Below are 144,179 nucleotides of genomic sequence, written 5' to 3'. Positions count from 1 at the left end.
CGAGTTTAAGATGTACAAAGAGTGATTTCAAGCAGATAAAACCTGAATACTGCTCCTTCTGGCTCAGCAAGGGGTAGGCTACTTTTTGACTCATCCAGGAAAACTGCTAGCTTTGAACACAAGGATTCCAGTTTGTCGCCCAGCTAAAGTCACATATAGGATGCACACATAATCAGCCAAATTAATCCCTGGTATAAATGGGTCCAATTCCAGGTCTGATAACTCCACCCACAGACAAGCGACTGACAATAGCTTAAATATATATTAGTTTCCTTCCATTCACAATTGGGTCATTTTTTAGGAAAATACTATATTTCTTCTTGAAGTCTTTAAACCACGATTTGAGGACTTCAATAGCTCAGACATAGGTTAGGGGTTTGATACATGAGTGGGTGGGTGAGATTCTGTGGCCTGCATTATGCAGGAGGTCAGACTAGACGATCACAATGGTCCCTTCTGACCTTAAAGTCTATGATTCAATGGATTTACTGAACCTTTTATAGCGAGCAGTAGTCTGAGCACACAACTGGGATCTGGAAAACTCCTGCTTTCTATTCCTGACACTGATTCACTCTGTGGACTTGAGCAAATGACTCAACCTCGCGGCCTATATTTTGCCACGGATGTTGTGAGGGTTGACTAACCTTTGTGCTAAGCATCTTGAAGATAAAACGTGCTATATAAATGCACAATTTATCAAGCAAACACACTTACTAAACAAAATATCTCCCCCCAACTTTTTATAAAAACATGCAGTATGCATTTTGCTTCATTTCTTTATTTATTCTGACCGTTTCACTTTTTCAAATTTATAACATTAGGACCTGAGCCTAAAAGCTTCTCTCATGCGAGTAGTTTCACGGACTTCAATTAAACTATTTTATGTGAGAGAGAAGGACTCAGGTGTGTAAGCATTCACAAGAGCAAGCCCTTACAGTCTGGATGTGTGTTTTTTTCAGGATTCCAAATACTACTGCTAAAGTAAAAGAAAATATAAGCTGACTTTTGTTTCCTTTTCAGATCATTTTTGTATTATTGGGTAATATGAATTGAGATGACTCAGAATAAAAGATGAAAGAGCTGTGCCTTACTGCACTGTACTTCAGCTTCAGATAGAGCAACTAGCTTGAGGAAACAGATGAAGATGTAACACTATTTATTATACACCCTCAGTACTACTTTAGTGATTAAATCATTAGGGAGAAATATTAAAAATCATTCTAGATAAGCTGAAGTTTTAATCATACCCTCTCCCTCTGCCCCATGAGAATTTCAAAATAAAATTCTGCATTTTAAAAATAGTTGGGAAAAGAAATACCACAGTAAAATAAACAAAATATCAATGACATAAGAAACAAAAAATATTCACATACGATTTAAAGTTGTTGCATTTGCTACTTGAATAAGGTGGTGTCCTAACATGATTGCCAGCCTTATTTTGCTGGCTTAAAAATCAATGGCTCAGTGTGAGCCCTTATTACATAGGGCCCTAATTCTGCAGATTTAAATTCCATTTGAGTCCCGTTCCATTGCAGCTGAGTAAGAGGTGCAGAACTGGTCTCCAAACTTGCAGCAAGCAATATTCATCCCTAACCACACAACCATGGATTGAAATTACAATAATCCAGTGTTGTCTTTCATTTGCAAATTACACTGGAGTATGCTAATATGGTGGACTTCTTGGAGCAGACTACAATAATTCACTTCAGTTTTTCTTTACTCCTGCAGTCTGTGCAATTCGCTTCAGTCAATATCTTTTCATGTGTTACTGGGGCAGAAGACAGAAATGTTGAAATGTATGACAGGGTTCTCTAAACCTTTGGTACTGAGTTATCTATATTGCAACAGTACCCAGAAGCTCTAAACAGGGCCATGCTTTGCTAAGTGCTGTACAAAGTAATAAAACAGTCCCTGTCCCAGAGATCTCACAATTTAGGATTATGAAAAGATGCAGGCAGTAGATGAACAGGGAAACAAGGGGCTGGATGGAGAACAAAGTAACAGTAAAGGGGGGGGGGGATACCTGAATAAGTACATAGCCATAGATGGCCACCGGCCTCACTCATGCCAGATAATTTTGTTTTGTAGGCATCCTGGCAGAGAAAAATCTAAGGAGGAGTTTACAAGTTTTGATACAGAGCTCTTCTGATACTTAAGGGATATCAGGTTCTTTATGCACAGGAACCACATCTGCCAGTGCTTAGGGGCACAGTCCTTCTTTTCCTTGCACAGTCAAAACATGCATTGACTTATATTAGAGCAGGGAAGAGCAGCATCAGGATCTAAACTCTACATCAGCCTGGCAGTTCACATTGTCCAGTCCATATATATCACCTAAATGACATGCTGCGGCACTGCAGTTTGCTCCAGAACTTGTTGATCCGGAGAAAATAAATAAACAAAAAAGGATTGTGCTAATGAGCACAGGCAGATGCATCAAGTCACAGTCCATGTTGCAATTCCTATGCAAGGAGATTTAAGTGAGCAGAATTTGTGGGAAGTGCAGACGTCGTGACAAACAGAAGCTTTGTGAAAAGACTTGAGCTACTAAATTTAAGGAGCAATTCAGACAAAATGTGCTTCATGGCCACTGAACCATTACACATCTTTGTGACTCCACAGCTCCACACCAGCAAAGCCCTGATCAAGATTCAGCTACCAGAAAACATGTAGGTCCTTGAAGGCAGTCTCCTGCTTACAAACCAAAACACTGTCTTCTTACAGCCTCTGACCATACATGGAGAATTCTATTGCAATGGAGCAACTACCCACGGAAGATGAGAGTACAAGGTGGAGAGCTATTAAAAGGTTAACACAGAAATTCCTTCACCAAGAACAATATCCCTTCCTTGAAACCTTACATGCAGTCCCCAGAGGAAAGACAAAGAAGGAGAAATCAACCTCAAAATTGGCTACCACCTCCTTCCTCCAACACAATATAACACTAGAAGAAGCATTGGGCACCCCTTAGTGCCAGGGTGAATTTTTCATGCTATTATGAGTTTGCTCTGTGTCCAGGAGAAGCCAGATATCCTTGCTGACAGACATGCTCCTCGTGTAAGAGGTGCTCATTTATTACATGCCAGCAGGAACACAGCACTGAGACCTCTCATTGAGATGAATGGAAAAACCACCACTTCCTCCTGACCCGAAGTGACTTAGCTGGCATATTGTTTATAATGGTTAACACACTAAACAAACAAAAAAGAAGGGTAGGAAACTGTGGGGTTGGAGGAGGGGAACCAGCATGGAAAGATGGAAGGGGAAGAGTGAAGCTAAAAGGAGGTGGAGCTAAGGTCTATAAAGTCGTTCACCAGGAATCAGGGTAAGGCAGAACAGAGCTAATCCACTTATATATTTAGTGCATCAGAATCCTGTCTTATTTTTGTTCTTTCCCTCACTGATTTGAAATGAGACTCTGACCCACAATTCCTATGTGATAGAAACGGTGTGACATCCATTTAACAAAGGCATCAGGAGTCTTTGATATCACTTACTAAAGAAAGGCCTTTTTGTGTACCATGGCTGATTGGCAGGCATGACACTACTATTACGATGGAGTGAAGACACAAGACCAACTGTGAGCATTTTGCCCTAGTTCACATAGAAAAAGGCACTTACCAAACTCAGTTATCGTTTTTTCCTTTTAAAGAACAAATTGTGTGGCCAGCCAGAGCCACCTGGTTACACAAATGGGTAGAGGATCTATCCTAGCCTTTTTGTGTCTATTATTTCCTTCTGCAAAGGGTGAATCACAAGGGAAATGTTGAGGAAGGAGAGTGTTTGCCAAATCTCTCCATTCAGTCCACTGAAACCATATCAACCACAGCCATGCCAATCCCCTTGATGAATAGGTCAGACATGAACCTAATACACACCACCCTTCTTCTGGGACTTTAACACAACCTGCATTTGTATGATTCAGCAGTCAGTTTGGCACGACTGTAACATGAATGGTATCACCAACCTCACAATGGTACAGTGAGGGTTAATTCATATATTTAGAGCACTTTGGGATCCTTGGAGGAAAAGCACTGAAGAAGTTTTATTACTATAAAATCTTCCCAGAATGAAGGTTAAGAGACTGGTGACATTCCTGTCTGATTGGCTCCCTTCTGTAAATATCACTGGCTTTGCAAAAGGTGCAAAAATACTTATTCAGGGCAACGTGCAGAGTGGGAGTGAGAGTCCTCTCTGAGTCACAGTGCTGAGACTGATATAAAAAAACCCTATTAAAACAGCAGCATGTGAAAGTAATATTCTGAGAGCAAAAGAAACCCTGAAGGTCGCCTATTTCTTTGTTGATAAGGATACAAAAGCTTAAAATGTCACCACTTGAACTAGCTTTCTCTACCACAAAGTTAAATATTCCCATAGATACTATATACAGTATGCTCTGTTATCCAAATTCTCTTTATCCAAAAATCCTAGTTATCCAAATCCACAGTGTGTCCTGAAGTAGCCCTACAAATCACAAGCAATACATTCACAAGGACAGACTACACCAGCGATATCCTTCCCTTTAAAGAAAATCCCTTCTGAAAACAGCATCCACCTGCCACGGAATCCCAGAACTAATTTACAACAGCCTAACTCAGGCTATACCAGTGCACCAATGAATCCCCTCACAATATGATTCCATGGCTGCAATACTGTGTCCAGTTCAAAGTGAAACCCATGTAACTAGTTGTTATCCAGAGCAGCATCTCTACTCAGTGCTCCTCTCCCATCATGAAGCCCCGCAGCCTGGGACACAGCTCCTCCCAGTGACCAGAGAGTTGGTGGTCTCACAACACCACAATCATCACTGAGAGGGTGTATCCAGCCATAGCCCAAGGCAGGCAGCCTGGGCACTAGGACAGGCGGGATATGCGGGGGAAGGGCCGACATGCAGAGTGCTGCCATTCACTGGCTCATAGCCCGCAGCTAGAACCAGCTCAAAATTGCACTTCGGTTCAGCCAAATGTCCAGTTATCTGAAAGTTTCAGACATCTGCCCGGCCATTCAGATAAATGGGATTGCACTGTATACCATGTATATCATTTATAACCTTCAGATTTCTCTATAATTAAAATCTCCCAAACTGCATTCTGTAATAGTTCACTCCCAACTATGACAAATAATAACATCATGAAGATAGCTAGAATGGAGTAAGGAAGAGAACTGTGTGGAGGACAGAAATTCTGTTTCAAGAAGGATTTAGAGATTTCAAAAGCTGGCTTTGTTTCGAACTGGAACAAAACCCAAAACTTTCAAAGTACTCCACAGAAGAACGTTCAAAAATTAACTTTGGATCAATCCAACAATTCATTTTGACAAAACAGAAGTGTTCCATTTTGATTTTGACTTTTATCTTATATTATAATACACAGTGCAAAACTACAAAATGAAAACTCAAAATGTTCCATTCTGAAAATGTCAAAATTGGGATGTTTCAATGTCGTTGGGACATTTTTCCTCCCCAGTTTTTCTCCAAAATGAAATTTTTGGAAATTAACACCATTTCACTGTTTTGATTTTGACTGATTTGCATTTTCTGACAGAAAATTATTATCTCAAAGTTTTTCCAACCAGCTCTAGTCAAGATAAATATTGTGAGGTACTTACACCTTATCACAGCAAGTTCCTTGCTAAAGATCTGGGTAGCCAAGTTGCCACCTCAGAACGCCTCCTTCATGGCTGGATGTGGCTTGTGGCAGCTTTGCCTTCATTTCCCTCATGTCCTTCAGCTTATTCCAGCCATAGGAACGGCCTGACCCTCCAGCCAAGATAATTAAAGAGTCTGACTCCTTCCAGGGCCACAGAATCCTTTAATATATACAACAGAAATATAAAGTTAACAAGATCTACAACCCCTATCAGTCTCATGGCTGTCCCTCTCCCTCACAGGCAGGCCTCAGCTATAATGCAAAGTCCTCACAGCTGTCCTCAGGCTCGTGTCTCACTCCACCCACAGTCTAGGGCTGACACAGTTCTCTGTCTTGCCAAGATTTTCAAGCAGGTGGTCATCCCTCAGAGGCTTCTGATCATCCTTCAGGTTCACCTCAGGAACAGACAGCGTGCTTCTCTGCCCTTTCAACCTTCTATCAGGCCCTTCCCCAGAGAGAGGGAACTCACTATATCCTCTTCCCTCCTTTAAGTCCATCCACCACCTCACTTTACCACACCCTCCCCAGGTGCAATCAGTGAGGTTATTAGCACTCTCAGCCTCCCTTAACCTTCTGGCACATGTGTGGTGTTCAGACCCTGTCGGGCTGAAATACAACACCCAGACAATTTGCTAGGCAAATTCTAAACAGCAGCAAAGTTAAAAATAATAGAATCCACCTCTGGGGGGAGCAGGGAAGGTCAGTGTAGACACTTAAGTATGAGTGTTGCAGTAGCTCTGTGTAAGCTCAAAAGCTTGTCTCTTTAACCAACAGAAGTTGGTCCAATAAAATATATTACCTCACCCACCTTGTCTCACAGGGAAAAATTGTGTGGGTGTTGTATTTCAGCCCGACAGGGTCTGAACACCACACAGGTGCCAGAAGGTTAAGGGAGGCTGAGAGTGCTAATAACCTCACTGATTGCACCTGGGGAGGGTGTGGTAAAGTGAGGTGGTGGATGGACTTAAAGGAGGGAAGAGGATATAGTGAGTTCCCTCTCTCTGGGGAAGGGCCTGATAGAAGGTTGAAAGGGCAGAGAAGCATGCTGTCTGTTCCTGAGGTGAACCTGAAGGATGATCAGAAGCCTCTGAGGGATGACCACCTGCTTGAAAATCTTGGCAAGACAGAGAACTGTGTCAGCCCTAGACTGTGGGTGGAGTGAGACACGAGCCTGAGGACAGCTGTGAGGACTTTGCATTATAGCTGAGGCCTGCCTGTGAGGGAGAGGGACAGCCATGAGACTGATAGGGGTTGTAGATCTTGTTAACTTTATATTTCTGTTGTATATATTAAAGGATTCTGTGGCCCTGGAAGGAGTCAGACTCTTTAATTATCTTGGCTGGAGGGTCAGGCCGTTCCTATGGCTGGAATAAGCTGAAGGACATGAGGGAAATGAAGGCAAAGCTGCCACAAGCCACATCCAGCCATGAAGGAGGCGTTCTGAGGTGGCAACTTGGCTACCCAGATCTTTAGCAAGGAACTTGCTGTGATAAGGTGTAAGAACCTCACAATATTTATCTTGACTAGAGCTGGTTGGAAAAACTTTGAGATAATAATTTTCTGTCAGAAAATGCAAATCAGTCAAAATCAAAACAGTGAAATGGTGTTAATTTCCAAAAATTTCATTTTGGAGAAAAACTGGGGAGGAAAAATGTCCCAACGACATTGAAACATCCCAATTTTGACATTTTCAGAATGGAACATTTTGAGTTTTCATTTTGTAGTTTTGCACTGTGTATTATAATATAAGATAAAAGTCAAAATCAAAATGGAACACTTCTGTTTTGTCAAAATGAATTGTTGGATTGATCCAAAGTTAATTTTTGAACGTTCTTCTGTGGAGTACCGGTACTTTGAAAGTTTTGGGTTTTGTTCCAGTTCGAAACAAAGCCAGCTTTTGAAATCTCTAAACCCTCCTTCTTGAAACAGAATTTCTGTCCTCCACACAGTTCTCTTCCTTACTCCATTCTAGCTATCTTCATGATGTTGTTATTTGTCATAGTTGGGAGTGAACTATTACAGAATGCAGTTTGGGAGATTTTAATTATAGAGAAATCTGAAGGTTATAAATGATATACATGGTATACAGTGCAATCCCATTTATCTGAATGGCCGGGCAGATGTCTGAAACTTTCAGATAACTGGACATTTGGCTGAACCGAAGTGCAATTTTGAGCTGGGTTCTAGCTGCGGGCTATGAGCCAGTGAATGGCAGCACTCTGCATGTCGGCCCTTCCCCCGCATATCCCGCCTGTCCTAGTGCCCAGGCTGCCTGCCTTGGGCTATGGCTGGATACACCCTCTCAGTGATGATTGTGGTGTTGTGAGACCACCAACTCTCTGGTCACTGGGAGGAGCTGTGTCCCAGGCTGCGGGGCTTCATGATGGGAGAGGAGCACTGAGTAGAGATGCTGCTCTGGATAACAACTAGTTACATGGGTTTCACTTTGAACTGGACACAGTATTGCAGCCATGGAATCATATTGTGAGGGGATTCATTGGTGCACTGGTATAGCCTGAGTTAGGCTGTTGTAAATTAGTTCTGGGATTCCGTGGCAGGTGGATGCTGTTTTCAGAAGGGATTTTCTTTAAAGGGAAGGATATCGCTGGTGTAGTCTGTCCTTGTGAATGTATTGCTTGTGATTTGTAGGGCTACTTCAGGACACACTGTGGATTTGGATAACTAGGATTTTTGGATAAAGAGAATTTGGATAACAGAGCATACTGTATATAGTATCTATGGGAATATTTAACTTTGTGGTAGAGAAAGCTAGTTCAAGTGGTGACATTTTAAGCTTTTGTATCCTTATCAACAAAGAAATAGGCGACCTTCAGGGTTTCTTTTGCTCTCAGAATATTACTTGAAAGCTTGTCTCTCTAACCAACAGAAGTTGGTCCAATAAAATATATTACTTGAAAGCTTGTCTCTCTAACCAACAGAAGTTGGTCCAATAAAATATATTACCTCACCCACCTTGTCTCACAGGGAAAAGGCAGAGACAGTATGGATGCTAACTGCACTGGTGGACCTTATATTATAGTACAGCTCAAACTCCTCAATCAGGATTTAAAAATTTTAAATTAGATTTTTTTAACCAGCTCTAGTTGGATCATTTGCTTTTTCCTCCCTATCCCCGTCTACACAAACTATCTCCACGGCACGTCTCCAAAACTTCTTCAGAAGCTGCTTGCGGTACAGAAGACCCCCTCTCCCTGGGCTGAGTGCCTGCCCCATGCAGGGGCTGTGAAGATACTGGGGCCTTGAGGTTTCTCCCACTCTTTCTGATGATGTTCGGATGGGAAGCATTGGACCCTGAGGGCACAAGGGCAATGTCCATGGATCAGTTCTGAAGTGTGTGCTCTGATATCACTGTTGCCTAAGGCTGAGAATGTGTTCTCAGGGCTCATCTATCACCCCCTTTTCCCACCAAACCAACAGTCAATCTCCCAGTCCCACACAACAGTTTACAGCATGTGGACTTGCTGACACCTAATTCCTCTCAAGGCTGTGAATCTGCTGCACCTTAGTGCTGCTGGGGCCATAAGACTCAAAATATTAGCTCTGAATAGGAAGAAGGATGGTTTGGGATCTGGGCTAACTCCCTCCCCCTGCTCTGGGGTGTTGCTGAAGCTTTTTTAAAGATCCCCTCCACTTGGGATAATCTTTGGATGGTGGGCAAGGAGGGGACGGAGGAAGAAGCTACTGTGGGGACCATGTACTGCATGCTATTTACATTATTGTATGTAGTATTGTTGTAGCACAGGGGTAGGCAACCTATGGCACAGGAGCTGACCTATGTGCCGAAGGCGGCACACGAGCTGATTTTCAGTGGCACTCACACTGCCCGGGTCCTGGCCAACGGTCCGGGGGGCTCTGCATTTTAATTTAATTTTAAATGAAGCTTCTAAAACATTTTTAAAAACCTTATTTACTTTACATACATTAATAGTTTAGTTATATATTATAGACCTGTAGAAAGAGACCTTCTAAAAACATTCAAATGTATTACTGGCACGCGAAACCTTAAATTAAAGTGAATAAATGAAGACTCGGCACAGCACTTCTGAAAGGTTGCTGACCCCTGTTGTAGCATATTCTGTGTGGGTCCCAGAATATTAGCGAGACAAGGGGCATGTGGTAATATCTTTTATTGGACCAATTTCTGCTGGTGAGAGAGACAAGCTTACACAGAGCTCTCCTTCAGGTCACCAACAGAAGTTGGGCGAATGAAAGATATTACCGGTACCTCATCCATCTTGTCTCTGTGTTATGATTGGCCTTACAAATACCAGCCCAGTGGAAAGGATGGTCTTGTGACTAAGGCACTGGATATCCCAGTTCTGGTTCCTGAGTCAGCCACAGACTCAGTGGGAGTTTGGGCAAGTCACTTTATATTTATTATTATTTATATCGCAGTTGTGCCTAGTGACCCTGATCATGCATCAGGCCCCAGTGCTTGAATCTGTACAAACACATCGCAAAAAGACAGCCCCAAACAGCTTACAATCTCTGTGCCTCAGCTCCGTGTCAGTAAAATGGGGACAATAATGACTTCCTTATCTATTGAGGTTGTGAAGGTAAATGTATTGATGTATGTTAGGTGATCAGATACTATGGTGAACCATGCTGTAAAAAAGCAAACAAAATAAAATGAGTGTCATGTGTCTAATTCTCTGATGGCACTTTACCTGTAGGAGACATAGTGCTGGATCCTGTTCGGTGCTGAGTGCGCCTGCTACAAGTTTCTGAGTACGTTCCATACACACACTGACCATTTTGTATTATCCACCTACACACAATAGCTTTTTTAGTTTAATGCCTGTTGATTTGTAATGTCTTTTATTGATGTAAAGTCCCCATTGCTTTGGCAATAAGGCCAAAAATACTTTCCTAAATAGAAGGCTTTTTTTCAATTGTTGTACTTCTCTTCTCTCTCTATGCACTGCTATACCATAAGGCAGGGGTCGGCAACCTTTCGGAAGTGGTGCGCTGAGTCTTCATTTATTCACTCTAATTTAAGGTTTTGTGTGCCGGTGATACATTTTAACGTTTTTAGAAGGTCTCTTTCTATAAGTCTATATTATATAACTAAACTATTGTACATAAAGTAAACAAGGTTTTCAAAAGGTTTAAGAAGCGTCATTTAAAATTAAATTAAAATACTGATCTTACGCCGCCGGCCTGCTCAGCTCGCTGCCAGCCTGGGGTTCTGTTCACCTAGGCCGGCAGCGGGCTGAGCAGGGCCTGTGGCTGGGACTCCAGACCTGGGGGGGGGTTTAGGGGTCAGGGCAGAGGGCTGGGGGTGTGAGGGGGGGTGCAGGGCAGAAGGCTGGGTGTGGGGGGGGTCAAGGCAGAGGGATGGGGCTGTGGGGGTGCAGGGCAGAGGGCTGTGACTGTGGGGGTGCAGGGCAGAGGGCTGGGTGTGTGTTGGGGTGGGGGGCTTCAGGGCAGAGGGCTGGGGGGTGTGGGGGTGCAGGGCAGAAGGCTGGTGTGGGGAGCTTCAGGGCAGAGGGCTGGGGGTGTGGGGGTGCAGGGCAGAGGGCTGGGTGTGAGTTGGGGTAGTGGGCTTCAGGGCAGAGGGCTGGGGGTATGGGGGGTGCAGGGCAGAAGGCTGGGTGTGTGTTGGGGGGTTCAGGGGAGAGGGCTGGGGGTGTTGGGGGTGCAGAGAAGAAGGCTGTGTGTGTGGGGGGGGTCAGGGCAGAGGGCTGGGGATGTGGGGGTGCAGGGCAGAGGGCTGGGTGTGTGTTGGGGTAGTGGGCTTCAGGGCAGAGGGCTGGAGGTGTGGGGGTGCAGGGCAGAAGGCTGGGTGTGTGTTGGGGGGGTTCAGGGCAGAGGGCTGGGGGTGTGGGGGTGCAGGGCAGAAGGCTGAGTGTGTGTGTGGGGGGGGTCAGGGCAGAGGGCTGGGGTGCTCGGCTCATAGGGGTGCTCCCAGCCCTCTGCCTTGAGCGGCTCATGGCAGGGAGCTGGAAGGGATGTGCCCTGTTCCACCCCCTTCCCCAAGGCTCCGTCCCTACCTCTCTCTGTCTCCTCTACGGAGCTGCCACTCTTCCCCTTCCCCTTCCCCCTCCCCCTCGCTAGGGCCATCAGCTGATTGGCGCAGGGACGGAGAGGGGGCGGGGCAGGAAAGCACCAGGCTGGGGGAAGAAGCGGGGGAGGGGGAAACTTGGCTGCAGCAGAACCAAGCTTCTGCTCCTGCCCCCGCAGGGGAGAGTGGTGGGCGGGGGTGGGGGGGGCTGAGTGGGGCTGGGGGCCAGGACCGCGGCAGGCAGCTGCGTGCCGCTCAAAATCAGCTCATGTGCCGTGTTTGGCACGCGGGCCGTAGGTTGCCGACCCCTGCCATAAGGATTCTGCAAGGTTCTAAAGCTTGTAAAGATTTTAACAACTTTCAGGGAAGTGGCTAATGCGAGGTTATTTATTTATTTAGCATATGCACAGTCATCTAGCCAAGCAACGGCATCTTCAGTGGTGTGATGAAGTTCTTCTAGGCCACCGCTGAACCTAGTCAGCAGACATTCATCGACAATGTGCGTCATCGTCTGTGTTGCGTCACAGATGCACAAAGGGCTGTCGCGAAGGCCCCAGCAATACTGTATTTCTATTCATTTGAAATTAAAGAAAATGAAAACTGAGGATCACTAACAAACAAAATAAAAAGGAAGATGCTACTGCTATAGAGTCCTGGCTACTCCAGACACAACAGAGTAGGTATTTGCCAAGCAGCAGGAAAAGCTCCTGAAGATTTCAGAGCTGCAATATGAATGTTCATGGTGAAAGACTCCATGGGCCAACTTCTCTGCTGACATAAATTGGCACACACAGTTGAAGTTAATGGAGCTGAGCCAGTTCCAACTAGAAAAAGATTTGGCCTCCTATCTTTTAGAGGTCTGGGAAGCAGAGTAGTCCTTTTTTGAACAGGACCAAATTATTCTGATCCTCAGAGCTATGTGGCATGAAGATGTGTTTTCCTCACTCAGGATAAGCATGCCCTTGTTATTACTATTTATATTGTAGTAGTCCCCAAAAACACAATCAGGATCAGGTCCCTATTGTGCTATATAGCATACGAACAAAGTAAGAGTTTACATTTCAATTTGAATCATGATGCAACAAAGTCGTGTAACAAATATTAGCAGGGAAGGGATGGAGAGAGGCTGAGGGTACAAGTAAGAAGATTATACATTTACATGGGTTAGCTATATGTACAGCTTGATGGGTCCAAACCCTAATAAACTTTACTTTTATAAATAAAATCCATTGTTCCCAAACTCTGCTCAGTCTAGCATTAATTTTTGAGTGATTTTTGTAGGAATCATTTCAGAAGTGGATATTTTGACAAGATCTGAGCTATGATTGTACGTATAAATTACAACTCTTTAGGATTAAAGTAGCATCCACAGTCCACAAATTATTATGGTAGGAGCTGTGCCAATACATAGTAAAATAGTTCTTGCCCCAAAGAGCTTGTAATCTAAATAGACAAAAGGTGGGAGGGAAACAGAGACCCCGAGAGGAAAAGTGACTTGCCCGAGGTCACACAGCAGACAAGAGCCAAGAACAGAAGTCAGGTCTCCCTGGTTCCAGTCCAGTATCCTATCCACTTAACCATGCTATATTTCAATACTGTGTCTACAGTAATATAAACATTTTCAATGGTTTATACTAAGACCTTTTAGTCCCTATTCAAATATTAATTTTGCATTTGGGCTAAGTTCTTCCACAATATTTTTATGCACGATTCCATCTGTGTATTGCAAAAGTAATTCTAAAAGAAGAATGACATATTTATATGGGGGCATAACAACAGCTTGTTAACACAAGAACAGTCCAATCAAAGACCTGCCTAAATGAGAACATGTAGATTCCTCTATTATTCTTGTTTTCAAAAGTACAGAAGAGAGTTTGGGCATGATTTTCAGAGTGGCTGAGCACCCACTGCTCGCATCATGGGAACAGGAGTTGTGGATGCTCTGCACTTCTGACAATCAGATCCTTAATGAACCCTAAAGCATTCCCAAGTCTTCCAGATTTCTCCCTAAGATCAGACAATTATGAGAGGGGAGCGAGTAAAAAGCAAAACCTATCTGAATATTGTAAATATTTTTTTAATTCAGTTAGACTGTGTTCACTTTCCAAAAATAGCCTAGCAGTTGAATTTACAAGGAGGAATGTTCATGAAAACAGTGACTATTACTCACAAAACCAAGGTAAATTTCTTTCTCTGTGAGCACTATGTATTCACATGGGAATACTAATCAGGGATTAATGCCTCTCCAATTAGTGACCAAATACATATCATGTGACCTATGCAAAACAGTTAGAATTTTGCATCTCGAACACAGACAATGATCTGCTCACATACAAGCTACTGATCAAATTGTCATAGAGTTTATTCATGATAGCCATAAAACCATGGCAACATTTCAGCCTACTGGAGGGAAGAGGGTGTTTTAGCAACCTGGCCCAAGAGCCAGCAAAAATTGGGTATATAAAATAACCCCAATACAGGGCCAGATCCCAAAATCTGTATTTTATTCACATCTATTCAGACAGCACTCCCATTGCCTCAGTATTTGTCCCACTATAAATACATGGAAGACATAAAAAGCCTTTCACCATTATAGTTCACAGAGGTGATGGTAGTGAATTTAGAGCCACAAGTATAGGACAACCTTTTCATTTTGTCCCCCAAGCTCAGTGCCATCACCAGTATCCTGAGATGCTCAGAGGTGAAAGAGAATGCTGGGTATGACATGTACATGAGCATGCTATTCACTTCAGACCTCCTACTGTATATCGCAGAACAAACAGATTTGGTAAAGCCTTATCAAAACTCTTCTAGCCTAATCCTATCTAATGCATCTATCCATATGGCATCTGGTACCAGGATTCTAACAAAATGATATACAGTAACTCCTCACTTAACGTTGTAGTTATGTTCCTGAAAAATGTGACTTTAAGTGAAACGATATTAAGTGAATCCAATTTCCCCATAAGAATTAATGTAAATACGGGGGGTTAGGGTCCAGGTAAAATTTTTTACCAGACAAAAAACTATGTATATAAATATATACATACACAGTATAAGTTTTAAACAAACAATTTAATACTGTACACAGCAATGATGATTGTGAAGCTTGGTTGAGGTGGTGAAGTCAGAGGGTGGAAGAGGGTGGGATATTTTCCAGGGAATGCCTTACTGCTTAATGATGAACTTGCACTTGGCTGAGCCCTCAAGGGTTAACACATTGTTGTTAATGTAGCCTCACACTCTACAAGGCAGCACGAATGGAGGGAAGAGAGACAGCATGGCAGACAGAGACAGAGACACACACCCTGTGTGTGGGAGAGAGAGAGATGTGCATTGCCCCTTTAAGTATGCTGACCCCACTCTAAGTACATTGCCTTTTTAGATCAGGAAGTTGAGACAGCAGCTGCTGCCTGCAAGCTCCCTCCATCCTGAGCCCTGTGTTGGGGCATTCAAGATTTCACAACGTACCAGAGCAGACAACAGTTTGATGGAAGAGACCCTGTGCTGAGGCTAAGAACAGAGACAAATGGATCCTGAGTTCAACTTCGCACCAGAGAAAGTGCTAAGAGTGAGAAGAGTCAGAGTGGCTGTTTCAGCAGGATAATTAAAATGACACTATAACAAAACTGATGCTTCATCTCAGTCATTTGGCAACCCTGCAAAATTGGTTCATTCCTAGTAAAACCATGACGTCTGATCCCTTGAGATAGAACAATAACTTGTATGGCTTTAAGTTTTGTATAATGTATCTGTGCTACTGCCATGCAAAATTCATACAGCATATGTAAATAGAACTGCAAACTAAAGGATGTTATCACCACAAAATATCTTATGTAAGATATTTTATTTTATAAAAGGAAGGTAAGGGATGATTGAAAATGGAAAGAACAATGGAAAAAGCTGGCATGAACTAGAAAGAGATATAAATAACTGTAACTACACAGGAAGGCTGTAATAAACTACCTTGTGTATGTGTGTGCCAGTGCCCTCTACTGAATGGAAAGTCAGAACCTCCTATGTAGAGCAGTCAAAAATGGAATTTTTCATGAAAAAATCATCCCTATTTCTAATAGGGTGACCAGACAGCAAGTGTGAAAAATCAGGACAGGAGGTGGGGGGTAATAGCAGCCTATATAAGAAAAAGACCCAAAAATCAGGACTGTCCCTATAAAACTGGGACATCTGGTCACCCTAATTTCTAACCAATATTCAAAATTTCAATATTTGTTGAAACTGGGAAAATCCCATCAGCTGTACTCTTAGGTCTAATTACCCTTTACTGTATAAGGACCTGATTCTGTAGCCCTTATATCTACTGGGTTAGTACTTGCTCATTTGAATAGCTCCTCTCAATAAGTACCAGTCAGCATACATAAGGGCAACAGAGTGAGGCCAGAATTAGCAAAACTATTCCTTTAGTTCACTTTCTATGCTATGGATCCCTGGGTCATGATTTCTTTTGAGACACATACGCAGTTAAACTTGCATGTACGTATATAATATGTGTCCTTCTACCATTTCACATTCATAGGTGAACCTGAAAGAGAATAGTTTAAAAATCCCATAAGTGATAAATACCCATTCCCCAGAGAACGTTTAAAGCCATCAACATTTATGAGCTCATTTTTCTCCATTTTACATTATTGCAGTCAGTTCTCCTGTTTGCGGCTGTCATTAGGAAGAATGCATCATATATACTGACTTGTGATTAAATCCTTCAGTCAAAATAAAAAATACGACTACTGTCTAGGTGAGACTGAGTGTCAGGCTGATGGGTAATAAATATGTTTGATTCAAAAGAATACACCATTGCAGGGGTGTGCAGGGTGTAGCTCTTTCGATAGCGAGAGGTGTGTTCTGAAGAGTAAGAGGTGTATTCCAACACACAAAACACATGATATAAGTTAATCGGTGTATCAGAATATCTCACTTACATCATGAAAAGAATGTAGAAGGCTGCAGGACTAGAGGTACCTTTTTGGTTTCCGATGGGTGTTTCAGGTCCCAAACATCCTCCACATGAGCAAACAGACAGTGTCATGAACAATATTACCATTGCGGGAACTCATATTTAATATGTGATAGCGTTTGCTCTGCTGTAGCTTTAAATTAAAAGGTTGGCATGGCAACAGATGTTCCCACTCTGCTGTGTCTGCCTTGTGCTGCCATATTGTTCAGGATCCCTGGTGGTTTCAGGATTAACCGCCTACAGTATTTCATTTTGAATAAATAAGTCATTTTTGGCTGGAGCATCAAACAAGCAGCTGAAGCCTGGTACGAACTGTGTATTTTTTGTTGCTTAGCTGCTCTGTAATTTTAAAGCATGCCTTCATGCATGCAAACTATTTTTGGTACGCTTAGCTTCTGCCTGATGTAATGTCAAACAGCAGTGGAAGAATACTGTGCTCAGAACTGGAGCTGACTAATTTATTCAACAGGTATTACTTTTTTTCTCTTTGCACATTGTCCAAACATACAGAGCAACTCTCAAATATACACATTATTCAGATATATTTGTCTAATTCTTTAAGGATGAAAGTCAGCCCTGTGTTGAAGCCCTATAGCAGAAGTCCTATACACCACTAAATTCCCACCTACAATCTGGACTGGCCCTCTACACCGGGATGAATTTCACTCTGTATTAATGAATTTTGCGCTGCAGATTGTTTACAAGCAGTTTGTTGTGCTTGATATTTTAAATTCCAAATTACAGCAGTTTCAGTTGGGCACATGACAAAGTGGGAATTTTCTAGAATATTTTTGTGAATGATATGCAAGACAATGACTTATTTGATTTGGAATTGTTACCCACTGGGTGCAGAAGAGTTAAAATGCTGCTTCTGGGGCAAAGCAGGATACATGAGGTGTTTCTGTCACACAACTCTCTGAAGTGGTATGATTGGGTCATTAAGGACTGGCTGAAACCAACCCATATCAAAGGAGGATCCAGAAAGAATGGGAACCCCAAGGATTGAACAACTGACGCCTAACAATGTGACGCCTAACAGCAGGTGGAACATGTGAACTCAGCAGGAGTCCTGCAGGAAGACAACTATGGACCGAGAGGTGACAGGAACTAGGATAACAGCTGACCTTTTAAGAGAAACAGAAGCACTTTCCTGGGACTCACAGAAAGGGACAGAGACAGAGAGAAAGGAAACTGATGGTTCCTAAAGCAGCATAGCTTGAGGGAGTCCTGGCTTTGGGCCTGTAAGGACTATGTCTTAACCTTTGCTTCTCTATGCTAACCTGAGTACTTTCGCTGCTGTATTCCAATGAACTAATAAGCTTTAGTCTGTTTTGAAAAGGCTGCCTGATGTCACTGAAAATACTTGCTGACTTGCATTGGTCCCTGCAGAGGGTGAAAAGCTCTTAACAGGAATCTATCTCAGTTGGACTTGTTGGGCAGAGCTCATGGTGTGAGGCAGGATAGCTTACCGTTAAGGAAGAGTGGGACACCTTGGTGGTCTGGCATACTGAACGGCTTCCTCTAAGGAGCTGTTTAAAAGCCGGGGCATAGCACAGATCCTGTGGTTCTGTGACACACAAACCTAAGTTATACTTCTGTTCCATGACTAAATGAGTGTAAGAATCAGATTTCTGGTGCAAATACTCCAGTATCTGCTTAAAACTGGATTTTCTGTTAACATTCCTATCAATAAACACGTCTTCCAAAATATCTGCGAACAGTGAAGTTTAAAGGTGCAACACAGTCAAACCACATTCATTCTCAATTAAATTAAACAGTCAGCTCCAGTCAGCATCAGACCCACGTGTAAATTTCTACTGGCAACTGCATTGTTCTAGTGAACAAGGCCCAGTAATGGCATGCTGCTGTAACTAAATCCAGCAATGATAGTATACATCCCTCCAAGTGAAGCATATTCGTGTATTTTTTTCCACCTTAAGGCTGAGTATCCTCTATGAACAAAATTTTCCTAAGTGTTCATTGAACTAGTATGGCTCTGATTTTGGTGCCCAGACAGAGACATTTAGGTGGCTCCCAGAAATTGAAGTACTCAAAATTAGTGGCCATTTTGAAAATGTTTGGATTAAAAGTCTTACTAGTCAGCAGGCATTTCAGTCAGGCAGGGGGAGGAAGAGAAAATGCCATGGTGTCATCCCAATTCCATTAGTACAATTAATTCAAATAAACCTGATTCCACAAATAGCATCAGAGCATTGGCTAACTAGCATTATCTGATGATCTGATGTCCTTTGTGAAACTGCCAAATCTGAAGGGTAGAATGACATCCTAAATATCGGTATCCGACAGTTTACAAACAGGTTTCAAGTGCACAAAATATCAACTGGCTCATTTGCCTGTGAACATTTATGAGGTACTTTCTTTGTGTTACTTTCTCTGACTTCTGTTTAGTAACACCCAGGTGTACACTGGACCCCATCCTGCTTGTCTTATACAAGAATTTCCAGTGATGTCAATGCCAATACTCACATGAGTAAAGTGGTCAGGATTTATCCCCACATCTATTTACTAATGTTCCTTTGTGGCCCCCTCCACATCCATGCCCATTATACTAATATTCATATAATTTATTTCTCCTAACTTTAGCTGAGATGCCAAGAGGAAAAGAAAACAAAACACTCTCCAGGTTGTTCTGCACTCAGGCCTTATCTACACTACTGGGGTAAGTCGACCTAAGTTACGCTACCCCAGCTACGTGAATAATGTAGCTGGAGTCAACGTAGCTTAGGTCGACTTACTGCGGTGTCTGCACCGTGCTGCGTCGACGGGAGATGCTCTCCTGTCGACTTACCTGACTCCTCTCATTCCGGTGGAGTACTGGAGTCGACCGGAGAGCACTAAACCCGCTAAACTGCCCCTTGCTGCATTGATCACAGCAGCATCGATCCCTTGTAGACATGGCCTTGGTCTGAGTCCTGGATCACTGTCCATATCTAAAATGGAAACAGCAACTTTATGGCCACTTCTCAAAAATCTTTCTTTTGAAGCAACAAAAGTTACATTTTCTACATTCCCAGGGATCTTGGGTGTGAGGTGTGTTGGTTTTAGTGCCTCCTGGCTTCAGGCTCCATTTTATCAAATGCTGCTTTTCCTGCGATGGTCTGAGATGCTTGCATTCATTTAAAAAGGCAGAAAAACAGATGGGACATATTTAATTTGTGAAGACAACTGGTAATCTTGTAAGTACAGATGGAGTAAGCATCTCTTAACAATTACTATCTAACTGGTCTTTGAATAAGCCAGATGGTTTTTTAAAGTCAAGGCTCATTGCCAGTTTGATGGAGGAGAGGGGAGAGCAGAGAGCAGTATTCCCCAGGTCCAGGACACCAAAAGAAATGCCGATTAAAAGACATCTAGCCAATGGAATGAGTGCCCAACCCAGCGTGTCAAAAGCAGTGCATCCTAATGGTCATTAGGTGCTATCCATTCTCCCAGAAGGCCAGATTCACAGCAGAAGAAACAGGTTTACCAGCAAGCAGTGATCATACTAAAGATGAATTAGGGAGATGAAGACTATCAGCAGAACATGGTAGCATTTTTCAATGTCAACTAAAAACTAAGGCGAAATGATATACTAAGGAGAAAGTTTGTATTATCTAACAGTTTGATGCTTTCCCCAGTGAGGTGCATCTCTTCACTCGCAGTCTTCCCTGTTCTATCTGAGTTGCTGGCTGCCTCAGTGTTCATCCTCTGCCTTGCAAATCCGTGTATTAGCAGCATCTTTGGGCTAAATTCACTGGGAATACTGACTTAATTAAACTGGCAAATAGCAGGAGAATTATGAATGGAAAGCTCAGTCATTCAGACACTGTCAGGGGCAATGATGTTGATTAAGAAGAGGAGAGCTACACATAGCATTGTTGCTGATTTTACATTTGGGGTGGGGGGAGTATATTTTTGGAGATTTATGTGCACCACTATTTATGTGGTAGCTACATGCCTAAATACCAGCACATCTTCTCTTGAGTTGTTAATGCAGAACATAAAGGGTAAGTAGTTCATGAGGAGAATCTTGAGGGTGAGTGAATATCTGGCTAGCTGTGGCTGGGACGAAAATTTTGGCTGAATTATCACGTAGCTGGCATACGAAATAAAGAGTAACAGAGGAGAGATCAGCTGCTTCTCATCTATAACAAACCTACTGCTAATATGGAAAATTACCTTGGCAGTAGTTAGATTAAGAGTTGAAAAAGAATTTAAAGGGAGACTCTATAATCCCCGGAAAATACATCCAGTGGTTAACATGGTTATGAGTAAGTCCAAAGATAAAGCAACAGATAGTTCTGAGACACGGTGAATATCTTCTATGTAACTAGGCGCATATACAATAATATTGCTGAATGTAAATTACTTGTTTTCAAAGATAAGTATGATATTATTGGAATAATTTGAACCAAGGGTGTGTTGACCAAAATTATATGAATTGTAGGAAACCTATCACAGAAAAGAAGAAAACTTTTACCTGACACCTGGAAAGATGTCAACTGAAATTCTCCTGAAGTAACTCTAAACTCAGAAATGGGAAAAAGGATGATGTGGTTAAGTAGGGATGTAAAAAAGAAGAGTAGGGAGGAAGATGCAGACTGCTTTTTAAAATACAATCAATCAATCTGGTAAGGTGTAGAAAATATACAAATAAACAAATGCAAATAAAAATGATACTAAATAGGAAAAAATACTGAATATTTGAGTTGCCAAGAATATTTCTACTCACAAAAACAGAATGTTCAAAACTGTTTGCCAAAGATATTAATACTTAGCACTTTATATTTTCTAAGTACTATTCAAATATTAATTAATCTAACCTAATATCTCATTATGGCCCAGAAAACTTAATTTAGTACTTTTTAAAATTCACTTTGTGTGACACATCTATTATCCCTAAACCTACCCTAACAAACAGTCATTAATCTGGGTTTATTTATGTCATTATTCAGTATTGTTTGTATTACAGTAACACCCTGAGTCCACAAACAAGATTGAGGCCCCTTCGTATTTGTTGCCCCAGTCCTTGCCCCAAAGAGCCTGAATGCACCAGACAGATAAAGAGTGGGAGAAAAGAAGTACTATTATCCCTATTTTATAGACGGTGAATGGAGGCATGACTTGCCTTTCATACAGGGAGTCTGCAGCAGAATTGGAAATTGAACCCAAATCTTGAGAGTCCCAATTCCTTCCTAAATAGGAAAACAGATCCATACAAAGTTATTTTGAATGATATCTTGATTTTTTTGCATAGCACAGCCTTCTTTTGGTGGAAAACATATGGTTTCTAATTGGATCTCCTGGGGAACATGGGTTGTGTCTATGTGGAAGGAAAGGATAACACAAATCTCAAACAGGTTTTGCAAGTTCACAGAAGTTTGTGAGGCCTCCACTGGTTATAGCCCATCCCTAGGCACAAGGTGCAATTCAAGCTGTAAATGGCAAAAATACAAACACTGCATGCAACAGCCAGCACATTTTTCTGTCAAACGCAGCAGGTTTACCAAAATCAACACTGTAGTTCATCCCGATGCAAGAATTCTAGATATTTTAGCTGAAGAGGGCAGCATTCAAGGCAGAATGGATATCAGCACTGATCTACCATCAGAAAGAGAAATAGAAAGAGCAGGGAAGCAGTTAAAAAATGGGCAGGCTTCAGGAATACACAATATAACAGCTGAGCTGCTAAAAAGCCAGCCAGACAAGTGCTATCAAAGCATTAGGAAAAATACATAAGAAGGTATGGAAGGCCATGGACAGGAATGCATGGTTACCGTTCTGCTCCCTGTGTTTGTAAAGATGCTTTGGGATAAGAAGAGTAGTACGCAAAGTCCCAAAGCAAGATCACACTGTGCTAGTCCCTGTACAAACTCAGAGTAAGGCAAAGCCCCTGCACTGAAGAATTACAATCTAAATATAGAAGACATTCAAAATGTGATAACTCCCCCAAGCTTACATAGCAGGTGCAAAGTGAGCCAGGAATAGCACTCACGTCTGTCCCAATTCAGTGCCCTGTCCACTGAGCCACTGCCCCCTCAATTTGCTTCTGGGGTGTAATTTAGAGGGTTGCCACTGATCTATACAGCTCGTATCCTGGCTATCTGGGAGACAGTCTCTCTCCGTTTGTGCCAGCACAGCAGCCGAGCTCAGCTGGCACTCTCACGCTAACAGCCTCTAGCTTTAAATGTCAGGGATCCAGTGACAGAGCGTCTCAGTTGAGGGCCTCATTCCCTGAAACAAAATTTCCCCTACCAGTGCACCAGAGCTTAAGCTTGTCCTTCAGGGCACAATACATGTCCCATTCCTCTTCCAGGATTTCCATCCCCCATGAGGAGAATCTTCTGATCAGCCAGTACTGTGTGTTCTTTTCTATTATTATTCAGTGCCTAAAGACTATGTGATGATTACTTTTGTAAAACTTAATAAATAAGCAAGCACAAGCTGTTGCTAGGTAACACAATCACAATATCACTGGCTCTTCAGAACTGTAAATGCTACCTAGTGTGAAAAAGAAGCTAGGATTTCATACCTATAATTCCAAAGAGCATGGAATCATCATATCTCTGTGTTTAAGCAGATCTTATTTAATACTTGCTTTCAATGTTTCCTCTGACGTGAATCTGACCTCATTCCCTTGCCAAGCACATCTCACTGTGACAGTTAGCTGTACCAACCATCTGAGAAATACTAGTAGTTAAGACAGTGTGGCACAGAAATCTGAATTTCAGCTATGACTTGTCAGCTCAACCCCACTGTGCACCACAGAATTATTAAGTGAGGAGGGAGTGGAGGGGGAAGTCAAAACAGCTTCCCTCTTATGGCCAAAAGACCAATTCTCTGATCCATACACACAAAAAGGGGAATTGTATCTATTCCATTGATCATAAAATAGTTCGCACAAAGTTCCAATTACTACCACGCAACAGGGATAATTTGTTATTAGTAGCAACAATACTCCTAGCATATTTAATCATTTGTAGTTAATTTTGCTTCCCAGTTTTTGCAAAATATACTGTTTTACACCACATAAACCGAAGACATGTGGCACACTGTTTAATACAAGATTAAATTAATCATAATCAATATTACCTTATTTGTGGGTTTCTTTTTTAAAATTGCTTTTGAAGAGAGTAAATAACTTCCCTCACATTTAATTTAATGCAGAATGTATCACACTATGGAATACATTTATAGTTACTTCATCAACATTAATATTTTATGCTCTACCATTAAAGTAACTCAAACTTGTAACCCTTGTTTCCCTATTCCGACTGTCTCTTTCCTCTGATTTTGTCTTCTTTTGTTAAGTCTCTACGTAAACCTGATATTGCAAAGGCTGACGCATATACAGTGGTTAAAAATGACTGAAACAGGAGTGGGAGCTCTCACTCACCAGCCATGGAGGAGGTGACTGCTCAGCTACACCTCAGCTCTCCCACTGCTATACACCTTTGCACACACTATGCTCTGTAAATGTCTCCTGCCTCAGTCTCACTGAGACACTGCTAAATTGGCTTCCAAAACTCTACCCCTAAACCCAAAGATGAGCCTGAACTGCCAGGTTTGGGGATGCTCAAATCCAGGGTCCATCTCTATTTAAAACTTAAACCAAAGAACACTTACATGGCATAACAGCTTCAACAAAATCAATTATATCTGCCTACAAGCTTTTCCATACCTCCAAATACGCCCTTAGCTTTATGCAAGAATACTTAAATATGCCTCTCTCCTTTGGGGAAGGTGGTGTGTCTGTTGGCGACACCTCAAGCCAGTTCTCTTGCAGAGGGAATGCAACTGATACTGTGATTAGCCCCTGAGCATGGGATTAAGAGGCCAGGCTTCTTGCACTCTCTTCTCTACTCCTGCAAAGGCAAGTAATGGTGTGGCCCTTGCAGTACAAATCTCTGGAAGTTATGTAAAATTGCTGGTTATAAAAATGGCTTGCATAAAAGAAGCAATCTGATGGTGTTTAATTAGAGTTCCAATCCATGCAGTAATTCAGCAGCCTGCACAACGGGGAATTTACTCAAACCACCTTCTCTCAGAATCATAGACCTGGGGTATGGATTCAAACACTAGACAGATGGATATATCGAAAAATAGCTAAATCTGTTTCTTTCTGATGTTGTTTGTTGCATTTAATAACTTGCGGAATTGACTGAGTAACTAAAGAAATATGCAAACACTGGTTTAAAAATGCATGTTGCTCTGATAGCCAGGTCCCGTCAGAGTAAAGGATGTACCACTGGATTTAGCACCAGTGTCCTAGCATAAAGGATGCACTGTCAACAACCTGCTTTGTCTAAAGTTTGTCACTGTTCAAATGATTTTTAATTACATCTTTCCAAATATTTTACCATGTCACACAAAACACAGACAAGGGACACTCAAATGAATTAAAAAGCATTTAATTTGGAACCAATAAAAAGAAGCTCTTTCTTATGCGGCCAATCGCCAACCTGCAGGATTCACCATCAGATAGTGGCAGACCTGAATGTGGCAGACCCAGGGGCGGCTCTAGGAATTTGGCCGCCCCAAGCACGCTGGTCCCGCGGCTCCGGGGGACCTCTTGCAGACGTGCCTGCGGATGGTACTCTGGTCCCGCGGCTCCGGTGGACCTCCCGCAGGCATGACTGCGGAAGGTCTGCTGGAGCCGCCTGCCGCCCTCCCAGCAAAATGCCGCCCCTAGCGCGCACTTGGCGCGCTGGGGTCTAGAGCCGGCCCTGGGCAGACCTGAACCAGCAGAAGCTGGTTGGGGGAGCATTTGTACCCATGCAGCCAGAAATGATAGATAAATAGTGTATTCTATTAAAAACCCCACCTCTGCCAATTGAACACATTAAAAAAAACACTGAAAAAAGATATTCAGCAGTTTTGTTGTGAAGCTTGTACACACACAGCAAAGTGTTTTTCCTTTAATTAGATTTTTTACAGTTCAGAGGACACTAGGGGACCATTAGAATCTTTCTCCACAATGTGAACAAAGCTTGCAGTACCATAGTAACAGCATCTGAATAATTTAAATGGAGTAGCTTACAAAACAGCAATTTACCCAGGCAAATTTTGAATACCCTCTATTGTGATAGTCTTGATAAAAAAGCTGTTAGTCAAGACAGATGTTATTATCCTTGAAGCAAATTGCCCCAATCTCAGCTGCTCCAAAGCTCTACAAGAGCAGCTCTATAGAAAACCCAAGCAGCACAAAATATCTGTAGATTGCATTCCATTGAGAATTATATTTAAATAAAATATCTTTTAATATATGCAGAGGAAAAAAGAAACTAACTACAAGGATGGAACAGCAGAAGAGCCAAGGATGGAAAGGACATGAGCCAAGATTTTCAAGTGTCCAGTGATTTTGGGTGCCCAGCCTGAGACAACTTGAAGGGGCTTGGTTTTCAAAAAAGGGTTGAGCACCCACTTTAAGTCTGAATGAAGGTGTTCACACAGGGGTTAATGTAGTTTAAGTAACCCACTTCAAATTCACACCTTTAGTTAATTAAGAACATAAGAATGGCCATACTGGATCAGACCAAAGTCCATCTAGCCCAGTATCCTGTCTTCCGCCAGCGGCCAGTGACAGGTGCTCCAGAGTGAATGAACAGAACAGGTAATCATCAAGTGATCCATCCCGTCACCCATTCCCAGCTTCTGGCAAACAAAGGCTAGGGACACCATCTCTGCCCATCTTGGCTATCAGCTATTGATGGACCTATTCTCTATTAATTTATCTAGTTCTTTTTTTAACCCTGTTATAGTCTTGGCATTCACAACATCCTCTGGCAAGGAGTTCCACAGGTTGACTGTGCGTTGTGTGAAAAAAAATTCCTTTTGCTTGTTTTAAATCTGCTGCCTATTAACTTCATTTGGTGGTCCCTAGTTCTTGTGTTATGAGGAGTAAATAACACTTCCTTGTTTATTTTCTCCACACCAGTCATGATTTTATAGACCTCTATCATATCCCCCTTAGTTGTCTCTTTTCCAAGCTGAAAAGTGCCAGTCTTATTAATCTCTCCTCATATGGCAGCAGTTCTATACCTCTAATCATTTTTGTTGCCCTTTTCTGAACCTTTTTCAAGTCCAATATATCTTTTTTGAGATGGACAACCACATCTGCATGCAGTATTCAAGATGTGGGCAAACCATGGATTTATATAGAGGCAATATGATATTTTCTGTCTTATTATTTATCCCTTTCTTAATGATTCCCAACATCCTATTCGCTTTTTTGACTACCGCTGCACACTGAGTAGATGTTTTCAGCAAACTATCCACAATGACTCCAAGATCTCTTTCTTGAGTGGTAACAGCTAATTTAGACCCCATCGTTTTATATGTACAATTGGGATTAATTTTCCTGGATGTCCCCTTTGTAAACAAGCCCTGAGTTTGCAGGGCTGGCAATTAAAAAAAATCTCTTAATTTGTAAACTTGGGCACATTTGTCTGGAAATCACTGGGATACAACAAACACAGAACCGCACTCTGCTGTTTTTATAAAGTAATTTTTCAGAACAGAACTGCACTTTAATAATGCTAGCCTTATCAGTTATTACTCATATTCATCTTTATCCAGCAATGCAGTTAAATGTTATTTTTCTTTCTTCCTAAACTCCTGTTTTTCCTTTTTTTTTTAAATAATTTCAGTAATGTTCTTATAGCCTTTCTTATTTTTACTGACTTGCATAAGTTCTATCTAATGAAAACTGTCCTGGCATTCAAGTATCTCCCTCAATTTCCTTTTTTTAATATCTTTAACAGTCATAATGTTTCTATAAATAGGACTTCATTCTAGGACCTTTTATGGCAGTTTTTAATAGACTTCAATTATATCTTCATTCACAAAACTCACATGGCTTACTGCATCCTTAATATCTAAGAATTGAAATATGCTGGTGATCTTATTCTAATGGTCTTTCCTGAAAGATCCTGAAATCCATTATCATTAGAGTATTTCTCTGTGATTTTATTGCTTTAGTGTATCTTGAGGCACAGCCACATGTCCCTTTCTTGCACTATCGGTGATCTACTCCTTTAGTTTGACCATCAAAGTAAGAAGGGGCAGAGAAAGGGAATTTATTCTGCTGCAGTCTCTTCTAAAGAAAGCATCAATAAAGAGTACATGCAGATTGAAAAAATATCATAGATGTTTCTCTCGTACTGTGCTGCATGTTTTGCATTCCAAACCACCACACCCACCCAAGTTCTACATCATGTTCTTTCCTCTGCTGATTCTTTCCCTAAATGTATGGACCCAGAATGTTAAAAGCAGTTTTTTCACTACTGAAAATTAATGTAGGTGAAAAACAGAGGTCCAAATTTTCAGTCTTGAGTGGCAAAGTTAGGTACCTAAATCCATAGATAGGCATCAAAATAAGGCCCTGATTTTCAGAAGTGCTGAGCACCTGCACTTTTTTTGGAAAATCAGGATACCAATTTATGTCCCTATATATGGATTTAGGTGCCTACCTTTAGGAACCCAATCTGAACATTTGAATCAAAGAAAGCTAACCTCACACACATCTCCAAGTTGAAGCCCAACTATTAGAAAAATTCTGTGGAAACATTTCATTTCTCCCTCTTACTGATGTATCAGGATTGATACAGAAAAATAAAGGCTGCAATCATTAACTATTAATTATTATTTGCAATTTGCATAGCACCAGCTGCATGCTAGGCATTTCACACAAATGAGAAAATAAGCCCTCTGCACCGCTATAAGCAAGTGGATGTTTTTAATAACTGGAGATAGTGCCTCTTTCCCCAAGGAGTTCTCAAACAAGAGAGACATACAAATCCTGCATAAACCCATGATGGCTATTAATGAAGTTAATATAAATGAACAGTGAGCTGCTAATGCTGTTACTCCATAAAAATTAGACAGGATTGCAGCTCCACTAGTTGGTAACAAAAAAGGAGCAAGACCTTGGCCATGCTTACTTTCTGCTCCCTATAGGGAGGTTGCAAATCTGGTGGTTGTCTGGAGTTTCCTGCGTGCTCAGCAGCCATGTGCAAGGATAGTTGTGGCCATTCCCTGAAAGAATGGGAAAACTCTTTGCACACCCACCCAGGGGCTAGCCACAGTCTGGCCCTTAGTTTGAAGCTTAGAGTTACAAAATGTTTATTTCAGCTAGGGTGACCAGACGTCCCAATTTTATCGGGACTGTCCCGATATTTGCTTGTTTGTCCCGCGTCCCGACCAATGTTCGGTCGGGACACTGGACAAACAAGCAATTTTGCCCTCTGCTCCGCTGCATAGACGGAGCCCGGAGGGGCTTTCACCCCCCACTTCCCCCGACCATCCCTCTCCTTCCCCCATTGGACCCCTCCCCAACTCCCTGGACCTGCCCCAACCCCGCCCCTCACTGCCCCATTGGATCCCTCCCCAACTCCCCGCCCTGGCCCCACCTCTTCCCCAAGCATGCGGCATTCCTCCTCCCTCCCAGGTTTGCACACGGGCCATGGCCGGGGCTGGGAGCGCAGCACGGAGGCTGCTCCAGCCCTGCAGCCTGCAGGGCAGCGCAGAGCAGGCAGGGCCTGGGTGGGGGGCGGAGACACGTGTGGGGCAGACACGCTCCTGCCAGGAGGGGCCGGGCCCGGCTGCCTGGTTTGCCCCCTGCCCGGGGGGGGGTCCCCGAGTTCCCTGCAGCCGGAGCGGGGCTGCCCGGGGCGAGTGTCCCGGGCGGGGCAGAGTGGAGCAGCCTCTGCTGTGGGGCTGGTGCAATGAAGCCCGGGAGCGGCTGGGCCGGGAGCTGCAAGAGGGGTCCGGAGCGTGGCTCGGCTGCACAGCTCGGGGCCCAGGAGCGAGGGGATGGGGGAGCTGGGAGTGTATTGGGGGTCAGAGCTGAGAGTTGGGTGGAGACGGGGCTGTGCCACTGGCTTTTTTTTTTTTTTTTTGCTCCGTCCCCCGGTCCCCCCCCCCGATATTTCGTGTTTGTCATCTGGTCACCCTAATTTCAGCATATGTTTCTAGGAGGAGAAAGGGGACGAAGGAAAGCTGTGGAAGAAGAGGGGATGGGTGAAATGGAGGAGAGATAGCATAGATACCAGGAGCAGGAGATGGCAACGATGCCACCCATCTCCTAGACTTGGGACTATAATTTAGCACTGGCAGGTTCGGTGTCCCCATGTTCAACATGCTGCCACAGTTAACGAGTTGGAGACTACAACTACAACTACAACTTGAACTCAAATCAAGGTTGATTTTAATCACTTTTGTCATTTCAGGTCAAATTGAGGGTACAGCATTAACCCGCTCTCCATAGAATTTCCTGTTGCTTTGTTTTATTTTTCAACTAAAGCTACTGGGTCCATTCTTTGCCAGTGTACCCTATCAGAAATGCCAATAATCGTCAATGACTTAGATTTGGCATAGAAAATACGCTTATTAAGTTTGAAGATGATACCAAACTGGGAGGGATTGCAACTGCTTTGGAGGATAGGGTCATAATTCAAAATGATCTGGACAAATTGGAGAAGTGGTCTGAGGTAAACAGGATGAAGTTTAATAAAGACAAATGCAAACTGCTCCACTTAGGAAGGAGCAATCAGTTTCACACATACAGAATGGGAAGAAACTGTCTAGGAAGGAGTACAGCAGAAAGGGATCTAAGGGTTATAGTGGACCACAAGCTAAATATGAATCAACAGTGTGATGCTGTTGCAAAAAAAGCAAACATGATTCTGGGATGCATTAACAGGTGTGTTGTGAGCAAGACACAAGAAGTTATTCTTCCGCTCTACTCTACTCTAGGCCTCAACTGGAGTATTTTGTCCAGTTCTGGGCACTGCATTTCAAGAAAGAGGTGGAGAAATTGGAGAGGGTCCAGAGAAGAGCAACAAGAATGATTAAAGGTCTTGAGAACATGACCTATGAAGGAAGCCTGAAAGAACTGGGTTTGTTTAGTTTGGAAAAGAGAAGACTGAGAGGGGACATGATAGCAGTTTTCAGGTATCTAAAAGGTTGACATAGGAGGAGGGAGAAAACTTGTTCATCTTAGTCTCTAAGGATAGAACAAGAAGCAATGGGCTTAAACTGCAGCAAGGAAGGTTTAGGTTGGACATTAGGAAAAAGTTCCTAACTGTCAGGGTGGTTAAACACTGGAATAAACTGCCTAGGGAGGTTGTGGAATCTCCATCTCTGGAGATATTTAAGAGTAAGCTAGATAAATGTCTATCAGGGATGGTCTAGACAGTATTTGGTCCTGCCATGAGGGCAGGGGACTGGACTCGATGACCTCTCGAGGTCCCTTCCAGCCCTAGAATCTATGAATCTAGGAACTGGGAAATTGCAATACGGAAAAAGTAAAGAGCTCTGTTTAACTATATAGGTCTATTTCACTGCAGCAATACATTCACTATATAGTCAGCATAATTCCCCATTCAAGATGTTTATCAGATGCTGTGTATCTGAAGTTTATCAGATACCTTTCCAAACTGAAAGAGGAGCTACATGTTGCAGGTTCCTCAGTTCAGTCCCTTTCTCATTTGGCAGCACCTCACAAATCAAGAGAAGATTTTCATTTGATAATACACTTGTGTTTCTAAAAAACTCTAGTAGTAATACATTTTCTTTAATTATGGGAGTATTTTGTTTGATCTTTCTGCCACTTAAATGTGCTAAGTGAAAGGTTCAGCTTGGAATTTCTACACTTCCCACAGAAGACTTATGTATGCCCATTGAAGTAACAAGTTAATTTTGCAATGCAAAGGATATTCTTTCCCAAAATCTACTTTGGGACAGGCCAGATAAGGATTTGATGTAAAGTGAGTAACTTTACATAGACATTAGTATTGTGTTTTAAGTATTTTTTGAAATATGTATTGTAAATAAAGTTCATTTTGAATAAAAACCATTGCAGATATTCAAAATAAATCTCCTTTATATTTTCTTTACCATATAGATTCACATTCAACATCAAAATCTTTTCAAACACAAAATAATGTGGATTTTTTTCCCTATTGAAAATGGCACATACAATACATAAAAACTTGAATGTAAATCAATACAGCATAACCTTGTTACAGAAGACTCCTTTTCTTGCACATTTTAAATAGGCTGTCATGAATGCAGACCTGCAGCTTCTTCCTGAATACCAATGCAAAGTTGTACGTGCACTATCTCGTGTGTTTAAAAAAAGAAAGATGCAGGAATCAAAATCAGCAATAAAACAATGATGAATCCCATAACTGTAATAATTGCTTTTTTAATAGAAATGATACAGTTTAGTCAATTTTATCAGTGCACCGAAGATTTTTGTCTCTCTTTTCTTTTTTCCTTTAATTATTTCAAATTTCAAACAAAATTCTGCTGTAGGCCTATAATTTCCAGATACAGTCGGCTACACTGCAGAGTGACAGCATTTTAACAGCACTATTTTACTTGCTGCATTATCTTTAGCTATAATTGTTGAGAACTGAGAAGTACATCTAATTTGCACTCAAGTTTGATTGATGGGGACAAGCCTGTAGTGCTTTACATTAGCTAGTTAAAATTCAGTTATTCTGAATTTTTTAGCTGATTTCCATGTATTTCTTCATAATTTTCTTTTGAAAATTGTAAGTATTAAAACTCCATTACAGAGCTGTGCCCAAACTACTAGATACCACCTCTTATAGAGCTTCCCTAGACCTCATGTCAGCATGATTTTGGAGGATTTTGCTGTGGGGACAAATATAGCACATTCCTCCTCAGCCATAGAGCATCTCCTTTGTAGCAAAACAGGGACAGCTCTACTGTGGATGGAGCAATGCAGCGAGCATGGAAGAGGAGAGCATGGTGGGCCAGCAGAGGAGTGGTTCAAGTTGGGGTATTCATCACTGTGCGGGGTTTCCCATACTCCTGACCCTGCACATCTGTCCAACACCCATTCTGACCACTTGGATGAGTACAGGATGCCTGAACTCAGTTTTAGCCTAAGTGCATAAATCCACTGCTCTGCCTCACGGGTATGCTTATTTATTTGAGTTGGTGAATACCAAATGGCAAAGGCTTGCATGAATTAAGAAATACGTATTTACAAATGTTCCCACTCCCACCTCTTCATAAAGGAAAAAATATCTAGCTTTCATTCTTAAAAAAAATACTATAACAATATAGATCTCCTGTCATTGCATCTCAGAAAAAATAGCCTCTGGAAAAAATATATTGCTAGAATTAGTGATGTGTCACAGTAAGTTTAAAGGAGCCTATTTCTGCTCTGCCTGAAAACCTCCAGCTATGAAGATGTACTAACCAGTACTGCATACTGCTGAACAAATCAGAAAAGAATATGGCTGGTCAGCAAACAGCAGTACTATACTTGCTAATTCTCAGACAGAAGACCATATATTCCTTCGATTTATTCTTTATGAGATATAACCAAAATTGGTAGTAAATATATAATTCAAACAAATAGCCCTTTTCTTCTGGCCCATTGTATTATCTACAAGCTAGCCTCCATGTTATGTCAGCTCATGTTATTTCAAGAGTGTACTGCACAGTGTCTATCTAGAATAAGTATGTTGTTTTTAATAGATACTTAATACACTAAAATGGTCTATTGTCAATTAACCACACATAGTTTGACATCTTGGGTAATTCACTACCCACACATATCTGAGTAATATACCATCACTGAACAGACTTAAAGAGAGAAAGTCATAAAAGTAATGCAAATGGCTTTTTGAAATACTAAATCTAGACTGCATATTGTGCATGGATGTAAGGATAAGCATACTTTTTTTTTCCCCAAGTGGCTTTTCTCATCAGATTGTCTTTTGTGATCATACATTATAGAATAATAAAAGAAAGATCTACAGAACTACAAAACAGATAGGTTATAAGCAGGGAAGACTTTCACAGAAGAAAATGTTTAACTCAGCAATTTAACAGTACATAAATATTCTGGCTAAAATACTGACCTGGTACCCTGCCTAAGGAACTATGGGGATTTTTTATAAACATCACATTTTCCAATTCATTTTCACCTCACTATAGTCTTGGTGCTTATCAATCAAACATTTAAACAGAGTTCATGCAATACTCTGGTGTAATAAAGCAAAGGTGGCTAAAACCCAGAACTCAAAACCCATCCCCCCAACACACACATTGATCTTTGGGAAAGTTCTGATACATGTATTATCTTCACAACTCTGGCTTACCTTTATAAAGGGCCCAAACTGGAACCCCATCTCCAAACAACCCCACATTTGGGGAAAGCTAAGAGTTATCATGCTTTGCGCCCACCTTTATCTAGAAGTGTCCCGTATTATAGCATGTATGTACCACCTGAAGCATATATTGCATTGTAAAAGTATATTGTCATTGAACACAGACTAAATGACATGAAACAAACTCAAGTTACTGCAACATAATTTGCTGCTGCAATGGAGCCACAACAACCTCTGCCTCTATTTTGAAAATAATAGAGTGATGGAGCCAAATTCTGGCTTGTACAAGCAGCAGGACACAAGTGGGTTGCCTGAATTTTAACTCTTATAAATAAAAGTCCTATGACTGCACAAGTCTTTCTTCAATGACTGAGCCAATATGGTCCGTCTTTCTGCACCTATGCATACTCAGAGCCCTCTATACAACATATTCCAGAAATTTCATAGGGGAGATAAAATTCTCCCCTATGAAGGTCCAGGATTTCACCCAGAATGTGTGAAGGGGCTGTGCCAACCTAGTTACAGGCAGATTACGGGCACACTTGAGCACTGATCTGGAGGGGTTGGGGGTTCATCAAAGAACTTTGTAAGAATTATTTCCATAACTCTTAATTTTAATTAGAAGGAGGAAATTTCAAAATACAAAAGATAAATTGCTACTACTAACCTAATTTAAGGAATTATGTGCTAATTAACACCAAAAACAAGATTTAAAAAGTCCCTAAAGTCCTGGTCAAAAGAATAGGACATCATTTCAAGCCATTTGTCCATATTACCCCAACAGTAACCTAACTTTACCAGAGACCTCATCTGATGATCTGTTCAACTCAGCTCTTTTAGGGAAGAAATTACCTATAACCCCCTATACCCACCAAAAGAATCAATCTTCCTCTCTCTGTTTATATAAATTCCAGTTACTCATAGACCAAAGCCCGTTAATACAAAAATATTCTTTCAGTAACACCACATTCTTTAATTTAATCCATCATAAACAGAACTGACTTAAAAAAACCAGACTCCTAACTATTAACTACATTTTCCCTTGGTTTAAGGTTAAAGTTTATACCACTGTCCCAGGTGCAAGAGCCCCCAGTTTGGCAAAATCCCATTACTGGGAGCTCCAACCCTCTCAGGGTTGCACAACGTAACATTACTTTTATGTCCAAATCATAAAGTCAACACGCAGGTTGCAGTGTGCTTAACATAGGCCCAAGAGTGGAACATCAAGGCAGTTGCAGGCCAAGATTGAGGTTAATTGGCAGAGAGCTATGTGGGACAGCTTGCATAACATGTGCCTGAAGTCTTCCGGGCTCATACTAGCGCTGTTAGCTCCACACTTTCATGAGCACTAAATTCTCTCACAATTTTAAAATAAAGAAAAAAGAGATGAGGTAAGAAACCACAAAAAAGCTATAAATGTTCCTTTTTATCTTGATTTGAATTTCTTTTGAAGTTGCACAGCCTGTGGGGAATATGGAGGAAAAGGTTTGGCTTACAGTCATGCAAAAATAGGTTTCATGACTTGCAAACTTTGGACTTTACTGTACTGAACATGGGGAAAGCTCATGGCAGAAACAGTCTTCTTTAGTTAAATGGGAGTCTAACTTTGTACTAACTTTTAGATAATACCTAACTAAGCTTTCTACTTTTCTGCTTAAAACTTTCACTTGTTTGCTTTGTAGAGAAAAGAAAGAGAGAATCTGTGAAGCCGAGGGTCTTCTGGCTCCCATCCCAGCCCCACACATCTCCTGCCTGCTAGTGCATAGGGAGTTCCAGTGGAGCAGGTCTCCAAGCACAGGTGGTGGTGGTGGTGGTGGAGGTGGAGGGTGGTGTGTTTGTATCAAGGGAAGAAGAGCATGCAACCATTCCCAGACTCCGCTATTAGGGCTAGATCCAACTCCTACTGTAGTCAGTGAGAGTCTTTCCACTGAAATTAATTGGAATTAGATCATCCCCTTAAAGTCCAGTGCCTCCCCACTAAAGTCAATGAGAGATTGGTTGGACCCATCGACCATTAGCTCCTAAGAAAACAGGCCTACCAGGGTGCGCTACATATAATAAATAATAATATATTGTCTTAATATCCCCAACTCAGAGTGCATTTCAATGTTGAACAAAACATAAAACAAGAAAAAAATCTCAGAAACAATGACCAGCATATATAAGCAGAAATATAATCTAGAACAGCAAGTGAAAGAAATATACTAATCTCATGAATAATAAATCCTCTTTATTCACATTGTGCTGTCTTATAAAATGTTCTTAAATGTCAAAATAAACCACAAATGACTTATAGATTTAGAATTAATACAGCCTATTAAGAGCCAAAGACAGATATGCTTATGAATGAGCAGGAGCACCAATGAAACAGGGAAGACAAAATGCATATAAAAATACAAGAAGAAAGAGATCCAAAATGTTTTTAAAAGGATATTTAGTCTGACTGCTGAACTGACATCAGCTGCCTCAACACAATACAAAAAGCCACCAAATAAATCCACACACAGAAAGGCATGGTTTTCAAGCTGTGACCATTTAAATGGGTGCCCTTTCTGAGAGTGAGATTTTAAATGGTCCTCTGATATGTTGCAAATTCCTTCATTGCAAGAGTGAAATACTCTAAGAGCCTACTTAAAATAAACCCCAAAGGAGTGAATCTCACATCAAATGAGTGGGACTTGGCAGGTCTGTTGTGAACACACAGACACCCCAACCCACCTTTACCCACAACATTGCAGGAAACAAGGAAGCAAGGAAAAGATTTCCTTGCCACTCAAAAAAAAAAAAAGGACAAATGTGCAGAATAAATAATGTAGGTCAAAATGAAAACTCTCCACCATTCAGCCATAGTCCCATGGCAGGTCAGCTAAACAACAGGAGCAAGCTCCTGCCATGTTAAGAAGTGTTTATTATTCTACAGAAACAGCCATACTCCATGTCAGCCTTTACTGTATAGAGATTTCCCCATACTGCAACTCTGGTCTGCAGGAACAATCAGTATGATATATCAAGCTTCCGAGTTAAAGAATAGAAACCACAGGCAAATCAATGTTAAAGACATGTGGAGAGGTCATTATAAAAACTAAAATAATAAAATAATAAGCATAAATATGAACAGATACCTTGATCCACTCTCACTTCTTTCACTATACCAGGGATCGGCAAGGCCCACCAGGGTAAGCAGTTCACTGCTCCAGGCCAATGGGGGATGCGGGAAGCAGTGTGGGCTGAGGGATGTGCTGGCCGCCACTTCTTGCCACCCCCATTGGCCTGGAGCGGTGAACCGCGATGAACTGGAGCCAGCGGGAGCCGCGATCGGACAAACCTGTGGATGCGGCAGATAAACAAACTGGCCCAGTCTGCCAGGTAAGCACCCTGGCGGGCCGCGGGCCAAAGGTTGCCAATCCCTGCACTATTCGAAGGCAACGTCACTCACAACAATCTCCATTGAGTAAGCTCTTACAGAGAGCACTACACACTCTAGCTAACAAGAAATATGTAATATTAAATATCAAGGGGTCCTTCTTCCACCCCCTTAACTAAAATGTTGCCAGGGCACTCAGTTACCATGGTGATAAGGACCATGTATAGAATGGATGGCTAGGTAGATGGAGAAATAGAGGCACAGGAGCAGAAAATATCCAGACAGAGTGAAAGATAGATGGGGGAGGGCAATAGAGTAGCAGTGGTCCCTTGGTCCTGCTAGTGAAGGCAGGGGGCTGGACTCGATGACCCTTCGGGGTCCCTTCTAGTTCTATGAAATAGGTATATCTCAAATTATTCATTTAATTTATTTATTTTAGATGTACCTACAGGATAGCTCCTTTCAGCACAAACCAGATTTCCCTATCCCTCTATGGAGGAGGTTTGACCTCCAAATTCCACTCTGCCCCAATCCCCTCCCACAATAACAATATTTCAAGGAAAGCTCCATGAGGGGAACCTCAGATTTTTCCTCTCCACCTGACCACTCCTGAAGGTTTTCTTTATATTCAGTAACAGAGAAGAACTCCCAAAGATCCATCTGCTCTTGGATAACAGCTGGCAATTGCAAAATGAAACATGATTGTGTCGGATACCTACATATATTTGTGTCACTGCCAGCTGTGGGAGATCCAAGAAGTCTTTCTACAGCCAAAATCAATATTACTGTATCTGTACATACCAAATTTCAGCCAAAAGAACATGTTACCAAGTTGCAGAAAACCTGAATGCAACTCATGACGGAAAGAGAAAGAAGCCTATGAAGGGGATGGTGTGCACATACCACAATCTCGCCTTATGTTCGCTCATAATCAAAGACAACGATCCCTTGAAATTAAGAGCAAGTACATTTAGAATAAATAAAAGGAAGCCTTATTTCTCATGCTATGCAGTTGGTGCCTTGGATTCATTGCCACAGGAAGTCAGTTATGTGTTGTGGTTGAAATTCTAGAAGGGCTAAGTAACTTTATGAAACATAATAACAATACTGTATTACTATGGCTAGGTTTATTATTGGGAGGGGACTACTTATGGAACCCAAGGGAAGGAGGTGTTAAAGGGTTAATTCAGAAGTGTGTATTAGTAGGATTAAGTTGTTCCCTTACTGAGCTGTATGTAAAGTCTTATGAGGAAGATAAGGAAGGAGAGCCCAAATGCAGGCTACAGGAGTGGAGCGTGAGGGAGAAGCTAACTTCTTCCTTTCTCCTTATTGCCCTCATCTGAAAACATCGAAACTTGGGGAGATTTACCTTGGGGCCCAGTTTTCTCTGGAAGTGGAGAGGGCATGCATCTCCTACAGCTAGGCTCCATTTTAGGTCATGTGAGGAAGCACTTGGGAAGCTGGCATGTGCTGCTATTTCATCCAGCAGCATCACCTGTTGTCAGGAATGCAGTATTGCACCAAGGTAGAACTGCAGCTCCCCATTCAGGAGTAGGAAACAGCCCACAATTATCTGGTTTGTTCTTATTCTGTTTTTTCTTTTTTTTTTTCTTTCTGGTAGCTGTGGGTGGTGGCCCCTTACTTCCTTCTGGCCAGACAAATAAGATGGGAAAGTCTGGGGGGAAGCACGTATACACAAAAAATGGGGACAAAAAGGGAGGAAAGAAATTGCAGGGAGAGATGGAAGGGGGTTTAAACCAAAGGGAGACAGTTGTGTGGAGCCAGTGGATTCTATAAAGGTCTCCAGACCCATGAGTTCAGTCCAGTTTAGGATTATGGGCAAGTTAAATCTCAGCTGAAAGGTTTTAGCTAGGTGTAGTTTTGCCCCTAAATGTGGATTATCTGAAAGGGTGATAGTTTTATATAATTGTGTTTACCAGAACTCTGTAAGTCAAAATTGTGCACTTTGTATGGGGTTTAAATTAAAATCCCTTACTTATGATATTTACAAATGGACTCAACTTCTTTCTACCCTTCCTTCCTTCACAATTTCTATGAGTCTACAACCCATACCTCCCGCACTATAACTGTTGTGAAACAGGGGCCTTAGCACGTCCCACCCCATCCTCCCAACAGGAGAAGGAGGGATGAGAGAATCAGCTTCATGGCAGATCCTCTAATTCCACCATAGGCCCAGCAAGTATGGCCAGGGAGGCAGCCCCCCCATTGCTAGGCTCCATGCTCTGCATAGTATAGCTGCACAAGCTTCACTACAAGAAACTGAGGAGGAGCAGGCAAGCTTTGCTCTCAAGAGAAAGAGGCAGCAAAACTACCTTATATCAAGCTAGTCAAAAAAGGCTCCACAGGCAAAGGATTTGAAGACCAGAAAGAAAGAGGACTGAGATCAACAGAGCTGCTCTGCTGAAACCCAAGGTAGCCAGGAAATTACATAGGCTTTCAGTCAACAAAAGAAAAGCAAAACATGCAAAATCTCAGAACAAATGTGTTCCAAGCCACAACTATCAAATGCCTCTCTTTTGCCATATATTGAAAACATGACTCACCAGCAGCCCATATAGCCAAAATCACAAGAAACCAAGTTAAGCATAAATATGAAAATATATAATTGTACAAATAATTTTAATCTATTAACTCATAAAATCATACAGTGTAATTTAATAAAAGATGAGCTGATAGACAGACAACAATCCCATCATCAAAATATCCCTCTCATTCTCATGCCATCTACATAACAAGCTAGTTATCATGCAGATATGCAACACAATAAACCGATCCTACACCCACATGTCACTTTTCAGGCTCTAATGTAATTTTCCTAAAACTTAAAGAATCATTGCCAACCTGGAATACTGTACACAATGAGATATCTAATTGTCAGGTAACTCCCTGAGTCTGCAGTCTAAAGTAATATTAATATTCTGTATCATTTCTTGAAGATTTCAGCATTCTATATCCACAATATTGATGAGGTCTGAGAAGCAATTCAGTGCCACAAAAAAAATTTCTTCTATCTCCTCCCTGTCAGCATAAGTCTGATCTACCCTAGATCATACAAATGAGCAATCCCCACAAGAAGAATGGGTTCAGGGTCTGACACCATCCTTCCCTGTGTGAGTTCTGATGTACAGCAACAGCATACACTTAAGGAACAATAGTAAGGGAAGATGATTGCAGAAAATGGAGATCTGAAAAATTATTATTAATCTTCAAAATAAATCTAATGTCATATTAAAGTGTCATCATAAACTTCCATGTTAACATATTGTGACTGAAGGCTTAAAATGCATTAAGGGTTAAATATCTCATTAGCAATACAAGAGAAAAATGGTACAATTTACATCTCTGGTGAAAAACGTACTGACTTTTGTAAAGTTTTATATAAATAAGCTTAAGGTTATGATTCTTCTATTGTGCTGTCAGTAGCAACCCAATATGTAGTTCAATGAACATTGCACTTGGAGCAAGGCCTGTTTTTGTTTGACTGTTTTTTAAGATATATGATGGGGAATGCAGACCTCATAGGTGAATCATATTTTTCATCCTAATAAAACCTAACTGTTCTCACTAAGTCAGGGAAACGGGGTGCTGTGGTAGGGGGCACAATTCCTGGGTTACTACTGCTGGTAATGATTAATATTTCATAATTGTATGTAGCACCATTGGAATGCCTGGCTAATGAGGGTAGTGTCCATTAATCTAATGAGAATTCACTCAGATGGATATCTATAGGAAAAAACTTTCTTTGATTTTGTGCCAACATATCTGTTATATGCAGCAACTTTTGCCATAGCATGAAGTGTTGGCTGTTGGGTCATTATTGCCACCAAAGATAACTTGACAAGCAGCATGATTACTGATTGACCTTGTACTAAGTATGAACTGCAACAATAATTTCAAATCAGCACCATTTCAAATTTCAGACAATTCAGATTCTGAGTCCGCTATGATGCTGGTTCCAATCTGCTTGTCTGTCTGCTGATCCATCAACCCATACCATGTCAATCTCCATTATAGCTTGGGCTGGGTCTAAAATCAGATGGAGCCTTCCTTCTGACCCTGAACAGATGGGGCTGTATTTTCCTCAAACAGCCGTTCTGGTGAGATTTTTGATGAACAAAGAAGAAATCTCATGAGGACAGTTGACTTCCCAACATTTCCACAATTCGAGATTGCAAAAATCTGTTGAAATCAGATATTAGCATGAGAGTTCCACAATCTGAGACAAAAAGCTCACAAGAGCAGCATGCAATATTTAGATGTTGTTAAATGCAAACCCCAAACTCTAGATTATACCTTGTCCAGATCTGATCATTGTCTCTTGCGTCTTCAGATCTCAACACTCTCTGCCTTGTTGCCATTGTATATTCCATTCTGTTCTAGCCACCCCATTACCAGAAAGACGCAGATAAACTGCAAACGGCTGGAGGAAAACAATAAAAATGAGTAAAAGGATAGAGGGATTTGCTGTATTAGGAAAGACTGAACAAACTAAATTTAGCTGTCACTACTGTATATACTGAATGACTTGGCTAAGTGTCAACTAAGAGTGAAATGAGACATGACAACAGTCTACAGATATCTGAAGGATCTAAGAATCAATAATCAAATATGCAGGAAAATGTGGAGGAAATAATGGGATGATATTAATGATGATCTAAAATGTTTAGAGAAGTATGCTTGTACCTGTTTTTACTTCTTGATTATCTATAATGAAGGCTTGAAAATTTTATTTAAAAGGATTTGTTTGTTCCTGTTTTATCTTTAAGATATCAGGAATATCAACATTGATCTTTCCTTGTTTTTCTGGAAAACTTGTTGGAAATCTCAGAGGATGTGCACTGTTAGCTCTCATACTTTAACTGATGAGTGGGATGTTGGATTTTAACAAAGGCTTCATTTCTCTGAAATGTTAATTGGACACTGGAGTAAAATAAATGATAAACAAAACACTGTCACATAATCAGACTACAAATCCTTCCCATCTCAGTTACTCAAATTTCACACTCTTAGCTCTTATGACACCATCCTCTCACTAGTTCTATAGTCATCAGAGTTTTCCAGACTACATAGGATATGAATTTCTAATGCTAAGAAACAACAAAAGACTCCACCTTTGAGACTTTCTTTATATATCATAAAGAAGCAAAAAAAGTGTTCCCCCCACCCCCGGTTTGTGCTCCAGTGGTAGGGGAATAAACTAGATGACCTAATAGAGCAGTGTTTCTCAAACTGGGGTCGCCGCTTGTGTAGTGAAAGCCCCTGGCGAGCCGGGCTGGTTTGTTTACCTGCCCCATCCATAGGTCCGGCCGATCGTGGCTCCCACTGGCCGTGGTTCGCTGCTCTGGGCCAATGGGAGCTGCTGGAAGTGGCGCAGGCCGACAGACATACTGGCCGCCACTTCCAGCAGCTCCCATTGGCCTGCAGTGGCGAACCACGGCCAGTGGGAGCCGCGCTCGGCCGGACCTGCGGACAGGGCAGGTAAACAAACCAGCCTGGCCCACCAGGGGCTTTCCCTACACAAGCGGCGACCCCCATTTGAGAAACCCTGTAAACGAGCATTATGACTCTACTTCCTATTATTCTATGACTGAGCCCTGGTCTACACACAGTCCCTGGTTCGAACTAGGGTACGCGAATTCAGCTACGTGAATAACGTAGCTGAATTCGAACTACCCTAGTTCGAATGACTTACCGTCCAGACGCCGTGGAAGCGAACTCCGCGGCTCCAAGGTCGACTCCGGCAACTCCTCCTGCCGCGGTGGAGTACCGGAGTCGACCGCGGCGCTTCCGGAGTTCGAACTATCGCGTCTAGATCAGACGCGATAGTTCGAACTCCGAGAAGTCGAACTCGCCGCGTCGACCCGGCGGGTAAGTATAGACGTGGCCTAACATAATTAAAAATGTAGGCTCACAGCACTCTGGTCACATAAGGAAATATAACAACTGGTTGCTGAAAGCTGACCTTTGATTGAGAATGGTTTTAAAGATAGAGTTATGAGTGTGATCTTTTTATTATGCATGTTTTTAATTGTGAACAAGTGACGGTGTTTGATTTAAATATATAATCATATCCTCAGAAACTGATTGGGTGGTATTTTCCCAATAGGCTTCCAACTTTTCTTCTTTTCCTTTCTAGCAATGGCCTGAACAGAAAGCATGACATTATAAAGGAGCTGATGAAAGGAATACGGAGGAGCTGTGATGGTCCTTTCATCTACACATCTCTGAAGAGTAGACATGGGGCAAACATATTTTATCTTTGTTCCTTCCAGAGTTCTCTGCATCCTACATGAAGCAATATATTCTACAAAGTACCAATGTTAGGTATTTATAGCATAGGACACAGTAAGCCTGTTCCCAGGCTTTTTGCATTAGTACTGAAATATTGCATAGTGCTGCCTTTAAACCTACAATAGCCATGCAAACAGCAATATTTAGTCTGGTATAGCAGCACAACTCCATTTAGGGCCCAATCCTGCAATCATTACTATCAGATGAGTAAGGATTATTCACAAGAGTAAGGGTTGTGGGATTTGGCACAATTATTTAGTCCATGCCTGGTTTCCCAGAGTGTTAGATTGTTTAGGGTTCCGCATGAACTAGTGGGTGAATTCAGCACTGTGCAGAGAGCAAGCTCCAGCTCTATGCACCACTTAAGCCCCATTTGGAGGACTTAAATGGGAGTGAAATGCTTCATAGGACTTATACTGGCTCTTTGCACAAGGGTGAATTTCACTCTTGTATGAATAAATGTTTAAAATCAAATAAGCATGACTAGACCATACACACACACTGTTCAGGAAAAGAGCATTGGGACAATGTCCTGTACACACACACGAACTAAAGAGCAAAAACCTCTCCAGGCAAGTGGAAATGGAATTATTTAAGATTCTGATATCCTCACTCATACTGAGAGCAGTACCGTACTTCTCAAGTAGCTCCAATGAAACCAGAGGGGCTACTCATGGAGTAAGGTGCTACTAACGCAGTACAAATGTATCAAAATCCAAGTCACAGAATTACATGAGCACTGATCACTGAAGTGTCCACTTCCCCAGGCTGTGATGGAGGAAGGACAAAAAGATGGTGGCTGCAGAATGTGGAAAAAAGACCTCAGCGAGGGCAGGGAAAGGGCTAATGAAAACTAAGTGAAAACCATATCCTAATAAAAGGCCAGTCTATTATCTTGGGAGATGCTTATCGTATGTCTTTACTGGCAGAAGAAGAACAGTTTCTCCAAAATGTGAGCACTGTGGACACGTTACATTAATAACCTATGATAAGCTGCTACTACTGCAGTGAAGGGACCACTTTTCATATGTTACAGTGAAACCGATAGTATGCACTGTTATCCCAGTGCCATGCAGTAGATAAATTATGCTAGGGCATAGAAAGAATTTCAAGCTCCCTCTCTCTTTGGATTTTGTACCTCTTACAATAGGGCACCTCCTTTGAAAACTGCTAAACTGCTTTCTCTTGCTTTGACACTCACCTTTACTATAGCTGTGATTTCTGAACTGACTAAAGACTCAGGGGGAAATCAAACTCTTTTCTTGATCATGTAGTAGAATCTCCTCAGTGGCCTCTATGCAGGTTGAACCACACCTCTATTGTTGCTACATAATCAATGTGTCACTCAACCTTTCTCCTGTCATTTACGATGTCTACATAGTTAACATGAAAGCTTTTCTATCAGGTCTACATTCCTAATCCCATAATAAATAACATTGTTTGAAAATAATATTTTTTTAAAACAAATCATTGCAGAGCATTGTAGTATTTGGCAATATTCTATTTAATGGAACAATTTGTTAAGACTGAATTACTATAGCCTGTAATAAATGTTGAGATTAACGAACGCATGCTTGTACAGAATTAATATTTTATAGCTTCTAGGTCCTGTGTGGGCTGGTTGTGCTACTGGAATGCTTTAGCACCATGGAAACGCTGGTAGATATTTTCTCTTAATTGCATGAATGGTTGACAGATAACAGTACAGTACCATGGAATTAAACTCTGATTGCTGATGAATTCTGATGAGCCTCTAAACTGTTTCTGTTGTTTTAGTTTTAGTTTTAAATGTTGCAACATCTATCTGTGTCCATTATAATTTCTAAAAGCTTTAATGTCAGTAGGTATTGTATTTGTATGATATGCAGCATGTAATTATTACAACTGTAACTTGCATGGAGGTATGCCCTTTTTAAAACTGAACATTCTCCCCAAGTTAAAACAAACAGAAAAAACAATAAAATCTCTTGAGTTATTATTAAAAGCCCTTATGATTAAATTTTTTTTTAATTGCTGTGTTTTACAATAAGGCTCTATTTCACTAAACAATTATGCTAACTCCTTAGTTCTAGCATTGTTAATTAGGAAAATGGTGTTTAGATTTTGGATTATTCAAAACCATTAAAAAGAAATACAGGTTGCAATCTCCTCTTATCTAGACATCTTGTCTATTTCACATTGAGTGTGAGTCAACATTTTACTGCACTGAGCCCTAAAAATCATTATACGCTATTAATTAATGAGATATTCGGCTATTTTAAAACACCTTATTCACTCTGTAAGCAACCTTTGTGTTACATGACTCACCAGACTGTAACTATTTGTACTGCATGTGATTATATCTAGATAAATATAATAAATGTACAAAAGAGTCTTAGAAATAGGGATGGTTAACAAGAGACTGATGATAGAATATCAACTCTGACTTGAATCTGACCAAGATGATGGTTGCTAAAGGTTGCCCTGTCACCATGTGTCAACTAAAAGGAGTTGGTGGTCTCAGTCAAGATCGTGGTGGACAAGTGTCCATGTCCATGTTACAAAAGCCACTATCACAGTTGGTGCCCTTTGTTATGGTTACAAGACTGGCTGCACCAAGCACATCCTCCTCCGATCTTGGATCTTGTGCCTGCACCATCCTCCGGGTAGAATCCTACTATTCTTCCACCCTTTGACTGGGGCCTGGGCTGTATACAGTTCCTTGTATATCAACTGTGTTTACCATGCAGGTCTGACCGGGTTCAGGCACCTGCAGTTCTTCCCTTTGGGAGCCAGTGACCTGTGGATTCAGTGACCCAAAACAGCTTTCTTAAAACAGAGTATTGTTTAATCTTAACAGCAGGAGCCAAGCATAACAATGAAAAGGATTTTTAAAACAATAAAAGTTCTACAAGCACGTCTATCTTACCTAGAGTCCTAGGCAGGCCTATCTTATCCCAGATCCCTAATCTGCAGGGGTCTAGGTCTCAGTCTGTCCCCCATCCTTGAGGACCTATCATTCAATCTAGCCAAAGGTCTTTGTTCTCACTTTCCCAGGCCTTTTGCCTTGCTGCCTGAAACCACTCTGGTAAGATCAGCAAGGTGTCGGAAGTGGAACTTCAAAGCGGGCTCTTGCATCGTCCCCCAAGTGTTGGTAGATGGATGTCTAGGGGAAGCCATGGTGCTCTTTTCTGCCTACATGCAGTCAGCCTCCGTCACACCCTTATTGGCACATTTCGTTACAGATGAACTGAATGGTCATAGAGCGTACTTTGTAGGTCAAGAATAGAATAGACGGGCAGAGCAATGTAAGTAAGTAACTGCTCAGATGGTATTATCTTCATTTTTACAGATGGAGAATTGAGGCACAAAAAGACCAAGTGACTTATCTAAATACAGGAAATATGCTAGAGTAGGTCTTCTCAGTCCCATGCCAGCACCCTAACCATTAGATCAGGGGTTAGCAACCTTTCAGAAGCGGTGTGCCGAGTTGTCTTTTATTCACTCTAAATTAAGGATTACATGTGCCAGTAATACATTTTAATGTTTTTAGAAGGTCTCTTTCTATAAGTCTATAATATATAACTAAACTATTGTTGTATGAAAAGTAAATAAGGTTTTTAAAATGTTTAAGAAGCTTCATTTAAAATTAAATTAAAATGCAAAGCCCCCTGGCCTGGTGGCCAGGACCCGGGCAGCATGAGCGCCACTGAAAAATCAGCTTGTGTGCTGCCTTTGGCACTTATGCCACAGGTTGCCTACCCCTGCATTAGATCATCCTTCTCCTCCTTCATTTCTGAATCACAGAATATCAGGGTTGGAAGGGACCTCAGGAGGTCATCTAGTCCAGCCCCTTGCTCAAAGCAAAACCAATCCCCAGAAAGATTTTTGCCCCAGATCCCTAAATGGCCCCCTCAAGGGCTGAACTCACAACCCTGGGTTTAGCAGACCAATGCTCAACCCACTGAACTATCCCTCCCCTTAGATAACTCATTTTTCATTCCTGTCTATCTTGAACATTCCATGAGTACTTAATTCTCTTTTTTTTAATTATGAAATGGCCTAATACTACAGAACTGCACAAAACTCTGAAGATGGACTGAATGAAACTGTCTTCACAGGAGGAATGGATAAGTTAAAGTTAATGAATGCCTCATTTATAACTGAATATTTGAGAGCTTTACTTACTTTTGTTTAAAACAACATTATAACTTCATGTTTCTATTCCCCACCCCCTGAATTAATAATTGGTAGTGTATAATTTTCTTAAGTGAAATTTAGGGAAATTATACATTTTAATTGTAAGACAACATTTAGAGTTACACAAAATATCCATAAGGAAAATATTTGTGCTGTCAAATATACTACTCTATTCTGAGGTGATAAATGAAGTTGGTAACTACCACTGAGAAAATATTTAATCTGCCCATAGGAGCTTGTGGCATATATAAATATTTTGTGCACCACTTGTTATACTGTATTATGTAGTACAGAACTAGTGGGTGTATATACATTTTCTGAGGATTATGGGATTGTTTGATAGTAGATTATGTAAATTGTGGTAATTAGTCCCAATGATCCGAACACGAGGCAAATGCATTCTTTAAGCAAACTAGTCTTACATAACCAAAATGAGACATAAAGACAATCCTTTATGACTACAACAAAAACTGATACCAACTGGTACCAGCTGAACACGCAGACTGCGTAATATGCTGTAAATTTTATGAAAAGGCAAGGGCCAGATTAACCAGTGTGGCCAAGGCACAATACCTTTATGGCCCCCTACCTTCTCATGAACAACAACAAACAGCTGTATAGTACACTCGCTGCAGTCAGGCTGGCCATGCTCCTCGTCCTGCAGCTGCTTTGTGTGGCTGCTCACTGTGATGGGGGTTGCAATTCCACTCACTCAGATCTGGCCTGGCTACTCCTCCATCAGGATGGAAGAGCGTCCCTCAGACAAACTGGAGTGGCACTGTAGCCCTATGTACGAGGTTGCAACCTCACTCACTCAGGTTTGGCCAACCAACCCCCATCATGATGAAGAATTAGCCAGGCAAAAATTGAGTGAGTAGCACTGCAACCCCACAAAGCAGCAGCAGGATGATCACCTCATCCTGGCAGATCCACAGCATGGCCAACCCAGCTGCAGTGAGTATACTAGACAGCGATTTGTTGTGCCTTGCCCATCCCTGCCCTGCCCCATTTGGACCCCAGGCACATGCCTAGTTTGTCTATACATTAATCCAGCCCTGGACAAGGTAAGGGAACTTTGTGAACTCATATTGTCACCAATTTCATTTACATCTCAGTCCCAGCATTGTTTTACTGTAGTTTGTGTGGTTACTTATCATAGTCTACAGTATTGCACTTAGGCATGCAACAAGTTCAGATCCAGGGATCTCAGCTCACTCTTGTGGTTTTGGGTCTGGGTTGGCCCCTTCCCACAAGCCACAGCACCAGAATGGGAAGAGGTGCTCTGTGGGATAACTGCCCATAATACACCGCTCCCAATGCCGCTGCAAGTGCCGCAAATGTGGCCACGCCACTGCTCTTGCAGCTGACAGTGTGAACACACTGCAGCGCTTTCCCCGCTGCGGTCTCCGAGGGCTGGTTTAACTCTACATCTGCAAGTGTAGCCATTCCCTGACCATTCAGTCATTTATGACTGTAATTGTATACATTTCTGAAAAATTGAGCTTAAATATACAACATAATTTACCACATGCTTTCCTTTTCCCTGACTGCAGTATAAAATAAAAAGGAGAAATGACGAAGATTCGGTCGTCCCCCCACTCATTTTTTATTATGGCTTCTACGTACATTCCTGTGCAAACACAAAGAGGACTGTCTTTATGATTAAAGTTTCTAAATTTGCTAAAGCAGGAGCTAAACTTGAATATGGCAGTGATAATTTCTGAACACATCTATTTCTTTTCAACAGCTGTTAAAAAAAGGTGACAGGTTATTTATCCATAGCGGGGCATCATAAAATTACCTTAAAATACCTATTTAACGGGGGGGGGGATTCCACAAGATTTCTGGTTCCAATACAAAAGAAACTTCTAATTAGCAAAACAAAACAGCTAGTTAAAACAGCTGCAGTAATCTGTCCTGCTTTTATAGAATTATGGGTAACCACATACCCTGGAACTGGAACTTTCCACAGGGGAAAATCTCCCCAGAGTATATTAGTGTAATATATTCTCATCAATTCATCTACATAAGGCCAAGAAAAAGTCATTTTTTAAAGTAGCCTCAGAAGCAACTGAACTGCCTAAAACTGGAACGTCTAAAGGGAAGAGTTCAAAGCGTTGCACGGGATTTGACTTGCATTGAAATCAACAGTGGCTGTGCAGCTACAACCCTACACGTTGCTTTGAAAATGTAGAGATTAATGTAAATACTGTATGGCTTTGTCTGATCATCCAGTAGGAAAGTATTAAACTCCCTATGTAGCTCATACCCAGTTTGAATTCAGATTACAGCTTTAGGGGTCTATTTCTCTATCAATTCATATTCATAACTTACATTAACAGCAACATTTATGTCCCAGAGACGGTAATGTTAATGGTAATGGGATCTATTCATACACATCAAAGAGAGAATTAGACCCCTTAGGTTGAAAGGGAAGCTTAGTCTAGTGACAAACCTCTGTATATCCATGAAAAATATTCTTAACCAAGGTACTTGTTCCATATACACACTAAGCTGAAAATATATGTAACTGGCACTGAAAACCATGACTCATCCAGACTGCTCTTTGACTATATAAATGTGGGTAGGCTGGCATATTTCCATCAGCATCATCAATGCTGATTTGATTTGATTTTCAACATGTTACTATGCCACATTTGGCATTTCTGATTCTGTAAATGCTCTTATATTCTAAAATTAGAGTTGTTGAAGGAAATTTTTAGGAAAAATTAAATAAATCTGTTAAAAAAATTGATATCCGGTTAATTATAGATGAGATGGTATCACTACTTATTATTAAATTTGCCTGACCCTTCCCATTATAAGAGCCATACAGCTGCTTATAATTTTGCCAAATTTTAACCATTCCATGCTGGGTGTCTGTCTCAGACTGAATTTTTTCTGGAAAATTTCAGCCAAAATGGTTCAGACATTTCTGAGAATGAGGTTAGGAGAAAATACATTGTTTTGTTTTGCCATTGCTAAAAATTCTAGTGACCTTTTCTTTGAAGCACTCTACCATTCATATGCTCTGGAGCAAAGACTTCAAATCTGGCAGAGCGTGGCATTTGTGTCAGGGGTGTGCCCTTGGCTGTTCTTGGGGAAATCTGCTCAAATTTGGCCAAATGATAAGCCTTTGAAAAATCATTGTTCACACATACTCGGTAGAGATTTGCCAGGGCTTTGCAGTTAAAAACTCCAAAGATTCCACCCACACTGAGTATGCTCCACCCCACAATGGAGCAGGGCTTTTCTTGCAACTACAGCTCTGAGCTACTGCAGGATGCACTGGGGCTGGGCACCAGCCTGTCTCCCCTGCTAATGCCTAGGCAGTGTAGAGGAGGAAGCTGCCTAGACCTGAAGACAAAACCAGAGCTGAGGTGGATTGCGGGGGGAGTATATTGGGAAAAGGAGCTTGTGGGATGACAACACGTGACTAAGACTGGAGGCTGTATGGGAGAGAGGAAGACTAGGACTGGGAGCTGTAGGAGGAGACTGGGACTGGCTGGAAAAGGTCACTAGGACTGGGAGCTGATGGGGGAGGATGGGCACTATAGGGGATGCAGAGGATTTATAGACTCATAGTTGTTAAGGCTATGAGACCATTAAATTATCTAGTCTGACCTCAGAAGAGACAGATTGGCTGGGCAAAGAGACTGGGACAGAGCTGTGGGGAGGGAGGAGTAGATTAGATGAGGAACCCATGGAGGGAGACAGGGAGCCTTTGGCAGTGGAGAATGTAGGTGAATGGGGGACAACTGGAGACTGGGGAGAAAAGAGAGAGGTTGTGCAAGGAACGGGGGAGGGATCTGAGACTGACAGGTCAAAAGACTCAACTGGGCATGGGGAGGACCGGTTAGCGAGGATGGAGCAAAAAAGATCAAACTTGGGAGGAACTGGCGGAAGAGACTGTGCTCACTAGTGAACACTCTCTTCCAAAATATGGAATGGAACCCAAGAGTTCTGAGTCTCACCATTCCTCTGCTGTCAGCAAATATCTGTGAAACCCACCAGCAAGGTGTCTGATCCCCCTCTAGTGCTGGTCCACATAGAAGATGACAACCTGCTACTGCTATCAGTTACTCTGTTAGCTCAAGTAAAAAGAGGATAATGATACTTCCCAATCTCACCAGGAGGGTTGCAAATCTTAATTAATCAATGTTTGCAAAGTGATTTGGTGGAATATCCTAGATGGATGTGAAATATGAATATTATTATATATATTCTTTCCAAGGGACACTGACAGTATGTTGCACATTAATATAATTAATTCAATGAAATTAATTGAACTATACATTACTAATTTTATTATAGAATGAATGATGTTTATTTCACATGATCTTAGCAAAAACTAATATCAATTTTACCAAGATCAGAGCTATGCTGTTATGTAGTAAGATTGCACATAAGTAAAATAGCTGGTTTGGTTGAGGAAAAGCAATGACCTGAACTTTTGCTGGGGTTTAAGGTGAATTATTTAATACTTTATCATGCCTTCTACTTGTTGCACAGTATAAATCCTGCCCTCATTTCATGTGGCCAAATTGGTCTCTTCATCTGTTCTCTAGGAGTTTACCTAATCAGTGTCTCTGCCATCACTAATCAAATCATGGAGAATTTTAAGTGGTTTATCCTTTATTCTTCACCAACACTAATCAAAATGTTCTGTATTAGCACAGCAGGAAAACAGTTACAAACTGCTGCTCTCTGGCAAGTGAGGGCCCAGTTCTGAAGACTTCTGGGAAGTAAGAGACTCCCTTTGACTTCAGCAGGAGTTATACGCATGGAGCAATTGTAGGATCAGCCAAAAATGTCAAGGGGAGGAGGAAAGAAGTTACTAGTGTGGTCTGGCAAAGGGCTCTTCACATTTTCCTTCACCTTCTCTGCACACTGTCCGTGTTCCCAGCCTCATCATTCTGTCTGTCAGCTGTTTGAACAATTGCCTCTGTGCTTTATTCCACATAGCCCTCTACATGGTGCACCCTCCTTCAGCTCATCAGCAAGGCCCTTGCCCTGTCTACATTTTAAGTCTCCCTTAAGAAACTGCTTCTGCCATGGTTCCTACAGTGAATCTAGGTCCCTATTTGCTGTTCTTCTTCCCCTAACCTCTGTCCATCTGACTGTCTATCCTTGCATCGTGAGCTTCTGTGGGCAGGCACTATCCCTTCCTGAAATTCTAGAAAGAGCCTAGCACATGCTGGGAGATTCCATAAACAGATCATGATGATGATGATGGGGGAATAGCTCAGTGGTTTGAGCATTGGCCTGCTAAACCCAGAGTTGTAAGCTCAATCCATGAGGGGACCACTTAGGGATCTGGGGCAAAATCAGTACTTGGTCCTGCTAGTGAAGGCAGGGGGCTGGACTCAATGACCTTTCAGGGTCCCTTCCAGTTCTAGGAGATAGGTAGGTATATCTCCATTAAAAGACTGCTTAATACTTCTGTCTTCTTGCCCATACAGTGGCAAAAGTGTTCAGCTTTCTTTCCCAGGCTTATTTGTTTTGAGACTGCTAATGGTAATCCAAGACTGTATGGGACAGGTAGCAATCTTATTATATGAATGTGTACGTCAGTTAGCTTACAGTGTCCATGAGAAATGTGAATGATGTTGTATCTTGTTGAGCGAGTTATACCTGCCTGTCCAGCCCAGCTATGCTCTGTGCAGGACTGCAGGGGGATGGAAAATGTGACTTTATGCCACTTCGGCAGTTTCCTTAGAATGGCTGCTGGGCAGGTTAGACCTTGAAGCAATTTACAGCTGATACCTCAGGCCTGCTCTACATCCCACCCTACTGCCTATGGCCCAAAAGGACCAGTCCAGTGGCTGGGGACTGCGGAACACAGGGACCTTTTTGCTAAGTCCTTATTCACCAGCAATATGGTGGCACAGACCTTGTATGTTGGCTCCACATCATCTCCAGCATTCCCTCTACTCAAGGGAAATCATCAAAGGGCCTATTGCGCTGATTTCACACCCCCTTTGTGCTGCCCTCACAGGGCAAAGGATGTGGCCAAGTATTTCTGGGTCACACTATCATGTCTTGATCCTTGTCTCAGCAAGTTTAGAGCTCTGGGACACTGAGGCAGGCTTTATTACAGTAGCTAAATCACAGATCACTATTTCATTCTAGGAATTGCTCTCCCTGAACAAGATGGTTACCCAGCTGACAAGCATGATCCCTTTGAGCTAGCACAAGCTGAAACCTACACAGAGATGAAATAGTATCACGTTACATATAACATAATGCCTGCCAAGTTGTCTTTATAAGAACAAGGAGTTTAATTATGTAGAATGATTTTAAATGACTCAAAGAGAAAAGTCTGAATTGCATATTTTGCTTCTCAGGCAAAGTGTCATCTTTGTCTTACTGAAAAAAAAACAAAACACTGTCAGGCAATCAGAACTCAGTAAGATTCTCAGAGACACAAGGATCTGGGATGACTAGAAAAATGGTGGATGATGGGGAGACTCTCCTTCCTAAAGTGCAGCAGATCTATTTTCTAATAAAGAGATAGCCTTATTATACCTAGTTACAAAAATAACATGAAAATTGCACTAACATTTGTTAAACAAATGTGTTATCACTGGGCTGCATTGAATAATTTTACTGCTCCAACTGGAATCCGAAGCCAATTTTCAAGCTTAAAATGAGAAGCAACACCACCATCATGTGGTAGAAAATAATCAAATCACAAAAAGCTCAGTAGAAAGTTGAAATTTAAACCTACAAAAGCACGGCTATTCAGTTTAGCTTCCCTCATCCTTCCACCTCTGCTCCTCCCTATTTTTTGTTACACTCACTGGGCTGCATCTTGTCTTGAGTTAGGTTCAGATCCTGCCATCAGAGCTGCTAATTCAGAATCCTGAGTCCATTTGCAGTCCTATTAGCTTGAAGTCACTGGGACTCCATATGGACACAGGGCCCCATGCTAGTGGATCCCATTGCAGAGTTGGGCCACTAGACTGTAAACTGTTTGGGGCAGGGACTATCTTTTTGCTCCATTTTTGTAAAGGGCCTACTAGTCCAGATTGGGGCCTCCAGATACTACCGAAATGCAAGCTAATTAATTAAAGCTCCAGTGGAGACAGGGGGAGGGAATGGGACTCTACCAGCTCTGCTCTTCCTACACAGCAATCCTTAGCACACAGGTCACTTTAGGGTAGGCCCAAAGCAGAGCTTAGGCACAGTGGGGGTATAATGTATCAGAGGAGGGATGGGATTGATCAGCACTCCAGTGATTCTGCACCTCCCCCATGCCCATATGGGCCACTGAAGCAAGTACTCAACTTATCCTTCATCAGCAACCCCACCAGACCCTGGTAGCTCCTGAACTGAGGAGGCACAAGCCATCTCCTCTCTATAACTGTGTCGGCACGTGTGCCAGGGCAGAACTAAATCTCGCCCTATTGTTATAGTTTGTCTTTCTTTAAATGTTCTTTTTTTCTACTATTATTTAACATATGGACCAAATTCTCCTTTAGTTATATCCATGCACCCTAGCTGATTTCAATGGAACTTTGTGGGTGCAACTGGGCAGAATCTGTCCTTAATGCTAACTATTTTGTTTTATTTTTTACCATATAGTCTCCCAATATCCAGGCAGGAATGGGCCTTTTTCAGACTGCTATTTCAGATCTAGTGTAGCACTAGTGGAAAATCAGCTACTCCCTCTGTGCAGGAATATATCCTGATGTGGTAGAGGATATACCTGGTGATCTAGTCTTGATGGTCTTTTCCATCTGACTTTATGGCCTTTCCATCTTTTCTATGAATACTAAGACCATATGTGCAACGTCTATTCCAGAGCTCCAAGAAGATGGAAAGGATGGATAGTGGTTTATTCCAGAAAACAATTTGTGCCCAGTGGTTTCTTAGCATTTTCGTATATCATTCTTTCAAACTGTACTGGTCTTTCAGGTCACTTTACTGAGTCACAAGATCATTACACTACAAGTTTTGAATTAAAGCAATGCAGCCCCAGGTAACAGAAAGACAAAGTTAAGAAAGAATTCTGCTTGCCATGCTCCGCTAACAGCATCAGCAATAATGACCTTAAGATTGTGTGAATGCAATAGCTTATTCCTCTGCCAATGTAAACAAATTGGGGGGGAAATATATATTTGCACAAGTTAAGAAAGCTAAATAGCCTTAGAAAAATCCTGAGTGACTATTTAAGGCATATAGAAACGATCAGTAGTTGTCAAGAGATCCAATTATAAGTAAACCTAGTATTGAAACTACTGCTTGCTACAGTGTTTGAAGATATATAACAAATTTATTTTTCTTATAGGCAGTCTAGGAAAGAATGAAAGAAGAAAAGACCTCTAACTCGGTGAGTGAAAATTACCCATTTTGGCAAGCACTGAACACTCACTGACTATGTAGTCCTTATTGTTCAAAAACGGGACAGTGTATTCAATCAACTGCTATAATACTTTTGATTTAACTGTCTATGTCAACCCAAACATCTGCTTAAGTGGAAATTAAAACATCTTACTTGTATCTCCTAATTGGGAAATTTTATTGCCCTCAGTGGGAAGGGCAAGTACTTACTTGATTCAAATGAAAGAGAAATGAAGATCCTCCATTATAGGATGGCTCTTAATCAAGAAAACAGCTGAAATGTCCCCTAAGGAGAACAATAAGGATGAGTGAAGGTCAGTGCTAAGTTTCTGATAGCTAGCTACAGTGTTTTTAAAGTGAAACATAGTTTACACAAAGCAAAATTAATTGTAATATAATATGTTTATTCAATAGAATGTCACATTAGCCAGTATTGTAAAAGTATTATACAATTGATAAGTAATTGGCACTTAGATTCTGATTCAGCAAAGCACTGAAACACGTGCTTAACCTTACAGACAGGCTTATGTATTTTGCTGACTTGGGGCCTTATCACTTCTCATCTTCAAATCACTTTGCAGACATTAAGAATCTAGCCCCACAGATTTTACTTAGGCAAAACTCTCAGTTAAATCATAATTTTGCTTGCATAAGGACTAAGCCTCACAACACCACTCTGAAGTAGGGAAGACCTTATCAAAATGCATAAATACAAGGGCACACAGTAAAGATTTACATGGAAGCCTCCATTTGCATTTTCTAACTTTTGTGATTTCATACTTCACTCATTATTAATGAGTAATTTAGCTGTTTGCACCGGAGTCGTATTGGTGGTGTGGAGCTGTACTGGTAATTTAAGGTTCTACGGTTAAGGAACTGACAATAGTTTCATTATAGCTCCCAACTTGGGTACGAAGTTGGTTTAATAATGGGACCCCAGTAATGAGCGACTGTTGAAAGACTGTGGACTCGGTCAGCGCTACGCTCGGCTGATGTGGCAACTCATGGAATCATAGAATCATAGAATCTCAGGGTTGGAAGGGACCTCAGGAGGTCATCTAGTCCAACCCCCTGCTCAAAGCAGGACCAAACCCAACTAAATCATCCCAGCCAGGGCTTTGTCAAGCCTGACCTTAAAAACCTCTAAGGAAGGAGATTCCACTACCTCCCTAGGTAACCCATTCCAGTTCTTCACCACCCTACTAGTGAAAAAGTTTTTCCTAATATCCAGCCTAAACCCCCCCATCGGATGCCATCAGATGGTCGAGGGACATCTCCATAGAACACATCACCAGACATCGGTAATACCAGGAGGGATGAGCTGGAGTGCGGATGAGAAGTGCAGTGGGGAAAGTAACTGAAATATTTCCCTCATGGATTGTATTTTCTAAATGGACAACCTACTCTACATTTTCAATTACTGAGGGACAATCTTTACTTATTGCTATATTTGCTTTCCACAACCAACTCTCTGTATAACTTTTCATGAGTGATGTACCCGAATACTTGGATGCTAACACCTAAACTGTATTCTTAAATTTATTCACCTAAATTTTGAGTTATTGCTGATTATGCACTATATGTATCGTATGACTTTAAAAACAAACTTTGTATTTGTGGATAATCTAAGCACTATACCCAGATACACAAGACACTCTTTTCTTAACCTGTGTACTATATAATTTTTTAACATTAGCTTTAATAAAAATTTTAAATATCTAGGTATCAAAAAGAGGTTGCTAGGGAGAATAGATGGCTCAGGAGACTGATAATTGCCCATAGAGTCTTTCCTCTCCAAGTTGCCAATTCAACTCAAGTCCAAATCAGAAGTGACTGAAAGTTGTTACTATGGCTGTCAGGTAATGAGTTAATGACTTGATAATCTAGTCCATTTTTTAATGAATAGATGACCAAATTTCTTGCCCCTTCCCCCATTTCTGTTAGTTGAAAAAAAGCAGAGAAGCCAAGCACTGAACAGTATGACAACTGCACTACCCTTTCAGCTGAGGTAGAGAGAGAAGTTACTACATCTGCTGTACTTGTTCAGTGCATAAATCAAGCACGATGATCTCCAAAGCTGTTAAAAACCACAGAAAGGCAATGTTGGGTAGTTTAGTCTTACTGTATGTGTGTCTTTCCCATTAGCATCAGTGGGAGTGATATTTGTGTACTGAATAAGGAATAATAGCCACATCACGTCAACTCAGTGATAGGGATAAGTCATCTGTCCATGAGATTTGGCATAGTCAGACTCCCTGTAACAATAGATTTGAATCCTGACAAGGCTAACTCAGCTCTTCTGATGTAGATAAACTGAGTATTATATACTTTACTGTGGGTTTTTTTAGAAAAGACCTTAAAAAACCCAGATCCTGATAAGTCTTTGTGAATGTTAAAAACCCTACACATCACTTTTCCTAAAAATAGTTTCCCTTCAGAATTCCTGATCAACATTTGCCTTCCCCTGCTGTTGTACTGTGTATTGGCTGGCTACCATCTTCCACCCTAGAGGTAGCTGCATTTCAGTAAGTAGTGCTGAATGTATATTATATATTTTGTGAAATACTGGGAATCTTTGGGATGAAGTGCCCATATAAATGTACAATATTAATAATTATATATTCTCTATAGATTTCAAATTTCATAATGCTTAAACTGTAAATTTATCATTTCTGTAGACTGGTCCAGATTCTTCTTTCGATGTGTGCATGAGATTTCCACTAGCACCAATGGGAGTCATGTATATGCATGAAAAAGATAATACCCTATTTAGTAGTCTACTCTTGTTAAAACATATATGTGTTCTCACCCTTTGATGTTCTGAACAATTGGTTTTCCAATTGCTGCAATATGAAGTATATTTACATACACTTTGTATGGATGGTTAAAACCAAATGTATGATTTAGCAACAAAATGTTTGGAGTAAACCAATTAAGTAGAACAGTAGAGGATATGTATAATTAAGCTGGATTTGAGTATCAGCTTCTTCACATTTATGGAATAATAGACCTGATGAATTAATTTGTGACAAAACTGGGCCCAGCTGTACTGCAGTTCACAAATGACAAATTGTGAGCTACTGCATAAGGGAACTAAATTTTTCAGAACAACTTGGCTAAAACTGTGTAAAGTTTTAAAATGAAGAAGTAGCTATGTGGATCGCCGTAACAGGAAAAAGCTGTTGTTTGTACTCAAAGCAACAATTATTTAAGAGTTCATAACCGAATCAGAAAAATAATTGCCTTTTGTACAAGTAAGTGGTTAATTCAACTGAGTTTAATAGAAACTGCATGAGCAAGATGGACAGGTGGAAGCAAAGTGCTATTGGGTCCCAGAGAAACTTCACTCTTCAATGTGTCAGGTTACAAGCATTAAATTATCAGAAATTTCATTGGCTATTCATAGTCAGAAGCAGGCCATAGTTTACATCTTCTTGAGGTAGCAGTTACCTTTTACACATTAACCTTTTAATGGATGTAACATATATTACAGAATTCATGACCCTTGCACAAAGCCTATGGGGCAGTGCTTGCCAAAGGGCATATCAATATGTACTGAATCTATAATTTAAGTTATTAAAATAAAATGCAGTTAAAACAATCATATGTTGAAAAGCTGAAGTACCACTATCACGTCACTTTACACCCAAGTTTAAACTGAGCAAAATCAGGCATTTGTTTTTTCAGTTTGTTAGCTATTTTCAAGGAACTGGTCATACGCATACAGAGATCAACATGAGAAATAGCACTGAAAGCACTTAATTGTATGTTTTAAGAAAAAGTAACACTCTGCTCTTGATGATAGCGGAGACTGATCTGACATGATTTTCAGTAAGAAAATAAATACCCCAAAGAGCTTCCTTATGTCTGGATGGAAAAGGCTACCAAGATAGTCTCTCGGAACATTATCAGGCTTACTTTGTTTTTCTGCTAGCAATCTGTGGTCATTACACAATAATTCTCTACAAAACACAGGTAGTTTTAAACTACTCCTACCATACTCTGAAAAGGGATTATTTAATTAATATGTTGTAATGCACATAAAATAAAAAGATACAGCAACCCACACTGCAAAGTTGATGCTATCAAAGGGACCAATTTAGGCAATTTAATGGCCTAAAAAATGTGGCCAATTTTAAACATTACAATAATTGCAGCAAAGGAGGTCTGCTTCTAGGATTCATATCTTTTCTGCTCTCTTCCTGCTTCCTAGGCCTGTTTATCTGTTCCTTTTTTCATTCCCCTAGTTCAGGGATTGTAAAACACATACAGCCAGCTCTCCCTGTAATTCAATGTGCACTAATAATAGGCTTTTTAAAAGCCTCTAGCACCTAACTCCCAAATCCTACTATGAAAACTGGTCCTCTAGTATTAAATCATCTCCTTTAGGTTGAAGGATACATGTCAGTCAGTGGGAAGGAAATACAATGCTTGCTTAGCTGTGGCTATACTAGCATTCTCTGGAATATCTCCCACTGTTTCACATCCACTGGTGAAGCTCCACAGAAGGTACTAATAATTAGAAAGCTAGTGAAGACAGGGCTCAGCATTTTTAACCACCATATATCATCTAGGGCTAGATTTTTAAAGGTATTTAAGTGCCTATAGATGCAGGTAAGCATCTAGTGGGATTTTTAAAAGCACCTAAGCAGGTTAGGTGCCTGACTCCCACTGAAATCAATAAAAGTCAGTGGGACTTATGCAACTAAGTCATTTTTTAAAATGGGACTTAGCCATCTGAGTCACTTAGGCCTTAAAATGCAGAGCAGAGCAATGCGTAAATACCTTTAAAAATCTGGCCTTAGGCATCTAACCTGTTTAGGTGCTTTTAAATTCTCACCAGTAGCCCATCTCCATCTTTAGATGTCTAAATAACTTTGAAAATCTGTCCCCTCACCAGATAAATCCAAGGACACTTTACAGATTTATCTACCATAGAAATGAGGGCAACTCTGTGGTAATTGTTTAAGAGCACACACTACACAACAGTTTAAGACAGGATGTGAAGAAAACCATATCCACTTAAATCTGCAGAGGGATTGGTAAGCAGAATGTACTTACCAGCATTAGAATTTGGTCAGGAAACCAGGGATAACAACCTTTCTGTCATAAAGAGTGCCTCGGGTGCTTACATGATCACAGACAGCCAGGACTTCATGTTTTGTCTTACCTGAAAGGTTAATAAATAATATATGCACAGCAAAATGGCTCTCTCTTATGACTGGTTCAAATTACTTCAAGCTTTACAGTAGCTGTATACAATAAATGCTTGGACCCACAACATCTTATGTGTATACTCCATTAAGATGTTGTTTACAGCAGCAAACTTCAGCAACTGTGTAAACATTAGTGTCTTGCAATTGCAGATGTTGCAGTGGAAACAGACATCATACATGGTTCATCATTTTTTGTATTGAATGAATCTGAGTCCTATGAAAAATAAAATTTGGTATTAAAACTCTGGCCATTTTCCAAGAAGGGTGTAATGCCGTAGTTATTAATTATAGATTAAATATTTCTGTAAGGCTTGAAAGTATATTTGAAGCTAATGTTAATAGGCTAAGCTCCAAACCGTCCCTTTCTGAACATATCTGACAATTCAAAGATCACATACATCTTAATTGTTCACATACATTTGATGTTAAATTAACATGTCCTTGCAAGGAGAGCGAACTGCAGACATCAAGCAACCTATATGAGTAAAATATTTATTGTGTTAATTTACTGCTCACTGCTACAGTTACGCTCACTTTGCTAAGTACAATCTCTTCTTCTCCAAAGCTATTTTTTGTATCTCATCTTAAATATCTTCTCATAATTAGTTGTTAATTAGTCACTGATCTGCCAGTAATTGTTGAAACATTTTGTTGAATTTTCTCTGTTTGATATTCAGCTAAAAATTGAAATGTTGACATTCCTCCGATGGTGAAAAGGCTACAGCTCTCACTACTCCTTAGATTTGCCATCATTTTAGATTTACAACAAAGATGGTGATACTGTGAATAAGATACAATTAGTGCTTAATTTGTAATGAAAAAGGTGTCGGGGCTCAAGCAATTTTTTTACATTAATAACAGATGCAGCAAGTCTAGAGGTGACAGAGCTCAGCCCTGGCAAGCCTGGCACAAATTAAGCACTGGGTACATTGATTTTCTCTCTCTTTCCACAATTAATTTCACTGGGGGGGAAATATATAAGGTGTTTTTATAAAGTAGGGGGCCTGCTTTAAAACATTTGGTTGGTGGGCAAAATACATTCAGGTATTTGAATTTTGAATAGCAGAAATGAAAGGCTTGTAGGGGAACCTAGGGGCAGGGATTGTGCCTATCAAATCCAAGGCCAACACAGATTTCAGGGCTTTCCTGATGACCCCATCAGTTATACAAAATATAAATGTATTGTCTCAGTTTTTGTTAATTGCTGCCGAATGGCCACTTGAAAGAGCCACTGGTAAGCTGAACTGATGAAAGTGGCAACAGGCTCACTGATGGCATGTCCACCTGCATGGCATCCCCACACCAGGCCTGCCACATGCTGAGACCTTGCCCTCTCTGTAGCAACCTCCATGGACCCTGGAAGGAGGAGCATGGGTTGTAGGAGGGAGGAGCTTAGAAGTGGCACCAGCAAATAGGTCTGCTGCAGCTCTGTAAATAGTTGTTTGAATAAAGAGCTTGATTTAATAAGAATGGCATCGCCCCATGTTATTCAGCTCACAGAATGAAAAATTCCCCACTTCAGACTCTCCAGCAAGCCTCCCACTACATGACGTCTTAAACCAGCCTTTCCTTGCCCGTAGAGTCAAATTCGCAGGGTAGCGGGAAAAGAGTGGGGATGCTTGGCTGAGGAGTTGGAAAAGTGAAAACTTTGTCATGTATACCTCCCTGATGCCCACCAGAACCATCCCTGCATTCTTTTATCTGCCCTTCCCCACAAAACTCTCCCATGATAGGTGTCCCACTTTTCAGTAGGAAATTCTGGTCAATCTATCCACAGGGATCTGCTGGTGTTGTTAAAATATGCCATTTTGTACAAACTGGTGAATTCCAAAGGCAAATAATTGCTTTTCAGAAGAATTTTTATTATCATGAAATAGTGATAATTCCTATGGGCTTTTTTAAAAAGAGATTTTTCCTATAGGCACAAACTCAAGGAGTTAGACCTCATCTCCAAATAGCACCCTTTGTATAAAGTCTATGTCCTAACCGAAAACAAAATAGCACTCACTACTAAAAATATTTAAGGAATGGCACGAAACTTGGTTTGAAAGAAAAATGAATTTCCTTCAACATTTTATCTGCAAGCATACAGGGATTACACCTCCTTATCTTGTAAATCCCACTGACACAATGAAAACTTTGCATAAAACAACACTAAATACCTTTTAGTGCTATGTTTTTATATTAATTGTTTTATTTTTTTGATTAAACATCAGACTAATTTGTTTAGTCTATCATAGGTGTAAAACTCATGTTCTAAATCTAAAGTGTTTGGAAAAGAAATGACGAGATGCTGCCATTCTTCTCAAGCTCTGACAAGTCCAGGTGCCACACACTACATACTATGAGCACATTATAAAGACTGAGAAATTATCTCTGTAGAAGATCAGAGGGGAATGTTTATATACATGTGTGCTGAAATGCAGATGTGTAAATATTATGTTGGAAGCTTATATTTAATTATATGTAAGTGAAACAAAAGTGGCAAAGTCTGTATAAGGTCTTTTTTTTAATAGTTATTCATAGTATTCCAAATACTATTTACACTGTTTTCTATGTGTATTAATTTTAATTTACTAAGAAACAGTATTATACTCCAGGAACTATTAACACATATTTATCAGGATCCTATATACAACAGCTCTTAAGTTTAAGTCCATGAGATGCCTTCTGAAAAGAACAAATCCTGGCCTGTGCTTTAGCAAATAACTAAACTGAGGTGCAGGAAGAAGGGGGAGAGGCTTAGTTATACATAATACTGCCTCAGAATCCCTCTACCTCACAATAGAAGCAGCATTCAAACATTCTTCTCACAGTATAATCTACGTTTGTCTGGAGTGTCCTGGTAGATTACTAAATGAATACCTCTGCTTAATGTGAAGCTATGGTCAAAAAAGCTAACAAAACATTAGATGCACAGGAATGAGATGATGAACAATACAAAGAGTATTATCATACCTTTACATAAATCAATGATGTTGCCTTAGCTGGAATACTGAGTGTAGTGCTGGTCTCCTCATCTCTAAAGGCCATTGCAGATTTGGAAGGGGTTCAAAGAGTGACCAGAATGATCAAGGGCACAGAAAAGCTCTCTTAGGAAAAGAGATCAGAAAGACTGTGATCGTTTAGCTTTAAAAAGACATGAATAAAAGGGAACGTGATAAAACATATACAATTATTAATGATCTAGAGAAGGTAGTTTGGGAGCTTCTGTTCTCCCTGTCTCATAAGAATAAGGGGCCATTCAATTAATTAAAAAGTGGGAAAATTAAAACCAGTAAAAGGAAATATTTTTCACATGATGTGTAATTGTTAAACTCATTGCAACAGGAAGTTGTTGAGGCCAAGAACTTTTTAAGATTAAAAAAACCCCACTGAATTATATGGATAATAAGAATATCCAAATTTATTGTAAATAATGGTATAAATATTGTAAGGGACATTCAATCTTATGCTTTGGGGCTTAAACCAATCTCTAATTCAGTGGTGCACAAACTTTTCCAGTCATGCCCCCCTTTACCATTAACAGAATGTTTCCATATCCCCCTGCCCCATTACTGAACAGCCAAGGCTTCCTCAGCAGCGGAGCTTGGGCTGAAGGTGGAGCTGGGGGAGGAACTGGGGATGGAGGAGATAAGTCAGAATATATGAGAGTAAACTCAGATCTGACATTTCAATGTGGACTAAAATGTGCTGCTTCTAGTAGGGTGCAAGGTTATTTGACCCCGTTTGAGTTCACAGGTAATTTATGACTGAAATGTCTACCAGTACCTCACTCATTACCACTTATACTTCCCCCTGCAAATTCGTTTTTGCTGTCTTGTTTGTTTTTAGGGATGATTGTCACAACGCTGTGCTGTGTTCCACAAGCAGAAAAAATCCTCCCGGGGTTCTTTTTATGTCTTCTGTGTCATAATCAATACGATGTATGTTTTCAAGCTTTTCCTCTGCAACCTGGAGGACTAGCACCTTGAAAATAAAGCTGAGATACTCCTGTAATTCCCTGAATCCAGGCGTTAGGGCTTTAAACACCGAACCTTTTGAGGCAGGCAATAAGAGTAGGCAACCCTGCAAACGTGCTTTGTAGAGCTGCCCTGTGAGTCATGGCTTGCCGCTAGTGAGACACCTGGCCACCGTGCTATAAAGAGCGGGGGTGGAGCTGCACTGGGGATGGGGTGGCCCCCGAGGCAGTACACCACTGAGGCCGTTGCCTGGCCGGGGCTCGCAGCCAGCCTCCCAGCTGTGCCAGCGGGAGAAGCTTTGGGCAGAGAGGCCGGTGACGCTGCCATAGGGCGAGCACTCCCGACCCAGGAATACCCAGGCCCACCCACCTGTTGTTCCACCTCTCCCGAGCCGCCGGGGGCTGCTTCCTGCTAAGTCACCTGATCGCGAGCTCTGTCACGTGGCCGCCTGGCTCCTCCAATCAGCGGCCGCGGAGCGCTCGGGCCGTCAATTCAAACAGTTAGACCACGACGGTTAACAAGTGTCATCCTGCTGGGTGGTCGCTTCCCCCCCCCGCCCCCATCCCCGGCCTGCGTACGGGGCCGCGGCGAGCAGCATGGAGAGCCGGCTGGGGACAGCGGGGCCCTACCGCGCCACCAGGCTGGTTAGAAGGGATGGGGGCTGCGGGTCAGCACACGGGGGGGGGCGGACTCTGCCGATGGCGGGAGAAGAGTCTGCGGGGTCCCGGAGTGTGAAGTACAAAGCGATTCCTGGTGGGGAGGGGGACTGGAGCCCCGGAGGGGACGGGGGAGGGCAGCAAGGAGCGATGCGGGCCGGGGGCCTGGGACAGGGGACTGGAGCCCCGGAGGGGACGGGGAAGGGCAGCAAGGAGCGATGCGGGCCGGGGGACGAGCCCCTGAGGGGACGGGGGAAAGGCAGCAAGGAGCGATGCGGGCCGGGGGACGAGCCCCGGAGGGGACGGGGAAGGGCAGCAAGGAGCGATGCGGGCTGGGGGACGAGCCCCGGAGGGGACGGGGAAGGGCAGCAAGGAGCGATGCGGGCAGGGGGACGAGCCCCGGAGGGGACGGGGAAGGGCAGCAAGGAGCGATGCGGGCAGGGGGACGAGCCCCTGAGGGGACGGGGGAAAGGCAGCAAGGAGCGATGCGGGCCGGGGGACGAGCCCCGGAGGGGACGGGGAAGGGCAGCAAGGAGCGATGCGGGCAGGGGGACGAGCCCCTGAGGGGACGGGGGAAAGGCAGCAAGGAGCGATGCGGGCCGGGGGACGAGCCCCGGAGGGGATGGGGGAAAGGCAGCATGGAGCGATGCGGGCCGGGGGTCTGGTCTGGAGGGGTGGGGACCCGTGGTCTAAGTGCGTGCGCTCAACTTTTTGCTTTAATCTCCCCCCCCCCCCCCCGGCCCTCGTGCCCCGTCCCCGCTCCCTTGCAGTGGAATGAAGTTACTAAATACTTTCGAGCCGGGATGCCATTGAGGAAGCACAGGCAACGCTTCAGAAAACACGGGAATTGTTTTAGTGCCGTGGAAGCCGTGGACTGGCTTCACGAACTGCTAAGGAACAACAGGAATTTTGGTCCAGAAGTTACTAGGCAACAAACAGTTCAGTTACTAAGAAAATTTCTCAAGAATCATGTAATTGAGGATATAAAAGGAAGATGGGGATCAGAGAATCTAGATGACAACAACAACCTATTCAGGTGCTGTACCGGTGTACACACATTGCTAAACTGAAAATTAACCAAGAATACTCTGTAAGGAGATCAACAGTTACTTTCTGTGGGGAAAGTAATTTTCAGTCAAAAGCAAGGAAGTCTGCTTTTCCTCTACCCCTTCATTAATAATGCTGTTATGGACTGCAGCCCAGCATTTCTGTAGCACTAAGTGCAAGGGGCCTGTCACCAGCCCCTCCCTGACCCCAGAGCATGCATAAGCATCCAACATTGTGCTGTCTCCCTCCCATGCCAGTGCCTTCTACAGCGTACAGAAAGTATAATCAGAGCAGAATCTGCTCCAAGGACTTAACTTGAAAGTTGAATTTCCCCCTACTGACCTCCAATGAATTTGAGAGAAGGGAATGATCATCCAAAGCTAATTTGCAATTTTGCCTAATTTAAATTACGTATATGTTGTAGAGGTGTTCTGTGTTTTCTTCTTTTTATCTTAAGCCTCTACAGAGTCTTATTGGAATCATCACTGGGCACTAAATTTTTTTATGAAACTATGTTCTTATTTTTTAATATGTTCTGAATGCATTTACATTTCTCTTGTTAATTATAGATTCCCTTCAACTTCTCCAGTTAAAACTTTGCAAAGGAGATCTCTATTGAAAGAGAACACAGAAAATATTCCAAAAGAGGAAGGAAGTCTCTTTAAACTACCACATTTCTCCAGGAGGACTCCCAAAAAACATGAATTACTTCATACCCTGGTAATAACTTGTGCTTCTTATCGATCATGTGTGCTTTTCAGCATTCAGAAAACAAAAATAATCACCTCTTTTAGTGGCTGCATCATCTACTTCTGTAGAATCTTCATCTCCAGTTGAAAAAATAAGCTAGCAGTTTCCTCTGGACTGCTCTCAGGCCTGGGCTACACTAGTGGGGGGGGGGGGGGAGGAGGTTGAACTAAGATACGCAACTTCAGCAACGCTATTCACATAGCTGAAGTCGAAGTATCTTAGTTTGATTTACCTGGCCGTCCTCACGGCGGCAAGTCGACTGTGGTGGCTCCCCCATCAACTCCGCTTACTCCTCATGCCAAGGTGGAGTACGGGCTCACAGATCGGGCTTGCAGCTCGCAGATCGATTTATCGCGTCCAGATGAGATGCGATACATTGATCCCCGATACATTGAACACTACCCGCCGATCTGATGGGTAGTATAGATGTACCCAGAGTGAAGTACAACAGTATGAGAATGCAACAGAAAGACACAGCAGCCCCGGTAACAAAAAACCTTTATGCTGTATGTGGCTGCTTACAGCTTGGAGTGAAACCTAAGATCTTAAGAAACTTGAACGGTAGATGTTCAAAATACTGTTTGTATGAAAACCATCTTAATTGTAAACTTTTATGTGGACTTGCTGAAATCTGGCAAATTGGAAATAGTGAAATTAAGTATTTGTGGCTTTGAACTGTATGTAGTAGATTGAACTACACTGTACAGTACAAGCTGAAATCTATAGATACAAGCTCTTCTCTTACCTACAACTTTAGATTAACTATAGACTAGTATTCGCTTCTTTTTTTTTCTCATTTAGTCACATAACAGAACTAAAAACGATCACTTAATGCTCCTCATTCCCCCCCCCATATGTTTTATATATTTAAATATTTGATTCTTTTTTGTCAAATGATTAAGATTCCTCATAAATTCTTAGAAACTTTATATATTTTAGGAACACTAAATCAGGGTACATTACTTAGCTGGTATCTTGCCTAACTCTACAACCTTGAATGTAGCTGCCCGGTCATTATTTGTTTTGTTCTTTTGCTAATTTTTTTTGTGCTTCTGACTTTCTGAATTTAGGCCCCAGTCCTGCAAGCACTTATGCATGCATTCAATATTTAGGGCCTCGGTCTCCCATTTCATTCTGCATTTTGTTACTTTTGCCTTTAAATTTCAAAATTATGGATTTTTTTTTGTGTGGTGGACAGTAAACATTAGCTGGGGATGGAAAAGAGCTTTAGCCTTCTATTTTAAAATGGGAGAAGACCCATTTAGTTGATAAGAGCTTAAATTATAAAAAAGAAAATTAATGCATTCTTTAATTTGGAATAAAGCCTTTTTTACAAGTGTATGTGAGTAGGTTTTTGTTTTTAAATAATATTTTACTGGAATTTTGAGTTTGGCTTTTGAGACACTTCAGAGAGTCAACAAAATATAACACGTATGATTGCTTATTTGTAGGAGAACATAGAAAACACAAAAAGTGAAATAATGGAAGAAGATAAGGAAAACTTACACAGGAAGAAAATAAGTCAAGAGGATATAGAAGAAATTTGGCGAAACATCATTTTGATACAGTAAGTCAATAACAAACTGGAAATAGTTGGGGAGGGTGTGTGTATATATCTTTTTCCTGCCAGTACATAGGGATTAGGCCATTTTAGCTTCAACGTACCATCAGAGCAGAATGTACATCCATGAGTACATGCTGCGTCAATAGTCAATGATCTAAACAAGTATTTACATTTTTTCAGAAAACTTTTTCATCATGCAAAAGGAGTAGTTCTGCTAAGTTACACAAGTAACCCATGCACTTTCTAATATTTTATCAAGGACCACAGTATTATATTTAGGAAAGCTGCTAAAATAAATATTCTAGGGAGTGAGAATTGCACAGTGAGTAGCTGCTTTTCTCTTCTTCCTTTCCTTTGTGGTGCGTATCTGGCACACTTCCTCAAACACTGAATTTATGGTTTGCTTCTTGCTGTTGGCTCTTTCTATTGGTTCAGACAGACCTTTAGTTGTCTGGCATAAAAACTTACCTCTGACACTTGGAAGCATTGGTCTTGGACTAAGAACTTGGAGTTTAATAAGTTAAATTTTGAGTTTTTCCTTGTTGAAGAGGCCCTAAAGTAATTAGCTTGTGTTCATGTGCTGTCAAGACTTCTGAAACAACATTTGTTCTCTTCCACCCTACAGCTTGCAGACCATTTTAGGTCTACCATCTTTGGAAGAAGTCTTGCACTCAGCCCAAGTAATTCCTCAATATGTCATGTACAACATGACTAACACAAGTAAACATGGTGTTGTTGTTCTGCATAACAAATCAGGTTTGGTTTTGTTTTTGATATTTGCTTCAAGTGCCAGTATTTAGTTATTGTCAAGTGGGAGATGACAGTAATTAACTATAGTAGTATTTAAAACAGATTTGCTTAGGGTGATAACTTCTGTAGTCTACTTTTCTTTCAAAATTAAAAAGTAGGGCAGGTGAGAATGTAATAAGTATAGTGATTTAAAAATCATCTTTTAAAACTAGTTAAATTCTATATATGATCTTTCTGTATTTAAAGTTTAATATCAGGTGGCTAGTTTATACAGAATATAGTGGCAATTGCTGAACAGGTTGTTTTTTTTTTTTTTTTTTTTGTAGAAGACCTCCCTCATTGGGTATTGTCAGCTATGAAGTGCCTTGCATACTGTAAGTTATACAAAAGTAGTCTTTAAAATTTCAGATATGAAGAGGCTTATTTTGGGGAGTGGAAATTCCAAAATGTTTGCTTATATGTGAGAGGTACTAGGCTCTTCTACACTGGATGCAAGTTCAACTATATCTAACAGTAGGCTGCGTAAAACAATTGTGTACAAAGGTGACCCGTAAGGAAGAAGAGATAAAGATACTGAAATTACGTGGTGTGCATTAAAGAGGAAAGAGATCTTATAGACCAATGTACTACTCCTAATCATTGAGTAGACTACCTAAATCTCCTAGTGCCAGATTGCTTTCTATGGATCCATGCATGAATCTCTCCCTACCCTTTTGAAAGGGTATGATCAGCTGGGGCGTTTAACTGAAGTGAGGGAAAGATGGCAACATTACCCAACCAATTAGGGAATCTGCAGGAATATACAACTTAGAACTCTATTAATGTTATATGGAACTCTGCTATGCTGGAGGACCTCCGTATCTCTTCTCACCATAAGAAGGGGTCCAAGTGGTAGCTACAGACTCCTGAGTCACTGGAAGAAGCTATGCTGGCAGGGAGCTGGGCAGAGATGAAACTTGAGTCTTCAGGCACAGTGCCTCTGTGTGGTTCCTTCTCAGATTTGGGATTTCAGGGACTAAACTACCTGCTTCTTGCACAGAACTGCCTGCTTCTCCCAGGCTGTGAAATAATTCAGAAAAAACTCTGAGCCAAACCTTGAAGAGTTTGCTAGTTTGGCCTGGCCCAGTCCATAATGTGATTATTTTTATTTTTTCTGAATAGGCATCAACAGTGCTCAAGATTTTTGCCATTTTTTGATGTAAAATCTGTTCTCATTGCAAAAAAGGAATATTCCATAGTTTCCACTCTAAAGAACTATCTTTATTAGCTACTATCCTTAATTGAAGGTGTGATAAACTTGCAGCACAGTTCTCTCCACTCTAGTATTTATATAGAAAAGAGGGAGTGAAATGAAGAAATGAAATATTTTCAAGACATAGGTATATGTTCCTGTATTGTAGAATCAGTATAGCAAAATTAAGCGAATTCTTTTGATAAATGAATGGATGTCACTTCTATCTATGTAATGATCTGCACTGCATTTTTCAGGTTGTTGGCTTTGATCTGGATTAAAATAGCCTTTTAAAAATAATGTAAAATTTAGCAAAAAGTTTATGAACTTTAAAAAAAAAATACTTTACACATGTGAAGTGGGCTAACAGAAATGACTTCACTTGGGCTTTTGGGATGTCAGTCTTTCACTTAAAAAAAACAAAAAAACACACACTTTATAAATGCTATTGAATGAATATGCATGACTGTTGAAAGTCTTGTATCCAGTTGAATTCTTCATCAGTTGTACAGTGTCTGTGTAACTTTTCTTTGAGAGAGAGAGAGACTTTGAAGAGGTAGGGAAAACATGAGTTTGACTTCATGGAGTTTTCTGCAGAGCAGTTCTCCTCAAAGAAGCAGTTTGGGGCATGCAAAATTTAGAAATGTCATGTCTCCCAACTCAGTTTTCACCATTTCACATGTACTGTATCTGCACTGGTGCCTATGCCATTTTGCAGCTTTTTTGCTGCCTCTCTCCCCACCACCTCCAGCAAAGCGCCATAAGAAGTTATGGTGGCATTTGCTGTGTCATTGCATGCATATGTGTATCTCTCTCTAACTGTTCAGTAGCAGCTGCAGGAGGGGCCCATATGCAGCTAAGAGAGCTTGGAGTTGAGTTTGCAGTGGGTGATTCACAGAAAGTGATCTTTTCCCCCCATTCCATGCACAGCCCCTAAAAAGCCAGAGTCCATTTGTGAAGAAAACTGTAAAGGAAAACGGGGATAGGGCAGAGGATGCTGCATTGCTTCATCCTAGCCCATCTTTCTGTGTGAGTATGGTGAAGACCCATCTGCAGGGAAACTCTGGTTCAGTTTATTCTCTCCTTGTCCTGACCCATGCCCATAAATTGGTTAATTACATGGTTCATTGCCCACTTTTGAAGATGCTGTATTGGATGAAGAGCAAACCTGAAGTGCGCAGTTGTGATCATCCAGGGGAGGGAGTGGGATACAGGTGAACAAAGTTTGCTGTTATTGCACCAGTTATGTAAGCTTTCAGTAGTGTGTGCACACTTGTTTGAAAACAAAAAAAAGCATACCTGTCCCCCATCTTAAAAAAACAAAACAAAAACCTTTAGCAGCTGTATTAGTGAATTGAGCCCTAAACATCTTGAATATGAAAAAATCTTAAATCTATTCTGAGTATCTGAAAATAAACTCCTAGGTGCCTGTAACTTTTGTTTTATTGCTTTTCTATATGTAATCTGTTTGATTTGGAGTATTTTTTGGGGGGCGGGGGGGGGTAGTAATTTTAACAGAAAAACTAAGATTAATTGTTTCTTATGACTCCTTTTTTAGGGGTGGGTGAGAAGCAGAAAGGATTGAAGTAGTCAAATAAGGGACTTCCTCTAAATTATTAATATTGAAGTATCTATCTTTTAAAGTTGAGCGACAGCTTCTTGTTCATCTGTTGCTATATAAATAGTTTTATTCTGTTTCTGCATACTAGTTACACAAGGCTGAACTACTGGGACAATGTTTGTATAAGGAGATGGCTGACATGACACTCCTTGAAAAATACTAGCCCGTCCCTACCATTCTTTCAGCTAATGTTGCAGAAGTTTTTTGTTGTGTGGTTTGGTGGTGTTTTTTTTTAAAAAGGTGATTATGAGAATAGTCCTGTCATGAGCCTTCTTTCCTCGCCTTCTTCTTAGGGCCTAGAAGTAATGACATGAGCCAACCAACTTACATTGGTTTTGAACGGGATGTGTTCAGAACAGTCGCTGATTATTTTCTCAATCTACCTGAACCATTGCTTACTTTTGAATACTATGAACTGTTTGTGAATATTCTTGGTATGTATGACTTGAGAAATAACCTATTTCGTTAAGTGTTAAGTACAAATTTGGGTCTAGTGGGTTACACATATGTAACTGTGTGCAGAATTTGGCCCCCAATCTGTATGGCAGTATGAATTTGCGGGAGGCCACCAGTGCAGTTGTAGCTCTACATTACAATCTGAGTGAAAATACAACTACATTCTTGTGACAATAAATCTATATAAATTATCTGGTCTGACACTGTCAAAGTATAATAACCACAGTCTCAAATAGTGTAAACTAATCCTAGTCTTGGTTTTAAAAGCTAAATGTAAATTTTTATTGTCCTTAGTCTTGCATGTATGGGCTGTTTGTTGCATGTCTTGTTTAATGCTTTTTTTTTTTTTAGCTATAACTAACAATGTGGACTATATTAATGTCTTATATTTGTTGACTGTTCTGTTTTACTTAGCTACTTCAGTTCGTTCTTATCTTGTTTACTTTCACACCACTTGCATCTTAACTTGTATTTCATTTTCTGATAGTTGTGTGTGGCTACATCACAATTCCAAATAGACCCAATGGAAAACACTGTATCCAAGATGAGGCGTGTGACTCACAGCCTTCAAAAACTCTGCACTTGAACTCTTTCAAGTCAACTGAATGTCTTCTACTAAGTTTACTTCGAAAAGAGACTGAAAAACAAGAGGAAGAATCTGAATCTTCTGGAAATATTTCCCAAAATGAACGTACTCTTCAAAAAGAATGTGCTAAAAAATTACAGCACTATAACTTGGCATGTAAACGCGCCAGTGCTCATGACGTAAGAGGAGGAAGCTGTAAAAATCTGTCAGGTTTAAGGAATGAACAGGCCCAGTCTCTCAAACTTAGGGCAAGGTGCTATTCTTTGGAACGAGTTGTAGCTACTACCTCAAGTTTTTGTAGTGAAGTGGGATCAAACTCCCTCTATCGATCTGACATTAACATAATATCAAGCAAAAGTAAGGAAAACCCACTACTACATTCTGGGTACAAAGCAGAATCATTATTGGATCTTGGATCAGATAGCACTGGGCAGAAACAACCGTGTGGTTCCAGGAGAATGTCTGCATCAACAGTTCACAACCAAGAGCTATATAATGGGAATCGCAAATCTAAGCAACTCTGCAGGTCTCAGAGTTTACTTGGAAGCAGTAAGTCCAGAAATTGCAGTGGCATCAACACACCAGTTGCTGAAATCACAGTAAAACCATATGCAATAGTTCATCTTGGACAGAGGAAATCAAGTACTAACAGTGTGGTTACTATAGTAGAAAATGAGCCTGGGGATTCTGATATCACAGTCAATAAAAGACTCTGCAAAAGTGCAGTAGAACTTTCAGAAAACTCTTTCACTCCAGCTTCCTTTATGTTGACTGGCACACAAAGTAAGATTGCTCTCCAAAGCATGTGGTATTGGCTTACTGTGTTGACTAACTGTCTCTGCTTTCCTACTTTCTTTGGCCCCATTATTGGATTTTTAAATAGCAAAATCTGTATTTCATGGTTTGTTTAAAGAATATTCTAATGGCTATGAAGTTAAGTAACTTTACTAATTATATTAAATACAAGCTTTACATGCTCGTGGGTAGTATCCTCTCTTCCCCAAATAGTGATGTCTAAGCAATTCACCATTGTTCTTTGTTCAAGTAAGTACTATTCCCTGTGATACAAACATCTGAGAGAAAGGGAGGAATCAGCATAGATTTCCCTGCTTCTAAGTGATGTCTCTTCACATTCTTTGAAACGATGCTGAATGAAGTTTCTAGGAGTCTTTAGAAGCCTAGAAATTAGCCAAACAATATATAATATAATAACAGAAAATACTCAACACTAATGTGCAGAAATAGCTTCAGTTATATTCCTCATCTGGTTTTGACCTGCGTCAATAATATGTGTCAAAACAAAATGAGATTAACTGAGGGTGAAGACCATGCAAAAAATGCTGAAATAACTGATCTCTTTTTATGTTAGAGCAGACTGTGCTATAAAGTGGCTGCTGTCTTAACTGAATAAAATGAAATTGCTGATATTGAGGTACCACTGTCCTTCATATTGTTTCAAAACTTAATTACAGCTGTTTTTATAATTATTAACTTCTAGATCTTCTCCGGCCTCATTTAGAAAGAGTTGCTATTGAAGCACTACAGATATGCTGTTTATTGCTTCCTCCACCAAATCGTAGAAAGCTTCAACTCCTAATGCGTATGATCTCTCGAATCAGCCAAAATGTTGATATGCCTCGACTTCATGATGCAATGGGTACGAGGTCTCTGGTAAGGCACCTTTTTCTAAGAGTATGGATAACTTTATTCAATAGCATAAAAATGATGCTTAAATCTGAGAAAAGCAAGAATATTCAATGTTAACGGAGGAACTTAGTCTTTGTCTCACTAAATCTAGTATGTAACACAAATATGTCACTCCTGGTATACTTGTGAAAATCTGTATCAAAGTAAACTCTCTTGTTTAACTCCATCTGAACATATTCTAAATATATTTTTGGGAAAACTTTTTATTTGAATGGCCTTTATTAACTTTTTAAAAGAACAGAAAAGATTCAGTATCCTTTTTGCTTCAATGATTTCCTATTCCTTCTACACCTCATTGTCAATAACTAAATTGATATTGTGAATTAAATTCCTACAAAATCTTGTAAGTATTTTTTAATTGACTCCCTGTTTTAACTGATATGAACACAAAACTTATTTTGCTTTCCTGTAATTTTAAAGGTCTAATGGATATGTTTTGAAAAATAGATTTTGGCTAAAACTCTTGCAGTGTGTCTAGTTGAGGTAGTTTATTTTTGTTTTGTCCAGTATGGAGTGAATTTCCATAGCCGAGCGTTAGCATAGCCTTTTTATTATATAAATGTTATGTCAGGACTCTAGCTATTGTACACTGATGCCACTAGATGTTAAAATTAAAGAATAGACCTAACTGTAAGGTTTACATTTTGAACTCTAGTAGGTCCGATGCCAGAAAGGAAACAGAAGTGAGTTTGTTAAAGGTTTAAAGAATAGCTGTAAGGACTGAATTTAAGCTTGCAGTGGAAAGAATAGAGGTATTTACAGTTGTTAGAATGACATCAAACCTTTGTTTAGTTCTCTTACCATACTACCAACAGTGATTTTAAAACAAATTAACATTCTTTAATCAGTATTTGTTTAATTAAAAGTGGGAAACAAGAAATGAGTAAAGACTTGTCAATTATTGCAAGTGATGTAACAGAGGTTCTGACCATTTATTTATGCCATCTTGAACTCTTTTATAATGCTTCTTTTTTGTGTAAGAGACAAGGGTGTTAGCCAGTGAGTCCTAGACTACTAAAGTTTTCCTACATAAACTGAAAGGATGGTGAAGAACTTAGTATAGTTTGTTTGAGGTATGGAACTAGAACAGTGGTTCCCAAACTGGGGTTCGTGAACTCCTGGGGGTTTGCAAAATGTTACAGGGGGTTCTTGGGGGGGAAAAATTCCCTAACGGTGGACAGAGCTGTCCCTAGGGACCCCAGGCAGCTTGGGGCCAGCAGCCCAGAGCCCCTGGACTGCCAAGGGCTAAGCAGATCAATGCAAGCATATCTATCACACTGAGGAGATTTAAACTTCAAGACTCCTTATAAGAAGTGGAAAGGGAGGTGGATATTTTTTGCTGTTTTTAAAATTAAATAGGCCGCTAGTATTGTTTTCTAAATTATTATGAAGAACAAGTTTAAGGTTTGTTGTAACGTGCATTGTTTGCCTGGACTGCTCAAGACTTGAATGCTTGTGTAGGAGGAATTCTTTGAGTTGGCTTCTTAAATACCTTCATGCTGTTTCACATCTGATACTCCTTGATGAAACATAGGAGCCTTATCTTATAACAGGCTTATTCAAAGTGATACAAGCTATGAAAGTGAGATCTTGGAAGAATGTTGCCTTTTCATAATGTAATAAAAATACTGTAATGATAAATAATTAATAATTAATAGTGTGTAATAAGCATGTCATAAAAACAAATTTTATATTTCCAAGATCACTGCTTTTATAATTTATACTCAAGTAAAGGAGAAAATCCCTGGAAATATTCATTTTCAGGAGGGGGTTCACGAGACTTGACATTATAGTGAAAGGGGTTCACAGGTTGTTAAAATTTGGGAACCACTGAACTAGAAGCTAGGGAGATCTGAGTTGTATTCCCAAATCAGTGTATACAGCCCTTACTACAGTGGGGCCTTTATCACTGATTGTGTTGTGGCAGGATCTAGAGGCCCCAGTCTGTAATGATTCTGGGGAGTTCATAAATATTAATAAAGTGATTTGAGATCTGCAAATGGAAGACCATGTATAAGTGCAAATTATGTGTTGTTTTTGTTTGGCTTTTTTTTTAAGGAGAGCACTTCCCCTAACTTCAACTGAATATTGTTCACTTCTTACCTAAACTATTGCTGTATTGCTGCAAAATGTTCAGCAGCTGCCACGTTTCATCCCAAAGATGACTGTTTCATAGACAAACTTATTCCTATTGTATTTTGTAAGGCACTTGGGATCCACTAATACATTTGGGTGAAATGTGCCAAATAAATACACCTCTACCCCGATATAACGCGACCTGATACAACACACATTTGGATATAACGCAGTAAAGCAGTGCTCCGGGGGAGTGGGGCTGCGCACTCCGGTGGATCAAAGCAAGTTCGATATAACGCGGTTTCACCTATAATGCAGTAAGATTTTTTGGCTCTCGAGGACAGCGTTATATTTAGGTACAGGTGTACTAGTTGATTATTCATTTAGAGCTGTTGGCTTCCCTCTGCTACCTTAAGCAGAGGGGAGCTAAATTTGGAAGAACCTAGTGGGCAGGTGAGGAATAGAAATATCAACTCTGTGGCATGTTAACCTCTAGATCAGTGGTTCTCAAACCTGTTTACCATTGTGGGCCACATATGCAGCTCTCTATATGTTATGTGGGCTGCATCCACACTATATATACTATCTGTATGGCCCTGAGGATGTTACATGGGCCACAGCTGTGTGTTGATTGGGCCAGGGATTGAGAACCACTGCTCTAAATTCTGCAGTATTAACTCCCTCCGGGTCTCCTCTTCTGCTGCTACTGTGCAAAACCAGGAGACGTTTCCATGGGGAAAAGTAACCTGGATAGCTATTTCAAGGTGAGTGGCTTTTCCTACATAGCGGAGAATGTGAATGCAGTTTTCTTGGACTCTTCTTCCTGGTTAAATTTTTTTGAATTTGAAACTCAAAACTATAAGCTCTAGTTAATCATAAAACTAGAATTATACTCTGTTCTTATACAAGAATCACTTTGTTTCAAATGGGGGGAAATGGCAGATTTCCTCCTAGCTTCATCAATATATGTCAATAGTGGAGGAAGGTGAGGTACTTTGATGCAAATTTGTAGCAGGGAATGCAGTATGGAGCTGCAGGGAGAGGGAAAAGAATCCAAATGCCATAGCTGTACATACTAACAACCTGTTAAATACTTCTAGATGATACAGACTTTTTCTCGATGTGTGTTATGCTGTGCAGAAGAAGTGGACCTTGATGAGCTACTTGCCACAAGATTAGTTTCGTTTCTAATGGATCACCAGCAGGACATTTTTAACGTTCCAACTTACCTACAGGTTGCAGTGCAAGATCATATAGAATCTCTAAAGACAGCTCAGGTGGGTCCTGTGACAAAAAAGTTGAACCCCCTTTGTTAATTGCTGTTTATGAATTGTAGGGTATTAAACTACTACTGTCAGTTTAAAAAACAAAACTATATTCCATTCCTTTTTTTAAAAGTACAAACTTTCATGCAACTAGCTTTACAATTATAGATAGGTTTTTCACTTTTTTTAGCAATTTAACTTTTTTAAACTTGCATTTAATTTACAATGTAACTGAATGCCAGTGAGGCAATAACTTTCTAACCAAAAAAGATCCTTCAAGCATGTGTATACTTTTTTGTTGCCCTTCTTGTTTCAGTTCCAATATCCAGGAGAAGAAATCAGTGCTATTTTGCCAACTTATTCATATTGTAAGCGGATAACTCCTCAGGAGTTTGATGAACAAAAAGTTTCTACCTCTCAAGCTGCAGTTGCAGAACTCTTGGAGAACATTATCAGGGACAAAAGCTTGTCTCTGAAAGACAAAAAGAAAAAGCTAAAACGGGTAAGAAAAGAAACGGGCTATTCTGTGTTTTGTTTTTTTTTGGAGGGGGGGACTTTGGTTTTGGGGGGGGGGGTTAGAACACTCAGTTGTAGTGTGCAAGATGGTTTTTAAAAATGCATAAAGGAGGAGGAGAGAGTTATCTAATTACTAGATCCTGGCATATCAGCAAACTCTTTAAAAATGAATTCTAGTCTGATAGCAAACAGAATTGGGTACAGCCATCTGGATGAGTGCTTGTTGTGATGGCAAGTTCTGATCCTGTTTTGAAGGGAGCTTGGTCTCCACTATAAGAATTCATGTTAGTTAGCAACAATGTTTTTCAAACTAAGCACAATTTAAGAGTAAAACACAAATCAATTTTTTTCAAAGCCCTCTGCATTAAATACCAACTCTGTGGTAGGAATTAGAGTTATTTCTTGTGATATACTAAATATACCAGGTTTCTTGTTTAATTTTTGAGCCAGGATCTTCACTATGTAAAACTCTGATGTAAAGGGTGCAAAAATAAAAATAAGTGGTTTTGGTTAAAATTTTAAGACCAGATTTTTCGGAATGAGATTCAGATTTGGCAGGCAGGGATAGCTCAGTGGTTTGAGCATTAGCCTGCTTAAACCCAGGGTTATGAGTTCAATCCTTGAGGGGGCCATTTGGGGAACTGGGGTAAAAATCTGGGGATTGGTCCTGCTTTGAGTAGCAGGTTGGAATAGATGACCTTCTGAGGTCCCTTCCAACCCTGATATTCTATGAGAAGCCCTCTTCTGACCAAGTAACTGGTACTTTCTAACATTCTGATAGAGTTCTGAACAACTTACATATTGCTTCAGGTTATCTGATATTTCTAAATTCTACTAATCTGCTGCCTAATAGTCAAACTAAAAGCTCAACAACTTTGGCAGGACTTAATGCTGGAGGATTTTTTTCTCTTGCAGAAAACCTTTGGCAAATATCTCTGATCAGTGAATAGTGTACTTGTCCCAGAATTTACTAAGCACATCTTGTGACTCAAACACAGCTCCATAAAAGCTGCTTTTAAATTTTCAAGTTGTCCCCCTCTCCCTCTTCCCCTCCCCCAGCCTCCACAAAAAAGAATTATTTTGTAGGACTTGAAATGTTTCTTAAACTTGGTCAGAAACCAAAAGACTGGGCCTCCATTTTTTTTTTAATTAATTGAAACTGGCTGTATGAAATAAATAGTACCAGCATTGGTAAATTTTAAAACTTTTGACTTCCCCCAAATTTCTGTATGGAGACGGGAGGGAATTCCCGTGCACCCTTTGCCTTTCAGCCCTGCAAGGGTCAGGCTACAGCGTCTGCAGAGTAGGGAGTGTAGAGAGAGCTCTAGCAGTACAGCTGCTTCCTGTGGGGGGGCCCTTTAATCTTGGGGCTCACTGCACTTGCTCTAAAATGGCCCTGTATGCATGTGTATTTTTGGACAAAAATGCTCTCGTGTTGTGATTTTGAAATGCACAAGTTTGCCTCAGTAGCTCAAGCTGAGGCCTAGGTCTAGCAGAAAGCCACACAGATAAAAGTACAGTGCTCATCTGCACAACCACAGCACACTGTAATTGCTAAATAAAATTACTGTGCTGCAATAGTCAGTGAATGTTGTACCTTCATTATACCTGAAGGCAACCAGAAAAGTGCATATTGCTTCTCTGGCAATTTTCTGGCACACTGCAGTGCGTGCAATGACTTTTTATTTGAAACTGAAAGGTTGGGGGTAGGGGGTTATGAATATTGTTTGGTTTTGGTGTACCACTTCCAACAAGCACATGCACCACAGTCTGGGAACTTCTCATACAAAGTCAGTTACTTTGTAAGACTGCTTGAGGCCATGAGAATATGTAAGAATTAGTAGTTTTACTCTCAGCGATTGAGGCAGACACTACATACTTTCCTGAAATGATAACCCTGTGGAGCATGTTGGCTTTTTTGTTGTTGTGGGTTTTTTTTAAATCCATATGCTCTTTCTTTTAGGAGTAGGTCAAATTATTTCTGCCACCCACCCCAGGCCTATAACTGTGCTGTCATTTTGAAAAAGCTGACTTCATCAGCAGAAAGTTTTTGGTTTGTGGTATAAAGTTCATATACCTCTTCCCGACCACTGCACCAAAAATAGAAGAGAAAATAGGAAAGCAGCTTGGTTTCAGAAACCCATTTTTGATGTGCTATTCCATATCTACAGATCTGTAGATATTCCAAGCTGCTTTCTTTTTATCTCTTCTATTTTTTGGTACAGTGGTCAGGAAGATATCTACAGCTATGGAAAACAGGATTAATAGGAAGCTTTCCTAGTACCATCAATATTTGCATAATCTAAACTTTAATGCAAAAAACTATATTTCTATTGTTATGGTCATAAAAGATTCCAAATGAGAACAGAGTGTGTGCCAATGCAAGACTGTCTTGCTTTGTCTGCAGATAGCTGGCTCCAGTTTTGCTATGCTACAGAAGGGTGAAAGCTGACTGGAATGTTCAGAACTTTGTGGATGGTGCAAACTGATAAGCATCATGTGTATGTCACTGCTGTTTGACAAAGTCAGGAGCAACAGCAGGGACTAACATTTAAAATGGAGAGATGGGTGTAGTTCTGCATAAGGGTAACTGGCATTGGCTGAATACAGGATAGAGGAGTGCTTGCACTTACCTCCATCTCCAACACAGTAGCCAGGAGACCATGGAGTGGGAGTAGGAAAGAAAGAGAATGTACTTTTTTTGTGTGTGTGAGAGAGAGACTTCAAAGTTATCAGAGTCAGATCTGAAAGATAAAACCCATGAACAGTGTTCAAGCAAGCCATCCTGCTAGGTATTCTAGCACCTCTTTCCCAGCAGCTGTTGGAGGCAGAAAGAGAAGGAAATGAGGATACTTAGCACTAGAGAGGAACTAAAGAGTTACGCCATGCTATATTATAGAAAAGAAAATGTAGAGTAAAGCCTTGAAGGGAAGTAAGGCCTGACAAAAAAAACAAAATAGGGAGTACTATACACTTTTAAACAATGCATTAAAAAGAAATGGGATAATATTACAGTTGAATGCAGTACAAAATGGTTATTTTCCTGTAGGGCAGGTGCCAGGGGTTTGGTAGGATATCACAGCAAATATATTTTTCATCCTGGCTAGCGGGCTTACTCCCCAGACTAATAAGTGTCTAATCAGGTTGTTATATTTTTCAAGCTCTCAGTATCTTCTTTTAAATAGCTTTTTATATTTACTCTTTTGTTTTTTAGTTTCAGAAGGAATATCCACTGATCTACCAGAACAGATTTCCAACTACAGAAAGTGAAGCAATATTATTTGAAAACAAACCAACAATTAAGCAACCAATGCTTAGCCTGAAAAAACCAAAGTTTCGTAGCATAAGATACTATTAGGTATTCAACTATACTTCTTGAATCTATTTATCTGATAAGTATATGCATAGTCTAGTGAAGGACACTTACGTACTATGAAAATCTGATATTTTCTTTGTGGAGGGGGAGAGAGATGTGCACATGCACACTTTATGTTGAAAGGTGCCAAAGTATCTTTCTTCTGGAGATCACTTTTCACTTACCAAATCTTGAAATGAGATAAATGTTTAATGTTTACAAGTTACCCAACACATGCAAACAAATATTGAGTTGTATGTGTTGAATCTCAGAAGTACAAAGAAATGTGAAAAGAAATATGAAGTTATTAGTAACCAAAAAATGTCTGTGTTATTACTACAGTCTGGGAAACCAATGATATACATATTGTTGTAACTTTTGTGTTAAATCTGTTTTGGAAATGATGCTATTTAAATTGTAGTTTTGGTTTTTAATCATTTCTTGTGTACTGTATAAATGCTCTGATTGGCTACTCCGTGTAGTGTGTACTTGCAACAAAACATTACCTTTTGGGATTGAGAAAGGTGACATCCAGGCCCCACTGACTTCAGTAGGGCTAGAAATTCACCCTAGGTTAGGGATTAATCTGTTTATCCAACTTCAAACTTGTATATACTTTTCATTTGCACTCATTTGTTAATCATTAAAATCATCTTAAGTTTTTAATATATTTACACATGTTAAAACAATTATACTTGATTTTATATGTATTTCTAATTTTTGATGGAAAGCTGATCTCAAATACACAGATAACTGACCTGGTATACTGCTCGAACAAAATAAGTAAGAGGGGAGGATGATATATGCCAATTTGGTTCAGTGTAGGTGTATATAGGTATTATATATTAGGCTTCAGTGTTTTATTTATAACATTGCTGAGCTGGTTTTTACAAGACTTCTGGAAAATGTCCGTATTGTTCCCTCTCTTAAACATCATGGGTGATATTATGGTCCTAATGAAGGCAATGGGAGTTTTCCTGTTGACTTGTTGGCTAGGATTTCATCCCTTATCTTCAGCAGGATTTTAAATCTCTGTGCAATAAATTTCATATCTTGAAAGTAGGGTTTTTTTCCAGGTATTTCCAAATATTATGCTAACATTTGTGTACTATTTTTGTTGTTGTTGTTGCCAGGGTTTTTTGTGGGTGGGTTTGGCTTTTGTCTTTTAAATTCAGGACAACATGTGCGTATGTGGAATATAGGGAGCTTTTGTTGGGAGGGCGGGTTTGTTTTATCCATTCAGTTTTATGGATCACTTATTTGTGTATTGTATTTAAGCACTTTTGTGTACTGTTAAAGGTATAAGTTAGATGTAAATGGTCACTGTTAGTTATGCTGGTGATTTAATGTAGTTAAATCACAGTTTATTATCTATCTAATGCAGAAGCCTTGTCATATTGTTAAACTCTTTTGCACACTGTACATGCATATTAAGCCATACCGAAACTAAACTTTGATTGTAGGGAGCACGTGTTTTGTGTGTGTGTGGTTTTTAAACTCTGGATTTGTAGATAATCTTTTTGGGTGAAGTCCTGGCCCTATTGTAGTCAGAGTTATACCATTAATTTCAGCAGGATCAAGATATCACCCTTTAACAATCCAGATCCAGCCCCTAAATTCCAACATGTGGAACTGTAAACATGTGAGTAGCCCTACAAGGGGATTACTCTCTGTAAGTGTTTGTAGAATTGGGCGTACAGCTTGTACATAAAGTAGCTGCACTACAGCTGTAAAACAACAACCAGCTAAATGATTTAGAATCTTAGTGACCTGCAAAAGGTGGGATGAAGGAGGGAGGGGTTTCTGCCATTCTTTATGCATTTATAAAAACATAGCCTGAAAGTCATCTTGCCCACCCCTCAAAAAATGAAAAAATCCTGATTTGTTTTTTACAGTAGAAATGCAGGTCTTGTCTGCCTTTGACTTATGGGAGACGGTAGAACTAGTGAAACTGATAGAAGAAGGGAAGGGATTTTCTTTTAGGGTGGTTTTAAACTTAGTGTTTGTTAATGCCTTTATACAGTATATAGTAAAAAAGCACAAACCTTCTTCCCTTTCCCTGTGCAAGTCACCTTTAAAGATTCCAAATCAGTAGCTATACACTGTGAAATACATCAGAAGTATTATAATATCACCTGTGAAAGATAAGAATTTGTATCCAACAATTAGCATACATGGTGACCGAGGGATCATGAGATTCATGGACAACGTTGCTTGAAAGCTGGAAGAGTGACTTATGTAATGGAATATTCATTTTGAGACCTGTCTGTTTTAGTCTTTTGTGGGAAATCTGTGGAATGGGAGAGTTTTTATTACCATATCATCTGAACTTGCTCAGAGCAGGATGGGACAATGTGGAAGTAAAAATGCATGGAGGTTAAAAATATTGTTCCATTGCTGCCAACCATGTGGCTGCATCAGTGGTCAAGGTGAGGTATGTGGGGAGTTTAGTTACATTCCCTCCAAGTATCTCCAAATGCATTAAACAAGAACTAAGCCTAAATGCACTCAGCCTGGCTCATCACTAAAGTGTAAAGTATAATTAGTCTTTAGGTAGTAGTCCATAAGGACACAAGAATGACCATACTGGGTCAGACCAATGGTCTATCTATCCCAGTACTCTATCTGTTGACAGTGGCCCACGCCATATGCTTCAGAGGGAATGAACAGAACAGGGTAATTACTGAGTGAGCCATCTCTCATCATCCGGTCCCAGCTTCTGGCAGTCAGAGACTTAGGGATATCCAGAGTATGAGGTAACATCTTTGACCATCATGGCTAATATCCATCGATGGACCTATCCTCCATGAACTTATATAATTCTTTCTGAACCCAGTTTAGTCTTCACAACATCCCCAGCAACAAGTTCCACAGGTTGAGTATGCATTGTGTGAAGAAGTACTTCCTTATGTTTGTTTTCAACCTGTTGTCTATTAATTTTATCTGGTGACCCCTGTTTCTTGTTTTATGTAAAGGAGTAAATAATCATTTTCTTCGCATCATTCATGATTCTACAGACCTCTATCCTATCCCTCACTCCATAGTTGTTTCTCTTCCAACCTAAACAGTCCCAGTCTTTTTAATCTCTCCTCATATGGAAGCTGTTCCATACCCCTAATCATTTTTGTTGCCCTTCTCCGTACCTTTTCCAATTTTAATATCTTTTTTTTTTTTTGAGAAGGGGTGACCAGATCTGCACACACTATGCAAGGTGTGGATGTACTAATGATTTATATAGTCATATTATGATAATAAGACAGAAACTATCTATACCTTTCCTAATGATTCTTAAAATTTGTTAGCTTTTTTGACTGCCGCTGCACATTGAGCAGATGTTTTTAGAGAACTATCCACAATGACTCCAAGATTTCTTTCTTGAGTGGTAACAGATAATTTAGTATTTTGTATATATAGTTGGGATTGTTTTCCAGTGTGCATTACTTTGCATTTTTCAACATTGAATTTAATCTGTAATTTTGTTAACCAATCACTCAGTTTTGTGAGATCCCTTTGTAACTCTTCACAATCTGCTTTAGACTTAACTATCTTGAGTAGTTTTGTATCGTCTGCAAACTTTGCCACCTTACTGAGGATGACAAGGGAATTGGATTACCTAACAAGGTTGAAATCACTTCAGAAATCTCCCTGGGAGACCTCACATCCTGCTAGAGGTACCACTAAGGCTCCAAAGTCTGGGGTACTGAGTTGGTGATACCAGGAAAGAACATGAACTCAACACTGAGTGCTAAGCAAGCACATTCAGCACCATCTTCAAAACACACAGTATTGCATTAGAAGCCACGTAAAGCTAATATGGCTGTTTCCGAGGGAATACAGTGTGTGCAGAGCAAGACTGCCCAAGCAATTGCCACAGCCTGTACATAAAGATACAGCGCCATTTAAGTCAGTGGCTCTCCCTGAGCCAAGAATGGTAACAGTTAGGAAGGAAAGAATGCCCTCTCTGTTCCTTTCACAGGTACTGGGTAGGTTTTTATTTTCAAGTGACTTCTTGGTACCAGAAGAGCTTTAATCCCCATTTTTAGATATCTGTACAGGGTCACCAAAAAGGGGAACTACATAACCCAGTACTGCTGGACTCTCCAGTGCCAACAGGATCAGGAATGCCATTGTGGGTGCTACAGCCATCCACTGCTCCACTGAGAGATTCTGATGAAGATAGCTCATTGGAGTCACAATAGAGCAAGGATGGGCAAACTTTTTGGTCCAAGGGCCACATCTGGGTATGGAAATTGTATGGCAGGCCATGAATGCTCACAAAATTGGAGGTTGCGCTCTGGGAGGGGGTTAGGGCTCTGGCTAGGGGTGCAGGCTCTGATGGAGTCAGAAATGAGGAATTCAGCGTGTGGGAGGGGGCTCCTGCAGGGTGTTGGGGTGTGGCTCCAGCTGGGGGTATGGGGTTTGGGGTGGGTCTGGGGATGAGGAGTTGGGGATGCGGAAGGATGCTTGGACTGAGGGGTTCGGAGGGTGGACGGGATCAGGGCTGGAGCAGGGGGTTGGGGCACAGGAGTGGGTCAGGCACTTACCTCAAGCAGCTCCTGGAAGCAGTGTCATGTCCCCCCGCCGGCTCCTACGTGGAGGCGTGGGCAGGCGGCTCCCATTGGACGCAGTTCCTGGCCCATGGGAGCTGTGGAGGTGGTCATCGGAACTCCCAGGGAAATGACCAAGGTTCCAGAAGAAGAGACCAATGTCTTTGGGTGCAAGTAACACACGATCATCTTCTTGAGCAAAGCAACAATTTTGATGGAAAGGTTGAGAGCTGTGTACCACCCAGCCATTTGGATCTAACAATTTCCTATGCTTTTCCTGCTCCTCCCTATGGAAATCATCATGCAGTCTTCTGAAGTGTATGGAGAAGCCATAACATCAGACAGATGCATCTTAGAAGTAATTACCACCAGTATTATCCAGTTTATGGCTATCTCAGTGAGAGTCTGCTAAAGCAAGAAATAGACTCTCTATTGAAATTAGGGGTGATAGAACCAGTTCCTCTCCCTTATAGCGAAAAGTGGTTCTATTCAAGGTATCTTTGATACCAAAGAAGAAAGGAGGATGGAGACCCATTCTAGACCCTTCATTCAAAGGGTAAGATTCAGGAAGTGTGATGGGGTATACAAACCTCACACTGAGCAACAAGGGGTTAAGGGATTATTTTGGGCCCAGCCAACCCCATCCTACCACACCTGCAGCAAATGCTCCATCTGGTGGAGGAATTAAAAGTCAGGGAAACAGCTCGTTTGGAGGGCAGACCTAGAAGAGAGCAGACCTGCAGCCCACAGTTCCAGCAGCACCAAGCAGAGGGAAGGCTGAAGTCTTTAACATAACTGCCCCAAAGAGCCCTCTCTTAGGGAAGGGAAGACTTATCCCAGAAACAATCAAAGAGGAAGTATTCCCTTCTCCCCCACATGTGGACCCTGGACATTGGTAATCCCTTTTTATTTTCTTGGTTTGAACTACCCCAGCAGGGGAAAGCTTGGACTGGGCTGGGGGGGAATAGGAAGTGGCTCATGGAGAGCAGCCTTGGTTGCCAGATCCCTGGTAGCCCCAGAGGCCCCTGAGTGGGAGCCCAGTGGAGTGGAAGGGCCTGGGCTCCCCTACCAACAACCCACCTTCTGGTTACAGGTTGTGACCCAGCCACTGGGAAGGGGGCATAAAGCCCCCAGACATAAGGGGATTAAAATAATTCAAAGCCTGGAGGTAGGCGATGACCACTGTGCCTAGAGCCAGGGTCAGAGACCTAAAAAAAGATCCAGGAATTATTTGTTGGACTTTTGTTTGTTGAACTTTGTTTTCCTGCAAGGGGCTGCCTTTAATACCATGACCTGGCCAGAGGACTGGTATGGAAGAGAGACCACCACAGCAAAGGAGCAATTGTCAGCAGGGGTGCCAAAGTGAAGAATAGCTGCTATGCCATGCCTGGCCACAGGGAGGCATTTCTATGGTGAGTTCTCCTCACACCTTCTATGTTAAGTTCTCACACCTTCTATGGGCCATCTTAATTATCACTTCAAAAAGTTTTTTTTCCTCCTGCTGATGATAGCTCATCTCAATTGATTAGACTTTTCCTGTTATGCATACTTCCACCTTTTCATGTTCTCTGTATGTATAAATATCTCCTGTCTGTGTGTTCCATTCTATGCATCTGAAGAAGTGAGCTGTAGCTCACGAAAGCTCATGCTAAAATAAATTGTTAGTCTTTAAGGTGCCACAAGTACTCCTGTTCTTTTTACGGATACAGACTAACATGGCAGCTACTCTGAAATCTATGGTGAGTGAATCCCATTACAGGGCCACATAGTATTCTCTCATTCCACTAAGGGAAAATTTATTAAAGGACTGAACCAGCTTTTCCACCTGTTGGAGAACGCCCTCCTTCATGTGATCTTAGTGTAGTGCTGGGTGGTTTGATGACTCCCCCTCTGACCCCATGTCTACCTGCTCCTTCCAATACTTCTCAATGAAGACATAACATCAGCCAGGAGAATAGAAGAGATTCAGGCCCTCCTATGCTATCTTTCAGAAGGACAAAGTCACTCTTAGGCCTCATCCAAAGTTCTTGCCTAACAGTCTGATTTTCACATTAACCAGTGTTTTCACCTGCTGATCTCTTGTCCCCAAATTTCATTCTTCACCAGCCAAAACAAAACTTCACACACGGGTTGTGGTTAGAGTGTTCTATTATTTAGTCAGGATGAAATTGATTAGCTCCTAACTAAGACTATTGCATTTGTGAAATAAGTGAGGACCACCAGTATCCTCACAGCGATTATCTAAATGGATCTCCAACTGTATATGTACCTGCTATGTGTTAGCAAAAAAAGGAATCTCTGTGGGCACATCAGGTCTCATTCAACTTGAGCCCAGGCAGCCTCCACTGGCATTTTGAACAACTTCCCTCTGACTGAAATATGTAAGGCAGCGCCATTGAGTTCAGTCCATACTTCTCACTGTGCCTTGGTACAGGCCTCTGGATCAGATGGAAGCTTTAATAGGGTGATCTTTCAAAAGATATTTATACAGGACTCCTTTAACTGCTTCCAAGCATGGAATAGTGCCTGCTAATCACTGAGAGTAAAATCCATGTGGACAATGTCTCAATGAAAAGAGAATGGGTAACTAACTTTATAGTAACTGTGGTTGTAGCTCTTTGAGATGTGCTGTCCATACAGATTCCACGACCCACTCTCAGTCCCCATTCTGCCATTCAGAGTCATTGATGAAGAAACTAAGAGGTGGTTTAGGCCACCCTGACCCTTATAACCTCTGCTACGGTGATTGTGAGGGCCCCCAGAATGCAACCCCAAAGGACACTGCTTTTAAAAAAAATCAAATGTCATGTACAAAGAGCCGGTCCCACTTGATTTTTAGCAGAATCTTGTGCACGAGCGAGATGAGGAGGGAAGCAAAGAACAGGTGACCTGTCCACGGGAGCAAGAAAACATCCGTGAGTGAACCCGGGCTGTGGTTTTGGGGGAAGCAAAACTGGTGACACTTCCCGTTAGACCTGTTTGCAACCAGGCACATCTGGGGAGTCCCCACCATTGCAAAATGTCCCTCATCATGTCTGGGCAAAGGGACCACTTGTGGTGATTGAAGAAAGTCCTGCTGAGGTGATCTGCCAGTTTGTTCTGCACTCCCAGAAGGTGAGAAGCCTTGAGGAGAAGTGAGTGGTCTATGAAGAACTCCCATAAGAAGATGCTTCCTGACACCGGGAGGAGGGGAGGAAGGGAGTGAGACCCCTCCCTGCCTGTTGAGGTGGAACCTAGCTGCAGTGTTATCCATAAGCACCAGCATGCTCCTGCCTGAAATGTGAGGCAGGACTGCTTGACAACCCAGGCGAACTGCCCTGAGCTCTATGATGTTGATGTGTAACAAGAGCTCTTCTGGAGACCACAGGCCTTGGAGTCTCAGGGGCCCTAGGTGAGCTCCCCAGTCTTGTGCTGACTAGGGATATCGACAGATGGGGCCAGAGGTATCGATGGATGGAGCCATGAGACGGGAACACCTGTGCAAACCGTCAGTGGGTCCAGCCACCAATTAAGGGAGGTGAGAACTGGGGAAGGTATTGTGAAGACTAAGTCCAGATGGTGACAGTTTGGCAAAATACACTGAGGCCAGCCATGTCTGAAGGGGCCTAAGTAACCTGGTGTACTACATACATGCAAAAGGCCATGTGACCGAAGAGCTCAGACAAGAATGGGCTGTTGTAGGTGGTCCCTTAGGTACTAACAGGGACATGATTATCTGAAACTGACCTGAGAGGAAGAGTCTGACCTGGGTGGAGGTGAGTGTGACGGGTTGGATCACAGAAACCCCCTTTGGGCTTGCCACCTGATGTGCCGAGACTGCCTCTGAGCCCGTTTTCCCTGGCAGCTTGGGACTTCAGTGCCCTGCCTGGTTTGAGCCAGACATGCTAGCCTGCTACAAACACAGACTCAGGTCTGAACAACATCCCCCAAAAGCTGCAGGCTTAACTGAAAATGTCCTGTGAGACCCCAAGCCTTCATTCCTCCCAGCCTGACTCACAGGAAGGCTTGCAAGCAAACTGAGCCATCCACAGTCAATTGTCCTGGTTGATGGGAGCCATCAAGATTCCAAATCACAATGGCCCACATTTTGCATAATTACAATAGGCCCTCAGTTATATTTCATATTTCTAGTTTCAGATACAAGAATGATACATACAAATAGGATGCACACAGTAGATTATAAGCTTTGTAATGATACCTTACAAGAGACCTTTTGAAAGAAGCATATTCCAGTTACATTATATTCACACTTATTAGCATACTTTCATAAAATCATATAGAGTGCAACATCACAGTGAGCACCATTCCAATAATCTCTGTCCTCTGTACCGGAATGAGGGTAGACTTCTGTGCATTTATGAGCAGGCCTAAGACCTGGAACATCGACTGAATGAGGTGGAGGCTGGACTCTACCTGAGCCATGGACTGGCCTCTGACTAGCCAGTCCTCCAGATACAGGTAGACTTGCACCCCCTGGCTCCTCAGGAAGGCCGCCACTACCACTATACATTTTGTGAACACCCACGGGGCTGCTGACAGGCCAAATGGGAGTACAGCAAATTGGTAATGCATCTGCTTCACAATAAACCTGAGGAATCTTCTGTGGCCTTGGAAGATGGAAATGTGAAAGTAAGTGTCCTTTAAATTGAGAGCAGCATACCAGTCCCCAGGATCCAGGGAAGGAATAATGGAAGGCAGGGAGACTGTGCAAAACAATCGGCTGCGTGTGCTCCCTCTGTGTGCTGTCCCAGCTCTGCACAGATAGCTGACACAGCAGAACCCCTAATGACCATACACTCTAGTAAGGTACGAAGGCACTTCGGCCAGGTTTATTGTCAAACGAAGCACGATGATAGTTCCCTCTAGACTTTATTCTACAGGACATACTACAAATATGTGCCCCCTGGCAATGGACTCAGCTCAGTCAGTGGCAGGACTTTCTACTGCCCCGTAGGCTGGACAAAGACGTCCACTCAGGGATGCATTCTTATACAAGTTACACATCACTCCTGACGTATTGAGGTGCAACCCCTCTACATAGCAAGGTACAACCCCTCTACGTAGTAAGGTGCCGCCTCTCACCTTGTACATGTTGGTTCGAACAAAACAACTCTATCCATCATATTACCCTTTTGGCCCTGTCATTGAGATGGGTCAGCCTGTTCCTTGTTATCTGTGTGGAGTGTACAAGTATGCGAATGTTCTGATATCTGGTGTCCAGTACCTTTTAGGTATGTCTCTTTTTGCAGCATCAGCCCTTTCCTTGCCAGCTTCTGTGAAGCAGGGCCTGCTCCGGCTCACAGCTTAACTTTGCTTTATGTTAGCAAAGTCTTGACCATTACTTTAGTTCAGGCCTTAGGCCTCATACCGGGCCTCTGATAAGGGTTTATGTTTCAGAGCCTCATCTTACTACAATTGGTATTCAGGTGTACTCTCCACTGCAGAATTCTCCTCTTGCTCACTGTCACATTTCTTCTAGTGTGCTTCAAGGTGTCATTAAACATAGTGTCACAAGTTCACTAATAACATCATTTCAGTGTAAAATAGAGGCTGGAATTGGTATTTGATTTAAAGGCAAGTTAAGCCATAAAGTTGAAAGTCTGTTTTACGTTTTTGTCTTTTTAATTACAGTGCTGCTCCTTGATAAATTCTTAAACTGCCCACCTGCTTGAACACTGTCATTCTGGGAGTGAGGGTGGAAAGTAGGCAGTACTATCATTTGATTGCATTGGGCAGTATGGGGGCAGGTGCTGTGCAAGCTCACATGCACTTCCTTCATTTTATGCTTTAGTTCCCCCAACCTTAGGCTTCCCCTTACTGGTCCTGGTGGCACTCTACAGATCCAAGTTGCGGGGGAGGGGGGTGTCAAGTTGTACTGTTTTAGGCAGCATTCTGGGATAAATATGCTTTTGCCAGCATAACTCATGCAGAGTTTGCCTGGGGATGGTCATTTCTAATTCTATCATTTAGTCTATTTTTAAGCATGAAGTAGCTCTTTTCTAAAGCAATGAAACTGCACCCATGTTCTTTCCTCAAAATACCTTGTTTCTTGGGGAAATGGGGGGGCTACAAATGCCTCTTACGTTCTGCAGCTGAAATAAATTCCTGTTCCTTGTCCAGGTGACTGACTGGCATTTCCTGAGCAATGGTCAATCTCTAAGAAAGACTGATACAAATCTTTGTCAACTAAGAAAAACATAACAGCAAAATAAAGAACTTCTGTTTTCCCTTTAAAAAGCTAAATAATGCATCTTTCACAATCATGTGGCTGATAATCCTCATCCCTTTGCATTGCGCCATCTGGAATTACAGTGTTCTTCCTAAAAAGATTAAGGTTTTGATTCTGTGTTCTGCTGTGCTCCTTTTAATTTCTGTGGGATTTCTAGGCAACAGAATCTCGCCCTCAAGTGTTTGTTTTTTTTTAAAAAACCTGCACAGTGGGCTCTCAGAGTGAGGAAATCTCCACAAGGACCTTCTCACAGAGATGTCCCCTCATTATTCCATCAAGGAGATGGAGTTTGCTTCTATAAGGGCCTGTCAGCAGTACTGCAGGATCTCAGAAGGCCATCTGCATACAGGCTGTGGACCCAGTGGCTACTCACGCTTGTCTCCCTGTCACATTGCCTGCAAGCTCTTTCTCAACCACATCTGCCTCCATGAAAAAAACAATACAGACTCATCTTATCTAGGGATTCTCTGCAGGACAGGAGGGAATTTGGGGGTCTCATGGTCTTGCTCTCCTCACAGCCATCCCCCATCTCCTGACCCAGCATGAACCTGCTGGACCACATGGAGAAGCATCAGCAAAATCTGGAGGGATGCGTATGGGGGATAAGTACTGCAAAGGCAGCTGAGCCTCTCCTCTATATGGAAAGGGGAAAATCCATGCAAAGAGCCCCCATGTAGGGATCTAGGAAGGAAATTCTTGTCTTGGAGCTCTGTTCTAACATAGTTTGCTCAGTTTTCCAGGCAAAGCAATTGTTTTTTGCCTCTGCTTGTGGAAATTACAAAAGGCACCATCTGTGATGCAGCACAAAGAGTTCCTGGGGAGAAAGAAAAATACTCACTAGCTGTAGTATGAGCTTGTGTCTCCTTTCTTTGGTGCAACAGGTTATTTTCTAATGGCCAGGATATGTCTTGGAACATTAATGTGTGCTTTCCTGCTATAATCTAGTGTTTAGGGTGGTGGGCTGTTGTTTTGTGATGGGAGGCAGGGGATCCAGGATAAACTAACTTCCAGTGTAAACTGGTATTGGTAATTTAATCAATGGCTCTTTTGTCCGTATAAATTGTTTTTCATTGATGCTGTTGCTAGTAAGATGTATGTCATCTATACGCAGTCTGGAGCCAACAGTGCTTATAAAGGATTGCAAACCCCAGTACCTGCCTAACCTTACTCGCTGTAATGACTTCCATTTTGTTCTGTTCTGTGTTAATACTTTACTTACTTACATGTTCCAGATAAGCAACTTATTAGGAAAGAGGCTGACATTTCTTTGGATTTAGCTTTCAGAGGGCTGCCCCAATTATTCACAGTTCCTGATCCATGTTATTTAATCTGTAGTCCAAGGTCTTGACATAAACTCAAGTAATAGCTACGGTAACTAAATTACAAATCTGACTAACAACATGACAGTTAACTCCTTTAAATGGGTGACGTTATAAAAATGCTAATTCTTTGTTTCATTTTAAACTATACTCCTATGGAGTTGTCAGTTTTCTTTCTGACTCATTCTAAAAAGTCTACTTCAAGCTGGGCAGTATTCATTTTAAGTACCATGCTGCAAAGTTAAAATTAGCCAGGAGGACCAATTAATTTTTCAGTTGAGTTCATTCAATTTCCTGTAGCCTATCAGAGTTGTGTACAATATAGTAATAGTTCTCTATTCTTAAAATGTCTTTCTCTTCTGAAAACTGACTCTGTAAAACTCGCATCATGGGGTTCCATGTTTATTGTCTCTCAGTGACCCGAGATCAAATTTCTTCATTGTTCATGTGAAAAGATGGAGTTTAGCACCCAGCTCTGTAAACTCAGTCTGGGATTTAAAAGTTAAATCTGGTGGTGGTGGTTGTTGTTGTTTTCAAATTCATGCATCGCCAATAGTAAAGATTCTGCACTGGGGATTTGGTTAAGAATTATCATTGTAGCACAGGGAGCTGTGGGGTGAGCATGGGGCACCCGGGCCATGACCTAGCTATTTTTTGACCAGGCCAAACCGGAGTGCCACTGCAACCCCCTGTGTCAAGTTGCAGTGCCATTCACTCAACTCAAATTTGGCCCAGCTGCAGAGGGCGTAAGGGCTCATGGGTTGTGGGGGTGTCAGGATAGTGAGGTAGTGGAGGGGCCTGAGAGGAGAAGAAGGGAAGCAAATCTATGGGCCTCCCACTTTAAATTGCATTCCCCAGTCCCTGATTATTATTATAATGTATGAACCAGGTAGAATCCAGTTCTCTCTCCCTGAATACTAAACCATCTGTACATGCTGCAGCGGCATGATGTCGTGGCTTGGACAAAGAACTAGGAGCTAGTTCTTGAGGTCTAATCTCAGCCCTGTCACCCAGGCCTGGTCTACACACAGACTTGCACTGGTTTAACTAAAAATGTGTTTTTAAATTGATGTGGTGTAAATTTGTGTAGAACTCTTATTTTGGTCTGAGTGATTTAGTACAGATTAACTTAATCTATTTCATCACAGCATCTGTGTCTCAGTTCCCTGATCTGTAAAGTGAGAACATTAATACTCGTCAGGGGTTTTCAGGATTATTAATTAACTAGTAACTGTATATTGCTTTGAAAAGGGATTGTTAAATTTTTAATTGACAGAAAGATGCCTGATACCTTGTGTGGTGGTCAATCTGTGTATGAACTCAGGTGGAATTTGTCTTTGTGGTTTATTCTGTCTCCTACTGTCCTACCTAACCAGAAATAACCATCCTGCACACAAGGTCCCCATAGTCTCTTACCTGCTACTGGGTATTTTGGCACTTCTGTGTGGTCTAGCTGCATCTGGAATACCACATGGATTGTTGGCTGTCAGAAGTACCTGTAAATGAACTCCAGGCTGCTCTTTCCTGAATTGTTTGCATAGGGCCAGATTGAGATGTCTTAACTCACGTAGACTATTACCCCATGAATAGTCCCATTGTTCTCAATGGGATAAGGTGCTACTCACCATGAATGGTTGTATAAACTAGCCCCTAATCACTCTGTGGCAAAGATGTATCAGTATGTTCCATCCTGTTTAAGGAGATGTGGTGCCATGTGACAGCACAGTCACTAGAGACGGTTTTCCAATAGAAAGATGTCTGCTATAGTGTTGACCCCTGCAGGAGTTTGGTCAATGTATGATCCGCACCAGTCTGTTCTAACAGAGATATGTGTGCAGGCAGTCATCAGGAATATGTTCGCTAAGACATCGTTCCCAGCCTGGAGTAATGAAGCAGCAGTGTGTTCTGAGTTTGCATGCCTGTGGTTAAGAAGATATGCCATTTTTATTCTAGGTCTAAGTTGTTTAGCTAGATATTACACCATTAAATCAGGCTAAGTGCTGCATGGAAGTGAAGAGACTCTTCTGTTTTATGTTGTTAAGCAAGACACCATAGTCCTCTACTACTACAGCTACAGCTTTTGCAATCCAGCTCTCCACCCTCCACCAAAGTGAGAGGCCAGTTGCAAGAATCAAACCCACGATTTTCAAGTGGTAGCAAAAAGTGTCAGGCCAGTGCCCTTTTTTCACCAAATGTTAATTTCTCCTTCCAGATGCACCTGCCATATATATCATCATGAGGCAGATTCCCTTTTATTAACCTTGCTCCTTGCACTTTTGTATCTTGAGTGTATTTGTTGTTAAAATGCTTCTACAGACTGAAATCAACCCATAATCAAGGTCACCTTAATTACAGAGCTGCTCTCAGCCTCAAGTAACATAAAGTGACTATTTGGGGACTCATGCTTTTAAGGACCCTCTGCAGACTTAGCTCAAGACTTCATGTCTCTTCATCCAGTAGCAAGACCCGAGGAAATGTATTCTGTCTGCCTTTGTAAAATCTGAACATCTGAGAAGGATGTCAACTCTCTACCTTGATCTCTCTGCAGCAATGGGACCAAATAAGGAGCCAATTTAAGGTCTGAGTCCCATCCTCACATCACTGCTGTGACAGCTTGATGCTCATCTCCAATTTGGGGCACTGCCTTTGCTAAAGCTGACCTGACTGTGAGTGGGTATAACATTTCATCACCTTCTACATCAGGCTTCCAGCAAGAGGGAGACCCATAATCCCCCTAATTTCATTAATCCTTGAAACAACTCTGCTGCAACCTTATTTTCATACAACATTTAGTACCACAGGAGAGAGGGTTTGCTAAGGTGTGATCTTCACTCCCTTTTCTTCCAGAGGTCACTCTACAACATTCAGACTTCATGTCAAGAAGTGACAAACCACAAGAATCCTAGCAAATATCTTGTCATGGTTAATATGATGCCCACTGAAAATGAAATGCTGAGGGCCAAATCCTCACTTGATTTATACTGATGTAGCTGCGTTGAAGTCAATGGAGTGTGCTGATTTACACTAGCTGAGGATCTGACCTTGTAATTTTTTTAACTGAAATTCTAAGTTGGCACTTCCAATGAATCAGAAACCTCTTGAATCTCAGCTTCTGCTCAGCTGATAGGTGAGATGCATTTGCAATAGCTCCTTCCACATTAGATGGTCCTTATGCTAGGAGAGCCTCTGGGTTCCTGCAGAGATGTGGATGTCTGTATGGCAGGGAATGATGGCTATTGAGGGCCAACATTAGTCAGGCTTACAAATTTGCTGCTTACATGTCTTTGGCCCCCTAAAAGCTAGCAAACTTTGTGTCCGATAAATAGATACGGTTACCTCAGTATTATTATGCATAGATTTTTGTTAAACACTGATAGTGTGCTTGGTGCTATATAAGACAAAAGGTACAGACAGTCCCTGACCCACAGTACCTGAACTATCTTATTCTTCCTGTGGGGAGTACTGCACGGGCTTAGGTAACATGATTTGCTTAAGGTATTATCTACTGCAGTGTAGCAAGTTTTTAAGGTCAGTCACAGTACAGCAGTCAGTGGCAGGCCCAACATGAGGGGGGAAGCAGATGGTAACAGATGCGTGGTGTGGTACACTGAGGCTAGGAAGAGAAGTCATCCATGGCTGGGGGATGGAATTAGTAGCAGGTAGATGTGGGAAGTGGTCAGTGCTAAATCAGAATGTGATGGGGATGGGAAGTGGATCAGTAGCAAAGTGGCAGACTCACTAGGAATAGCTACATAAGATTATTATCTAAACATGGATATTTCACTTTTTATCTATAGATATTCAATGGCTTCACAAAGAAAAGTAAGTGATGTTATCTTCCTTTTACAGACAGGGTCACGGATACAGAGAAATGAAGGGACTTGCCCAAGGTCACACAGCAGGTCAGTGGCAAAGCTGGGAAGAGACTCCATGATCTCCTGATGCCTGGTCTAGTGCCTGATACACAGGACCACAAAGACTCCCTGGGGGGTAGAGAGAGAGAATTCTTTGTCCCTCAGGTGTGCATTCGGAGACTGTTTCCTTGCAGCTCAGATCCAGCAGCGCCATGCACAGAGCCAGTCTGAGCGGAGGAGGTGGTGAAGGGCAGAGCACGTTACAGACTCTGTGATTCAAATGCACTCCCTTTCCATTCTTGTTTCTCTTTGTAATCCATTTCTGCTTGGGAAGGAATTAGGTCTCTGGAAAACATTCAAAGACTTTGTTGTGTGAACAGCAATACAAATAATAAATAAAGGGTCAGGAGGATTTCAGTGGTGAAAGCAACTTCTGTTCCCTGGTACAAGCTGATTGGTTGGGATGATTTCCTTGAAGCTATTACTCCCTTCAGTAGGACTTACCACTCATATAAATACCCAGCACACAGTTCTGACTTCCACACTCCGCAGTTGGCTCTGGAAAGCTCAAATCCTCGATCAGGGAGAAAATGTCCAGCCAGTGAGTATCCCTATAGGGTTTTCTCTGGACTAGAGAGTCAGTGCTTATTATTAATGTAGTAATTGTATTACAATAGCCCCTGGAGCCCCTGTTCTCAGGAAGGGCCCCTTTTTGTGCTAGGCACTGTACAATCAGAGTAGCAGACTGTCCATGCCCTGAATAGCTTTCTCTCTAAATAGAGGACACAGACATGCGGGGGGGAGGGGGAAGGAAGGCGAGGGAGATAAAGCACATGAGCGGAGGAAGCAATGTAATAGGAAGCAAATATCAAGTTAGTACCACGATTGTTTGTTTGTTTTTAAACTTATTTGGTGGAGTTTTTCTGGGAGGGAATTAGCTAACCAGACAGAGAAAGGAAGGGAGATGATACTATGGGAAGGGGAGCATGGAGGGAGGCTGAAGGGAAGATACTGCGGGGAAAGGGAGAAGCAAACAGCCAGTCAGCAGAGGGGAGAGTTTTCACAATGAAATCCATTGAGTGCTGATGATGTCACCAGCTTCTGAAGGTGCCTGCTACAGCTGCTTATCTCTGCTCCTACTGACTGGCTCCTCCCAGGAGATTTTCTTCCCCAAATTCACATGGCTGAAGTGGGGGGACATATGAAGCTTGATACTCTCCCCTCCTATGGGGAGTATTGGGGGAAGGAGTTACACTGTCTGGCTCTCTCCTCCCTGCTCCATGTTACAGCTGGATCTGCTGGATTTACTAGATACCTGAACCTACCTACTGTGATTATTGCATGTAGCATCTTGTTGCAGCTTGTTATGTTCTCAGAAATGGAAACCCACTTCAGACATTGCAGTATATGGGAATAATTCAGCACTCTGCTCTCTAAGGAGCAATGTAATAGTTGTCATAAGCAGGGACTGACGGGACCTTCAGAGCTGAAAGCATAAGTCTCCACAACATGTGCTAAAGAGGCACGCTCTATAGCAGTTGGCTGTAGCAGACTTGCATCCTTTGTGGATCAGGCACAGAGGGGGAACATTACAGTAGCACTGAGAGAAGGTGACCAGGTCCTAGAGAGCGGGCTGCATCAGAGTCAGGGAGGAATTTCAGTCTGTGTTTAGGGGTGCAGTATATTCTATCTATGCTAGTGTGGGTGTGCAGATTGTTCAGGGGGGTTACAGTCTCAGGAGGAGGGTCTGCACCTCTGGATGAGAGGGGTGGGGCAGTGCAGTGCAGAGTATAGTCTATATTTAGAGTGCTTTGGATATTGTAGTCTATACTTGGCAGGAGGAGAATCAAGTGTATGATTCTTAGCCAGACACACACATTACAGTTGGCAGCAAACAGTTGGCCTGGGAAATGGAACTTGTGACTCTTGGCACTAAAATCACAGTCCACTTCCCTGACCTCAGGGTTTCTCTGCCAGTTGCCAATAGTATTAGGGCTTTGCCCTGTTGCAGAGCAGCCACCAGGGGCTGAGGCATTCACAAACATTAGTTCAGATCTGATGCCCAGCAGTGAAGGCAGATGATGACGCTCACTCTCTTTCTTCAGAGTCTCTGTGTTATTTTTAATCAGCTAATGCAGCTCATCAGGCTTCCCCTCAGTTCCATTCAAACCTTCATTCTTCTGAGGGCCACTGCTTCTCCTCAAGCTGATTGTGCAGCTTTGTTAAGAGTTAGTGTGAGTCAGAAACAATTCCATCTAGAAACAAAGCCCTGTAACTCTGACACATTTCCAGAGCTCTTATCTAAGCTCTCTTAAAACCTTTCAGAATTGAGCACCCAGCTGGTGGATACAAGAAGCTTTTTGAGACTGTGGAGGAATTGGCTGCACCAGTAACTGCTCATGTCACAGGTTTGTGCATTTCTAATGTTTTCCTTTCACGCTTCCTTGGAACCCAGCGCTTCTCCCCAGGGTCATTGCATGCTGCTCACCTGATCCCAGGGTGCTGCACTGTGAGATAAATGGGCTAAACGTGTCATAGGGGCAGGGAGTACAGAGGCCTGTACATCTCAGAGTAGTGGAAGCAGGTGCTGCTGGACAAGCCCAAATTCCTTTTATACCCTGTGCTGTGATCCCATCAGATCTCTTAATCAAGCTGAGTCATTACCAGGACAGACCTGTAGGAACACCTAACAGCTGAAGAAATAATACTGACCGTTCCATAGGTCACATTCTTTCCTGAGAGTCAATACTGAAATAATACATGGCCCAGTATGCTGTTAGGAAGCACTGGATTGCTGGAGGTAACATCTTTTGGAGACATAAAACCTGACCTCTTGTGGTCATTAAAGATCCCATGGCATTTTTGTAAGAACAGGGATGGTAGCTCTGCTGTCAAACTCCAGCTTTGAGAGCAATGTTCTTCCTAAAATTGGCATTCTGCCTATAAATTCCTCTTGCATCTTAACACGGGTGCAGTATTCTTCTTCACCTTTTGTCCAGAACTATTGTGTGGCATTACTATGCAATCTTAAGGAGTTGCTGTGTTTCACCTCAGAGGAGGCTGTGTTTCCGTGGTGGATGAAGTAATCCCTATATAAAGTTGTACATCAGATTAGTTAGGTTTGAGACTTGGGATCCTGTATAGTGGAAGATGATTATAGTTCTAATTGAGAATTCAAATCCACAGCTCACTCTTCTACTAAATTCTAAGTTCCTTTCATTTTTAAAACTTGAAGAGGAGGTGGAAAGAGATTGGAATTCAATAGATGTTAAAAAAAATCTTCTACATTAAAAAACAAAATCTGCTCCTTTGCATAATAACAATTTGCTGGTTTATTTAGTTCCATACTTGGGTTTATTCTAGACATTAAGTCTGCAGAATAAGAAAAAAACTGATCTCAGAGATTTCAAGAGCCCAGTGTTCCTTGTTAAAAGAAGAGATTAATAAACATAGGGAGAACTCAGATTGAAAGAGGGATGGTGCACTTGGAATTAGCACTCACAAAATTACGTCTTGATTACCTTTCCTATAGGCAGGATTCCCATATGGCTTACAGGCAGTCTGCTTAGATGTGGGCCTGGCTTATTTGAAGTTGGTTCGGAACCATTTTATCATTTGTTTGATGGCCAAGCGCTTCTTCATAAATTTGACTTTAAGGAGGGACATGTCACATACCATCGCAGGTAAGTGCAAAACATCAAAGCAAATATAAAGAGATAAAATACAAAATGTTAGGGCCACATTCTGCCCTCTGATACCTGCAGGATTCACCTTGACTTCGAATAGGTTAGCTGATTGTAAGATCTCTAATGCTGGGATTATTATAATGTGTTAATAATGGTAACATCATATTTATGCTTAGCACTAACATAACACTTTCCGTTTAAAGATTACAGAATACTTGCATTTTGCGAGTGGGTAATTTTACAGATGAGAGAACGGGTAAAGAAGGAGGTTAAATTACTTCCTCTAGGTTGCACAGTGAGTCAGTGACAGAGCTAGGACTCAGGATTCTCAATCCCAGGTTTTAATCACTAGACAACTCTGCCTTCCTTTAGTTAAATAAAGTCCTCTATGAAAATTGTTGCAATGTCCTACAGCAATGGTCAAAACCCTGTAGCTTAGCCTCTTGTTAGTGCAGAGTTTTGGACCATTACTGTAGAACACTGTTGTAGTTCTTAATCAGGGGTTCCATGCATGCACCCAAAATTTACTGCCACTTTATATTTGACAAAATATATAAGTACCTGTTTCAAATTGGCAGGATCAGCATTTGTTTGATATTGAAGGTCCAGAGACTTGACTGGTGTACAAGCTGATCAGTCCAGGATACAAGATGATTAGGGCTGGTTGAAAATTTTCCATTGAAACATTTTTCAACAGAAGGCATTTTTAGTGGCGAGTGTCTGTTTTCCTTGAAGTGTGTGAGAAAACCAAAAACTGAACATTCTGTGGGTTTTGGTCAGGCAAAATCTGCCAAACCCCCAAAAAAATCAACTGAAAACTGAAGTTTTCAATTTAAAAAAGAATTCAGTTTGGGGGTTTCAGTTTTTTGATGAAAAGTTGAGACTTTCCAAGGAAAAAAACTCTGTCCAATTCTGAATAGGACATCTGAGCTTGCAAGGAAGACATAACCGATGCCACTCTGGAAAACCACTAAGAAAAGTCTCAAGTCTGCAGTCCTTAGGCGAAATTCCCTTTGAAGTCAACATCTAAGACGGGTTCCAGTTTACCTGGTCATCAACTTCCCAGGTGTTTCCCATGTCTGAACATTTGGGAAGAGAGAGAAGCAGGTTTCAGAGTTGTATACTCTTGAAATGTGACATGACCCTCTTGATAGCAGAAATATGTTTATGAAACTCAGCTCTTTAAACTTCACATTGAGTTTCATTTAAATATTTTAGAGATTAGTGTTGTTTCATTATATAACACTGTAGCCACTTTTGTCATCATGTCCATTACATCCCTTCTATTTCTTGGCTTTCTCTAGGTTCATTCGGACTGATGCTTATGTAAGAGCAATGACTGAGAAAAGAATCGTGATAACTGAATTTGGCACCTGTGCTTACCCTGATCCATGCAAGAACATATTTTCCAGGTGACTGAGAAAGTTGCATGTTGTAGGAGAGTGACAGGTTTTCGGTGTCATGGTTTGAAAGCACCACTGCTACGATGTCATTGATCATTTGTTGACTTTGTTTGCTCAGGTTTTTTTCATACTTCAGAGGTGTGGAGGTCACTGATAATGCCCTGGTTAATGTGTACCCAGTGGGTGAAGATTACTATGCCTGCACAGAGACCAACTTTATTACCAAGATTAACCCAGAGACTTTGGAGACAATCAAGCAGGTAGATATTTGTACTTAGGGTATGTCTACACTACCCGCTGCATCGGTGGGCAGCGATCGATCCAGCAGGGATCGATTTATCATGTCTAGACTAGACATGATAAATCGACCCCGGAGCCCTCTCCCATCGACTCCTGTACTCCAGCGCTGCGAGAGGCACAAGCAGAGTCGACAGCGGAGCGGCAGCAGTTGACTCACCGCGGTGAAGACACCACAGTAAGTCGATCTAAGTATGTTGACTTCAGCTACATTATTCACCTAGCTGAAGTTGTGTAATTTAGATCGATCGCCCCCCAGTGTAGACCAGGGCTAAGAATTTTAAAATGTGGAGGAATTAAAAATAAAATGAAGACTGTCAGCAGCACATTACAGATGGGTAATATCCAAGGTATTACCTGGAATGGGCAGTTTTAATAATGATATCAACTAGCTTGATCATTTATTAAAATGATTCTGAGGCGTCATGGAAAATGGGACAATGTTCTCTTCACAGCATGCTGCCTACGTCATGCTTGCAAATGGAAATAGGCTTTGTTTTAAAGAGTTTTGTCTGCTCCTCTTATTAATTCCTTCCTTGAAATCAAAGGATTCTATTAAAATTCTGCCTTACAAACTGTGACCAAAGTGCATCTTCAAGTACAAAGTAGATATCTGTGCAGGTGAGAAGTATGATTGGGATCCATGACCATGGCTGATGAGAAATGAAAGGCCAACTCTACAGATAACAGTGATGTCCATGGGCCTATTCACAGCAGAAAGCAATATGCCAATCATGTTTGCAAGACTGGGTCCTAAGCTAGGTGCATCTGTCCAACTACTTATAGACTGTATTATCTAAGCACCTCAAATAGCAATGAATTTACTGCACCTCTTTATTATTATTATTATGGCTGGCGTAAAATTTTCCATTGAAATTGTTTTTCAATGGAAAATTGGGTTTTCATCACAAAATTACATGTTTCATAAAAAAGTGTCTGCTTTCCATGGAAAATGTCATTTTTATGTCAAAATATTCTGGCCAAAAACCTAAAGTTTTCAGCTGAAAACTGAAAGAGTTTGGCTACAAATGAGCCTTGTGGTGCTTCATGGAAGTTGTAGTTTGCTCCTCGTGGTACCATTTCTTCTGTGGGCTGGGATCCCCAGTTGAACTACATCTCTCATAATGCACCATAGCCAGGCACTCCATGTTCCACAGCTTCTCCTCACCAAAAAGTGAGACTGTGAGGCATTATGGGAGATGTAGTCCAGTTTGAGGTTCCAGCCCACATAGGAGAATAGGGATATGAGGAGCATAGCTCCCATGGCATACTACAACCCACATTTGCAGCCAGCATCTTTTGATTTCCAGTTTTCACCAAAAACTTAAAAGATTTTCCATGGACATTTTGACAAAAATTAATATTTTTGTTTGTGTCAAAAATATTCATGGGATAAAAAAAAAGGGATCTGTTCTATTATCCTCTTTTTGGAGATGGGAAACTGAGGAACACAGAGACTAAGGCTGGCATTTTTCAAAGGATTCTCAGAGTTGAGTGCTCAAAATCCAATGAAATTCAGTGGGTCTTGGGTACCATCCTCCCTTCAGTGATTTGTCCACACAGGAAGTCTGTGTTAGATGTCTCAGTTCAGTGCCTTTATCCCAAGGCCATCCTCCCCATAGGACTTCATTTGAGTAGCATGGCAATGAAGACACAGTTAGTGAGCAATCCTTAGTATGAGCCAGTGACTGCCATGCAGCCATGTGCTAATGGAGTCCCAGTGGTCTGGTAACAGGGCAAAATGTTCACTGGACACACAATTGTACTGCCGGCCTCTGGCCCCCCGGTGGAGCCATCGTTGTGCTTATTGGCTTGCTGTCTGTTTTGCCAGGATATTTCGTTTTTGTAATGGCTGTCAAAAGAACAATATTCCTGTGCAGCCTCCTGCAAATCTGAGTGTATGAGCTGATATAGACTTTGCGGACCCTGGAAAGTAGCAGCAGAGTTAAGGTGAAGGTTGCTGCTTTAATCTTAGACATTACGATCAGGTATCCTTACACCCATTTATACCACTGCAGCATGGAAATATGAGCACACCTCCATTTTCACTCTCTTCTGGCACTCCACCCCATCCCCAATTTAGCAGACCTTTCAGTAGCTCATAGGGGGATTACAGCAGGGTACAAATCACATTTCTATGTCAAGGCCGAGAAATTTAATCTAGTGTGTTGTTTCTTTGACCAGAGCTAGAGGTTTTGGGAAGGATTCTGACCCCCCCAAGTGGAGGGATGCAGAACTGTCTCTAACCTGAATGCCATCTTCAACAGCTTGTCTGTGAGACATTAAAGCAGTTTTTTATTTTTAAACTCTTTGCCTTTGGACCTCACAGTTCTACATACAGAGCTCCTCTTGACTTAAATGGGAGTTGTTTGCATGCTGTTGCTGCTATTTCTCTAAATATTTGTAGGTGATTTACCTAGAGGTGTGAAATGAGAACATTCCTTAGCTAAAATAACAGGACACTCCCAAGGCAAGTATTTCATTACATTCATAATAAGTATATACCTCCTCCAGGTAAAGCTTATGATTTACCGCAAGTCACACCTCTCTCTCATTCTTCAGGTGGACCTTTGTAAATATGTTTCAATCAATGGCGTAACTGCTCACCCCCATATTGAAAACGATGGGACGGTTTATAACATTGGCAACTGCTTTGGAAAAAATTTTGCAATTGCCTACAATATTGTACGGATCCCTCCAATGCAAGCAGGTTAGTTTATGTATTGCTTAAAAGCAATGTCTGTGCCCTTCAGACATTCATGCTGTAGAAATCCCTTCTGGTGTAGAATTAATCTGTCACCTTTGTACGTTGCATCATTTTTCAGTATTCAGATATTTTTATTTGATTTTTTTCTTTTCTGTCCCTTCCTTATCTAACTACAAATTTTTATAAGAAACTTTTTACAGATGTTGTTCTTTAAAGACAGTACATGTTATTTTCAGAGAATAATACTTCTCGTGTTAAAGGCCAAAAACTTTCCTAGCTAACATTTTGTAGCATGGGCTTACTGAGCCATTCCTGGGGCTGCTTCCATAATCATTTAAATACTATTTTTATTTCAGACAAGAAAGATCCAATGAATAAGTCTGATGTGGTTGTGCAGTTTCCTTGCAGCGATAGATTTAAACCTTCCTATGTGCACAGGTAAATTGTAGGCCATTTCTGTAAATAGCACATTGAAATATATAAACCAGTTCTATATGCAGCAAAGTGAGACTTTCTTTCTGTGAAACCTGTATTTCATACCTTTGAGCCACATTTGAAAACAGCCGTTTCTAGCAGAGAACCCACTGTCATTTATGCAAATAACACAAAAGGTGCAACTGTCCTGTGATGTGGACAGATATAGTTTGCACAACGTTTGATTGGTTTTTTTAAACATTGTTTATTCAAACGCTCTTGCTGTTTCATACATGGGAAGCAGAACTGCTAAGCATGCAGTAAACAACAGCTAACATTAAGAATTTGCAGATATCAGGAGGATTATGTTCCAATAACATTAAACTGACTTTTAAATGAAGCAGCCACTATTTGACAAGCTACCATTCTGTGTATAAACATACTGTTGTCAGAAATCACCACAAGCAAACTTACAAGCTCCAACTGTATTTCTGAACAGCTTTGGGCTGACTCCAAACTATATAGTGTTTGTGGAAACACCAGTGAAAATTAACCTGCTCAAATTCCTTTCTTCTTGGAGTCTGTGGGGAGCCAACTACATGGATTGCTTTGAGTCTAATGAAATCATGGGGGTAAGTGAAATTGCATTGCATTGTTAGATACTGGCCTTCTAAATGTGAGGTTGTGTCATGTTAAATATACCTTCACTATTTCTCATGTGCCAAAAACAAAATGCTTCTTTGTTTTCCAGGTCTGGCTTCATGTAGCAGATAAAAAAAAAGGAAAATACCTCAATATCAAATATAGGACCTCAGCCTTTAACCTCTTCCATCACATTAATACCTATGAAGACAATGGATTTCTTATTGTGGATCTCTGCACCTGGAAGGGGTATGTAAGAGCGCTCAAGTGATTGCTGGCAGGGCTATTTGTAAACCCAATCTAGAGATGTGCTGAGAGAAATCTTCCACTGAGAAGGAGATGGGATCGGCAACCTAATGGGTCTTTCCCGTATCTAATTGCTATGATTTGGGGCCTGACTCTCCGTGATTGACATTAGTGAGATTTTTGTCATTGTCTTCTATCAGAGTAGGATTGCATCCCAGGAATGGATGCATAGTTTTGTCATCCAAGGCTATAAATCCATTGTGACTGAAAAAATACCTGGCTTGTCTGGATAATCCAGCAGCAAGTTTGTTTTCTAAGGAACTAGGGATAACCACTACACTAAGGGTATGTCTACACTGGAAATGCAAGTCAACCTATATTAAGTCGGTTTACAGCCACTGCAGTAATTACTTTGGTAGTGCATGTCCACACCACCCTTCTTGGGTTGGTGGTGCACATCCTCACCAGGAACATTTCCACCGACCTAAGAGCACAGTCTCTCAGCTCCACTGGTAGCTGCCTGCCAGGACCTCAGCTGCCCCACAGTCTCCCGGGCTCCTGGAGGGCTGCCCCCCCACCCCCCCTGCTTGGTCCCTGGTCCCCATTTGGAGCAAGGAAAGCTGCCCGGCGCTTCTCCCCTCCCCCTTCTCTGCTGGAAGCTGCCCCAGGCTTCTTGCCCCCAAGGAGTGGGTCCAACTACCCTCGCTTCTTGGGCCTCCCATGCCCCCTCACCGGCTCCCCACCAGGAGCTGGGCCGCCTTGTCAATTTCACAGCTCATCCAGCCATGAAATTGACAAGGCTGCGTGGCTGAGTGGTTAAGGTGATGGACTGCTAATCCATTGTGCTCTGCAGGCATGGGTTCGAATCCCATCCTCATCGGGCAGGTTTAGTCTTCTCCCCTCCTTGACAAGCAGGCAGGGAGGTCTGGAGCCCCAGCTGCCTTATGTAACCTAACTGTGTAGTGTAGCCCAGCCCTTAATAATTTTGACCTGGAAGTATCTAACCATAATTAGTTTTAAAGCAGAAAGCTGAAGTGACATCTCCTCATAAAGTACTGCGATGCTGTGATCTGGTTAAGGAAAATAAGTTGGCAGACTCTGATTTTTTTTGTTCAGACTAAAAAATAACTGGGTTTCAGGGAAAATGTTAATTTTTAAAAGCAAAATATTATTTTCCTGAAAGTGATAGAATTTGTGGCTATGTGACTGTTTCATTACAATATGTGAAAAATCTTACTTTTTGACGTCAGTTCCTGCAGGGGAGACACTTAGGTATTAGCAGTAAGTAAGGCTTTGATCCCCCAAGCTGACCCACAAGTGGAAATGAGATCTGTCTGTGGGGAATCAGCTTCCAGGGTCAGGGCTTAAAGCAGGACCTGATTTTCAACTATCTTCTTTCAGAATGTTCATACTGATCACTTTTGGTTTACACAGATATTCAGTTACTAGTGTGTGCGGAGGATTTTGTGAAGTTTTTATAACTGATTTACCAATGCTTTCAGGTTACTGTTAGCTTTAGTAAATGGTATTCATTGTTGAAATACCTCTGCTACTGCTAGTCCAATGGGCACAAGTCTGGATTAATTTTGTTAGGATGATAAGCAATAGTCACAGAAATACAGAAATAAATCTGTCAGCATAGACTTTAACTTTCCAGCAGTGATTCTGCACCATGGCCACTCAAAACTTCCTGGTGACAGCAAGTACAGAAGTGGGATTATCCTGCTCCAAAAGCAGCTAACTGTATAGAGCCTGTGAGATGCAGTTGAACAGTTCTTAATTCCATCCATTAGAGAACAGTGCTATGCACATGCAACATTCCCCCCCAAAGAACACTGCGTCAGGAGCCCTAACAGAGCTTGCTGTTCACTTGTTGCGGGCGTGGGAATGAACACGTGCATTTTGAACTCTTTTCTCTCTAAAATGACACACAATTGTTCTGGCTCTTATTTCTGATTATGTCTTTGTGCAGGTTTGAGTTTGTTTACAATTATCTGTACTTAGCCAACTTGCGGTCCAATTGGGAAGAAGTGAAGAAACATGCAGAAAAAGCTCCTCAGCCCGAAGCTCGCAGATATGTCCTTCCTTTAAACATTGACAAGGTAACAGTTTGACTAGGCTATGCACATCTGGAAGTTTAACTACATTCGATTCTCTGAAATGCTACAGCCTGCATGGCTCCTGCAAATCTGTTGCAGACTGTTTTCAGTCTAACTTAGTTTACATTTCTTTTGAAGGAAAAAACCCTTAAAAATCTGTCTTCATACAAATAGAAAACTACCCAGAACTTTCTAACAGTGCCTGTCCCACAGAAAGTTCCCATGTATTGCTTTCCAAGTTAGAGAAGTGTAAGGTGTAAGTGAAGTTCTTCCATAATAGGCTGTTTTCCAGGAGGTGTAGTATGTTGATTGGAGCTGGGTGAATAATTTGTCAGCCATCTTGTTTGCTAGAGTATTTGCAGAGAGCAGACACGGCTGGAGTGAATTTCTGGATGAAATCCATTCCCTGCCCCTGGTCTGGTGTTGGGATTCTGACACATGACCAGCCTCAACACAAGGTTTGTGGCTTCTGAATTTACACACCAAGCAGCTTGTGCTGGACAAGTTTGTTCTACTGATTCCTTCTAAGCCACTATCTTCAGAGTAGCTGCAGACAGGTGGTGGAACAATTTTTATAGTGGGGGGGTGCTGAGAGCCTTTTAACCAAACTGTAAACCTTGAATATAATGGAAACCACTTCAAGCCAAAGGGTGCAGCAGCACACCAAGGTCCAGCACCTATGGCTGCAGAGCTAATTTCCCTGGCTAACAGAGTGCTGAGGTCCATTGTGCATCTGCTCCTCCTGTGCCCCCCACCTCACATAGATTTTGTAAAGCAGAGGCCCTTACATTTCACCCTTTTATTGTTCTAGATGATTTTTAAAACTAATCTTTGCTCTCAATCCTGACTGTGTTGAGAACAGACAGGGATAATACTTCCAGTGAAGTAAATTGGCCTCAAAGCAGTAAATTGCAGTGGCACTATATATCATACACTTCATATAATTTAATTAAAACATATATGTACATATGTCAGCACTTAATTACCTCAGGATAACTTTAGGGAAGATTCTCAAGAAGTAGGCCCCTGTGTTCCATTGCCTTTCAGTGAACACTGGGTACCTAACTTCTCTTTGTGAAACCTCTCCCCTAAGGACCAGCAGCCTGATTCTGATCTCATACCAATGTCAATCCATTGGTTCCTGATTCACACTTAAGTACAGTAACTCCTCACTTAACATTGTAGTTATGTTCCTGAAAAATACAACTTTAAGTGAAACGATGTTAAGCGAATCCAATCCCATAAGAATTAAGGTAAATAGGTGGGGGTTAGGTTCCAGGGGAAAATTTTTTTTGCCAGACAAAAGGCATTATATACACTTTAAACAAGCAATTTAATACTACGCTGGGGGGAGCAGTGTGCACATGCTGTGTGTTTACAAACATACTGTACATACAGTACAGTACTAGAGTTGGGAGGTGCCCCGCCTTACCCCACACAGGCACAGCCCACTGGCACTGGAGAGGAGGCAGGCCAGGAGGCTGAAGATGCTGTAGGCTAGGAGAAGCATGTTTCACAGCAGCGGCAGCTTCCCCTACTCTGTAAGCACCAGGGGAGGGAGGGGCCTCAACCCTCAGCCCACCCACTCACCCCTTCCCCCAAACCCCCATCCTTAACCTGCGTCTTCTTCCCACCCCCCACCTCCTTCCCAGGCTGCGTCCTCGCTCCTCCCCCTCCCTCCCCTCCCTTCTAAACGCCGCAAGCCTGCTGACTGCTGCTGGCAGGAGGCAGGGGAGGGAGGGGGAGCCTGCACACTGAGTCCTCGCTCCTCCCCCTCCCTCCTGCCTGGGGCAATCAGCTGGCTTGCGGTGTTTAGGGGGCAGGAGGGAGAGGGGGAGCAAGGACTGGGCGTGCAGGTTTCCCCCCTTGCCTCCTGCCCAGGGCAATCCGCTGGCGTTCAGGAGGGAGGGGGAGCCTGTGTGCTGAGTCCTCGCTCCTCCCCCCTCCCTCCTGTCCCTGAAACGCCACAAGCCAGCTGATTGCTGTTGGCGGGGGTGGGGGTGGGGGAAGGGGGAAGGCGCTGATCTGCGGGGTCTGCCAGCGGGCAGGAAGCACTGTGGGGAGGAGGGGGTGTAAGAGTGGAGCATTGCACAACTTTAAATGAGCATGTTCCCTAGTTGATCAGCAACATAACAACGAATGTGAGGAGTTACTGTAACAGACCAAAATTTGGCCCCAGCTTTCTCTCTTTGTTTTCATTCTTTTAAGGAAAACAAAATGTGGATTTTGCTCATGATCAGATATAGCGCAGCAGAGCCTCACAAATTTATACTAGCCAATGGGAAACCCATGTGAATTCATGAGTTGTGAAAATGAGCCAGTAAATCCCAACTGAAAAGTCAAGGATACTGAACTGCAGGTTGTACTTCGCTTATTTGTTTTGGGAACTAATCGTAGTTTCAATTATGTCCTGAGACTTCATAGTATGCTGGGAAATATACAGTTATATGTTTTGTAAAACTAATGAAGTCTTGTGGAGATGCGCTCTCATTAAAGCACCTTGCTGTTAAGTGTTAACTGAGAAACGGGAAGAGACAGTCATTTTGTGTAGGTGAATTATAAATTTTCCTGCTTAGCAAGATTCTGCTGTACAGTAACTCCTCACTGAACTTTGTCCCAGTTAACATTGTTTCCTTGCTGATCTATTAGGGAACAAGCTTGTTTAAAGTTGTGCAATGCTCCCTTATAATGTCGTTTGGCAGCTGCCTGCTTTGTCCACTGCTCGCAGGATTCTCTGGAAGAGCAGCCCCTCCTTGTGGGGATTAGAACCAGAGGGAGCTGGCAGGCCCCCCTCCCCATGAGCTCCCCTAAATTCCCTGTATGGTATGTGGCTCTGCAGCTGCCCAGCAGTTGTTCAGCTGTCCCTCCCCGCTGCCATGCTGCTCTGCCCTGCCCTCTGCCTTGGAGCTGCTCCGGGGAGCTTCCTGCTTGCTGGGTGTGGGGGTGGGGGCGGTGTCTGATACCAGGATGTCCCCCTGCTCCTGTCCACCCGCTCCGTACCCCCTCTCCACAAAGCGGAGGAGGGGACAGGGCTCCGGGACAGAACAGAGGGAGCTTGCTGGAAGCTGTTGCTTCCTGGCTGAACTGGCTATATCTGCTTAAAAGGGCAACGTACTTGAAGTGGGGTCAGTGTACTTAAAGGGGCAATGCACATCTCTCCCTCTCTCATGCATGCGTATTACACACCCCAGCACTTTGGAAAGTCAGCACATGTGCAGCTGTGCATGTGCTGTCAGGAGGAGAGAGGAGTCCAGCGCTCCAGCTGGATAGCGTGGGCTCATCATCATGTTCAGTTTTTGCAGGGAAATGTTTGCAGCTACTGCCCTGCATCTATTGTTTCTCCTCCCTCCTGCCTCAGTCCATGCTGCCTTGTAGAGTGTGAGGCTACATTAACAACAGCATATTAACCCTTGAGGGCTCAATGGAGTGCTAGTTCATCATTTAGCAGCAAGGCATTCCTTGGGAAATATCCTACCCTCTTATTCCACCACCTCAACCAAGCTTCACAATCATTCATTGCCATGTACAATATTAAACAGTTTGTTTAAAATTGTTTAAACTTATACTGTATATGTATAAAATGTCTTTTGTCTGGCGAAAAAAATTTCCCTGGAACCTAACCCCCCCCACCGCCATTTACATTAATTCTTATTGGGAAATTGGATTCGCTTAACATCATTTTGCATAAAGTCGCATTTTTCAGGAACATAACTACAACGTTAAGCAAGGAGTTACTGTACGTCACTAACTGCATTGCAGGTGTGCAAAGAAAATAAACATTAGACAGTGTGTAGTGCAAAAGTGCAGAAAATAAACAGAGTTTGGAATGTAGTAGTTCCTTTGTTTCTCAAAAGCTGTTACTTCTTTGTTCAAGGCCGACACCGGTAAGAATTTAGTCACCTTGCCCTACACAACAGCAACTGCAACTCTGCACAGTGATGAAACGATCTGGCTGGAACCAGAGATTCTTTTCTCTGGGGCTCGCCAAGGTAAGATGTTAATTCTGAACCTCAGCCAGAGGCAGCAAAAGCAGTTTACTAAATCCAAAACCCACTAATCCCAGCAAATGTGTGCTCTCATTTTCTAGCCTTTGAGTTTCCACAAATCAATTATAAGAAATATGCTGGAAAACCCTATACATATGCATATGGCCTTGGATTGAATCACTTTGTTCCAGACAGGGTAACTATTGATACTCTAATGAGGACATTTTTGACTTAAAGCATTTTATTTTAAGGCAAAATTAACAAGGAGCCGTACTGAGATGATTTTTCTTCCTTTTGCAGCTTTGTAAGCTGAATGTTAAAACGAAAGAGACTTGGGTGTGGCAGGAACCAGACTCATATCCATCAGAGCCTATCTTTGTTTCACATCCAGACGCCCTGGAAGAGGACGACGGTAAATGATTTTAAGTTATGTTTACTTTTGTTCAATTAGATTCTTTTATAAGTTTGTATCCACTGACCCAGGGACCCAGAGCTATCTTGAATGCCAAGTCCTTTAGATGGACAGTCAATAAATTGCCGACTGTAAGAGAGGCATCAAGCAGCGAAGTGCCATAACAACACTGAGGCACTCAAACTGTGCCCCAAACAAGGGTTGTTTTCGTTACTGTGAAGCAGAACTGTCTAAAACAATTGGGAGGACTTTCTGAAAATAGACCAGAGGCCAAGACTGAGGAAGCAAGAGTTCTAGGGTATTGAGAATTTGTCCCTGCTCTTGAGCATTTCTATCAGGAATTACAATATTAGAAGCAATTCCAATAGCAGAGTTTTATGAAAGTATAAACCTAAGAACAAATGTCATTTTTGTTTTAATGTGGGGGGAGAGGAGTGAATTTCGTGGTTGTGTAAGCATAGGATGCAAAGCACCCACTTGCACAAGGCATAATGCAAGCTAGCTCTGTGCAGCTGTACTCCTGCGCCCCAATACTGTCAGCAGCAGCACTAGTAAAGGTAAGGAGCTATCCCAATGGTTTCCTGTATCATCCTGTCTCCCAAAATATGGTTAAGACATTGGGTGAAATCCTGACCCCACTGAAGTCAACAGCTACATCTCGCATTGACTTAGTGGGTGAAATTTTGATTCCATTTATGTGCTCAATTCACTAAAGCATTTATGCATATGCTTAACTGTTATTTACTTAAATGGAACATAAGCACACGCTTGCATGCTTTCCGAAATTAGGAGAACATCAGCTCTGGTTCAGTGCTTACATTTTTACAGTCATTTTCCCAAGTGTTTTGACATTGTTCTTTGATGCTGCAGCACCTGTCTCTACCCCCAGAGTCACTGATCATTTTTATCTTAGTGACTTTGTTTTCCATGCATCAGAATTTTTTTTTCTTTGCACCAGGTGCTTGTTTCCCATGTTTCAGCATCGCTGTGGCACTTATACAACTGGGCTGGAGCTGCCATGCTATAGCAAACCTACCTCAGAAATCAGAAAAGCAGTGGGTTATTAGAAAAGCAAGGAACAATCCAGAATGCTTTCTGAAGAGGAAAAGCCTCTTCCTTTCAATAACAGTTTTATGGCTTCCATGGTTTTAGTAATAGCTATGCTCTGCCAGGATTCTGGAAATAACTGATAGTTTTGCCACTCGGAGGTTAGTGGCTGCCCACGTCAGAGCCTAGTGTGTTACTTGAATGCCATGTGTTTTTTGTTTATACAAATCATATTTACTTCTGCTTGCTAGGTGTCGTTCTGAGTGTGATTGTTAACCCTGGCGCAGGACAGAAACCTGCCTATCTACTGATCCTGAATGCAAAGGATATGAGTGAAGTTGCCAGGGCTGAAGTGGAGATGAATATTCCTGTTACCTTCCATGGAATGTTCAAAAGATCGTGACAATTCTCTTCAGTGCACTTATCGTAATTTGCTTTTTTGACTTTGAAAAGGTACATTTCTAGTTACAAAACGCAAATATTCTATGTTCCTTCACTGTCTGATTTGTAAAACTCATTAAGCCTGAGAATTTCGTTTTTCTTGATGTTTGCAGTATTGTTATTTTGTAGCTGTGTTGGTCCCAGAATTCAGAGAGACAAGGTGGACTAGGTAATATGTTTTATTGGACCATCTTCAGTTGGTGAAAGAGACAAGTTTTTAAGCTGCACAGCGCTGTTTAGGTCTGAAAAAGGTACTCAGAGTGTCTCAGAGCTAAAGAAAAGCGCTGTGCAGCTTGAAAGCTTGTCTCTATCAACAGAAGTTGATCCAATAAGAGATATTACCACCTTGTCTCACTTTTCTTGATTGTCACTTAAGTATTCTCTCATCAGATTTTTTAGCCTTGCAAAATCATTGACAGGATTTTAAAATGAGCAGCATCGAGCATTTTAAAACTTAAAATAATGGTTCTTTACAGAGTTAAACTTTGGGGCAGAGATGCACTTGAAACAGTACTATGTGAAATTCAGTGTGTTGTAGATTCAATAAACATCAGTGGAACAAGCTCAGGGGTGTCTTCTAATGACTGCTTTATAAGGAGGCTATTTTATCCTGTATAAAAATTTATTGATTTGACTAAATTCCAGTTCACTGTATTAGCTTTCTAAAACGCAGTGTTTTTGAGTGGGGCTACCATAAACCCATCCAAGTTGTTGACTTCTCCTTCCTGGGGCTGTTTTTGAGAACTAGGATCCATCTATGAGCCAGTAAGTCTATGGCTTTGAGACACAGCATCTTCTCCATTGATAACACACACACTCCAAAGAAATTTTGGAAGATGCAGGCAACAAAGTAACAGTTCATGTCCCACCTGCACCCTTCAGTTAAGGAGCAAGTCCCCTTTCCAAGCATTATAGCAGTCAGTATGAAAGAAAATCCCCCACCTCTCTCCACTTTTCTCCTAATTTTGGGAGCAAAACCTTCCTGATACTTCAGGTAGCAGGAGGTTTGCATAAGTGACCAAGATCAAAATCCAAACTTAATTTAAAGGAAGTTTGGATTTAAATATTGGGCACTTGCTTACCAGGGTGAAAGTACTCTTATGACTCTCAGAAGTCCTGCTAGCCTCCAAATCCAAATTAATATATTAATGTGCCCAATCAGCTAAGCTTGGTATTTGTATTTGATGCAAAGATCCAGAAGGCTGTATGAAAAATAAAGCTGTTACAGTTCATAACTGAGGGACCTGCTAGCAGCCAGTTTCTGGGTAAAACATGGCATTATTTGACTCTGAATTCCTGGAATTCTGTGCCAGAGCTGACAAACCAGTTATGTTAAATAACTAGACTACTATTCATTATGTAAACATTTGGTTTAAATTTTATCTTTTGATGTTAAAGTAATATTAAAGCTGGAATATCATCTCAGACCCTGAGCTGAAGTAATATTGTCTGTTAAAGCTTTGTTATCCCAGAACTTGTTACTGTAATTTGTCACTATCAAAACTCCTATGTGAAATGCATTTAGCTCCTGCTTTCTTAGCACATGCAAAAGATGCAAAGAAAAGACTTTTGTCCTCACTGTCTCCTACTCCAACAAACTTCATTCTGTGGGTGAATGATTTCAAATTGATACAATTGGAAATTGAATTTTTCTATTTATTTGCAGAATAGGTATCCAATTCTCAGGCCAGGGGGCTAGTCAAGTTGCCCCACATTGCCCTGCTAAGGTACCTCACATCCCATGAGGAAAGACTGCATCTAGAGTTTTCAGATACCCTGCCAAATGGATTCTTGACCTTTTACTGAATGGAGACAAAAGTACCAATTCCAGGACTAGTTTCTATGAGGTCTCTTTCAACATTGATTCATTTTACATAGCCCAAACAGCCTTCCGATTGTAACAGCTTTCAGTCAGCAACCTGGGCTGGAGGAAGGTCTACTAACAGTACTTAGGTCATATCATATAATACTTTTGCAGCCAGATCTCAAAGCACTTCACAAAGGAGTACATCATTATCATGACTATCCAGATGAGGAAACTGAGGTACAGGTAGGTGAAATGACTTGTCACGTAGGCAGGAGAGCTGGAAACAGAACCCAGGGCTCCTGTCTCCCAGGTCAGTGCCCTATTCACTGACTCACCGTGTGTCCTTTAACTAACTGAACACCTAGCACTGGCTAAATGGAGAGACTAGATCTCTGAATGTTTGGTCTGATCCAAGGCCTATTAAAAGTCAACAGAAAGACCCCTGTTACATTTAGAGGGCACAGGATCAGACTCACACTGATGCAGATTATTTATAGTGCATCATAAAAGACAATTCCACAACAAACTAATTCAGAAGCAAGAAGGATCCCTTCAGCCCCTATTTACACTAATGAATGCTGAGAAGTTTGGCAGTATAGTACATGGGTGGGCAAACATTTTGGCCCGAGAGCCACATTTGGGTATGGCAATTGTATGGTGGGCCATAAATGCTCATGAAATTGGGGGTTGGAGTATGGGATGGGGTGAGGGCTCTGGCTGAGGGTGCAGGCTCTGGGGCGGGGCCAGAAAGGAGGAGTTCAGAGTGTGGGAGGGGGCTCCAGGAAGGGGCAGGGGTGAAGAGGTGGGTGCAGCTGGGGATGAGGAGTTGAGGGGTGTAGAAGAGTGCTCCGGGCTGGGACCGAGGGGTTCAGAGGGTGGGGGGTCATGGCTGGGGTAGGGGGTTAGAGCATGGGAGGGGATCAGGCTCTGGTTAGCGCTTACCTCAAGCAGCTCCTGGAAGCAGCAGCATGTCTCCACTCCAGCTCCTACATGGAGGCGTGGCCAGTTCCTGGCCAATGGGAGCTCTGGAGGTGGTGCTTGGAGCTGGGGCGGGGCAAGCCCTGAACCCTGCTCCCTAGCAGGAGCTAAAGGGCCGGATTAAAAACGTCTGAAGGGCCGAATGCGGCCCCTGTGCTGTAGATTACCCACCCCCCGTATAGTGACTTTAAAGCAAATATCCAGGGAAGAATAATGCCTTTATTTTTAGTATCAGCTTCTACTCAATTTATTACTTTTCATTGTTTTTCTATTGTAGACTGAGAAACTACAGCTTTGCTCTTACATTTTATATACAAAGTGTGAATGTTAATAACCCAATAATAGTTTTTGCACAAAGAAAAGTTTGCTTCTTTACACAGAACAAGTGTCAAAATCCAAAAGTTTATTAATTGCATTTTCTTTTCATACAATATAATTTTCAAATTTGCTAGCACAGAGGGATCAAAATACAAACCTAATCCAAATAGCCTGAAATCTGAGCTTCCTTTTTGTATACTGACAGTTTCTAGAACTAATTCAAGTTATACTAAAGGTATCAAACTGTTAGAAAATCACTTCCATTTAAAAAAATTGTATGTTGGCATTCTTAAAAATCCAATTATTTGCAAATGGTAGTTTGATTACAGTCTGATAATGGGGTAGTGTTGCAGAGATGCGATCTGGTACTTCTGCTGTTTCATAATCGTTAAGCACTGTGCAATCACCTGATGAAAAAGAAAACAGGATAAGCAATTAATCCTCCAGAAACTGCAACTACTAGAAGTTACATTATATTCAGAAACTCAGATAATGCTTTTTATCTCTTTCGTAGAACAACTGATGAATTGTCAAAAACTAACATATGCACATGTAGAAGAAAAACAGACAGAGCAATATTTTGCTGGGGGAAGGAAGAGGGAAAAATGTCCTTGGGAGATCAATAGACAGTGTGGAGCAAACAGATGTCACTCTACTTTAGGCAACTGTGAAGAAAGAATATTAATTTGACGTAACTAATGACAAAAGTATATATTTTTTATTATTAAACTATCTTGCCCCACCCCTTTTGTTTGACCAATATACAATATTCATTTCCCTGATCATCCAATCCAAATGCGATTACAACTCTGCATTACTGGTATTCCCAATTGCACAGAAGAACTGACTATCCTCCTCCTTTTCTCAAGACAATCTTTTAGAAAATCTTTTTTCTTGGTCTCCCATGGATCAATATCTTGTCCAATTTGTCTTGAAAAATAAGATCATTTGTTCAATTTTAAAGTAAGGAAATTACAATTTCTATATTAGAATGTGACTGATTTTTCTTGTTCTAAATATACTGATTTATAGGGACTCAGATCATGTTTGGCATAGTTTGATATAGAGAGACTCCTTTCCCAAAGTTCGCTACATATTTTTCTCTTGTTTATTGGTCCTGCTTTTATATTGAACACCCCACCACTAATAGAGCATATTACCACAGAAAGGCCTATTAGTTAGGCTTAGCTGTGAGCACACATTTCTCCATTTAGGTTGATATCTGCAACTAAGAGTGAGAACTGGGGCAAGAGGCAACATGGTACAGTAAAAGGCCTGCTCAGAATGGCAAGGAAAATTAATTTTGGTGTCTCAGTGGAATTGCTTGGGAAGGTATGGATAGCTCCCTGATTACTGTGCACTTTTCTTTCCAAATTTAATTTCTAGCCAGATGTATTTGTGTGTGTGTGTGAGCTCAAATATGTGAAAGATACATCAATCTCCCATAACAGAGTTGCCACAAAATGCCAACGAAAATATTAAATGTCACTTATATGGTGCCATAAATATACATCAGTGGGACAAGAGCTTACTGTGGCAAAGTATACAGTACACTAGGCTCTTAAAGAAATATTTATTAATAAATAATAAGACAAGACAAAGGACAAGTGTCCAGGTAATACAGATAGTGAGGAGGCACAAAGGGAAGCAGTGAGTTTTAAGGAAGGATCTGAATAAGTGGATGCACAGCAGGTAAGAACAGGAAGACCATTCCAAGAATAAGGGGCAAATTAGAAGCCAAGAGTAGAAGAAAGAGAAATGCAGCACAAGGAGAAAGGATTGGGAAGAATTTAGGGTTTGAGGAATTAAAAAAATTAAAAAAAAGTGGAGATGTAGGCGAAGACTAGATTATATAGGGCCTTAAAGGAAACTTCTAGGAGATTGAAGCCAATTAAGGAATTCAAGGAGGTTCCATGATCAAAGCAACCAGAATGGAAGAGGACTGCAACAGGACCATTTTGGATAGATTGGCATGGAGAGAAAAGGTGAGAAGAACCTGAATGATTTATGTGGAATGTGCATTTAATGCAAGAAAAAAAAACCTACCTTCCTAGAATTCTGTGGCCGTATTATGCCATCATCCCAGAGTCGAGCAGAGGAGTGAAATGCACTGCTTTCTTCCTCTAGCCTAGATAAGAGAGTATTTCAGAAGCTTTAAAATTCCAGAATAGGAAATTCATTGGATAAGTCAAAGCAGAGAAACAGAAGCATAAATGACTGAGGTACAAATCCTACTCTGGGATGCAAGTGTGAAGCTACCATAGAAATCAGTGGGTGTCCAGTACATATCTAAGGACAGAATTTGACCCCTAAGCCATCTTGCAGAAAGACAGTAATACCAAATGCAAAGGAAATATGCAAGATTTCTACTTAATATAAAACAATGTTTTATAACTAACACTGATATTTGTTTGTTAGATTTTCATCAATGTATGAGGCAATGCACTGGCTTTTTTTTTCTTTTTCTTTTTCCTTTTTTTTTTTTTTTTAGCAGATCTGCTTTGGTTGGTGAGATATTTAGTAGGTGTGTTGGTCTGAAAGGTAACAAAACTAAAAAAGTGAAATTAATTTAATCAATTTAATTTAATTAATTGTAATTAAGGGGGTTATTTTCAGTACTTACTTTTCTTTTAGATGCTTTAAGTCTGAGTCATCTCCTGTGCAGTCGTCATCTCTAGCTTGTGGGAATGTGGAAATATGTCTTGAATCCACAAGGGCAACTCTTGCATTAGGCCACAGGAACAGGAAATTTGGATCAAATGACCTCCCACACTTAAAAATAAATAAATAAAATAAATGGGACACGCTATTCATTCTCCAAGAGCTTAACAACTAAAATGAGCCATTTACATAGGATGCTGCAGTCAGGTCCCTGGAGAACAAAATGTAATGGCTTTTAAAGGTGTGTATATTCCCATTGGTACATGATCCTATCAGACTTAAACCAATTCTTTCAATTTCAGTCTTTAATAGGGATCAATTAAACCACATCAACATATTAAACTGAATTAATCACAATCCCTGCAATAATGTGCGACTTTAAAGGTATGAACCAAAATGACAAGTTTTAGCATGTTCTGTGTTTGCTTAACTTTTCTGTTGCATTTTTTAAAATGTCTTTGTTTATATCTACATATTAAAAAACCATTAACAATATTTTACATTATATTATATAATATAATATATTACATTTTATATGCATCTGACGAAGTGGGTATTCACCCATGAAAGCTCATGCTCCAATACGTCTGTTAGTCTATAAGGTGCCACGGGACTCTTTGCTGCGTTTACAGATCCAGACTAACACGGTTACCCCTCTGAAACTTACTAGAGTTGCTTTATGAAGCAGCTCTTATTTTAAAAATTATTACAATAATGAATGGAATTACATGTTCCAATGGCAGACTGAACCACATGGAAACCTATGACAAGTCAAATATTATCCAACATATTAACCATACCATGGCATAACTTTCATTCCCGTAACAGCCACCAATTACAAGGGTTATCTTGGGCACAGCAGCACAAGCAACTGCAGCCATCATAGAGGCCTGTGCCTTTAATCTATTGGTGTGATCCTCTGCCTGAAATTAAAATACAGATGAAGTCAGTGTAGTTCTTAAATATTTTTTCTAGATTCCCTTCACCCCAAGCAAACTTATAAAGCATCTGAAGATTTCTTTGTATAAAAATCGAAGTGATCAATGTTTTCAGAATAAGTAAATCAGGAAGAGCATATGCATATAGCATAAAACTATAAATCAGTAAAATACTTATAGCCTGTGTTGGTAGTGGAGCACTGCTCTGCTATATTAGCCCTGGAGTGACTTTGGCTCTCTCTAGGCTAGTAAAGCTCAGATGCACTGCGGCTGTATCAGGCTTGATCTCAAATGCTAGGGGCATATAGGGAGAGTAGGGTAGGGAAGAAATAGGTGCACAGAAGGAGGAGTTCTCTGCTCACAGAACCTAGGGCTAAGCCTACCCTTATGTTCTCTGTGGCCTTGGACAAGTAACTCTCTGCCTCGGTTTCTCCATCTGTACAATAGAGACAATACTTAGTTACCTTCTTGATAAGGCTGTTGTGAGAACTGACAAGTTAGTGCTTTTCATCTCAAAATATTGAGTGCTCGGTTTTACTACTAGCAGTGAAGGCTGGACACCGTGTCACCCCAGGTAAATGGATAGTGCTGCTAAAGCAAGAGAATGTGGATGAGTATAATACTAAGGGGAAATGGTGACCCTAGAGCAGAGGTGGGCAAACTACAGCCCGCAGGCCACATCCAGCCCGCGGGACTGTTCTGCCTGGCCCTTGAGCTCCTGGCCTGGGAGGCTTGCCCCCGGCCCCTCCCCCGCTGTTTCCCCTTCCCTGAAGCCTCAGCTCGCCCCACTGCCAGCGCAATACTCTGGGCAGTGGGGCTGTGAGCTCTTGGGGAAGTGCAGCTGCACAGCCCAGCCTGGCCCGGCGGTCTGTGCTGCACAGTGCATGACTGGCTCCAGCCAGGGGGCGCAGCTGCCTGTCCCAGTGCAGCCGCACCACCAGCCACTGGTGCTCCAGGCAGTGGCAAGGGGGCAGAGATGGGGGGGTTGGATAGAGGGCAGGGGAGTTTGGGGTGCTGGTCAGGGGCTGGGGGTGTGGATAGGGGTCAGGGCGGTCAGAGGACGGGGAACAGGGGGGTTGAATGGGGGCAGGGCTTCTGGGGATGGTCAGGGAAAAGGGGTGGTTAGATGGGACAGGGGTCCCGGGGAGGCAGTCAGGAAGGAGAGGGGGTGTTGGATGGGATGGTGGGGGGCAGTTAGGGGAAAAGGGACGATAGGGGCAGAGGTCCGGGGGCAGTGAGGGGACAGACAGAAGGGGGGTGGATGGGGCAGGAGTCCGGGGCAGCAGTCAGGGGTGAGAAGCTGGGGGGGGGTGTCAGATAGGGGGCGGGAGCCGGGCCACCCCTAGCTGTTTGGGGAGCACAGCCTCCTCTAACCAACCCTCCATAAAATTTCTGAAACCTGATGCGGCCCTCAGGCCAGAAAGTTTGCCCGCCCCTGCCCTAGAGTGTAGGTCTAAGAATAAAATGCCTAAGAACCCCAGTTGGTTTTATCAAAATGAAAAAGTTTGAAACAAAGATTGTGATTCATAACAAATAGTGACTTTGTCAATGTGAAAAATGAGTCGGGACAAGAACTGGGAACTACCTTCTCATTCTTGAATTACGGTACCATACCTGTGAGAGACTTGTTGGCTCTGGTGCATGTGGAGCAGTATTCTGGAGAAACAGGATGGGAATGCTTCGCTGACTACACAGCTGTACAAAGTGGCTGCCCTTTAGAGAAGCATCATGAGTCAGCTCACCATTGTTAGCCACTATCCCAACGAGGTGTCTAACAAAACACACATAGGAACACTTTCGTTTTTGTAGACTGAGATTGGTAAAAGTTGTTTGCAGTAAACTAACAAAAATAATATCCATATGTACTAGCATCAGTCCTATAGGAGCATCTTCAAGAGAGACTCATAATACATAAATTGCACTTGCATGCTGCCTTCATTCGAGGATCTCAACGTGCTTTACTAACATGGAGTTTGCAACATCCCTGTGGAGCAGGGTAATGTTATACCCATTTCACAGATAAATACACTTAGATGAAGGACAGAAATGTTAAGTGACTTCCTCAAGGTCACAGAGAGATAGTGGACAGAACTATGAATGCAACCCAGGAGTCCTGACTCTCTTCCTCATCACTTAGTGTGACATACAATGTGTCTCTAGTTAACATCCAATGTTCAATATTTACATTTGAAACAAAAAAAACCCCAAAAACAAAAACAATTGAAAAGCTTTTTTATTTCTGAAGTTTCTTTAAAAAAAAACAAACCCAAGTAATGTTTACGTCAAACAAAACATGTCAAATATTCTTCCTCTATAAAATGTCTTTCAAAACCACAAATTTTAATCAGGATCAATATTTCTGACGCCTAAGGTTCAACTTTACAGAGGCCTGTCATGTATGTTTGTGCTTCCAAATAAACAAGATCACAAGGTAAGTACCTACTGAGTATATCCAATAACGTAACACGGTCTGTTTTAGCACATACTGATGATTTAAGCAACACATCACAAAGAGTCTAACATAAACGAGAGGCCACTCTTGGTGCTCTAACTGAAAGCCCTGTTTTCATGCAGAGCTGGTCGCTTTGGAAACGCTTGAAAATAGATTAAAAATTCATTTACTACCACTTTCTCCTTCCCCACATCCAACTTACATTGTTTAGTTAACAATGACTTGTTTCATTAAATGTCCTAAATGCTAGCCCAAAAATGCTGCTTAATGGGGTTAGGACTTTGGGGCTCTACATGGTAAAAAAACGAAGGGTGGGCTGGACCAGTTTAAATGTCAAAGCTTCAGTTCCTGTTGCCAGAAAAAAGGATCAGGCTGTGATGATTATTTCTTTCTAGTTTATTCATGAGCAAATCCTACTCAGATTCTGAAGGATAAACTTTGCAGCTAAAAGGAAAACAAACATGTTTTGCAATGCATGCTGTACCTTCTGCAGTGATAATGGACATTCTGTACTATGCTGCACACTCAGCTGCAAGTCTATGCTTAAACCAGGTTTCTAGTTTATTATGAAGATTAGTCTTGCCAAAGCTGTGATTTGTTTAGAGCAGGGAGTCTGAATAAGAAATTCAACAGGACACACAAGGCCAGTAAATACTAGGAACTCTAAAGATGGCTGCTTATGAATGGTCTCAGCTTGACAAACTCTCAAACTGCTAATGGCAGCAAGCAACATATACTTGCCCAATATACTCAACTGTATAATTTGTCTTTTCAGCATAATGGAATGTGTGCCTCAAATATTCATCTTGTCTCAAAGGAAAATCAATTAACCTGACCGTTAAGCAGAGTAGCATGCTATATCAATTCTAGCAAAATGATTTATCTTCTGGCACTGTTTAGTGATAAACTTAACATTTATTAAGGAGAAAGGGGCTATCATACTAGAGGTTACTCTGACTCACAAAATGGGCCTAAAATATTTATTTTGATCTTTTAAAGATTGTGAGTGAATTCAGTGCTGGTAAAATGTGCCAGAGTAACAGCCCTAGAGGATGAAGTAATTTCTTATCCACTGAAGTGGCACAGTACAGGAACTGGCAATGCAAGCTCACTCTCACTGCCTCACCCATATACCTCAGCCCTGCTCTACAGGGGCCACTTTGAGAGATTCAGTCTCCAAGCCTGTTCACTGCTTAATGAATCTGCTGAGACTGCCAGCAAAGTACCAACTGAGATGTGGACACCTGTCCACCTAGGCACTGGACTGAATCACCAACTCATTTCACACAGGCCACAAAACAGCCATCATCTTGTAATGGTTCTCAGCCACTGACTTGGCCAAGTCTGAATTCAGAATCTAGAGGTAAAATGTTAGGCTAACTAAAGCTATCTTATTATCAATCACTTGAACCATCCAGAACTCTAACTTAAGGTGTTTGTTTTTTAACTGGACATACTACACAACCTAATAATGATACAAAAGCTTCTTAACCAAAAGAGTGAATTTTTTTTAATATACTCTTGCAGTCTTACCCTTCCATATGGGCAAATCCCGTTACTAATGTTGTTCCATATTCAGCTTTGAATTCCTGGAACCTGCTTCCATCTATCAGACGGCTCAAAATCTACAAGGAAATTACTTGTTTTCAACAGAAACTTAAATCAAGATTGGATGTCTTTCTAAACTTATGCTCCGTCCAACCAGAAATTACAGCCAGTGCTATTCAGAAGCTCAGAGCAGATCATAATAGTCCTTCAGGCTTTAAAAATCTTTTAAATCTAAAAATATGCAATGAGCATGAAAACAAACTTTTGTTAGGACTTGATTACCTGCTACTTGGAAACAAACTTTAAACTTGGCCTCTAAAAAGTTTGTGAACAGTCATTCACATGAACAAAACCCCACATTTGCACAAGCAAAAAAAGGCTTTTTTGAGTGCGATTACCTGATAACTCTGCACTAAACCACATGTGCTCATAAATTTTTCAGGTGTATTCTAAGAGGACCATTTCAAAATGAAGCTGAGACCCCTGAAATGTTAGAATTTACTGCTGGCAAAAGATGCAGGACTAATATCCCTAGAGACCAAAATCCTCTGTATATCCACAGACCATCTATAACATGAGAAGTGATAGTCCAAGTTTCCCCACCCTGCCCCACTAATGTGTCTGATCTGAAGGGACTACCAAAGGATGGGAGGGAGTCAGACTCCTTAATTCACTTGTTCCTTGGCCTCTCAACTGAGACTACCAGCAAGGGTGAAAGTTAGTGCCAATTGTAGGAGTGGTTTCTGTGATGTGTAGCTTTGTCTACTGGGAAATGGACAACAAGCACCAAAACCATTTTCCATAGATTTGCAGTTCCTTAAATGGCCACAAAGATGCAAAGCACACCGATTCTGAAGCACTCCAAGCTTCTACATTCCTCGGCATGTGGGAGTAGTAGTACTTCCAGAATTATTTGGTGCAGTTACTCTACTCTCTACAAAGTGTTAAACTTTTTGTTTTTTACACAGCCATGAGGAACCTTTGCCATTACACTTTGAAATATATTTAAGACAGAAAGAGGAGCTGACGTAGTAGTCAGGTCCTTGGCAACAACAATAATGCAACATTAAGTATTTCATGTGATTTAGGATTCACAAATGAATCCTCCAAAGAAAGGTAGCATGTTTTCTTTTAATATGCAGATACTGGATTAAGTAGACACCTAAAAATTGTGAACTACTGTAGCATTTGTCCTCCTTACCAGTTTTATATGTAGAGTATAGCTATAACCTCGTGGTGCAAGCCCCAGGAGCTCTTCAGCACTGTACAGAGGATCATCATACTCCAAAGTTTCCTCTGGTGGAAGTTCATAATTTAGCGTCAAGATAATATTTCTAACACATTCATACGCCTCCTTTTCTGAAGATGCAAAATGGTCAACACAGCCACTGACTCTGAGGGACAAAGACATTTTAGAAATACATGATAAAAATGAAAGTTCAGGACATGAAACTACATTATTGAAAAATTAAGGACTGATGCTAACCCCAGATTAAAGGGGAAAAAATCATTTCTAACATCTGCACTGTGGATATTCTAGACTCAATCAGGACTTTGTGCATTTTTGTTCTTGCTTCAGGTGCAGATCTCTCATATAAGTCAACGCAAGTTGTGTGCCTGGAACAACTGCAGTCTAAACAACAAAAGATCCACAGTGGAGAGGAGAGGAGAAAAATTCTCCCTTTATTTCTTTGGTGGTTAGTCATATTAAAGGAAAAAGCTTTTGTACTCATCTTCAGTATATTTCAGATACAACATTTGAAATGATAAAGAGAAAAATAAATTTTTGTAATCTCTTTACACCAGCAGCATTTCAGGACTGGAAATAAAGAAACCAACTTTTCATATACTGCACTGTCCCATTTATCTGAATGGCATTGGGATACCCCAAACCTTCAGATTAACCTTTGTTCAATCACAGCATCCAGCTCAGCATGCTCTGGAGTAGAGTTTCTGAGTCTGCCAAGCCAGGGAGCTGTGGAGATGTTTCCAATGCACAGCACAGTGAAGACAGAACCCACCTCCCCTTCTATCTGGAACTGCAAAACATTATTTTGGCAACTACAGCAATTTCTTACATGGAAAAATAATAAGGAAGTGTTTAGATACTTGGAACTGTCCTGCTAGAGTCTCTAGTCCCTTCAGCTCACATTTCCTCTCAGGCAGCAAGGATTACTAGTAGAGGCAGAAAAGCTGGCTCCTTGTTTCCAGCTGTTTTACAAGCATCCAGCTTCTTTCTTGCAATGAAATACTTTAATGCCTCCAAATTAGGTACTTCTCTGGCCCCCATTGTCATAGTATCTCAGTGCCTCACAAATTTTAAATGCATTTATCCTCATAACACCCCTGCAAGATGGGGAACTGAAGCACAGAGACTAACTGATTTGCACAAGATCACACAGGAAGTCTGTGGCAGAGCAGGAAAGTTAACCTGGTTTCCCTAGTCCCAGGTTAGCACCCTAACCACTGGACCATCCTTCCTCTCTGCTGATGTAAATAAATCAATAGCTTTCTTCCTCTTCAGATACTGTGTGATGGTAAGTTCCAATTATAGGCCTAATTCTGGAGTCTCTATTGAACTCCTAATGAAGTCAAGTGTGTAAGGTCTGAGGAGCAGGGCCTGAAATGGAGAGATTGTTTGAGCACAAATAGTAAAATAAGAAATTAAAAGAATTATAACAATACTTAGCTCTTACACACTTACGTTACATTATATGTTTGGTGGGTTCTTTTTAAAATGAATCTATCTCTAGCACTATCGCACTCCCATGTACGCACAAAAAGGCTCTTTAAAGTCACTCACATATAATTTCTAATGTGTTTTCAAGGCATACTTCCTATCTTTAGGATCAGACAGTGTTCTGTCACTGCAGGCATCAGGCATATTTTCTGTTACTAAATATATTATTTGAGCCCCATTTTTTATAAACATTGTACCTACTTAGAGTGCATACTGGCTCCTCCTAGGTCCTCAGGAGAGATATCTTCTCCTGTGGCAGCTTTAACCAAAGGGGGTCCAGCAAGAAACATACTACCGATTTTGTCTACAATCACAGTTTCATCTGCCATGGTGGGAACATAGGCACCCCCAGCTGTACAAGAACCACACACCACCGCCACCTAGGGGATAAAGCAAGACATTTGTGTAAGGAGAATGCTTGGGCAGGGACACTATTGTAATTTCAGTAGTAAGCCATTTTAGGCACTTTTGAGATTTATGCTCTTTATGCAGCTAATTACAAATCCTCCAAGACTTTCTAAACAAGTCTTTTATTTTAAAAATTGTTTTGAACTAGTCAGCAGCTAAATTCTAATGTAATGAAAGAACATTAAAAGGGATCATTTGTTGCTCTTAGTTAGCTGATTAGCAATCACAAAACAAAAGCTTTTTCTCAAGTAACTTTGGGGAGCTGTATCCTGGCCCAAGACCTTGTATTACCAATAATTTTTATCTATTTTATTTTAAACATGTTCATTCATTATTCCCCAGTGGTAGATTTGTTTTTAACTGTAGAAGGTGAGGTGTGTGCACCGGGAAATACATGAAAACTGTACATGGACAGGAGGTTCTAATGAGTGTGACACGATCTCTCTGCAGTAGCAATGTTGCTGAATCTTACAGATTATGTGTAGGTTTGGCAGGATTTGATTTAACTGACAAATGTCAATAAATGTCAATTTCAGCTGCCAGAATGAAATCAAGGGGAAAAAAATACTCATCTTCAACAATGACGAAGAGCGCAGCCTCCCCCCACCCTTGTGCCTGCAGGGATCAGGTGTCAACAGCCTGTGGCTGCACAGGAAGCACTCTGCAGCCCTGCTGGTACAGCCCAGCTCTTTCACCCCAATGACAGCAAAGCTACGGGGGGGGGCTCTCTGTGCTGTCTCAGGGCCAGTGACACCCAATCTCTGCAGGCTGAAGGTGTGGGGCAGGCTACTGACCTGGAAAGGCAGAGCAGAAACCTTTGTCCAGGGCCGCAAGGAGGAGGATGAGTTGCCAGCGGCAGGAGAGGCCACCCTGTGCAGGAGCCATTAAGCCACAGGGTGGCCTCCCCTGTGGCTAGTAATAGAGCCCTGACTGGGGTGGGGGAGAAATGTCTCTGCTCTCCCCTACCAGGACAGCAGCCTTTCCCACACCGTCCCTCGGCCCTGCAGGGAGTCCTCTGCAGCCCCCATTCTCATGGCCCCGCTCCCTCACTCACCACCCAGGAGCATGCCCGGGCAAGAGCTGTTCAGCAGCACCCCACAGCTGGAGGCTCATCCTCCTCCCCTGCATCTTGTGCCTGGTCTCTTGGGCCCTTCAGCCATGCTGGAAGCCCCCCTGCCACCCAACTGTCAGCACTGGGAGCCTCTCTGCCAGCGCTGCCTTAAGTCTACCCCCAACCCTATCCCCCTTAATTTCCATCAACTGGTAAACAGATAAAATCAGCAAAAAAGTGAGATTTTACTAAGCTGTTCTCTAAGAGTGTTAGCATCATTATCATGATCTGCTGCTGGGAAATAATTTTCATCGTCTACAGTGATGGATTATGGCCAATCTGAGCCTCTTACTCCAATGGAACCACTACGCTTTTGGGCATTTCACTCTCTTGCCCATCCATGGTGTGAAGGGACTAGCTCTGCCACCATCTCTGTGTGACTTTAGATTTAAGCTCTCTTTCTTCAGTTTCCCCATCTATAAAATGGAGATAATACCGCCTCTGAATTTATTATTGTTTGCAAAGTACTTTAAAACCTCCAGATGGAAAAGGCTAGAGAAATATGATTAGTACAATGATGATAAATTTTAAGTTTTAGGCAGCCATCCTTGAAAGCCTCTTGTCACCTAAAAATGAATTGTGAGTCAGATGCGTCCCCATCTAGCTAACTAGGAAGAAGTTCCAGAACCCCATCTTTAGGAATAGGGCACCAGCTGTTTCCTTGGTCCAGAAAAGCTCTAACTACCTCCTACTACCTGCCAAATCCTCTCAGCATTCCCTGTCCTTCACCTGCCATACTGTTCCGCATACCCCCACAAGCACCCCCAACTCACTTATACACTCCCAGTGATTAGAATCCCAACCCTCAATCAGCTGTCAACACCCAGATTTGGGACCCCATATTTTGGTTGACCTAGGTACCCTTTAGCCTTAGGCCATCCCCACTAATCCATACTTAATCACCCTTGCTGCCCTCAAGAACTTCATAGTGTAACTCTCAGCTCTGAAACAACTAGATTCCTTAGAACCACAGATACAAATCTAATCGTTATCAACCACTGTCAACACAACCTTCCAATACAGATAAACTGACTGCCATGCAGTTTACTGTGTGTGTGTGTGTCAGGCCCTGTCTTTTCTGCATGGACATTAAGGAGCAAATGGTATTTTTCCTAAGTGGGGATTTGCTCTGGTGTCCTTGGCCAAAATTTCCCTTTGCCCATTCCAAAAGAGAACTGCATTTCAGTGTTGCTATACGGAGTTTGTTAAGCACTTTTGGGATCCTTCAGGCTGAAATGTGACATTTCTACTATATAATTTCCCTTTTGATTTTTTTCCCCCTCAACAGACACAAACCTAGATGTTACAAAGTATTTTTGCATATCTGAGTGTTAGTTCTAGAAGCTATAATACTGAAAATAAAACATTTTCCATAAATCCATTAAACACATATGCTTTCTTTATAAAGATCCAATATGACATTGTACCTGAGGGATTTTCATAGCAGACATTATTGCCTCATTGTAGAATATTCGGCCACCATGAGACTGGTCAGGAAAGAGTTCTGCCTGATAATGCAGAGAAAAGACACCGTTTTTACCAGAGGATTTCAATATTATTTTAAAAAGCCAACACTCTGCCTTTAGTTTTGACAAAGAGAAAAGCAAACAAGTTGTACAGCATATCTAACTCATAGAGGACCACTGTTAGGAATCATAATGTATAACTTTCAGGTACTGTTTTATTCTCTATTGTATGTACTGCCCACCTGAAAATCAATTCAACAAAAATAACGATGGCCTTCTGTGCTGTACAAGGCAGAGAGACGTCACAGATCTTGGCTTTGTGAAAGGGCAATCTATTCAAATTCAAGGGCAGCTGATTCAGATTCAAGAGCAGCTGGGGCACAGAAGCCATCTCTCATTAGATACATGGGCACAGACTGAAAATCAGGGAATAAGAGAGCTCATGTTCATTCTGTATTTCTGAAATGAATTCAAGAGAGTTTATTTTTTGTCCTTTGTTTTCAATGCAATTTCTGGATTCAGAATTAAACTAGACGCTGCTTTAATCATACAGAGCTCCTGCTGACTCAGTAACAGGCTCAGTGATGGTTACTGTCTACAAAGCTTTGCTTTCTGTTTGAGATGGCGCAACTTTAGCTTTTCAACAGAAGTCACGTGTACTAAGAGTACTCATATTCTCTGCAGAAACTTGAATTCTATGCAGTGAAAATGACCTCTGCAAACCCTCTTCCTCATATTACAGCAAGGAGGAAAAGTCTACATTTTATTTTTAAGGGGCCTATTTATCAGCAATTTTCTCTGCATTATTAATACAAACTTTATATTAAATTACTTTGTCTTTGCAAAACTTTTTCATAGTGAAAATACAAACTGAAAACACTGAAGACCAAGGGGATCTTCACTTGAGCTCCCAGTGTTTGCTGAGTCCACAATTTGTTCCCATGTAGAGACTCGAGTTTCTAAATGTTGATCATGTTGGCTTCACTTAGATGCAAGATCAGTCAGAATGACTTCCACTGTCCTGGATGTTAGAAACATCTCCTAGACTCTGATTTGATTGCAGAGTTCAAGTAGAGTATAATTTGGACAAAAGTTAAAGTCAGCCAGCCAAAAAAAGCATAAGGAGATTCACTTCTAGAAATTGCAGGCAGTCCTCAGACTTACAACACAATTGGTTCCTGAAAATTGCGTCGTAAGCCGAAACGTCATAACTCGAAACCGCAATCCACTCCACTGCAGGACAGAGCATCGTAAAGTCAAAACCGAATCAGGGTGTCAATTCAGAAACATCATAAGTGCTGTTCATCTTAAGTCGAATGTCGTAAAGTCGAGGACTGCCTGTAATCTGATGCAGATAAAAAATGGCTATTTTCATACAACGTGCCCTTTCCAATATTACCTGTAGTGGTAGGAATGCTCCCCCGCTGTCAACTAGATATACTGATAAAAGTCTGTTTTGAACTGCTATTTGTTGAGCTCTTAGCTGTTTCTTCACTGAAATGGGATAAATGGTCCCGCCTTTAACTGTTGCGTCATTTGCCATAAAGACACACCAGACTCCACAGATCTTTCCAATTCCTGAAACAAAGCCCACAGACATTTATCAATGGCTCTGTTAATAACCCAAGTGTAGACCTTTTGCAACAGTTTCATACACTAAACAAGGAAGCCGAAGTGCATGTTATTCTTTTCAGTAGTAGCAGCATGTCAGTAAGGCTTTCTACAGCATTTACCCCATGCCAGTGAAGCCACACATACTGTATGGAGGAGATACATCCTACTCTGTGGCCTTACAATGTGGTCTTATTTTGAAAAATGAGAGTGAAGGCTAATGGCATTGTACAGATGAAAACAATGTGACCTGGAACATCTTTGCTACTGACATTACATGAGGAAAGAACCTAGCTCTCCAGATGAGTGTGCAAGACTGGCAATTAGGGGAAAAAAACTGTAAAAACTGAGAAAATCTGATAAAGAATTAGTGAGACAATAAATATGGAATCTCATTATACTATTCTTCCAGCTGCTTTTCATCACAGAACTGCACTTTCAAATGCAACAAGGCAAATTATTTTATCAGAAGGCATTCACTAAGCTGTGAACTGATGATCCCCAAGCATTCATCTCATTTCACTCTCTTTTCATTTAAAAGAGTACGTGCTTGCTCACCACCCTTCCAAGTGGGTCATTTAAGTTTTTACAGAAAAAATTCCCCAATGGAGAGGGCCAACATAATACTCTAAGTACAGGATTCAACATAGAATCATAGAATGTCAGGGTTTGGAAGGGACCTCAGGAGGTCATCTAGTCCAATCATCTGCTCAAAGCAGGACCAATCCCCAGGCAGATTTTTGCCCCAGATTCCTAAGTGGCCCCCTCAAGGATTAAACTCATGACCCTGGGTTTAGCAGGCCAATGCTCAAACCACTGAGCTATGACTGGATTCTTTAAGGGGGAGCAAGGTCCAAAGCAGCTGTGACTAGTCAGCTGCCACACAACTAGGCTTACGAGAAGGCACCTGCATCCTAAGGAGAGAGAGAAAGGGCAGGTAAGAATTGCCTCAGAACAGATGGCAGGAACAACCTGAGGAAAAGCTGCTGAAGACCTGAAAGACAGCAGTAACTTTTTGCTGCTGGTTGATGTGTACTGAGGAGAACTGACTAGAGCTGGGGAATCCTGCCAAGATATAGGAAAGCTTGTGCACAGGCCCCTAGAAATGTGGGTACGAATCAGCTTAGTTGGTGCGAAAAGTGAGTGAAGCAATTCTTGGCACACACAAGTGGGTGGCCTCAAGAGTGGAGATTCAGTACAGGGGCAAAAGGAACTGGGACAGAGAGGCTAATGACTCTTAGGGAGGTAAGCTGGGAACATTGACTTTTGAACAGGACTGAAGAGTTGCTACCTTGTTTTACTTCAGGGTTTTCAGGGCAACTGTTTTCACTATGAAGGAGTCTGTGAGCTGTGGCACTTTACATAAATAAAATGGTTTGAATTTGCCACTGAGAGATCCATGGGTGGATGGAGGGAAACCTGAGCGGGTTGAGCCTGTACTAATGAGGATGGCTATAGGCAGGGCCGGCTTTAGGCTGATTCGCCCGATTCCCCAGAATCAGGTCCCGCGCCGGCAACTTTTTAATTTTTACTCACCCGGCAGCGCTCCGGGTCTTCGGTAGCATTTCGGCGGCGGGTCCTTGAGTGCTGCCGAAGACCCGGAGCGAGTGATGGACCCGCTGCCAAAGAGCCGCCGAAGACCTGGCGCGCCGCCGGATGAGTATGAATCGGGCCCTGCACTTGCTAAAGCCGCCCCTGCCTATAGGTAGACTGCCCATGACAAGGTTTCCCTGTAATAACACTAAACAAAGGGCTTGTGCACACAGAGGCTTGGGTGGGCCCTCTGAATTGGGTGAATTTCACTTTAAGTGTATACTTATTTATAGAGCATGAAAGTAACCTCTGACACTTTTTGGGTGGTCATAGCAGCAGCAAAGAGATTCCTGAGTCCAATAGTGGTACACAGGCATAATTGGTCATGCATTCTGAATACCTACTGGAAAGAACCCAGATGTCAAGTTGGTAGTTTGAGAACAGCTCACTAATGAAAGCCACAGTTCCTGTGTTAATCACTCAGGGGCTCAAGCTCCCTTAATCTGAAGGGGCAGCCTTTAGTTAAAGTGTTTGCAATGTCACATTTAACCCTTTGAGACAGAAATCAGTCACTGCTGTAACTAGGACAAAATATTAAACCAATAATATAGCACATTCAACACAAGCCCCAGTGTAGGGGGAGTTCCAGCAGTGGGCAGGATGGGGTATCTCCATAGTACATGCCATTACAGAGATTCTAAGCAGTCCAGCAACCCATAATCAGCCCTTGGAGGACTGCTGTAAATCAGAGCACTTGCAGCATTATTCCAGTTTATGCCCGGGGTCATACTGCCCCCCAACCAGTCCAGAATCTGGGTGGTTTAAAAACATCCATTCCCTTCTTCCCCCGGGCTGTGCCTCACACAGGTGTGGCACAGAACTGGACTCTCAACCTCAATCTATCTTTATGATTGCTAAAAGGAACTAGAGATCAATGAACATATTCAGCTTAAGAGCTCAAAATCTATATTAATTATATTCAGATTTATTAATAATTAAACAAAAAGCACAACTCCTTATTAGGCATGTAATGATTTTTCACATTACACCAACTACAGAGGCCACAAATCTTACCAGTGAGGCATCCAGCTGCAGGGACATCACCATATGGCAAATCAAACCCTGCAAAAGGGGACAGCTCAAGAAAAGTTTCATCATCGAGAAGCATTCTTAGGCGTTCACGAACAAGCAACTTCTTGTTCCTTTGGGTATGACGCAAGATTGCATTCTCTCCACCTCCTTTACTGACCTTGCAAAGCAACTCTGAATATCTGATTTAAAAAACAAAGCTTAATTTAATGAAAAATAGTTATTACTCTTTTAGTAAGTTAATATGGTACTTAAATAAACTACCCAGTTGTCACACCAATGTTTGACAATTAAGTTAAACTATAACTTTTGGATTATGTTTCTGAAAGTTATTTTAAGTTAATTATTATATTATAATTTAGTTCACCACACCCAAATTAAGCAAGGGAGACAAAAAAAGCTCAGATATTTTATAGGAATGAGACATTTTGGTTTGATTCTTCACAAGTTAGATTTCCTAAGCCTAAAAAAAGACAGTTTAGAAAACAGTCAAAAAAAATTCTGTTTATGGTTTTTGTTCATAGTTACTGGAACTTATTAAAGCTATAGTCTTTTCCTTGGTATTGCCATATACATCCAATGTTAAATATTTTAAACTACTTATGGGATCAAGTTACCATCTGTATAGACAGCTCAATCTAAGTACTAAGAAGTGACTGAGCACTTACAGATTGTCACAGCTGAAGCATCTGATCCTGATCTGATGCTGATTAGAATTTTCACTGCAGAGCAAATATTGATTATCACAGTTTACCAGCCTTAATTCAGTTTTTGGCAAGCCTTACTTTTTGAATTCTGCTACTCTAGAAAAAGGAACCATTCATTGGCTTCTTCTCTGGCTCCCCTCAACAAGTGCTGAAAAAGCTTATCCACTGGCACAGACAGGAAAAAAATAATGTCCAACTCCACTGCAGAAAGAATGTTTTACACCAAGTGAACACTGCAGCATTGTACTTTCACAAAACTAAATCTGACTAGCCTAATTTTGTCTGAGAAGCATAGTGTAAATAAGAAACAGAATAAATGGTGAACAGTAAATTTGCTTTTTGAAATCATCTCAGTTTAAAAGTTAAGTAAAACATTTTTAAATACATATTTTCAACTCCAAGTTCCACTTTTAACCAAAAGCATTGTTTGACCAAACAATATATGAACAATTCTGTAGCTTATTTAAGTAGATAAGTAACTATTTAAATATCACCACAGGGGGGCACCATATCTTTTACATAGTTTTGCTTTTGTGGAGCATACTTCTGAGTAAAGACCTTTGAATTGTTGCCATATGATCCTTAAGGACAAATACATAAAAGAAATGAATCACTTTCCTCCTTTTATCAGTGAATCACGACTAATTGAGATAACTGTCATCTACTATTTCACTGGAGTTTTGAAAATGTATGAGTCACCACCATCTTTGCATTAAAAATTAAATACAAGGCACATTTTATGAAGTTTTAGAAAATTACTTTTTAGTAATATATGCAAAATAATACACCATAGCTAAATGTTTTAAATTTGGGTGCCTAACACTGGACACCTCAACTGATATTTAGGCAACTACATAAGTGGGTTGACATTTGGAAGAGCTGAGCAAACACCTTGCAAATAGCCTGTATCCATAAGCCCCAGCAAAAGAACCATTTAAAACTTTCAGGAGGCAAAAAAACCTGCTAAAATTTTTGATTTCTAGATTTTTTTTAAATTAGCTATATAGGCTATTGCATGTATAGTCAAGTTTGTATACATACTAACGTTGCCAAATGATTACAAAAATGGCCAATTACCTTTGAATACAAGCCTCACTATTCCTTAAGTTTTCTTCAAACACATGTTCACATACCGAAGGGATACTTCCATCTAAAACAGGGAAGGTTTTTGTATACTGTCCGTATCTTGCTTTGTTACTTAAAAAACAATGGGGAAACATATTACATTTCAATGTGGGGACAGTCTTTTTCATAACCTGGCAGAGACTATTTCGTAGTGTCCATATTGTCTGTCTGTTTTTGCAGAAGTTCTTATTTCTTATGAATAAAGGAGTTAAGGTTTGGATTCTTGAAGCCATGAAGCTAGGAGAGAGTCTCCAGAGTGAGCATGAAGTGATATTGTTCCACATGGCCCTAAGAATTAAAGGAGAAACAGCTTTTTTATTTCCAGAATTCAAATTCACAGATCTCTCAATTAAAAGGGTGAAAACTAACCAGCAGAGCACATTATGTGACACAATTGTCAAATGCTGAGCCTGGAAAATCTAAGTTATTTTTAATCTATTTAACATTTCAAACTAGTGAACTAAATGCTCACTGAATAGTAGACTATTTTTAGAGTTACAAAGCGTCCCTAGTTCCTAAAAGACTACCCTTGAAACTGTAGATGTTGGGCATATCTGGAAATCAGGCTCAAGAAAGGTGCAAACGATCAGTAGCAGAGTTGGCACCACCCAAGGGACTGCAAACGTTCACCCCCCCTTACAGAGCAGATTTCAGTTATTAACAAGTGAATAGGTGTGAAAGCTAGGTTCTTTATACACCCAGTAACAACAGGGTGCGAGCTAGCCTTGCTCCACACCAGGAGCCTCCTTTTTTTTAAATGTCTTTTACATATTTTATTGCCTGTTCTGATCCTTCCCTGGGGAGCACCTGACACCAGCCCCTACCAGAGGGGCTAGATGGACCGCTGGTCCGACCCCCTTTGGCCGTTCATGTGTGGCTCCCGCCCCATAGAACTGGCCCGGCCCATTGTACAGCTGGGAGTTGCCGCACCACACAGGAAGTGTGAGCAATGCAGGGAATTGAACCAGCCTTGACCAACCACCCCGCCCCCTCCCACGGCTGCTCTGCAGGGTGCCCAGGCGCCCCCGGAAATCGGCCGCGGGAGAAGCCGGGCCTGAATCCTGGGCGCGGGAAGCGCTCGCGCAGCCGGGCTGGTGCAGGCACCTAACCGCGGCCTCTGCTCTGCTCTCCCCACAACGCAGGAGGCTTCCCGGCGGGGAAGGGGGCCGGGCGCCGTGAGGGGGCGGCCGGCGAACGCACCGGGGGGAGCCCGCAGACCCTCTCGCGGGCCCCTGGGCACAGCGAGCTCGGAGGGGCAGCAGGACCCGGCCATGCCCAGTTTCGCCCTTCGACCTCTAACGCGCCCCGCCCCCAGCACAGCTTCGCTCCGAGCGAAAGTCGGAGCGTAGCGTCCGGTCCCGGGCCGCTCAGGGGGGCTCAGAACTCCTCGAGCGAGGCCCCCGCTGGCCTAGGACGGCGCCCCTCCCCCCGCCGCCTTCGGGAGCTCGCGCCTGGGCCTCCTACCTCAGGCGCCCCTGCCCTGCCGACCCACAGCCCGCCCCAGCGAGCGACCGAGCCCGCGGCGCGCCGCTCCGGGATCTCCCCGGGGCCTGCACACGCCAGTCACTGCCAGGATCCCGCCCCTGTGTCTGCTCGCGCTGTCCTCCGGGGGTGGGGCCATACAGTGATTTCCCTACACCCCCCCCCTGAATTTTCCCAACACCCCCCCTAGTTTTGTGAGCTAGTTACATACCAATTTAGTGACTGTTTGGAAATCTGAATTTAAACTGAAACATTAATACACACTTTAAAAGCTTATACAGTGTATGATAAAATATGTGTATCTGAAAAAGTATAATAGATTTGAAAAGTATGAACATAGACTAGCTTCCTTATACAGCTGTTTTTTTATGATGTCAGTGCATTCATTTCGGTGATGTTGGCCAACCTAATAATTTCAAATGCTGATTTGTAAGCAAAGTCTAAGGCTATGGCTACACTAAGTGTAGTCAAAGTGCCAGCGCTGTCCGTACTCCACCTCCCTGTGGGGAATAACGTACAGCGCTGGGAGCCGCGCTCCCAGCGCTGGGGCTTTGACCATACTGGCGCTTTGCAGCGCCGCAATTTGCAGCGCTGGAGAGGGTGTGTTTTCACACCCTGCTGCAGCACTGCAAATTTGCAAGTGTAGCCATGGCCTAAATGAGCTCTCCCTGACAGCTAGTGATGAGCTGGGGGCTAAGGCTTCAGGGCCAGATTATATTTACATTCACACCTAATCTACCTAGGTATCCAGCAAACAGAGCTGTGTTGTCCAAGTGATAGATTTTGGCTGGGGTTGGGTTACAAACCACTTGAATGTGGGGGGAAAAGGTATGAAATGTTGTTCTTATTGTATGAGTAAAGGGCAGTAGAACTGTGCTTAGCCTGTGATGATTTGAAGGCATCAAGAGAGAGGGTGGGGACCTGTCCCTCTCCACTGTTTAAAGACAGAGCTGATTAGGCTCCAATAGATAGTCTTTTGTTCTGTTAAGTGACCACTGCAGTTGAAATCACTGACAATCAGGTCTAAGTGCTTAGTCCTGTTGTGGGGACAGTGTTCCTGTGGGTACAGTGTTTTTGTGTAAGAGACAGCCCAGACTGCACTAGCAGCAAGGTTCCCGCACTGAGAGCTCAGCTGAAATCATTGAGCGCTGGTGGAACCTCAAGAGACCAACTCACAGAGGTCACAGTGGTAGGTGACAGCAGAAGGTGACTGTGCAGGGCCATTGGCAACAGAGCGGTGGAATGAACGGTGGCACAACGAACAGCCGTGGCCAGAGCGAACTGTGCCTTTTTGTCCCCCACCTGGAAGGTGTACTCACGTGAAAGCACCTCTGAGTCTCCACTGACCAAGGACAACACCGGTGAGTGGAGTGTGGTGGAGAGAAAAGTGAGGGGCATGTTAAATAAACATTTGTTTGTTGGACTATATTATAGTCACTTTGCTCCAGAATGCTGGATTTGTGACTGGGAATGGAAACTTATATAAATATGTTTCCCAGTAGGCCAAGATTTTTGAAATGCAGTATTTGCCAAGGTTGTTATCTCACATTGTTGCTATCTTGGGAGGTCATTATGTTGGGGAGTTTCTGTACTAAATATTTTTATTATAATTAATTTTTACATAAGAATGGTCATACTGGGTCAGACCCATGGTCCATCTAGCCCAGTACCCTGTCTTACAATAGTGGTCAAGGCCAGGTGCTTCAGAGGGAATGAATAGAACAGGGAATCATCAAGTGATCCATCCCCTGTTGCCCATTCCCAGCCTCTGGCAAACAGGCTAGGGACACTCAGAGCATGGCATTGCATCCCTCTCATCCTGGCTAATAGCCACAGATGGACCTGTTCTCCAGGAATTTATCTAGTTCTTTTTAAAATCCTGTTATAGTTTTGGTCTTCACAGCATCCCCTGGCAAAGAGTTCCCTGGGTTGATTTTATATTGTGTGAAGAAATACTTTCTTTTGTTTTTTTAAAATCTGCTGCCTATTAATTTCATTGGGTGACTGCTAGTTCTTGTGTTATGTGAAGAATTAAATAAAATTTCCTTATTCACTTTCTTCGCACCAGTCAAGATTTTGTAGACCTCTATCATATCCCCATTAGTCATCTCTTTTCTAAGCTGAAAATTCTCAGTCACTTTAATCTCTCCTCCTGTTTCATACCCCTCATCATTTTAGTTGCCCATCTCTGTACCTTTTCCAATTCCAATATATATATTTTTAGGATGAGTGACCAGATCTACACACACTATTCAAGGTGTGCACATACCATGGATTTATATAGAGGCAATATGATATTTTCTGTCTTATTATCTATCCCTTTCTTAATGATTCCCAACATTGTTTGCTTTTGTGACTGTTGCTGCACATGGAGTGGATGTTTTCAGAGAACTATCCACAATGACTCCAAGATTGTGGCATTGAGTGTTAACAGCTAATTCAGATGCCATCATTTTGTATGTATAATTGAGATTGCTTTCCAATGTGCATTACTTTGCATTTATCAACACTGAATTTAATTTGCCATTTTGTTGCCCAGTCACCCAGTTGTGTGAGATCCCTTTGTAGCTCTTCGCAGTCTGCCTGGGACTTAATTATCTTGAATAGTTTTGTATCATCTGCAAATTTTGCCACCTCACTATTTACCCATTTTTCCAGATGAATATGTTGAATAGGACTGGTCCCAGTACTGACCCCTCAAGGATACCACTATTTATCTCTCTCCATTCTGAAAACTGATAATTTATTCCTACCCTTTGTTTCCCATCTTTTAACCAGTTACTGATCCATGAGAGGACCTTCCCTCTTACCCCATGATGGCTTACTTTTCAAAAGTCAATTTAAATTAAATACATTTTTTTAAATTATATATTTTTTTAGAAATCTAGATCTGTTATGTGTTTTGGTGTAACTTGCATTTTCCTTATGTTAAATTTGCATTATCCTAACAAAACATTTACTTTGTTCACTTTCTTCACATCAGTCAAGATTTTATAGACCATTAGCATATCCCCCCTTAGTCATCTCTTTTCTAAGCTGAATATTCCCAGTCATTTTAATTTCTTCTCCTATTTCATACCCCTAATCATTTTAGTTGCCCATCTCTGTACTTTGTGCATTTCCAGTATGTCTTTTTTGGGATGGGGTGACCAGATCTGCACACAGTATTCAAGGTGTACATGTGCCATGGATTTATATAGAGGCAATATGATATTTTCTGTCTTATTATCTATCACTTTCTTTAAAAAGCAAAGGTTTCAGAGTAGCAGCCATGTTAGTCTGTACTGCAAAAAGAACATAAGCTTTCATGGGCTACATCCGATGAAGTGGACTGTAACCCACGAAAGCTTATGCTCAAATAAATTTGTTAGTCTCTAAGGTGCCACAAGTGCTCCTGTTCTTTTTAAAAAAGCAAACAGAATGTTGGGAATCACTGACTGCCGCTGCACGCTGAGTGGATGTTTTCAGAGAACTATCCACAATGACTGCAAGATCTTTCTTGAGTGTTAACAGCTAATTCAGACTCCTTCATTTTGTATGTATAGTTGAGATTGTTTTCCAATGTACATTACTTTGCATTTATCAACATTAAATTTCATCTGCCATTTTTGTTGCCCAGTCACCCAGTTTCATGAGATCCCTTTGTAATTCTTCGCAGTCTGCCTGGGACTTACCTATCTTGAATAGTTTTGTATCAGCTGCAAATTTTGCCACCTCACTGTTTACCCATTTTTCCAGATCATTTATGAATATGTTGAACAGCACTGGTCCCAGTACCGAACCCTCAGGGATACCACTATTTATCTCTCTCCATTCTGAAAACTGATAATTTATTCCTTTGTTTCCCATCTTTTAACCAGTTACTGATCCATGAGAGGATTTTCCTCTTACCCTATGATGGCTTACTTTTCAAAAGTCAATTTAAATTAAATACTTTTTTTTTAAATGTATGGTTTTTTAGAAATCTAGACCTGTTATGTGTTTTGGTGTAACTTGCATTATTCTTATGTTAAATTTGCATAATCCTAACAAAACATTTACTTTATTCATATCTTTTTTATATATCTCATTGGTCCTGACACCCCCCCTGTAAATTCGAACACCCCCCCTAATTTCAAT

At 41.6% G+C, this 144,179-nt stretch overlaps 3 protein-coding genes and 1 long non-coding RNA gene across 11 annotated transcripts; 2 read left to right on the top strand and 2 right to left on the bottom strand.

The window, feature by feature from the left end:
* Positions 1-40,534: 40,534 nt before the first annotated feature.
* Positions 40,535-65,716, bottom strand: LOC123376598. Of its 2 annotated transcripts, XR_006581844.1 has the most exons (6): positions 65,547-65,716; positions 64,174-64,307; positions 61,061-61,169; positions 56,210-56,285; positions 41,477-41,603; positions 40,535-41,362 (listed from the first exon to the last, which is right to left on the bottom strand). It is a non-coding gene; the product is annotated as an uncharacterized LOC123376598 (long non-coding RNA). The 2 variants fall into 2 exon arrangements; XR_006581845.1 differs by lacking the exon at positions 64,174-64,307.
* On the top strand, positions 65,400-85,128 carry DEPDC1 (DEP domain containing 1). 2 transcript variants are annotated; one of them, XM_045028729.1, is made up of 12 exons: positions 65,400-65,821; positions 66,604-66,869; positions 67,450-67,600; positions 69,082-69,197; positions 69,820-69,950; positions 70,271-70,318; positions 73,090-73,230; positions 73,740-74,621; positions 75,337-75,509; positions 78,722-78,898; positions 79,203-79,388; positions 82,617-85,128. In XM_045028729.1, exons 1-12 carry the CDS (start codon positions 65,774-65,776, stop codon positions 82,758-82,760), a joined length of 2,463 nt encoding a protein of 820 aa, XP_044884664.1. In that variant the 5' UTR covers positions 65,400-65,773; the 3' UTR covers positions 82,761-85,128. The 2 variants fall into 2 exon arrangements, with proteins under 2 accessions (XP_044884664.1, XP_044884665.1); XM_045028730.1 differs by lacking the exon at positions 73,740-74,621 and having other exon boundaries at positions 65,402-65,821.
* A 3,452-nt stretch (positions 85,129-88,580) lies between these two features.
* Positions 88,581-116,322, top strand: RPE65 (retinoid isomerohydrolase RPE65). Of its 4 annotated transcripts, XM_045026109.1 has the most exons (15): positions 88,592-88,716; positions 98,702-98,754; positions 101,032-101,114; positions 102,239-102,389; positions 103,697-103,804; positions 103,914-104,055; positions 106,655-106,802; positions 107,156-107,237; positions 107,713-107,845; positions 107,965-108,104; positions 110,074-110,203; positions 114,075-114,189; positions 114,288-114,382; positions 114,487-114,598; positions 115,897-116,322. In XM_045026109.1, the coding sequence occupies exons 1-15, from the start codon at positions 88,714-88,716 to the stop codon at positions 116,046-116,048; spliced, it is 1,647 nt and encodes a 548-aa protein (XP_044882044.1). In that variant the 5' UTR covers positions 88,592-88,713; the 3' UTR covers positions 116,049-116,322. The 4 variants fall into 4 exon arrangements, with proteins under 4 accessions (XP_044882046.1, XP_044882044.1, XP_044882043.1 ...); XM_045026108.1 differs by lacking the exon at positions 88,592-88,716 and having other exon boundaries at positions 98,657-98,754; XM_045026110.1 differs by lacking the exons at positions 88,592-88,716; positions 98,702-98,754 and adding an exon at positions 99,268-99,307.
* Positions 116,323-119,254: 2,932 nt separating this feature from the next.
* On the bottom strand, positions 119,255-140,187 carry LOC123376492 (methylcrotonoyl-CoA carboxylase beta chain, mitochondrial-like). 3 transcript variants are annotated; one of them, XM_045028505.1, is made up of 13 exons: positions 140,043-140,187; positions 138,531-138,866; positions 136,732-136,928; positions 133,913-134,091; positions 132,475-132,555; positions 129,730-129,908; positions 127,990-128,182; positions 126,774-126,865; positions 124,403-124,559; positions 122,651-122,773; positions 121,813-121,961; positions 121,236-121,317; positions 119,255-119,596 (listed from the first exon to the last, which is right to left on the bottom strand). In XM_045028505.1, exons 2-13 carry the CDS (start codon positions 138,860-138,862, stop codon positions 119,513-119,515), a joined length of 1,848 nt encoding a protein of 615 aa, XP_044884440.1. In that variant the 5' UTR covers positions 138,863-138,866; positions 140,043-140,187; the 3' UTR covers positions 119,255-119,512. The 3 variants fall into 3 exon arrangements, with proteins under 3 accessions (XP_044884440.1, XP_044884441.1, XP_044884443.1); XM_045028506.1 differs by lacking the exon at positions 140,043-140,187 and adding an exon at positions 139,779-139,883; XM_045028508.1 differs by lacking the exons at positions 138,531-138,866; positions 140,043-140,187 and adding an exon at positions 137,532-137,641.
* Between the last annotated feature and the right edge of the window lie 3,992 nt (positions 140,188-144,179).

Source organism: Mauremys mutica, chromosome 8, assembly GCF_020497125.1.
Source record: "Mauremys mutica isolate MM-2020 ecotype Southern chromosome 8, ASM2049712v1, whole genome shotgun sequence".
NCBI classification, from domain to species: domain Eukaryota; kingdom Metazoa; phylum Chordata; order Testudines; family Geoemydidae; genus Mauremys; species Mauremys mutica.
The sequence above is the reverse complement of the archived record's forward strand: the minus strand, read 5'-3'. Positions and strand labels throughout refer to the sequence as shown.

Excerpts from the sequence above, each read along its gene's own strand:
- DEPDC1 (XM_045028729.1), top strand. The coding sequence starts at position 65,774 with ATGGAGAGCCGGCTGGGGACAGCGGGGCCCTACCGCGCCACCAGGCTG. Across the intron at positions 78,899-79,202 it reads AATCTCTAAAGACAGCTCAG|TTCCAATATCCAGGAGAAGA; the intron begins GTGGGTCCTGTG and ends TTCTTGTTTCAG. Across the intron at positions 79,389-82,616 it reads AAAAGAAAAAGCTAAAACGG|TTTCAGAAGGAATATCCACT; the intron begins GTAAGAAAAGAA and ends TTTGTTTTTTAG.
- RPE65 (XM_045026108.1), top strand. The coding sequence starts at position 98,657 with ATGGCTTCACAAAGAAAAGTAAGTGATGTTATCTTCCTTTTACAGACA. Across the intron at positions 104,056-106,654 it reads CTTTGGAGACAATCAAGCAG|GTGGACCTTTGTAAATATGT; the intron begins GTAGATATTTGT and ends CTCATTCTTCAG. Across the intron at positions 107,238-107,712 it reads AAACCTTCCTATGTGCACAG|CTTTGGGCTGACTCCAAACT; the intron begins GTAAATTGTAGG and ends ATTTCTGAACAG.
- LOC123376492 (XM_045028505.1), bottom strand. The coding sequence starts at position 138,862 with ATGTGGAACAATATCACTTCATGCTCACTCTGGAGACTCTCTCCTAGC. Across the intron at positions 122,774-124,402 it reads AGCCAACAAGTCTCTCACAG|GCAGAGGATCACACCAATAG; the intron begins GTATGGTACCGT and ends TTTTAATTTCAG. Across the intron at positions 119,597-121,235 it reads GGCCACAGAATTCTAGGAAG|GTGATTGCACAGTGCTTAAC; the intron begins GTAGGTTTTTTT and ends CTTTTTCATCAG.